Source organism: Phyllobates terribilis, unplaced genomic scaffold (genome assembly GCF_046119375.1).
Source record: "Phyllobates terribilis strain yellow unplaced genomic scaffold, ASM4611937v1 Scaffold_1__5_contigs__length_1240528914, whole genome shotgun sequence".
In the NCBI taxonomy this organism is placed as follows: domain Eukaryota; kingdom Metazoa; phylum Chordata; class Amphibia; order Anura; family Dendrobatidae; genus Phyllobates; species Phyllobates terribilis.
Window position 1 is genome coordinate 213,426,665 of NW_027362761.1, and position 144,179 is coordinate 213,570,843.

The window sequence follows — 144,179 nt, forward strand, 5'->3', positions numbered from 1 at the left end:
AGTGTCAGAAAGCTTAGTCCCAGTCGCAGGTCATGGGTCTTGCAACAGGATAATGACCCAAAACACACAGCTAAAAACAACCAAGAATGGCTAAGAGGAAATATTGGACTATTCTGAAGTGGCTTTCTATGAGCCCTAACCTAAATCCTATTGAGCATCTTTGGAAAGAGCTGAAACATGCCGTCTGGAAAAAGCAACCTTCAAACACGAGACAACTGGAGCAGTTTGCTCATGAGGAGTTGGCCAAAATACCTGTTGAGAGGTGCAGAAGTCTCAATGACAGTTACAGGAATCGTTTGATTGCAGTGATTGCCTCAAAAGGTTGTTCAACAAAATATTAAGTTAAGAGTACCATCATTTCTGTCCAGGCCTATTTCATGAGTTTATTTTTTTTTTAATTCTGTGGAAGCAGGGTAGAAAAGCAATGTCTGACTTTCATTTGTTCATTTTCATAGATTTTTAATTTATTATTACTTTTGTCAGATTCAAGCTATTTCTGTGGCCATTGTGGGTTTTTCTTTCATTAAACAAGGGGTACTAACAATTTTGACCACGTGTGTATATTCCTTACCAAGTTCCCGTTCAGTAAAAAGTTTATTTTAGACTGGTGGTCTCCCTCATTGAACTGTGAAACATCTGGTCCTGGCAAGCCAGCAACATTGGTAACATGTGACCTGCACGGGTGTAGCGCCCTCATAGCAGAAATCCACACACCCAGCAAGGACCCCACTTTCATGTAACGTGCTGGGGCATAAGAGATGAGTACCTCGCCCACAGCTACCGCCCCGCGCCACGTTATATATTACACCACGTTATATATTACACCACGTTATATACACTGCTCAAAAAAATAAAGGGAACACTCAAATAACACATCCTAGATCTGAATGAATGAAATATTCTCATTGAATACTTTGTTCTGAACAAAGTTGAATGTGCTGACAACAAAATCACACAAAAATCATCAATGGAAATCAAATGTATTAACCAATGGAGGCCTGGATTTGGAGTCACCCCCAAAATTAAAGTGGAAAAACACACTACACGCTGATCCAACTTTGATGTAATGTCCTTAAAACAAGTCAAAATGAGGCTCAGTATTGTGTGTGGCCTCCAAGTGCCTGTATGACCTCCCTACAACGCCTGGGCATGCTCCTGATGAGGTTGCGGATGGTCTCCTATGGGATCTCCTCCCAGACCTGGACTAAAGCATCCGCCAACTCCTGGACAGTCTGTGGTGCAACGTGACGTTGGAGGATGGAGCGAGACATGATGTCCCAGATGTGCTCAATCGGATTCAGGTCTGGGGAACGGGCGGGCCAGTCCATAGCTTCAATGCCTTCATCTTGCAGGAACTACTGACACACTCCAGCCACATGAGGTCTGTCATTGTCCTGGATTAGGAGGAACCCAGGACCAACTGCACCAGCATATGGTCACACAAGGGGTCTGAGGATCTCATCTCGGTACCTAATGGCAGTCAGGCTACCTCTGGTGAGCACATGGAGGGCCGTGCGGCCCTCCAAAGAAATGCCACCCCACACCATTACTGACCCACTGCCAAACCGGTCATGATGAAGGATGTTGCAGGCAGCAGATCGCTCTCCACGGAGTCTCCAGGCTCTGTCATGTCTGTCACATGTGCTCAGTGTGAACCTGCTTTCATCTGTGAAGAGCACAGGGCACCAGTGGCAACTTTGCCAATCCTGGTGTTCTATGGCAAATGCCAAGCGCCCTGCACGGTGTTGGGCTATGAGCACAATCCCCATCTGTGGACGTCAGGCCCTCATACCACCTTCTTGGAGTCGTTTTCTAACCGTTTGTGCAGACACATGCACATTTGTGGCCTGCTGGAGGTCATTTTGCAGGGCTCTGGCAGTGCTCCTCCTGTTCCTCCTTGCACAAAGGCGGAGGTAGCGGTCCTGCTGCTGGGTTGTTTCCCTCCTACGGCCCCCTTCACGTCTCCTGGTGTACTGGCCTGTCTCCTGGTAGCGCCTCCAGCCTCTGGACACTACGCTGACAGACACAGCAAACCTTCTTGCCACAGCTCGCATTGATGTGCCATCCTGGATGAGCTGCACTACCTGAGCAACTTCTGTGGGTTGTAGAGTCCGTCTCATGCTACCATGAGTGTGAAAGCACAACCAACATTCAAAAGTGACCAAAACATCAGCCAGAAAGCATTGGTACTGAGATGTGGTCTGTGGTCCCCACCTGCAGAACCTTTATTGAGTGTGTTTTGATAATTGCCAATAATTTCCATCTATTGTCTATTCCATTTGCACAACAGCATGTGAAATTGATTGTCAATCAGTGTTGCTTCCTAAGTGGACAGTTTGATTTCACAGAAGTTTGATTTACTTGGAGTTATATTCTGTTGTTTAAGTGTTCCCTTTATTTTTTTGAGCAGTGTATTACACAACAAATAGGGATTGCAGCTGCACAGTTATACATACTATTTACTGATATTTGTCTTATGATCACGATAATTTATAAGGATTTTATTTACATCATCAAGCTTTTTCTTTGGTCCGAAAAAAGGAAAGAAAAAGTGGTGAATGAATTCCACTGCTTTGTGAAAGAACCTAAGTCTGTATTTCACATAAAATATTTCTTGGAGAACTGGGTATAATCAGTTAAGTACCTGTTGTATAACTTGGATAACGTTCTACAGGCGAGAGAAGAATGGAAAAGCTGCAGTACATTCATACTCACGCTGTACAAGAAAAAATGATTGTCATTACAGTCCTTACTTTGCCAAATAACCTGAAAAATGATGAGGGAGCAAATACTACTCTGTGTTATTTGGCATCAGAAATTAATTTTGAAGCAGAACTGCAATATTTTTCAATAAAAGAATTAAAAAAAAATGAATCTCAACTTAACCACAGTTATCTGAGTCAAGGTCTTCCATAATATTATATTAAGAATATTTATTATTTATTACCTCCCATTAGAATATAATCCAACTTGGTGGTCTAAAGACTGAACATTAAACAGTTCATTCCAAGAGATGAACTGATTGCATGTACTCAAAACACATTTAACAAGAAATTTTAAAAAGGATCTGTCACTAGATTTCACAATTCAAACTGTATAGATTAATAAATAGATCACTTACAACTGATGGGATTGTTGTATTTATTTTGAAAATCTATGTCAGAATGACTGTGATATTAAAAGGAACCTGTCAGGAGGTTTTTAGACCCCAAAGTACCATGATCACAGTAAAGGACCTGTAATGTTGACTAGTTCCATACCTTTATATTACAAATCCTTGTCTCAGATATCTTGAAATTCATTGGCTCATTCTTATGCAAATGAAGGGCTTGGTCTGCACTTACAGGTCTTTGCCTTCTCTGGCCTCTTTGTCCTCCTGGTGCCTACCAGTCATTGACAAGTCACTCTTCTCTGTGACTTGCTCCTCGGCCAACATCTTACCCAGGCACGGTCATTCTGGGGGTCGGTGCATGGGCAGTAGTGTCTTGATGATGTTGCAAGAGCCAGAATATTCATTATGCACCACCTCCAAGAATGATGATGCCTGCGTGGGATGGCGATTGGGGGGAGTAGGTCACAAAAGCTAACATCTCACACAGATGCCCTCATTCCTGGGGCAATACATATTCAGATAGATATTCCGGCTCTCGTAACATCATCAGGATGTTACTGTGCATGAGCCACCCCGGAATGATGGCGACTGCGCGATTTGTTGGTTGGGGTGAACAAGTCAATCGCTGACCTGTCAATCACTGTCAGGAGGCATAAGAATTCACCTATGGATTATAAGACAGCAGAGACATGAATTTCTAATATAAAGTTGGTAATCATAATTACGGGTACTTTTCTGTGATGATGTTACTTTGAGGTCTAAAAATTTGATGACAGCTTCTTTTTAAGACGAGCCTTTTATTACTCCAAGAGTTCATCTTGAGTACAAGTGCCCTCAGTCTCCACTCACCCAGCCTGACGTAAAATACAGCCATCGAAACAAAGCCTTATTCCTGAACTTGTTAGTTGAAATAGGATGTCAGCTGCATGCCACCCTACACTGTACATTTATGCCACTGTGCCAGAAGTAGATCCCACCCGCAGCGTAAATGTACAACATGGTGCTGGAAGACATGAATATTGGATTTCCTAAATAAAATGTAGGTTAGCCATTTCAAAATCCCTTTTCTTGCTGTGCAGATCAGTCATAAAACACCAAACACATTGCTTTGAGATATTTAATATACTCAAATCATTTAACATATTTTTTTTTCAATATCATATTTTTAATACACCTTCTTATCCATAGACTGAAATATCAGCAGGCAAAAAAAGACTTTCTTAAGAGCGTTTTGTGCATATGTAGTGCTTTTCTTGGCTTATAATCTTGGCCTTGAGACAGTGCTTAGCATGGAATGCGCATTCTTTGAAGATCCCTGTATGCTGCACTAGAAAGGACAATATTTGCTTTCTATACACCTTTTTTGTTATTTATATGCCTTTTCAATACAATACAATTATTTATTTCTGCTTTAACAGGCTTTAAGTCTGCAGAACATGTATATACACTTTGGAACCATGTGAATCAACTTTAACAAAAACAAGCCGAAAAGCCAGCTGAGTGCTAGTGAATGGATAAAACCTATGTTTACAGTGATTGTGGGTGGGCAGCCTCAATACTGTTTATGTATCCTGGCTTGCAGAAAAACAACACTGTACATTCCAACTGCTGGGAGCCAGATGAGAAGGTATATCACTCACAGCATTGTAATGCTGCACTGAATTTTAGTAGATTTTATTACATTAGCCCTTGCTAAAAAATATTACTTATGAGATAGTATATGTATTTTTTTTTTCTAAACTGTGATTATAATTTCCGACTATCATTTGAAGCAATCTTACAGTTGTGGCCAAAAGTTTTGAGACTGACACAAACTTAGTTTTTCAGTTTGCTGCGTTAGTGTTTTAAAATATTTTAGTGAGATGTCTCTATTAGTGATGAGCAAGCACTAAAATGCTCGGGTGCTCGTTGCTGGGGCCGAGCAAATCGTGATGCTCGGGTGGGGTGCTTGACCCGAGCAACTGTGGCGCCCCCGGGGGCCTTACTGTTTGGGGACAGTATCTATATATCACGGTGGCTGGCTCAGGGCGGACAGTGCACAAAAGGGGTAGCGATTACTAGTAAAGTTCAGAGAAATTTGTGACGCCACCTGTGGTGTCTGGTGAAGGTCACCAGCGCTGCAGCAGTCCTCTGAGGCAGGTGACAAGGCAGCTAAAGATGGTACAGCTCCCCACAGGTGGAGTAGGCCTCAGGGCAGTGTAGATATATAGATGGTGGGTGCGCTGGGCGTTGTTGTGCAGGTAGAGATCGCAGCAGGAGTAACGGACAGAGACAGGGGGTTTTGCTTCGTTACCTTTACTGGTACAGCTGGTAGATACGGTCCAGGGTACTCTAGGTGAAGGGCGCACTTTTGGACTTTTTTTACCAGGGAGCGGGTATAAGGCCTCCTGATCCGTGTCTGCCTCTGTGTAAGCTACTGGCCAGCCTGCAACTGTGCCTAGCTTATGTGTCATGCTTTTTTCTACTCCACCTGTTGCTCTGAAGTAGGACCTTCGGTTGGTAACCACTTTCCCAGGACGTCGGGGCCTTCATGGTTCCTGGTCCTGTATGTGTCTAGCTTCAGGTTTGCCAGGGACCTGTAGTCCTCCTGGGATTCCGGTTATCCCTACTGGGTGTAAAGGGTCCCTGTAGGCTCGGACCCGGTGTCCGGTGTATATACTGGGGTGAGCCTGGTATGCTCCTCTGCCCCCTTTTTGTCACTCTTTCCTTCCTCTCGCCTTCGGCCACGCTCGGGGCCCTCACTAGGCTTCAGTGCTGCTGGAGGCCTAGCTTGCCTCACACAGCAGCCTGCGTGCTCCTCTCTGAACACTAACTGTAGACTAAACTCTGACTAGACTGAGCTGCCTGGCTCCACCTTCTCTTTATATATCCCTAACGGGCTCCCTCTGCTGGTATGAGGTGGAAGGTGGAGGTGTTTGCATGTAGTGAGGGCCTCTTGTGGAGAAATCCGTCTGTGCACCCTTCTGGGTTCTGTGGCACCATGCGCAGCAGGGCGCCACATTCCCCCCTAGTAAAACTCAGTACTCCTGGACTGAAGCATTTTTTTGCAAAAACAAGTTAAACAATAATAATAACAATTACAGTAATAACAATATGGTTACAGTAAGTCCCGTAACCTGGTGTCCTTTTCACCCAAAGTACATGGTAGCATGAGGGACCCGTCCGCAAACCCTCCACTTAGGCCCTGGGCATGGCTGCAGGGCATAGGTGATCCAGGTGATGGACCACGTCTTCCGCCACGCCAAACGGGTTTTTGTTCAGTGGTCAGCAACAAGGCACTCCAGGGAGTGCAATTATTTACAGGAACAATTTTTGGGCTGCTCACAGTCCTCAGCCACAGAGTCTTTTTATATATACCCTTACGGGTGACTAAATGCAATAGAAAAGTATCCATGTCACCTAAATTGTCCATCAGCAAGGCAAAACACAACAATAAATGAATAGATGAAAATTTTACAATAATGATATACCCCAGGGGCAACTATTTATACTGTAGGCATTCCTATTTATTCGCTAAACCTAACAGGGGCCTGACCTTTGGTGCTACGTGTGGATCTACGTAGTACGGGAGTGTGGATGGTATCTGTGTTTGTTACCCTGTCAGTTCTATGTGTGGGTAAGTTGTAATACTGCCTTAACCTCTCCATGGGACTGGCAAGTGTACCATTGGCTGGGCCTTCTTGCTCTGCTCCAACCGGGGATCCTTCTTCCGGGGATTCTTCTCGAGCAGGCTCTTCTGGAGCACTTATAGGTTCTTCTTGCTGTGGAGGGTCTTCTGGCTGTTGGAAGAAGGGGATCACAGGTATTATCACTGCTCCTCCTATTTGGGGCCAATCTGCCGGGAAATCTCCTAATTCAGTGTGGAGTACTTCTTCCTCAGGCTCCTCCGGTTCAGTGAGAGGCACTTCCTCCTGGGGCTTTTGCAGGCATGGACACAACTTCAGGTGGTCCCTTGATACCATTGCAGTTGTTCTTCCTCCGTCTCTACTAATTAGGCAGGTCTTCCTATTATCGAATCTTGACTTTAATACAGTGCAAGGTTCTCTCTCCCACTGGTAATCAAGTTTGTGGTTTCTCCTTTTCCTCTTTAACACCACTTCTCCTGGTGTGAAGGGTTCTGCTGGTGCACTTTTATTGTAGTGAGCTTCCTGCTTGTCCCTCATCCGAGTGAGACTGTCTTCGACACAGGTCTGTACTCTTCTGTACTGCTGCTGTCTGGTCGTGTCCCAGTCCTCAGTGGATATATCTGCTTCTGGCTCTACTACACCAAGCTCCAGGTCCATGGGCAACTTCCCAGGTCTTGCTCGCATGAGATATGCTGGAGTACAATTGATGGAACTCACAGGTATGTGGTTGTACAGATCTACCAGGTCATGTAGTAGGTCTGGCCACTGATTTCTCTCCTCTAATGGTAAGGTCTTCAGCAGGTCGATGATGATGCTATTCATCTTTTCACAGAGACCGTTGGTTTGGGGGTGGTATGGTGTAGTCCGGATCTTTTTACACCCATACAGATGGCAGAACTCCTTGAACAATTCGGCTTCAAAGGCTGAGCCTTGATCTGTCAGCACCTGCTCCGGGTATCCATGGGGCCTGCAGAAGTACTCCTGAAATGTCTTTGCTGCAGTTTCTGCCCTCAGATCCTTGACGGGGGCTACCACCAGGAACCGGGAGTAGTGATCCACCATGGTCAGGGCATAGGAGTATCCTAACCTGCTGGGTGACAGCTTGACATGATTCAGGGCCACGATCTCCAAGGGCCGAGTTGTCTTGATGGGTTGCAGGGGTGCCTTCTGGCTGCTGTAGTCTTTCCTTCTGAGGCTACAGGGTCCACAGTCTCGGCACCATCTCTCTATGGAGCTCCGCATTCCAACCCAGTAAAACCGACCTTTTAGCAGGGTTTCTAGCTTCTTCCAGCCAAAGTGCCCTGCTTGATCGTGGTAGGCCTGCAACACCATCTGGATGTCCGTCCTGGGCACTACGATCTGCCATACCATCTCATGGGTCCTCGGGTTGACGTACCTTCGGCACAGCTTCTCCCTATAGATGAACAGCCGGCTTCTCTCACCCCACAGTTGCTTGGCTTGTAGAGACGCTTCCTTCTACAGGGAGGAACCTTCCTGGGTTATCAGTTCTTTAATACGGCTGACAACCGGGTCGCTGTCCTGGGTCTCTTTCCAGCTGTGGTGAGGCAGAGGGTTTAGCGTCTTACCGCGATGCCCCCTGGAGGCTCGTTGCTCGTGGACCATTCCATTACGGTGGAAGGCAGGTAGCTCAATCTCTTCCAGATCATCCACTTCTTCTTCAGTGTCCGACTGTTGAGGCATCCTGGACAGGGCATCGGCGTTGGCATTCTTGCGGCCTGCCCGGTACTTAATGGTGAACTGGTAGTTTGACAGCCGAGCCATCCATCGTTGTTCCATGGCTCCTAACTTGGCTGTTTCCAGATGAGTCAAGGGGTTATTGTCTGTGTAGGCAGTGAACTTACTGGAGGCTAGGTAGTGCTCGAACCACTCGGTGATGGCCCAGACCAGGGCCAGGAACTCCAACTTGAAGCTGCTATAGTTCTCTGGGTTCCTCTCGGTCGGGAGGAGCTTCCTGCTTGCATAGGCGATCACCTTCTCTTGGCCATTCTGCTTCTGACTTAACAGAGCTCCTAATCCCTCGTTGCTGGCATCTGTGTACAGCAGGAACGGTTGGCTGTAGTCAGGGTAGGCTAGGATCTCTTCGCCGGTCAGGATCTCCTTCATCACCTTAAAGGATTCAGCTTGCTCCATACCCCATTGGAACGGGGGGTTTCTGCCTCTCCCGGACTGTCCCACCAGGAGATCTTGCAAAGGCGCTGCTTTCTTGGTATAGTCCTTCACAAACCTCCGGCAATACCCGACTAGTCCCAGGATCTGACGTACCTCCTTGAGGCTCTTCGGCTCCGGCCATTTCTGGATGGCAGTGACTTTCTCCGGGTCTGGTGCTACTACCTCTGGACTAACGATGTGCCCCAGGTACTGTACCTTTTGCTTGAGCAGGTGGCACTTTGAGGGCTTCAACTTCATCCCATACCGGGACAGTGACTCAAATACCTCTGCCAGGTGCTTCAAGTGGTCCTCATACGTTCTGGAGTACACTATCACGTCATCCAGGTATAGTAGTACAGTCTCAAAGTTGCGGTGTCCCAGGCAGCCCTCCATCAACCTCTGGAACGTTCCGGGGGCATTGCAGAGTCCGAACGGCATACTGTTGAACTCACAGAGTCCCATCGGGGTGGTGAAGGCCGTCTTCTCCCGATCCTCCTCAGCAACAGCTACTTGCCAGTACCCACTAGTGAGGTCATGGGTGGAGAAGTCATTTGCAGACTTTAAGGCAGCCAGGGATTCCTCTATATGTGGTAAAGGGTATGCATCTTTATGTGCAATGCGATTTAGTTGTCTGTAATCTACACACATTCTCATGCTTCCGTCCTTTTTTATGACTAGAACAGGGGGAGCTGCCCAGGGACTACAACTATCCCTTACTACCCCTGCCTTCTTCATGTCGTGCAACATCTCCTTCGCCTTCTGGTAGTGTGCTGGTGGTTAGAGATGAGCGTTGTTCGACTCGAACTGTTCGCCAATCTCAAATTCGAGCTGTTTTGGGCGGTGTTCGAGCCGTTCGGCGAACACGACCGATTTGAGAAAAATTCGGCTGTTCGAGGTTATGTTCGATAACTGTTCGTGCACCAAAATCATAACTGGATTTTTTCTCAGTAATGATGAAAATTAATGTTAATACGCAGTTTGAGTGTATAGCGGGGTGGGGGGAGGGGCAGGGGATGGATCTCTGCAGGAATAATGAAGATCTCCATTTTTTTTTCTCTTTCCCGCATTTACAGTGGGGAGGTGCAATCTGTCAGCCTATCAGCAGCGCACACACGGAGCGAAGTGCTTTTTTTCACACAAGCAAGGGCATGTGTCATTGGCAGTGTATGTCACATGTCCTTGCCCTATAAGACCAAGCCATTTTCCCCGTCGCCACCATTTTCTCACTGCTGCAGCTGCGTGTTAGACGGCACCGCTGTTGCTGTGTGCGCTATACCTTGTTAATTTCAAGCCAATTTTCGCACAAATCTACAGATAGCTTGGGAGTAGGGAATAGTTGTGATTGCAGTCCTTTTAAGGACTAGGTTACAGCATTTCCTACGACTTTTATCAGGCAGGTCTGTGCTCTTAAATAGATAGATTGTGGGAGTAAAGACTAATTGTAATTGCAGTCCTTTTCAGGACTAGGTTACATCAGTTCCTATCAGTTTTTGCCAGGCAGGTCTGTGCCAGTGCTGTGCAAGTTTTTTTCACAGCATTTGGCTGAATCTAGCAAAGCTAATCCTTTTTGGCCTATTGCAGAGTGTGTTAGTCAGTGGAGCAGCCTATCTGTGCTGCAAGATATACCACCTGTGTATAGAATACCAATTTTTTTACTGCACCTAGTGAAGTAAAATCTTTTGGGCATAGCATCATTCTATTAGTCCATCTATACTGACCTCCATCAGGTTGCAAATTGAATATAATTTTTTTCTGCATCTACCTCTGAAAAAATATTTGGGCTTCTAGCTGTGTGTAGGACTTGTTCTATTAGTCCATCTATACTGACCTCCATCAGGTTGCAAACTGAATACAATTTTTTTCTGCATCTACCTCTGAAAAAATATTTGGGCTTCTAGCTGTGTGTGGGACTTGTTCTATTAGTCCATCTATACTGACCTCCATCAGGTTGCAAATTGAATATAATTTTTTTCTGCATCTAACCCAGCCAATAGTTTTGGCCTAATACCACAGTTTGGCCACTCAGCTCTGCTCGGTTCCCATCCATTGTTTTTTTGTGCAAACAACTCCAGAGTTGTGAATTAGTTAACCACCAAAATGAGTGGAAAAAGGCCTGCTGCTGGTGGAAAGGGGAATAGGCGTGTTGGGAAGGGGAAAAAAGGTTGTGTCCGTGGGGTAGGTGTTAAAGCAACAGTAACATCTGCAGAAGAAAGACCATCTTCCAGCCAAACTAAAATGTCTACTTCTTTTAGCGGACAATGTGATAAGTGTTAGAACCTTGCTCTTAGGTTTTTTCCTTTGCTGGTCACATGACCTTGTTGGCCTATTTAATCCTGCTCCGCCCTTCTGGCTTTGCTGGACTTCATTGTATAACTACTTTCTAGCTAGCCTGTGCTCTGTATCTAACTCTGTTAGTTTGCTTGGTCTGCGGACCTCTATGTTCTATATATTTTGTTTGTTCGTCTGTCTGCTACTATTTCTGTTAGGAGGTGTCCCATTTTCCTCCCAGTCCTTAGTACTTGTAGGGATTCCTTCCCCACATCTATAGGTCTCCGTACAGACTAGCTTAGGACTTTAGCAGGTCTGATCGCAGGATCAGGTTCCCTGTTACATCGTAGGGATTCAGCTGAGTTCTATCGTAGGGACAGATCTCCTCTCTTTCCTTAGCTCTGGTAGCAGAACATAACAGTAAGTCCAGCCTGCAAATTCTCTAAGGAAAGATTTTTCTGTTCCATCATGGTGTCGGTTCAGGATTTGGCTCATCGCCTGCAGGGACTCTCTCTGGAGGTGGCCGAGCTCCGTCAGCACGTGAGTAACTGTCCTGGAGCACATTTCTTGGAGCCTAAGGTATGTTTGCCGGATTTATTTTTTGGTGAACACCGAGAATTTTTTTCATTTAAAAATGCTTGCTTATTGTATTTTCGTTTGAGACCCAAGTCCTCTGGGGATGAATCCCAGCGCATAGGGTTCATAATGTCACTTTTGCGCAAAGAGCCTCAGGAGTGGGCCTTTTCTTTGCAACCTAGTGATACATGCTTCAGATCAGTGGATAGTTTTTTTTCTGCTTTGGGACTATTATATGATGATCCTGACCGTGTCGCATCAGCTGAGACTGAGTTGAGACGTTTGAAACAGGGATCAGGTAATGTTGAAAAATATTGTACTCATTTCCGTCGATGGTCTACTCAAACAGGGTGGAACGATTCTGCTCTGAAAAGTCTATTTCTTGCTGGGCTCAATGAAAGGGTTAAAGACCTGCTAATTGCTTATCCTACACCTGAAGATTTGCAACATGCTATGCAATTAGCTATACGGGTGGATAGGAGACTGCGTGCAAGGGTTAATGAGAGCAAATCCTCTGCTATGTCAGTTTCTGGTTATGAGAATGTGTGTACTAACAGTGGTGAACCGATGGAGATTGGATCGGTGGCACCTCGCTCTCAAGAAAAAGACCGTAGATTTTCTGAAGGCTTGTGTTTCTATTGCGGAAAATCTGGTCATTTGATTAAAGGCTGTGAGCTTCGTATGAAGAAAGAAAAAAAAATGGTCAGTCATGCCCGTATTGCCTGTTTAAATTCCAAGGGTGTATTTTTAGCTGCTTCCACGATTGCTCAGGAAAAATTAATGGAATTTCGGGTGTTTGTTGATTGTGGGTCTACTCTGAATGTAATTGATGGGGGATTCTTGGAAAGACTCAATTTAAAACCCGAACCTTTATCATCCCCCATTGCTGTGGTTTCTGTGGATGGTTCCCCTTTGAAGAATATTACTCTCAAGGTCTGTGAATTTCCTCTCACTATTAATGGTGTTCACCATGAGAAATTGGATTTGGTAGTTTTGAATAACTTGCCTTCTCCAGTAATATTGGGATTGCCCTGGTTAAAATTTCACAATCCTGTACTGGATTGGTCTACCAGTGAAATTAAATCCTGGAGCCATAAATGTTATGACAAGTGTTGTAACGGGCGTATTGCAGCTTTGGATAGGGGAGAATTGCCTGTTCCTATTCAGGATTTTTGGAGAGTTTTTTCTGAGAAGGAATCGCAGGTTTTGCCTCCCCATAGAGACTATGATTGTTCTATTGAATTTGTCCCTGGAGCGACTCTTCCTAAAAGTCGTTTATTTAACCTTACTATTCCTGAGAGGAAGGCTTTGGAGGAATACATACAGACAAGTTTGGCCGCCGGTCACATTAGGCCCTCTAAGTCTCCTGTGGCGGTTGGATTTTTTTTTGTAAAAAAAAAGGACGGCGGTTTACGTCCTTGTCTGGATTTTCGTGAGATTAACAAAATTACTGTACGCAATCCTTACCCACTGCCATTGATTCCTGATCTGTTTAACCAGTTAATGGGGGCCAAGTGGTTCTCTAAAATTGACCTTAAGGGGGCATACAATCTGTTGCGCATGAAGGAGGGTGACGAATGGAAGACTGCTTTTAACACTCCTGTGGGTCATTTTGAGAACCTGGTTATGCCTTTTGGTCTTACTAATGCTCCTGCATTTTTTCAGAATCTTATTAATGACATCCTTAGACCTTTGATCGGCAAAAATGTGGTTGTGTATTTGGATGACATTTTGATTTATTCGCCGGATCTGGAGTCTCATTGGCGGAGCGTACGTGAGGTATTACAGTTATTAATGGACAATTCGCTTTTTGCTAAGCTGGAGAAATGTGAGTTCGCTGTACAGAGAATTAGTTTTTTGGGTTACATTATCTCCAGCGAAGGTTTTGAGATGGACCCGGTTAAAGTTCAAGCTGTACAGGAATGGCCTAGGCCTATTGGTTTGAAATCGATACAGAGGTTTTTGGGTTTCGCCAATTATTACAGAAAATTCATAAAAATTTTTTCTAGTATTGTCAAACCTCTGACCGATCTCACCAGGAAAGGTGCTGATGCGGTTCAGTGGTCTTCTGAGGCCATTGAAGCTTTTGTGTATCTCAAGGAGAGGTTCACCTCTGCTCCCATCCTTATGCAGCCTGATGTGACTAAGCCGTTTTTGGTTGAGGTTGATGCTTCCTCTGTGGGGGTTGGCGCAGTATTGTCTCAGGATAACGGGGATGGATTACATCCCTGTGCCTTTTTTTCAAAAAATTTTTCGGAGACTGAACTGAATTACGATATTGGTAATCGGGAATTATTGGCTATTAAACTCGCATTTGAACACTGGCGCCACTTCTTGGAAGGTGCGGAATTTCCCGTTCAGGTTCTTACGGATCATAAAAATCTGATATATCTTGATGCTGCCAAGCACCTGAATGCCCGTCAGGCTAGGTGGGCACTGTTTTTCTCGCGGTTTAATTTCTCCGTTACTTACATCCCTGGTACTAAGAATGTTAAGGCGGATGCCTTGTCTCGCAGTTTTTCTCCCATAGTCGGTGCTGAGAAAGAGGAGAACATTTTACAAGAAGGTGTTGTGATAGCTGCTTTGGACTCCGTTTTGGAAGATGAGATTCTTAAAGCACAGGAGAATGCCCCATCTAACACTCCTCATGGGAGGTTGTTTGTGCCTGGGACCTTTAGGAGAGATTTGTTTGTTGAGTGTCACGAATCTCGGTTGGCAGGTCATCCCGGAATCTCTGAGACCAAGAGACTGGTGGGTCGCAGTTTTTGGTGGCCTGGATGGCAGAAGGAAGTCATTAAGTGGGTGCGTCAATGTACTATATGTGCTAGATCTAAGTCCTCACATACTCCTGCTGCGGGGTTGCTTTGTCCTTTGGAGGTTCCCAGTGCTCCTTGGACACATTTGGCTATGGACTTTATAACTGACCTTCCCCCCTCTGAGAGTTTTACTGTCATCTGGGTGGTCGTGGACCGTTTTAGCAAGATGTGTCACTTGGTTCCCTTCGTGAAACTGCCCTGCGCTAAAACTCTCGCTAAGGCCTTTGTCAAGGAAATTGTCAGACTTCATGGCGTTCCTACTGACATTGTTTCTGATAGGGGTCCTCAGTTCGTGGCTCGTTTTTGGCGTGCCTTTTGTGACAGGTTGGGAGTTCATTTGTCGTTCTCGTCCGGATATCATCCTGAATCTAATGGCCAGACAGAAAGGAAAAACCAGGATGTTGAGCAGTTCTTGCGTTGTTTTGTGGCAGACAATCAAGAGGGGTGGTCTGAGTTTCTGCCACTTGCTGAATTTGCTCTGAACAATCATACATCTTCTTCTGCTGGTTGTTCGCATTTTTTTTGTTGTTCTGGGAGACATCCGTCGTTTGGGTCGTTCTCCAAGTTGGGATCTGCCGTGCCTGAGGAGGAGAATTTTTCCGGTGATTTGGAGAGAGTTTGGACGGATGTGCGTGGTAATCTTCAGGAGGCCAACAGAAAATCTAAAGACTACTTTGATAGGAAACGACAGGAGGTTTTGTTCGCTGTTGGTGACATGGTTTGGTTGTCCTCTAGGAATCTGCGGTTGAGGATTCCTTCTAAGAAATTGGGTCCCAAGTTTGTAGGGCCCTTTAAGGTGCTTCAGGTTGTCAACCAATCTGCTGTTAGGTTGGAGGTTCCTACCTCCTGGAGAATTAATCCGGTATTTCATGTCTCTCTGTTAAAAAAAGCTGTTGTGTCGGATGGTGACGCCTCTGCCTCTGTTCCTCCGGTGGTGGAGGACGGGGAATATGAAATTTCTCGCATCCTTAACTCTAGACGGTATAGAGGTAGTTTGCAGTATCTTGTGGCCTGGAAAGGTTTCGGACCCGAGGATAACTCTTGGGTGAGGTCAGATGATGTTTCCGCGTCCAGACTTATCAGAGCGTTTCACAGGAGATTTCCTGATAAGCCTGGTCCTAGGGGATCCGGAGGATCCTCTTAGAAGGGGGGGTACTGTTAGAACCTTGCTCTTAGGTTTTTTCCTTTGCTGGTCACATGACCTTGTTGGCCTATTTAATCCTGCTCCGCCCTTCTGGCTTTGCTGGACTTCATTGTATAACTACTTTCTAGCTAGCCTGTGCTCTGTATCTAACTCTGTTAGTTTGCTTGGTCTACGGACCTCTATGTTCTATATATTTTGTTTGTTCGTCTGTCTGCTACTATTTCTGTTAGGAGGTGTCCCATTTTCCTCCCAGTCCTTAGTACTTGTAGGGATTCCTTCCCCACATCTATAGGTCTCCGTACAGACTAGCTTAGGACTTTAGCAGGTCTGATCGCAGGATCAGGTTCCCTGTTACATCGTAGGGATTCAGCTGAGTTCTATCGTAGGGACAGATATCCTCTCTTTCCTTAGCTCTGGTAGCAGAACATAACAGTAAGATCCCTTTCTTACGGCCACGCCAATCGCTACAAATTCCAGATGAGGCACAAAAACAGCAGGTGCTTCAACGGATATCAAGTGCTCCTTTAAGTGGGCTCTCCTCCACATCAACTTCAACATCACAAATACTCCAGTCCTCAAAGGTGTCACCCCAATCGCACTTGCTTCCTCACAGCTCCCAAATCTCCAGCTGCCCGTCTGAGTATGAGGTAGAACAGATGGTTGAGTCTGCAGAGCTGTTTACTCATACTATAGCCTGGGAATCAGAGGTCGACTCCAGCGCTTCTGTGAATCCAGACGAGGAAATGATCTGCACTGATGCCCAGAATCTTTATGAGTCGGATCCAGGACCAGACGCAGAAGGTTCTGACCATAATGTAGACCCTCATTCCCAAACTGTAACTCCTGTTGGTGGAGACAATGAGGAAGACGATGATGAGACTCAAATACCTGATTGGAGCGACAACTTTAGTTTTTTGTCAGGGCAGGAACAGGTTGGCTCTGAGGACGACGGGTGTGATAACGCACAGGGTGATGATGATGAGGTTGGAGATCCCACTTACTGTCAACCCACAGTCAGCCAAGAGATGAGGTCAGCAGAGGAGGTGGAGGAAGATGCTAGTGACGACGAGGTCAGGTTGCGCCTTCCTGGACAGAGACGTAGTACTGGAAGCACGTCAACAACTGCATCCTCAAACACAACTCTGCCTCTCACCACAAGTCGTGGTGGCTCTTCAGGTCGCATGGGTGCTAAGCCTTGCATAGCCTGGGCATTTTTTCAGATCGATAAAGATGACCCAACTCGTGTTATCTGTAACATTTGTCAGCAAAAGCTAAGTAGAGGCCAAAAAATACATAGTTTGAGTACTTCATGCATGAACCGGCACATGGACATGAAGCATAAGTTGCAGTGGGAAGCTCAGTGTGCTACAATGCGGCCTAGCCGGCCGGGCCAACCACCGTCTGCCATATCTTGTGCATCCGTGGCCTCTTCATCCTCTGTGACTGGGGGGACAGCAGTCACACCTGTTTTGGGGCGCAGACCTGCCACCTCTTTACCCGCAACAGCCAGCGTGATTGGCAGGTCATCATTTTCTTTGGAGGTGGTAACACCAGCTGGTGTTGAGCGCTGTCCGACATCGATAGCACCACCTTTGGATCAAGGCAACCTAACATGTCCGCCTGCATCTTCCTCACAGACCGGCAGTTTGCCGGGGACACCCTTATCAACCCCGTCTAAGCACAATAGCCAGCCCTCGGTCCCTCAGATGTGGACAAGTACAAGACCATTTCCTCCTAGCCATGAGAAAGCTAAGAGGTTGAATTTCACCATCTGCAAGCTCTTGGCTACAGAAATGCTGCCTTTCCGCCTGGTGGACACAGAGGATTTTCGAGACCTTATGTCCGTCGCAGTGCCCCAGTACCAGATGCCCAGTCGGCACTACTTCTCAGCATGTCGCACACAACATCACCGCTTCTTTGAGAAACTCTGTGTGTGACAGGGTGCATTTCACCACAGACACTTGGACGAGTAGGCATGGACAGGGGCGTTACATGTCGCTGACTGGGCACTGGGTAACTATGGTGACAGCAGGACAAGGGGCTGCTGTCCAAGTCTTGCCGTCCCCACGAGTTGTGCGTCAATCCTCTTTATGTCAAAGTTCCTTCACTGCTTCTGCCTCCTCAACCTCCTCTCGGTCTTCCACCTGCACCCAAAGCCTGTCTGGTCATGCCACAAGCTTTCTAACTGCGCAGAAGGGATCCTGCACACCTCCTTACTATGCTGGCAGTAGGGCTCAACGTCATCAGGCGGTTTTTACTTTGAAATGTCTGGGAAATGTGAGTCACACAGCTGAGGAGTTGTGGTCAGCTCTGGAGAACCAATTTCATGAATGGTTGTCTCCACTGGACCTGAAACCAGGGAAGGCCGTGTGCGACAATGCTGCAAACCTGGGTGCGGCCCTTCGCCGGGGCAATGTCACACACGTGCCTTGTATGGCTCACGTGTTGAACCTGGTTGTCCAGCAATTTTTAGCCCACTATCCCAGACTAGATGGCCTTCTGCAGAGGGCACGGTCGCTGTGTGCTCACTTCCGCCGTTCGCATCCCGCAGCTCAGCGACTTACATCTCTACAGAAGTCGTTGGGCCTGCCACTTCACTGGCTAAAATGCGATGTGCCTACCCGGTGGAATTCAACTCTGCACATGTTGCAGCGACTGTGGCAGCACCGACAAGCCCTGGTGCAATACGTTCTGACGTATAGCCTGGGCCAACGAGATCCAGAGGTGGGGCAAATCACGCTGGAGGAGTGGTCTCAGATCAGGGACCTATGCACCCTTCTGCACAGTTTTGAAATGTCGACGAAGATGTTTAGTGCTGACGATGCCATTATCAGCATGACTATTCCGGTGGTTTACATGCTGGAGCACATGTTAAACAGAATTCGGAGTCAGGTGGTGGCACAAGAGGAGATGGAGGAAGTAGAGGAGGAGGAGTTGTATGCGGAAGGGCTAACATCTGCAAGGTCCAGACGGTCGGCAGCACCAAGGCGGCAGGCATGTGAGGGTGGGGGAGATGGTTTTACCAGGGCGCATGGTAGCAGCCAAACTAGTGAGGAAGGTGCAGGAGCCCAGGAAGAAGTGGAGGACGAACTGATGGAAGACTCATCAGATGAGGGAGACCTTGATCACATTTCTGTTGTGCGAGGTTGGGGGGAGAGGACAGAGGAAGGAAGCATGATTGTTACCTCGCCACCAACACAACAGGGACTTGGTGCTCCTGGATGCGCAACACACATGAGTGCCTTCTTGCTGCACTACCTGCAACATGACCCTCGAATTGTGAGAATTAGAAATAATCCTGACTACTGGGTTGCCACACTGTTAGATCCCCGGTACAAAAGTAAATTTGCAGAAATTATTCCTGCCATAGAAAGGGATGCACGCATGCAGGAGTATCAGCAGAGACTGTTGCAGAATCTTACATGTGCTTTTCCACAAAACACCAGTGGTGCACGTAGTGAATCTCACAGTTCCAACTTGCCAACCGTGGGACCGTCAAGTGTTCAGCACTCAAACCGTAACAGAACCACAGTATCTGCTGGTAACATCAATTTTGCGGAATCATTTCACCACTTTTTTAGCCCATCCTTTGCAAGGCCACAGGAGACAAGAAGTCTGACACATAGTCAACGCCTAGAGACGATGGTACAGGAGTATCTCCAAGTAAACATTGAAGCCATGACTGTGTCACTGGACCCTTGCTCTTTTTGGGCTTCCAATCTGGATAAATGGCCGGAGCTAGCCACTTACGCCTTGGAGATCTTGTCATGCCCCGCAGCCAGCGTTCTGTCTGAACGTGTGTTCAGCGCTGCTGGTGGTGTGCTGACAGATAAGCGCACGCGGCTCTCCACTGATAATGTAGACAGACTCACGTTCATAAAGATGAACAAATCATGGATCCGAAACGACTTTTCTACCCCTGTGTCATCCTGGGGAGAGTAAAAGCTTGATGATTGGTTAAAATCACCCTACCAACCGTTTTAAGCTTTCAAATTACTAATCATGTTTATCTGTATCTTGGCTGGAAAATAATTTGGGCTTTGTAGCAGTGTGCAGCACTGATTCTATTAGGCCATCTATAATAAGCTCCACCAGATTTAAAATTACTAATCATGTTTATCCGTATCTTGACTGGAAAATAATTTGGGCTTTGTAGCAGTGTGCAGCACTGATCCTATTAGGCCATCTATACTAAGCTCCACCAGATTTAAAATTAATAATAATTTTTAGCTGCATCTAGCCCGGAAAATAATTTTGGGGCTCCGAGATGCGCAAGACACATAAGTGCCTTCTTGCTGCACTACCTGCAACATGACCCTCATATTGTCAGAATTCGAAGTAATCATGACTACTGGGTTGCCACACTCTTAGATCCCCCAAACTTTTCGATCAACCTTTTCATTTTAATAAAGACCAAAAAAATGGTCATTTTTGAAATTATAAGCATTAGCAGGTTATTAGAAACTGAAATCAAACAGTTTTCAACTCAAAACTTTATTCTAGGTGATGTTACATTTTCACATAGGACCCCTTGTTCGAAAGGAGCTTCTGAACTCTCTCGTCCATTGAATTTGTCAGGTTTTGGATGGTTTCTGCTTCAATTGTTTTGCATGAGGACAGAATACCCTCCCAGAGCTGTTGCTTAGATGTGAACTGCCTCCCGCCATCATAGACACTCCTTTTGATGATGCTCCAGAGGTTCTGAATGGGGTAGAGGTCAGGGGAGCATGGGGGTCACACCATAAGTTTGTCCCCTTTTATGCCCATATCAGCCAGAGATGCAGATGTTTTATGTGCAGCATGAGATGGTGCATTATCATGCAAAAAAATGATCTTGCTGTGAAATACACGGTTCTTCTTCTTGAACCATGGCAGGAAGTGCTGTTTGAGAAAATCCACATACATTATGGAGTTCATCTTTAGCGCCTTCAGGGATCCTAAAGGGGCCGACAATATCTCTCCTCATGATTCCAGCCCAAAACATTACTCCACCTCCTCCTTGTTGGCGCTGTAGCCGTGTTTGCGTGGGGTGTCCATCAACCAGCCATCCTCCACTCCATCCATCTGGACCATCGAGCGCTGCACGGCACTCATCCGTGAACAAAACAGTTTTGAAATCAGTCTTCATGTAATGTTTGGCCCACTGGAGCCGTTTCTGCTTGTGTGAAGTGGATAGAGGAGGTCGACATGATGGCGTATGCACAGCTGCAAACCTCTGAAGGACCCTGCATCTTGTTGTTCGGGGGACGTTGGAGGCACCAGCAGCTTCAAAAACTTGTCTGCTGCTATGACAAGGCTTTTTTGCCGCTGCTCTTTTAACCTGACGTAATTGCTTGTAGGAAAGAGTCCTCAATTTGCCCTTATCAGCACGCACATGTGTGTACTGTGAATCATCTACATACTTCTTGATTGCCAAGACACTTCATCCTGATCATCGCACAATGTTGATTGTAGTCATGCCTTGACCTAAACACTCCACAATTTGTTGCTTCTCAGCAGCCGACACATCCTTTTTCTTTCCCATTTTGGCAGAAAATGTAGGCTGCTTAATAATGTGAGACAGCCTTCTTAAGTAGTCTTGCCTTTCATTGGACACACCTGCCAAACTAATTAGCACAGGTGTCTGCAATTGCTTACAGTGATATAAAGAGCCCTGACACACATCACCATCAATGAGTTTAACTGACAAACAAACAAATTCTTCCCTTATCACTCCTAAACACTTTTTGCATAATAATTTGGAACACAGTGTACATGTGCTTTTCCACAAAACACCAGTGGTTCACGTAGTGAATCTTACAGTTCTAACTTGCCAACCGTGGTCTGTATGGAGTTGTTCAATAAAGGGCCCAAAATTAAGATAACATAGATGGGAGAGGTCTCTATGAATAGGAATTCCTAAGTATTTCGTACCCTGTGAGGGCCAGGCAAAGGGAAAGTTGGACTGGATGGAATCCTATATGGATTTGGGGAGGGAGACATCGAGGGCCTCAGACTTCGCTGCATTGATTTTAAAATTTGACCATGTAACAAAGTGATCTATTTCAGCCATAACAGCATGGATGGATATATGTGATTGAGTGATATATACTAGGACATCATCAGCAAATAGAGAGCACTTGTACTCGGTGCCTCCCACCTCAATCCACCTAATATTGGGGTTATGGCGAATTGATGAGAGCAGGTGCTCCATCACTAGGATGTATAAGAGAGGGGACAGAGGACATCCCTGCCTTGTGCCATTGGTGATTGTGAAAGGTGATGAAAATGTTCTGATGCACCCCCTGGGCCTTGGGACACCCGGAGCCGGACCCTTTTTGGTGGATGCTGGTGGTTGTAGTCTTCGTGGCAGCGACCCGGTTCCGTGGCTCAGGGTGGTCAAACCAGTGGCGGAACTATTTATGTGGTTTTGATGTCCGACTACGCCACCCGTGGATTGCGGTGAGAGTGAACCGCCGCTGCAGGGCAGACCGCTGAGGCTGGTGTTGTGGGTGCAGCAGAGCGTAGCATAACTCCACACGGGAGGAGTATAGCCTCAGGGCAGTGTATGCGGAGGATGGGGGTGATGGTGCAGGGCAGCAGCAGTAACGACACGGAGTCAGTGATGCAGTCCAGGGCCTTTACTCACAGTTCTTATTATCCAGACCACGTCTGCAGGTAACGGCTGCCCACGTCGTACTGTGCTCACCAGGTGAGGGGCTCAGACAACTCCCAGATAACTTTGGAGCGCTTCACAGGACCCCCTTTGTGTGTCCTTTGTCTGGCCTTTCTTACCAACCCTTCTGTCCGGCTGCCTCGGGCCTCCTCTTGGTAAACTTGGCGCCAGTTTCCCTGACCCTATGTGGTGCCTTCCTAGCGGGTGTAGCGAGGGGCTGCGCCACATAAAATGTCACAGCCTCCGGTTTCTAGCTGAGGGTCGTTTCCTGCCTCCACTAGTTTCGGGGACCGGTCTCCCCCTTTGGCCTGACCCCTCCACGCAGGTGGATTCGGGCGTGCGGTGGCGACTCGCCCGTCCGCACCCCTGGGATCCCTTCATTCCTCGTTCCTGGAGCCTTCTCCGCTCCTCTTCCTTCCTTCTCCTTCTTCCAGGCCTGGGCCTCTGTTACTAGGCGCGCCTCCGGAGCAGAGCTCATGCAGAGCCCCTGCTCCCTGCCACTTCTGCTCAGACTTCTCTGCACTGAACTAAGATGGTGCCCACCTTTTATACTCCCTTCTCAATGCACCCAGGAACTGCTTCCTCCCTGCTCCTGCACTACAGGGTTCCCCTTCCTCGGTGTTCCCTCCCCCCACTCCAGCCAGGGACAGGGACTGTCGTGCCCATCTCAGAGGCATATTGGTCGCCCTGCCCCACGGCAATGTGGTGTAATGCATGCAGGTGTCGGGTCCTGATCCACACTCCATCCTTACCTGAGAGTGAGATATCACACCTCTGGGTGAGGTGCAATACCTCTGTAGCAACCGAGCCCTCAGGGTGCTACAGTTCCATTTATCTTCAGCCTAGGTGACGTATTGTGATACAGGGCCGTGATTTTGGCTATAAAAGGGTCCCCTAGACCCCTACCCCAAGCTTTTTAAGAGAATCATATATGGCGTGCCAGGAGACTCTATGGAATGATTTCTCAGCATCCAACGAGAGTATCTAATTACAAATTTTTAACTGCATCTAGCCCAGGAAATACTTTGTGCCTAGTAGCAGTGTCTGCTAGTCAGCGGATTATCCCGGCTGTTAAGCAAGCTACACCACCTGTAGTTTGGACACTTAATTTTTTCAAAGGAAATGCTTCGGGACCACGGGATACTCAGTGAAGAGCATCAGGAGGCACCCCAAGGCATAGGGGCTGGGACTGGCAGTAGGATGCCTTGCGGTGGACAGCCGAGCTCGATCCTTATAAAAGCTTTTTAACTGCAGCAGCTTTAGTGGACGCTACTGGAGCTGGAATTACGCGGCTGCTGGCATGAGACTTGCCCTCCAATAGATCCTTGTAAATGGATTTAAAGTGTATTCATTCAAATTAGAGAGACAATTTAAATTAAAAAGCTTAGAGCTGCCTCCACCACAGGGGGGCTCGCTCGACCCACCAGCGGACAGGCACCAGTATTGGGAGAGGGGGGCTGGCCGTCAGGGTTCACCGCGGCTCTGGCACAAACCCGGCGACACGGAGGTGGCACGGGCAGGAGCGGACTGAACGTGTCGGCTTCTCACTTTTTGGATTTTAGAAGGGCATGACATGCCTATATCTGTGTCTCCCCCTCCTTTTACTCCTCCACCTCTTTTCTTTTCGCATGACTATATGTACTTGTCACTTTTCCATGTGTTAGTTGTGTCTTCTGAGCAGTTTGTCAGCTTTTGGACACCTTTGAAGGTGTTTTCTATGTGTTTCTATGTGTTTTTGTTTGCCTGCCATTGGTTTTAACGGTGTTCGAAGGTGTTCGATGAACAGTTCGACGAACAGTTCGGCGAACACACGGGTGTTCGACGAACCGAACTGAACTCGAACACTACGGGGGTGGCTCAACACTACTGGTGGTATAGGCCTGTAACGTTCTTTGATGGGTGGATGGTCACCTGTGGGTATAAGGTGTTGTACCCCTTTAATCCTCCCAAAGTCAAGTGGGTGTTTACTGAATACCTGCTCATATTCCTGAACCACCCGGTGTACACCCTGCTTCTGATGGGCAGGAGTGGTGTCTGTCCCAACATGGAGCTGTTGACACCAATCCTCCACCTGGGTTCCCGGGTCATTATCCTCCACTTGGTCTAGTGAGGCTAAGGACTCCGCCGTGTGTATGGAGTTGTTATCTACTGTGCACAGTTTGGCAACAGTGGCATAGCGTGGTAATCTAACCTCGTGCTCCCCATAGTTTAGGAGGCGTACGGGCACCTTCCCATTGCGTACATCCACTACGCCTCTGGCAGTCAAGAGTGTAGGTCTATGCTCTGAGCTAAGGGACTCTACTACCGCCTGGTAGCTCTGTCCTTTGAGACCTATTGCTGCTCTACACCAAATCAGCATTTCACTCATTGGGGGAATCACAATGGGTATCGGGTCTGTCACCCGTACATTACCAATTTCACCACCTGATAGTTTTACCTGTTGCTGGTACATAAGGGCTCGGATCTCTTTCTGGAGCACCCTCCTCTGCCCTGGTCTGGTGGTGTCAGCCGTCTGTTGGAGCAAGAACAACACTTCTCCCAAACAGTTACTAACAATATTTGTGCCAAGTACCATATACAAGTCTGTATCATCAGGATTAGTCTCTACTACAATTAGTCCCTGGTCCTTCAGTTCCACTCTTCCCACCTTTACTGCCACATCCTTAACCCCGACTAGGTTAAGGGGAAGGCCATTGGAGGCATACACGGAAAGGTTTGGAGCTGGTGGGCTCAGTTCGTCTATGGACCAGAACCTTTTGTAGAGGACATCAGGCATAATGGTTGCCTGAGATCCTGTGTCCAGCAGGGCAGGGGTCGCGATGCTGTCCAGCACAATGGACAGGAAAGGTCTTCCTCCCACGAACTGGCGGTACGAGTTTGATGGGCCTGGTTGGTCTACTCCTGGGTGTCGGCCCTCGGCCCCAGGGTTTTCTCGTTTAAAGGACACTAGTGTTGAGCCACCCCCGTAGTGTTCGAGTTCGGTTCGGTTCGTCGAACACCCGTGTGTTCGCCGAACTGTTCGTCGAACACCTTCGAACACCGTTAAAACCAATGGCAGGCAAACAAAAACACATAGAAACACATAGAAAACACCTTCAAAGGTGTCCAAAAGCTGACAAACTGCTCAGAAGACATAACTAACACATGGAAAAGTGACAAGTACATATAGTCATGCGAAAATAAAAGAGGTGGAGGAGTAAAAGGAGGGGGAGACACAGATATAGGCATGTCATGCCCTTCTAAAATCCAAAAAGTGAGAAGCCGACACGGCCAGTCCGCTCCTGCCCGTGCCACCTCCGTGTCGTCGGGTTTGTGCCAGAGCCGCGGTGAACCCTGATGGCCAGCCCCCCTCTCCCAATACTGGTGCCTGTCCGCTGGTGGGTCGAGCGAGCCCCCCTGTGGTGGAGGCAGCTCTAAGCTTTTTAATTTAAATTGTCTCTCTAATTTGAATGAATACACTTTAAATCCATTTACAAGGATCTATTGGAGGGCAAGTCTCATGCCAGCAGCCGCGTAATTCCAGCTCCAGTAGCGTCCACTAAAGCTGCTGCAGTTAAAAAGCTTTTATAAGGATCGAGCTCGGCTCTCCACCGCAAGGCATCCTACTGCCAGTCCCAGCCCCTATGCCTTGGGGTGCCTCCTGATGCTCTTCACTAAGTATCCCATGGTCCCGAAGCATTTCCTTTGAAAAAATTAAGTGTCTAAACTACAGGTGGTGTAGCTTGCTTAACAGCCGGGATAATCCGCTGACTAGCAGACACTGCTACTAGGCACAAAGTATTTCCTGGGCTAGATGCAGTTAAAAATTTGTAATTAGATACTCTCGTTGGATGCTGAGAAAGCATTCCATAGAGTCTCCTGGCACGCCATATATGATTCTCTTAAAAAGCTTGGGGTAGGGGTCTAGGGGACCCTTTTATAGCCAAAATCACGGCCCTGTATCACAATACGTCACCTAGGCTGAAGATAAAAGGAACTGTAGCACCCTGAGGGCTCGGTTGCTACAGACGTATTGCACCTCACCCAGAGGTGTGATATCTCACTCTCAGGTAAGGATGGAGTGTGGATCAGGACCCGACACCTGCATGCATTACACCACATTGCCGTGGGGCAGGGCGACCAATATGCCCCTGAGATGGGCACGACAGTCCCTGTCCCTGGCTGGAGTGGGGGGAGGGAACACTGAGGAAGGGGAACCCTGTAGTGCAGGAGCAGGGAGGAAGCAGTTCCTGGGTGCATTGAGAAGGGAGTATAAAAGGTGGGCACCATCTTAGTTCAGTGCAGAGAAGTCTGAGCAGAAGTGGCAGGGAGCAGGGGCTCTGCATGAGCTCTGCTCCGGAGGCGCGCCTAGTAACAGAGGCCCAGGCCTGGAAGAGGGAGAAGGAAGGAAGAGGAGCGGAGAAGGCTCCAGGAACGAGGAATGAAGGGATCCCAGGGGTGCGGACGGGCGAGTCGCCACCGCACGCCCGAATCCACCTGCGTGGAGGGGTCAGGCCAAAGGGGGAGACCGGTCCCCGAACTAGTGGAGGCAGGAAATGACCCTCAGCTAGAAACCGGAGGCTCTGACATTTTATGTGGCGCAGCCCCTCGCTACACCCGCTAGGAAGGCACCACATAGGGTCAGGGAAACTGGCACCAAGTTTACCAAGAGGAGGCCCGAGGCAGCCGGACAGAAGTGTTGGTAAGAAAGGCCAGACAAAGGACACACAAAGGGGGTCCTGTGAAGTGCTCCAAAGTTATCTGGGAGTTGTCTGAGCCCCTCACCTGGTGAGCACAGTACGACGTGGGCAGCTGTTACCTGCAGACGTGGTCTGGATAATAAGAACTGTGAGTAAAGGCCCTGAACTGCATCACTGACTCCGTGTCGTTACTGCTGCTGCCCTGCACCATCACCCCCATCCTCCGCATACACTGCCCTGAGGCTATACTCCTCCCGTGGGGAGTTATGCTACGCTCTGTTGCACCCACAACACCAGCCTCAGCGGTCTGCCCTGTAGCGGCGGTTCACTCTGACCGCAATCCAAGGGTGGCGTAGTCGTACATTTAAACATCAAAACCACATAAATAGTTCCGCCACTGGTTTGACCGCCCTGAGCCACGGAACCGGGTCGCCGCCACGAAGACTACAACCACCAGCATCCACCAAAAAGGGTCCGGCTCCGGGTGTCCCAAGGCCCAGGGGGTGCGTCAGAACATTTTCATCACCTTTCACAATCACCAACGGGACAAGGCAGGGATGTCCTCTGTCCCCTCTCTTATACATCCTAGTGACGGAGCACCTGCTCTCATCAATTCGCCATAACCCCAATATTAGGTGGATTGAGGTGGGAGGCACCGAGTACAAGTGCTCTCTATTTGCTGATGATGTCCTAGTATATATCACTCAATCACATATATCCATCCATGCTGTTATGGCTGAAATAGATCACTTTGTTACATGGTCAAATTTTAAAATCAATGCAGCGAAGTCTGAGGCCCTCGATGTCTCCCTCCCCAAATCCATATAGGATTCCATCCAGTCCAACTTTCCCTTTGCCTGGCCCTCACAGGGTATCAAATACTTAGGAATTCCTATTCATAGAGACCTCTCCCATCTATGTTATCTTAATTTTGTGCCCTTTATTGAACAACTCCATACAGACCACGGTTGGCAAGTTAGAACTGTAAGATTCACTACGTGAACCGCTGGTGTTTTGTGGAAAAGCACATGTACACTGCGTTCCAAATTATTATGCAAAAAGTGTTTAGGAGTGATAAGGGAAGAATTTGTTTGTTTGTCAGTTAAACTCATTGATGGTGATGTGTGTCAGGGCTCTTTATATCACTGTAAGCAATTGCAGACACCTGTGCTAATTAGTTTGGCAGGTGTGTCCAATGAAAGGCAAGACTACTTAAGAAGGCTCTCTCACATTATTAAGCAGCCTACATTTTCTGCCAAAATGGGAAAGAAAAAGGATGTGTCGGCTGCTGAGAAGCAACAAATTGTGGAGTGTTTAGGTCAAGGCATGACTACAATCAACATTGTGCGATGATCAGGATGAAGTGTCTTGGCAATCAAGAAGTATGTAGCTGATTCACAGTACACACGTGTGCGTGCTGATAAGGGCAAATTGAGGACTCTTTCCTACAGGCAATTACGTCAGGTTGAAAGAGCAGCGGCAAAAAAGCCTTGTCATAGCAGCAGACAAGTTTTTGAAGCTGCTTGTGCCTCCAACGTCCCCCGAACAACAAGATGCAGGGTCCTTCAGAGGTTTGCAGCTGTGCATACGCCATCCTGTCGACCTCCTCTATCCACTTCACACAAGAAGAAACGGCTCCAGTGGGCCAAACATTACATGAAGACTGATTTCAAAACTGTTTTGTTCACGGATGAGTGCCGTGCAGCGCTCGATGGTCCAGATGGATGGAGTGGAGGATGGCTGGTTGATGGACACCCCACGCAAACACGGCTACAGCGCCAACAAGGAGGAGGTGGAGTAATGTTTTGGGCTGGAATCATGGGGAGAGAGATTGTCGGCCCCTTTAGGATCCCTGAAGGCGCTAAAGATGAACTCCATAATGTATGTGGATTTTCTCAAACAGCACTTCCTGCCATGGTTCAAGAAGAAGAACCGTGTATTTCACAGCAAGATCATTTTTCTGCATGATAATGCACCATCTCATGCTGCACATAAAACATCTGCATCTCTGACTGATATGGGCATAAAAGGGGACAAACTTATGGTGTGACCCCCATGCTCCCCTGACCTCAACCCCATTCAGAACCTTTGGAGCATCATTAAAAGGAGTGTCTATGATGGCGGGAGGCAGTTCACATCTAAGCAACAGCTCTGGGAGGGTATTCTGTCCTCATGCAAAACAATTGAAGCAGAAACCATCCAAAACCTGACAAATTCAATGGACGAGAGAGTTCAGAAGCTCCTTTCGAACAAGGGGTCCTATGTGAAAATGTAACATCACCTAGAATAAAGTTTTGAGTTGAAAACTGTTTGATTTCAGTTTCTAACAACCTGCTAATGCTTATAATTTCAAAAATGACCATTTTTTTGGTCTTTATTAAAATGAAAAGGTTGATCGAAAAGTTTGGGGGATCTAAGAGTGTGGCAACCCAGTAGTCATGATTACTTCGAATTCTGACAATATGAGGGTCATGCTGCAGGTAGTGCAGCAAGAAGGCACTTATGTGTCTTGCGCATCTCGGAGCCCCAAAATTATTTTCCGGGCTAGATGCAGCTAAAAATTATTTTTAATTTTAAATCTGGTGAAGCTTTAGTATAGATGGCCTAATAGGATCAGTGCTGCACACTGCTAAAAAGCCCAAATTATTTTCCAGTCAAGATACAGATAAACATGATTAGTAATTTGAAAGCTTAAAACGGTTGGTAGGGTGATTTTAACCAATCATCAAGCTTTTACTCTCCCCAGGATGACACAGGGGTAGAAAAGTCGTTTCGGATCCATGATTTGTTCATCTTTATGAACGTGAGTCTGTCTACATTATCAGTGGAGAGCCGCGTGCGCTTATCTGTTAGCACACCACCAGCAGCGCTGAACACACGTTCAGACAGAACGCTGGCTGCGGGGCATGACAAGATCTCCAAGGCGTAAGTGGCTAGCTCCGGCCATTTATCCAGATTGGAAGCCCAAAAAGAGCAAGGGTCCAGTGACACAGTCGTGGTTTCAATGTTTACTTGGAGATACTCCTGTACCATCGTCTCTAGGCGTTGACTATGTGTCAGACTTCTTGTCTCCTGTGGCCTTGCAAAGGATGGGCTAAAAAAGTGGTGAAATGATTCCGCAAAATTGATGTTACCAGCAGGTACTGTGGTTCTGTTACGGTTTGAGTGCTGAACACTTGACGGTCCCACGGTTAGCAAGTTGGAACTGTGAGATTCACTACGTGCACCACTGGTATTTTGTGGAAAAGCACATGTAAGATTCTGCAACAGTCTCTGCTGATACTCCTGCATGCGTGCATCCCTTTCTATGGCAGGAATAATTTCTGCAAATTTACTTTTGTACCGGGGATCTAACAGTGTGGCAACCCAGTAGTCAGGATTATTTCTAATTCTCACAATTCGAGGGTCATGTTGCAGGTAGTGCAGCAAGAAGGCACTCATGTGTGTTGCGCATCCAGGAGCACCAAGTCCCTGTTGTGTTGGTGGCGAGGTAACAATCATGCTTCCTTCCTCTGTCCTCTCCCCCCAACGTCGCACAACAGAAATGTGATTAAGGTCTCCCTCATCTGATGAGTCTTCCATCAGTTCGTCCTCCACTTCTTCCTGGGCTCCTGCACCTTCCTCACTAGTTTGGCTGCTACCATGCGCCCTGGTAAAACCATCTCCCCCACCCTCACATGCCTGCCGCCTTGGTGCTGCCGACCGTCTGGACCTTGCAGATGTTAGCCCTTCCGCATACAACTCCTCCTCCTCTACTTCCTCCACCTCCTCTTGTGCCACCACCTGACTCCGAATTCTGTTTAACATGTGCTCCAGCATGTAAATAACCGGAATAGTCATGCTGATAATGGCATCGTCAGCACTAAACATCTTCGTCGCCATTTCAAAACTGTGCAGAAGGATGCATAGGTCCCTGATCTGAGACCACTCCTCCAGCGTGATTTGCCCCACCTCTGAATCTCGTTGGCCCAGGCTATACGTCAGAACGTATTGCACCAGGGCTTGTCGGTGCTGCCACAGTCGCTGCAACATGTGCAGAGTTGAATTCCACCGGGTAGGCACATCGCATTTTAGCCGGTGAAGTGGCAGGCCCAACGACTTCTGTAGAGATGTAAGTCGCTGAGCTGCGGGATGCGAACGGCGGAAGTGAGCACACAGCGACCGTGCCCTCTGCAGAAGGCCATCTAGTCTGGGATAGTGGGCTAAAAATTGCTGGACAACCAGGTTCAACACGTGAGCCATACAAGGCACGTGTGTGACATTGCCCCGGCGAAGGGCCGCACCCAGGTTTGCAGCATTGTCGCACACGGCCTTCCCTGGTTTCAGGTCCAGTGGAGACAACCATTCACGAAATTGGTTCTCCAGAGCTGACCACAACTCCTCAGCTGTGTGACTCACATTTCCCAGACATTTCAATGTAAAAACCGCCTGATGACGTTGAGCCCTACTGCCAGCATAGTAAGGAGGTGTGCAGGATCCCTTCTGCGCAGTTAGAAAGCTTGTGGCATGACCAGACAGGCTTTGGGTGCAGGTGGAAGACCGAGAGGAGGTTGAGGAGGCAGAAGCAGTGGAGGAACTTTGACATAAAGAGGATTGACGCACAACTCGTGGGGACGGCAAGACTTGGACAGCAGCCCCTTGTCCTGCTGTCACCATAGTTACCCAGTGCCCAGTCAGCGACATGTAACGCCCCTGTCCATGCCTACTCGTCCAAGTGTCTGTGATGAAATGCACCCTGTCACACACAGAGTTTCTCAAAGAAGCGGTGATGTTGTGTGCGACATGCTGGTGGAGCGCAGGCACACCTTTCTTTGAGAAGTAGTGCCGACTGGGCATCTGGTACTGGGGCACTGCGACGGACATAAGGTCTCGAAAATCCTCTGTGTCCACCAGGCGGAAAGGCAGCATTTCTGTAGCCAAGAGCTTGCAGATGGTGAAATTCAACCTCTTAGCTTTCTCATGGCTAGGAGGAAATGGTCTTTTACTTGTCCACATCTGAGGGACCGAGGGCTGGCTATTGTGCTTAGACGGGGTTGATAAGGGTGTCCCCGGCAAACTGCCGGTCTGTGAGGAAGATGCAGGCGGACATGTTAGGTTGCCTTGATCCAAAGGTGGTGCTATCGATGTCGGACAGCGCTCAACACCAGCTGGTGTTCCCACCTCCAAAGAAAATGATGACCTGCCAATCACGCTGGCTGTTGCGGGTAAAGAGGTGGCAGGTGTGCGCCCCAAAACAGGTGTGACTGCTGTCCCCCCAGTCACAGAGGATGAAGAGGCCGCGGATGCACAAGATATGGCAGACGGTGGTTGGCCCGGCCGGCTAGGCCGCATTGTAGCACACTGAGCTTCCCACTGCAACTTATGCTTCATGTCCATGTGCCGGTTCATGCATGAAGTACTCAAACTATGTATTTTTTGGCCTCTACTTAGCTTTTGCTGACAAATGTTACAGATAACACGAGTTGGGTCATCTTTATCGATCTGAAAAAATGCCCAGGCTATGCAAGGCTTAGCACCCATGCGACCTGAAGAGCCACCACGACTTGTGGTGAGAGGCAGAGTTGTGTTTGAGGATGCAGTTGTTGACGTGCTTCCAGTACTACGTCTCTGTCCAGGAAGGCGCAACCTGACCTCGTCGTCACTAGCATCTTCCTCCACCTCCTCTGCTGACCTCATCTCTTGGCTGACTGTGGGTTGACAGTAAGTGGGATCTCCAACCTCATCATCATCACCCTGTGCGTTATCACACCCGTCGTCCTCAGAGCCAACCTGTTCCTGCCCTGACAAAAAACTAAAGTTGTCGCTCCAATCAGGTATTTGAGTCTTATCATCGTCTTCCTCATTGTCTCCACCAACAGGAGTTACAGTTTGGGAATGAGGGTCTACATTATGGTCAGAACCTTCTGCGTCTGGTCCTGGATCCGACTCATAAAGATTCTGGGCATCAGTGCAGATCATTTCCTCGTCTGGATTCACAGAAGCGCTGGAGTCGACCTCTGATTCCCAGGCTATAGTATGAGTAAACAGCTCTGCAGACTCAACCATCTGTTCTACCTCATATTCAGACGGGCAGCTGGAGATTTGGGAGCTGTGAGGAAGCAAGTGCGATTGGGGTGACACCTTTGAGGACTGGAGTATTTGTGATGTTGAAGTTGATGTGGAGGAGAGCCCACTTAAAGGAGCACTTGATATCCGTTGAAGCACCTGCTGTTTTTGTGCCTCATCTGGAATTTGTAGCGATTGGTGTGGCCGTAAGAAAGGGATCTTATCACATTGTCCGCTAAAAGAATTAGACATTTTAGTTTGGCTGGAAGATGGTCTTTCTTCTGCAGATGTTACTGTTGCTTTAACACCTACCCCACGGACACAACCTTTTTTCCCCTTCTCAACACGCCTATTCCCCTTTCCACCAGCAGCAGGCCTTTTTCCACTCATTTTGGTGGTTAACTAATTCACAACTCTGGAGTTGTTTGCACAAAAAACAATGGATGGTAACCGAGCAGAGCTGAGTGGCCAAACTGTGGTATTAGGCCAAAACTATTGGCTGGGTTAGATGCAGAAAAAAATTATATTCAATTTGCAACCTGATGGAGGTAAGTATAGATGGACTAATACAACAAGTCCCACACACAGCTAGAAGCCCAATATTTTTTCAGAGGTAGATGCAGAAAAAAATATATTCAGTTTGCAACCTGATGGAGGTCAGTATAGATGGACTAATACAACAAGTCCCACACACAGCTAGAAGCCCAATATTTTTTTCAGAGGTAGATGCAGAAAAAAATATATTCAGTTTGCAACCTGATGGAGGTCAGTATAGATGGACTAATAGAACAAGTCCCACACACAGCTAGAAGCCCAATATTTTTTCAGAGGTAGATGCAGAAAAAAATATATTCAGTTTGCAACCTGATGGAGGTCAGTATAGATGGACTAATACAACAAGTCCCACACACAGCTAGAAGCCCAATATTTTTTCAGAGGTAGATGCAGAAAAAAATATATTCAGTTTGCAACCTGATGGAGGTCAGTATAGATGGACTAATACAACAAGTCCCACACACAGCTAGAAGCCCAAATATTTTTTCAGAGGTACTGTAGATGCAGATAAAAATTATTTTTAATTTGCAACCTGATGGAGGTCAGTATAGATGGACTAATAGAGAAAGTCCGACACACTGCTAGAAGGCCAAATATTTTTTCAGAGCTAGATGCAGAAAAAAATTATATTCAGTTTGCAACCTGATGGAGGTCAGTATAGATGGACTAACAGAGAAAGTCCCACACACTGCTAGAAGGCCAAATATTTTTTCAGAGCTAGATGCATACAAAAAATTATTTTGAATTTGCAACCTGATCGAGGTCAGTATAGGTGGACTAATAGAACAAGTCCCACACACTGCTAGAAGGCCAAATATTTTTTCAGAGCTAGATGCAGAAAAAAATTATATTCAGTTTGCAACCTGATGGAGGTCTGTATAGATGGATTAATAGAACAAGACCCACACACAGCTAGAAGCCCAATATTTTTTCAGAGGTAGATGCAGAAAAAAATATATTCAGTTTGCAACCTGATGGAGGTCAGTATAGATGGACTAATACAACAAGTCCCACACACAGCTAGAAGCCCAATATTTTTTCAGAGGTAGATGCAGAAAAAAATATATTCAGTTTGCAACCTGATGGAGGTCAGTATAGATGGACTAATACAACAAGTCCCACACACAGCTAGAAGCCCAATATTTTTTCAGAGGTAGATGCAGAAAAAAATATATTCAGTTTGCAACCTGATGGAGGTCAGTATAGATGGACTAATACAACAAGTTCCACACACAGCTAGAAGCCCAATATTTTTTCAGAGGTAGATGCAGAAAAAAATATATTCAGTTTGCAACCTGATGGAGGTCAGTATAGATGGACTAATACAAGTCCCACACACAGCTAGAAGCCCAATATTTTTTCAGAGGTAGATGCAGAAAAAAATATATTCAGTTTGCAACCTGATGGAGGTCAGTATAGATGGACTAATACAACAAGTCCCACACACAGCTAGAAGCCCAATATTTTTTCAGAGGTAGATGCAGAAAAAAATATATTCAGTTTGCAACCTGATGGAGGTCAGTATAGATGGACTAATACAACAAGTCCCACACACAGCTAGAAGCCCAAATATTTTTTCAGAGGTACTGTAGATGCAGATAAAAATTATTTTTAATTTGCAACCTGATGGAGGTCAGTATAGATGGACTAATAGAGAAAGTCCGACACACTGCTAGAAGGCCAAATATTTTTTCAGAGCTAGATGCAGAAAAAAAATTATATTCAGTTTGCAACCTGATGGAGGTCAGTATAGATGGACTAATAGAGAAAGTCCGACACACTGCTAGAAGGCCAAATATTTTTTCAGAGCTAGATGCAGAAAAAAATTATATTCAGTTTGCAACCTGATGGAGGTCAGTATAGATGGACTAATAGAATGATGCTATGCCCAAAAGATTTTACTTCACTAGGTGCAGTAAAAAAATTGGTATTCTATACACAGGTGGTATATCTTGCAACACAGATAGGCTACTCCACTGACTAACACACTCTGCAATAGGCCAAAAAGGATTAGCTTTGCTAGATTCAGCCAAATGCTGTGAAAAAAACTTGCACAGCACTGGCACAGACCTGCCTGGCAAAAACTGATAGGAACTGATGTAACCTAGTCCTGAAAAGGACTCCAATTACAATTAGTCTTTACTCCCACAATCTATCTATTTAAGAGCACAGACCTCCCTGATAAAAGTCGTAGGAAATGCTGTAACCTAGTCCTTAAAAGGACTGCAATCACAACTATTCCCTACTCCCAAGCTATCTGTATATTTGTGCGAAAATTGGCTTGAAATTAACAAGGTATAGCGCACACAGCAACAGCGGTGCCGTCTAACACGCAGCTGCAGCAGTGAGAAAATGGTGGCGACGGGGAAAATGGCTTGGTCTTATAGGGCAAGGACATGTGACATACACTGCCAATGACACATGCCCTTGCTTGTGTGAAAAAAAGCACTTCGCTCCGTGTGTGCGCTGCTGATAGGCTGACAGATTGCACCTCCCCACTGCAAATGCGGGAAAGAGAAAAAAAAATGGAGATCTTCATTGTTCCTGCAGAGATCCATCCCCTGCCCCTCCCCCCACCCCGCTGTACACTCAAACTGCGTATTAACTTTAATTTTCATCATTACTGAGAAAAAATCCAGTTATGATTTTGGTGCACGAACAGTTATCGAACATAACCTCGAACAGCCGAATTTTTCTCAAATTGTTCGTGTTCGCCGAACGGCTCGAACACCGCCCAAAACAGCTCGAATTTGAGATTGGCGAACAGTTCGAGTAGAACAACGCTCATCTCTAAAGGACACCTCCGCGTGGTGTGGCCTGCTTTATGGCAGCGGTAGCAGATGAAGTCTTCTGGAGGGCGGCGTTGGTCGTTGGTCCTTCCACGGGGCGGCGTTGTCGCCCTCCAGGATGTTGTTGTCCTCCTTCTTCTTCTCATCCAAGGGATGTCCTCAGGGCTGTCGGCTAGCAAGATCCTTCCTTCCGGCTCAGGCTCCGTCCGCAGCTGCAGGGTGCTCATGACAGTGGCCAGGGTTTTACTTAGCTGGCGCACTTCAGAGCGTAGGCTGTCCAGCTCGCTAGGGGGCACTGTTTGGGGACAGTATATATATATCACGGTTGCTGGCCCAGGGCGGACAGTGCACAAAAGGGGTAGCGATTACTAGTAAAGTTCAGAGAAATTTGTGATGCAACCTGTGGTGTCTGGTGAAGGTCACCAGCACTGCAGCAGTCCTCTGAGGCAGGTGACAAGGCAGCTAAAGATGGTACAGCTCCCCACAGGTGCAGTGGGCCTCAGGGCAGTGTAGATATATAGATGGTGGGTGCGCTGGGCGTTGTTGTGCAGGTAGAGATCGCAGCAGGAGTAACGGACAGAGACAGGGGGTTTTGCTTCGTTACCTTTACTGGTACAGCTGGTAGATACGGTCCAGGGTACTCTAGGTGAAGGGCGCACTTTTGGACTTCTCCCCAGGGAGCGGGTATAAGGCCTCCTGATCCATGTCTGCCTCTGTGTAAGCTTCTGGCCAGCCTGCAACTGTGCCTAGCTTATGTGTCATGCTTTTTTCTACTCCACCTGTTGCTCTGAAGTAGGACCTTCGGTTGGTAACCACTTTCCCAGGACGTCGGGGCCTTCGTGGTTCCTGGTCCTGTATGAGTCTAGCATCAGGTTTGCCAGGGACCTGTAGTCCTCCTGGGATTCTGGTTATCCCTACTGGGTGTAAAGGGTCCCTGTAGGCTCGGACCTGGTGTCCGGTGTATATACTGGGGTGAGCCTGGTATGTTCCTCTGCCCCCTTTTTGTCACTCTTTCCTTCCTCTCGCCCTCACTAGGCTTCAGTGCTGCTGGAGGCCTAGCTTGCCTCACACAGCAGCCTGCGTGCTTCGCTCTGAACACTAACTATAGACTAAACTCTGACTATACTGAGCTGCCTGGCTCCACCTTCCCTTTATATATCCCTAACGGGCTCCCTCTGCTGGTATGAGGTGGAAGGTGGAGGTGTTTGCATGTAGTGAGGGCCTCTTGTGGAGAAATCCGTCCGTGCACCCTTCTGTGTTCTGTGGCACCATGCGCAGCAGGGCGCCACACAACGAGCCCAATGTAAGTCAATGAGAAACTAGAGTGTTTTTCCGGCGCCCCCCCCCCAACTCCGGAGGTCTAGAAGGGGCCTAAATATTGGCCAAATCGATGAAAACAATTCTCAAATGATATGGGAACAGCATGGGGAAGACCCTTGGAAGCATTTCTGAATCCCAGGTCTCTGCTGTGAACAATGTTGGCAGAGTATTACGCCACTTTTACGGACTCACAATAAAACATACAAAAACAAAACCAAAATGGATTTTCTTTGTAAAAATGTTAAGGAACATTATTTCCAGGGTAATGACTTGTATATAAGGCTAAATAAATAACCAAAAACAAAAATGCTCCTCCGCACCTTGGCCTATGTTCACACGTAGCGTTTTTGATACGTTTTTGCACTTTTGCATTGCTTTTAATGGTGAAAAATACATTCCCCAGTAAATGTAATTTTAACATTTTACTACCTTATCTGGCCATGTGGTGTGTGAGCCATGATCAGACACATCCTGTTTCATTTATGAAGGAGGGACTCTGAAAGTCACAAAGCCTATCTTTACAAGGCCATTAGGCAGCCCTTATTATTGTTAGAGGGCCAGCAGTCGGCTATGCTTTGTTATTCCCATTATTAAGGAGTGGGTCTCCTATACTGTTATTACGTATGCAGTGACTGCAAGGGCTGCCAAAAATTAGGAAGCACTCCAATACCCCTTTGAAGAGACATAGAGGAGGGCCTCAGTAAAAAAAATATTCCCATTATAAAGGAGTGGGTCTCCTATATGGTTATTGCATATGCAGTGACTGCAAGAGCTGCCAAAAATTAGGATGCACTCATATACTCCTTTGAAGAGATGTAGAGGAGGGCCTCATTTAAAAAATTGTTCCCATTATTAAGGAGTGGGTCTCGTATAGTGGTAATGCCCATGCACTAAGTGCATGGGCTGAAAAACATTTACCCCTGGTGGGTATGCATGAATATACTGTATAACATACAGAATATTAGAGGTAGGCCTCTAAAATTATTTACTAAGGGCATCATAAACACCCTTAAAAAAATTATGTGGGTGTTGCATCACGGTCACCCTGGTGATATGGTGGAGGAGGAGGAGAAGGAGGAGGATAACATAAAATAGACGAAATCCTGAAGCGTATACCCATGTCTGGGTGTAAAGAGGTGCATGGGAATAGACTCCCCAAAAAACACCACTGGATTTGACATTATGTTCCACTGCTATCATCCGGTGGTGTTGAGAATTCTGTCCCAATCCAGCCCTTGTTCATTTTTATAAGAGTCAGCTAGTGATGAGCGAACGTGCATCACTGTGCTCAATGAGCTCGGCGAGTATTTCCGGGTTGCTCGGGCGGGAACTCGGGTAGCCTCCCTGCACGTTTGGCGCTCTTTAGAGAGCCAGTGAACACGCAGGGATTGCCTGCCGCTTAGAATAATTAGGTGTATATAAGACCGGGCACTGCCATGCTCGTCACAGTCTACCCCGGAATCAGGCAGAGTAGGGAGAGCTCTTGCTGCTTCAGGTAGAGATTTGTTTCTTCATAGTTAGTATAGGTATTCCACAACATATATATATATATATATATATATATATATATATACAGTACAGACCAAACGTTTGGACACACCTTCTCATTTAAGGATTTTTCTGTATTTTCATGACTATGAAAATTGTACATTCACACTAAAGGCATCAAAACTATGAATTAACACATGTGGAATTATATACTTAACAAAAAAGTGTGAAATAACTGAAAATATGTCTTATATTCTAGGTTATTCTAGGTTCTTCAAAGTGGCCACCTTTTGCTTTGATGACTGAACTAACAGTCCTTCTGAGGACTAATCCAGCTGCATATATTCAGTGGTGATAGCAGGAGTTAGGCAGGCAGGCAGGCAGTGTATGTGGAAGACTGCAGTGCATATAGTGCAAGAGGGTCCATTGAACGCTCCTGTTGCTGTTCTTATAGATATTTGTAGACATAGATATCAGGGGCCAGGGAATTTTTTTTTTTATCTTAATCCTGGTTATTTGCTTAAAAATCAATCCAAATTACACAATTTTTCTGCTCCATTTGCTTGCTCTCACTGCAGAATAAAGCCAGATCTGTTCCATATTTCAGCGATAAAAATCCAGAAATTTAAATTGAACGTGGAAAATATTGTTCTCCTTTTCCATTCTGTTGCAGTGTGTCGGTCAAGCTATTCACACTAGGTGTCTGTGAAGAATAGTATTAGCAAATTACATGCTTGCTATTTAAAACCGTGGTTCTCTATCAGACTTAACTCCTATAAGAGTGTTCCAAAATCAGACATTTCTTCCATTTTCATTATTTTGCAGTGTGTCGGTCAAGCTATTCACACTAGATGTCTGTGAAGAATAGTGTTAGTAAATTACAGGCCTTCTATATAAAACCGTGGTTCTCTGTCAGATGTATCACATATAACTGCAGTTCACATCCAGCCATTTGTAGTGAACGTGGAAAATATTGTCCTCCATTTATAGATTGTAGCAGTGTGGAGCGTGCCAAATATTCCACTCCTTTTAAAATCAGCCACCTGTGTTTTGTTGAACCAATTTACACTTGGTCGCTGACAAATACCATACTACTAGGCAACTGCCTGAAACCGTGGACATCAGACATTATCCCATATGACTGCCCTAATAATGCAGCAATTATTGTGAGCGTGTCAAATATTACACTCCATTTAACCCCTTAAGCCCCGAGGGTGGTTTGCACGTTAATGACCAGTCCAATTTTTACAATTCTGACCACTGTCACTTTATGAGGTAATTACTCTGGAACGCTTCAACGGACCCCCCTGATTCTGAGATTGTTTTTTCATGACATATTGTACTTCATGATTGTGGTAAAATTTCTTCGATATCACTTGCGTTTATTTGTGAAAAAAACGGAAATTTGGCGAAAATTTAGAAAATTTTCAAAAATGAAAAAGTGAAAAAAAAAACACTTTTTCATTTTTATGAATCAATTTGTGAAGCACCTGGGGGTTCCAAGTGCTCACTATGCATCTAGATTGGTGCCTTGGGGGGTCTAGTTTCCAAAATGGGGTCACTTGTGGGGGAGTTCCAATGTTTGGGCACGCAGGGGCTCTCCAAACGCAACATGGCGTCCGCTAACAATTTGAGCCGATTTTCCATTCAATTTGTTAGCGGACACCATGTCGCGTTTGGAGAGCACGTGATGTGCCTAAACAGTGGAGCTCCCCCACAAGTGACCCCATTTTGGAAACTATACCCCTCAAGGATTTCATTAAGGTGTATAGTGAACATTTTGAACCCAGAGGTACGACACAGAATTTGTTTACATTAGGTCATCATATTGAATAAGTTGTCATTAGTCTTGAGCGCAAGTGCTCGCTACTTGAGTTTGCATCGGGTACTCAGGTATGCACCATGTACAGCGTGTGCTCGAGTGACATGCTCGAGTCCCTGCTCCGCATGTTTCACGGTTATTAGACACCCAAAAAAAAACATGCGGGGATCGCTCGTGCATGGCAGGCAATCCCCGTAAAGTTTATTTGGCTGCGAAGCATATGGGGCAGAGACTCGAGCATGTCACTCAAATACCCACGATACTCAATGCATACCAGAGCACCCAATGCAAACTCAAGTAGCGAGCACTTGCGCTCAACACTAGTCGCCATATCGTCATCTTTTTTTCTTACTTTTGAAAAAATCCCAACCCCATCACAACCCTAACCCCAACCCTAACCCCAACCCCAGCCCTAACCCTAGCACAACCCTAACCCTAGCACAACCCTAACCCTAGCACAACCCCAACCCCAAACCCAGCCCAAACCCTAGCCCAATCCTAACCCAAGAGTTTATTTTTGACGCCGTTCCTCGTGCGGTATAAGTGATAAGACAACTTTATTCTTCGGGTCGGTGTGATTACAGCAATACCAGAATCATATGGGGTTTTTATGACTGACAGCTGTCACACACTAAAAGACGCATTTTTTGTAAATCTAGTTTTTGCATCGCCATATTTTGAGAGGTATAATTTTTCCAGATTTTGGCAGACAGTCATGTGACGGCTCGTTTTTTGCGGGATGAGTTGACGTTGTTATTGGTGCCATTTTCAGGCACGTGACATTTTTTGATCGCTTTCTATTCCGATTTTTGGGAGGCAGAATAAACAAAAACCAACAATTCAGGAATTGTTTTTTTTTTTTTTTTTTATTCTGTTCCGCGTGTGGTAAATTTGATAAGGCAGCTTTATTCTTCGGGTCAGTACGTTTACAGCGGTACCACATTTATATCGTTTTTCTATGTTTTGCACTTTTACATAATAAAAGCAATTTTATAGAAAAAATTATTTTTTAGCATAGCTTTATTCTGAGAGCTATAACTTTTTTATTTTTCGGCTGATGGAGCTGTATGTCGGCTTGTTTTTTGCGGGACGAGATTACGTTTTCAGCGGTACCATTTTTATTTATATTTGTCTTTTTGATCGCGTGTTATTCCATTTTTTGTTTGGCGGTATGGTGATAAAGCATTGTTTTTTGCTTCTTTTTTTTTTTTTTTTACCGTGTTCACTGAAGGGGTTAACTAGTGGGACAGTTTTATAGGTCAGGTTGTTCCGGACGCGGCGATACCAAATATGTGTACTTTTATTGTTTTTTTTGCTTTTTTTTTATAATAATATTTATTGATGGGTACATTATATTTTTATTTTTGGTCGATTATTTTTTTTATTTTTTTTTAAATAATTTTGCAATTTTTTTTTTTTTTTCCACTTTCTGAAAGTTTATATACTTTTTTACTTTGTCCCACTGTGGGACTTTCACTTTTTTTATTCTGATCGCCTGCATGGCACAGGAATGCAGCACCATCCCTGTGCCATGCAGGCTGTCAGCGCTGGAAAGGGAGAAGATTGTTTGGAGATGCACTGCGCATGTCCAAACAATCTTCCTGCTGTCTGGTGACCCCGAAGTTGTCATGACGACATCGGATCGTCATGGCAACACCCGGGAAGCCTTTGCAGACAGCGCTGGAAGCCGGAAGAGGAGGTGAGTATCTGCGATCACCTCCCCTTGCCCCCGCAATGCTGCGATCGACTTCGATCGCAGCATCGCGGGGGTTAATGTGCTGGGAGCGGTGCAGGACCGCTCCCTGCACATAGTATCGGGTGTCAGCTGTAACAATCAGCTGACACCCGGTGGCGATCGCGCCCGCACAGCCTGTGTGCGCGCGTGATCGCCATGACGTACTAATACGGGTCTGGCTCTTAAGTCCCAGGACACAGACGCGTATTAGTACGTCAGATGTTGTTAAGGGGTTAAAGTATTGCAGTTGAGGGTTCAAACCTATTCTCAGTTGGCCGCTGACAAATATAATATCTGAGAACAATGTTGTTGAGTATTACTTCACTTTTGCGGACTGACAAAAAAAAAGCATGCAAAAAACAAGCTAACATGGAAAACATGTTAAGAAACATTCTTTCCAGGGTAATGACTTGTATATAAGGCCAAAAAAATAAAAAAAATAAAGTTATGGACTGTGGAAGACATTTTTGGGCAGTACCAGCAGCACACAGTATAAGGCAATAATTCCTGGCTGTATAGGTGTAATACGCTATTTATACTGCGACACCTCACGCGTAAAAGAATGTCAGATAAGACAGTTAATATTCTAGAACATACAATCTATTTGAATTGTCCTTCCCATTATTAAGGAGTGTGTCTCCTATATCGTTATTGCATATGCAACAATTTCAAGGGCTGCCAAAAATTAGGACGCACTCCAATACACATTTGAAGAGACATAAAAAAATAAATAAAAACACAGTAGGATCTTTCTTTAGTATAAAAAACAGACTTGCCAATGTAACCTCAATGTAATCACATTGTTCAGCTCCTGCACCTCCTCCTCTGGTTTGGCCTCCATCTCCAAAATGACCACATCAGTCACAAGATGGAAGCACTGAAGCACTGCCTTGGCCAAGTGGCAACAGGCTGTGCTGAAAATAACATGCTTAATGCTTAGGTCACAAACCGCCCACCGCTGCAGAGTTGTTGAAAGCTGTAAAACAGCAGCCTAATCTGTGGCTCTCACTGCTGAACATACAGCCAGGCATGGTCTTGTGTGACAATGGGTGGAACATGGTGGTAGAGAAATGACAGCTGGAGTAGATACGGTTTCCCTTTATGACAGTCCTTTCACTGAGCTAAAGAATATTGCTGTGGTGAAATACAACTCTCACCGAGAAGCAGTGTCAGTGAAAAACATTGGGCCCACATTTCTCCCCCGCTCAAGAGCCCCATAGCAGCTGCAAAGTTTGCACTATCATGAACTCTTCTGATGGAGAAGCCAGGGCCCACCCGAGGATTCTCTGATGGGCCTGTAAAACCCTGCCGAGAAGCAGACCTGGCTAAGAAAAGTGTGTTGGAAGGTTCTGAACATTCTATGGCTGCTTTTTTACTGTAGACTGTGTGAGGCAGTGACTGGGATCGTATACGAGAGACGTTATATACCCCCCCAGAATGTGTACAGAGACCTATTAAATCCATTGGAGTGCATTGCAGTCACAAATTCACCTGCGGCTGTAATGCAGGAATAAAGGTGAGCATTGACCTGGTCAGGCTATCTGGCTAAGGCAGATTAAGTAAAACCCGGCAGGGCCTTCATTTCTTGGGGGAGGCTACAGGAAGGCAGTAAGTTGGCCTCCTCCCTCCAACCCGGGTTTTCCAGTGGCTCTTGCCAAAGGTCCTTTAAAAACCCTGCACTAAGGATTAGTGTTGTTCTGTATTGGAACCTGCTAGGAGCTTAGCAGGAAAGCTCAGCAGGATTGAGTGTGGCTGAACCCACGCCTGGGAAGGCTCTGCACCCGTCAGGCTCTGAGCGGCCCGGCGCGGCCGTTGCCCACGGCAACCTTTGTTTAAGGACTCGTGTTAACCCGGCTGCGAACCGGAGGACTTTTTTGTTTACCTGTGAGTTGCTGAATAAAGCTGTTTATGTTGGACTTGCTTGGATCACTGCTTCAGTTACTGCACGGTGTGAACACAACCACCTTACAGCTTGGTGGAGAATGCGGGCAAAGTGATTGAGGCATACTCCACCGGCAGCTGCATGACCACAATCCGGCCTGCCACCTTTCAGCCCCACCCCATGGACAAAATGGAGGAGCTGTTAAAGCAGCTGGTACTTACCCAGCAGCAGCAGCTGCAGTCTCAGCGGCAACAGCAGGAGCGGGAACAGCAGCATAATCAGCAGCAGCAACTACTGTACCAGCAGCAGCAAAAAACAAATGAACTATTGCTGCAACAGATTGCTGTCCTGCGGGAGACGCCGACGGCACCAGCCCCAGAACGTCGCGAGGCCCGGGACAAGGTTCGCTCAGCATTGAGGAAGATGGGACCGGATTACGATGTGAAAGCCTTCCTGACCATTTATGAGTGCACAGCAGAGCGGGAAAACCTACCAGCCGGCCAGTGGGCAGAAGTGGTGGCTCTGTTTCTGGTCGGCGATGCCCAAAAGGCCTACTTCGACCTCTGTCGGGATGACGCCCAGGACTACCAGAGGCTCAAAGGTGAGATCCTTGCCCGACTGGGGGTCAATACATATGTGAGGGCTCAGCGTGTATTTTCATGGGCCTATGTGGAGACCTGACCCTCCCGGTCTCAGGCTTATGACCTCCTGCAGCTGGTAAAGAGGTGCTCCAGCCTGAGACTTTGTCTCCAGCCCAGATGGTGGAGAGGGTGGTGGTTGACCGGCTGGTGAGGACTCTGCCAGCCGCTATCCAACGTTGGGTGGGGCAAGGGGACCTCGGCACACTCGACCAGGTGGTCAGCCTGATCGAGTGCTACTCGGCCACTCAGGACTTTATCCGGGACTCTGCTCCCTTGTGGCTGTTACCCCGATCCCTGCCAACCCAGGAAAGGGGTCGCATCCCTCTGCTGAGGACAGTCAGCACCGTACCCGTGCTGAAGGTGTACCCCAGAATGAGAGTGGCAGGAGACCGGTTCCCTCCCAATCTTTCATAAGACCTAACAGTACCTCCATCATTAGGTACTGGCGGTGTCAGCGGCCAGGACATGTGGTTGCTAACTGCCCCCTGACTACAGAACCCATGGACTGCTGGTATAACCGCCGGGTCTCAATGTACGCCCAGACCGTCTGCACTGCGAGCGCCGACCCCCCGGACAGTGAACCCCAACTGTGCCAGGTACTGGTTAATGGGTACCCCACGGAGGCCCTCTTAGATTCAGGGAGCCTAGTGACTTTGGTACATGGGTCGCTGGTGGCAGGAGACAACCCCAGTGGATGGACAGTCGGGGTTGTGTGTATCCATGGGGACCTCCGAGAGTATCCAACCGCGGAGGTAGTTTTGTCCACGCCATGTGGAGACATAAAACATGTGGTGGGGGTGGTAAAACCTCTTCCCTATGGGACTGTGTTGGTGTTATGAACTGCTACAAGCACTAAGGAAAGATAGGAAAACTGTCCCTACAATAGGACTAAGCTGATTCCCTACGATGCAGTGGGGGACCTGTTCCTTGTGAACAGACCCGCCTAAGTCCTCGGCTAGTCTGAACGCAGACCTATAGATATAAGGGAGGGGTCCCTACAAGAACTAAGGACTGAGATATAGTGGGACACCTCCTAGCAGAAATTGTAGCAGAGCAAAGACAAACAAACAAAAAGTACTAGTGGTCCAAAGACCAAGCAAACTACAGAGTTAGGTACAAGGCACCTGGCTAGCTTAAGAGTAAATGTAACACTGAAGTCCAGCAAGGCCAGAAGGGCGGAGCTGGATTATATAGGCAGAAAGTCATGTGACCAACAAAATAGAAAAAGAACTAACAGGAGGGTTCTAACAGTTGGGAAGAGACTTGCCCCTGTTCTGGACTTTGTGGAAAAACAAAATCCACTCTCCCCCGATAAAATGTGTTACAGGCACTGTACCCGACGAACCTGAGTCAGGGGTACCTGGCGTAGGGGTATCCAACCTAGGGACAGAGTGTGACCCCGATAGGTTTCCCTTAGAGGTGCTGGCAGAAGAGGTCGAGGAGACCCCACCGATCCCGGAGCTGGAAGTGCCCCGGGGCACATTTAGGAAAGCTCAGCTGCAGGATCCCACTCTGACTCGGGTACAGATACTGTATTTCCACGCATGGTAGTCAATGGTGAGTTGCTCTATAGGGTAGACAAAATCAGGGACCAGGTCATGGAACCGTTAGTGGTACCTCAGTCGTACCATCGGGCGGTTCTGGAGTTGGCACACACACACCTGCTGGGTGGACACTTAGGGGTTAAAAAGATGCAAGAGCATATCTTGCAGCGGTTCTTTTGGCCGGGGATTTACGTGGAGGTCCAAAAGTACTGCGAATCCTGCCCCGAATGTCAGTTGACCACACCCACCGCAAGTTTCCGTAGCCCACTGGTACCCCTGCCAGTGATAGAGGTACCCCAGGCTTCCACAGGTTTCTCTCCCTTTGAGTTATTGTACGGCAGACACCCTAGGGGTCTGTTGGACGTAGCCAAAGAGACGTGGGAACAAGAGCCGACTCCACATAGGAGTATAATTGAACACGTGGCTAGTATGCAGGATCGGATTGCGGCAGTCATGCCCATCATGAAAGAACATCTGTTAGATGCTCAGGCAGCCCAGAGGCTCACATATAATAAAACAGCCACGGTCCGGTCTTTTAAAAAGGGCGATCGGGTGTTAGTACTGGTACCCACAGCCAAGAGTAAGCTCATGGCCAAGAGGCAATGGCCATATGAGGTTCGAGAAAAGGTGGGGGAGGTAAATTACCGGGTGTATCAGCCCGGAAGGAGGAAACCTGAGCAGCTTTATCATGAAAACCTGCTGAAACCTTGGAAAGATCGAGAGTGTTTAGTTACAGATGTCACTCCGGGCATATCACCAGAGAGTTCTCTACCTTCAGCCAGGAATGCGTCCGGAGAGGTCACGATAAGTGATGCTCTCACTAAACAGCAGCGACGGGAGGCTCGCTCACTGGTGCAGCAGAATACCCACGTGTTCTCAGAGCTACCGGGTAGGACTACAGTTCTCCAACATGAACCTGGGGTAAGGGTGAGAATGAGACCGTACCGGGTACCCGAAGCCCAGAGGCAAGCCATCACGCTGAGGTAAAACAAATGCTCCAGTTAGGCGTCATCGAGGAATCACGGAGTGAGTGGGCTGGACCAATCGTACTGATTCCGAAACCAGACGGATTGTTACGCTTCTGTAATGATTTCCAAAAATTAAATGAAGTGTCAAAGTTTGACCTTTATCCAATGCCCAGGGTGGATGAGCTGATTGAGAGACTGGAGCAGGCCCAGTACTTTACCACGCTCGCCAAGGGTTACTGGCAGGTACCTCTCACGAAATCGGCAAACGAAAAGACCAGCTTCATAACTCCGGAGGGTCTATATCACTATGTGGTCTTACATTTTCGGTTACATGGGGCCCCGGCTACATTCCAGAGGTTGATGGACATAGTACTCAAGCCTCATCAGGAGTACGAGTTCGCGTATCTAGATGACATTATCATCTTTAGCACCGACTGGCTTACGCATCTATCCCAGGTACAAGCAGTGCTGGATTCTCTCAGAGCCACGGGGTTAACGGCAAACCCAAAAAAATGTGCGATAGGGCTAGAGGAAGCCCGATATTTGGGGTATGTGATTGGTGGAGGAGTTATCAAGCCCCAAATCAATAAAGTTGAGGCCATAAAAAATTGACCTAAACCGTCAAGTACAAAGCAGATGAGGGCGTTTCTTGGCATCCTTGGGTATTACCGCCAGTTTATACTTAATTTTGCTGGGAGAACGGCGGCCCTGACCGATCTCTTGAAAGGAAAAAAATCAGTAATGGTTCGGTGGAACCCTCAGGCAGAAGAAGCCTTTCAATCCATGAAGTTGGCCCTGTGTGGACAGCCGGTCCTCATCAGCCCCAACTTCTAGGAAACCTTCATTGTACAGACAGATGCCTCGGAGGTAGGCCTAGGGGCGGTATTGTCACAAAAAGTGAATGGTGAAGAGCACCCGGTCACCTACTTGAGTAGAAAACTTGTCCTGGCAGAGAAAAACTATAGCATGGTAGAGAAAGAGTGTTTGGCTATTAAGTGGGCCTTGGAATCGCTACGTTATTATTTACTCGGTCGTCAGTTCCGCTTGGTGACAGACCACTCACCCTTAGTATGGATGAGAAATGCCAAGGAGAGGAATGCGCGAGTCCCCAGGTGATTCCAGTCATTGCAAAAATTTCAGTTTCTCTGTAGAACATCGCCCTGGGAAGTCGCAGGCAAACGCGGATGCCCTGTCCTGGGCACCCTGTATGGTATCAAATGTTCAACCCCACAAGTTTGAACAGAGGTGGGGGGGTATGTGAGGCAGTGACCGGGATCGTATACGAAGGATGTTATATATCTCCCAGAATGTGTACAGAGACCTATTAAATCCATTGGAGTGCATTGCAGTCACAAATTCACCTGCGGCTGCAATGGAGGAATAAAGATGAGCATTGACCTAGTCAGGCTATCTGGCTAAGGCAGATTAAGTAAAACCCGGCAGGGCCTTCATCTCTTGGGGGAGGCTACAGGAAGGCAGTGGGGCGGCCTCCTCCCTCCAACCCAGGTTTTCCAGTGGCTCTTGCCACAGGTCCTTTAATAACCCCGCACTAAGGATTAGTGTTGTTCTCTATTGCAACCTGCTAGGAGCTTAGCAGGAAAGCTCAGCAGGATTGAGTGTGGCTGAACCCACGCCTGGGAAGGCTCTGCACCTGTCAGGCTCTGAGCGGCCCGGCGGGGCCGTTGCCCACGGCATCCGTTGTTTAAGGACTCGTGTTAACTCGGCTGCGAACCGGAGGACTTTTCTGTTTGCCTGTGAGTTGCTGAATAAAGCAGTTTATGTTGGACTTGCTTGGGTCACGACCTCAGTTACTGCACGGTGTGTACACCGCCGCCTTACAACTGGCTCCAGCAATCTATAAGGTTGCAATCTATGATCCCTTCACTGGCTCCGAATTGGCCAGAGACTTCAGTTCAAAACCGTAACCATGACATGCAAAGCCATCCACAACCTGTCTGCTCCATATATCGGTGACCTAGTTTCTCAGTACATACCAACACGCAACCTCCGATCCTCACAAGATCTCCTTCTCTACTCCTGCCTTCTCTCCTCCTCCCACAATCGTATAAGAGATTTTTCCTATGCATCCCTTCTACTCTTGAACTGTGTACCCCAACATATCAGACTCTCACCTACTGTTAAAACCTTTAAAAGGAAGCTGAAGACCCACTTCTTCCGACAAGCCTAAAACCTGTAGTAACCCTCGCTCCACCATACCGCTGCACGACCAGCTGTACCCTCACCTACTGTATCCTCACACATCCCTTATAGACTGTTTGTGCATCCTCTGTGCTCTTGTACCAGTCAGTGACTTCTTTTCACACGTAAAGCGCAATGGAATAAATGGTGCTATAATAATAATTATAGTACTTGTACTCTGGGTCAATTGATGGCACTTTCCTGGTGACTGCCCCTAAATTGATGTGTTTTGGCAGCATTTGGTCCCGTTTTGAAGGTGTTGTGTATATGTTTGGTTTTGGCACCCATTGAATCCAATGGTGTTTGGCAATGTTCGGCGAATATTCGACAATTACATTGGCGAATATTGCAAAAACAGTAATTGTAATCTGAAACGAATATTGAAATATTTGCTCGTCTCTAATCAGAAACACCCTTAAAAAAATTATGTAGGTGTTGCATCACGGTCTCCCTGGTGATATGGTGGTGGAGGATGAGGAGAAGGAGGAGGGCGACATAAAATAGAACAATTCCTGAAGGGTATACCCATGTCTGGGTGTGAAGGGGTGCATGGTAATAGACCCCCCAAAAATAACCACTGGATTTGAGTTTATGTTTGATGCTATCATCTGGTGGTGTTGAGAAGTCTGGCCCAATTCAGCCTTTGTTCATTTTTAGAAGAGTCAGCCTGTCAGCATTTTCAGTTGACAGGCGGATGCGCCTATCAGTTTTATCAGTTTTTAGTGCCACCGGGAGCACTAAAAACCATCTCCGGTAAAATGCTAGCAGTCAGGACCTCCAAGGCGTAGAAAGACAGTTCATGCCATGTGTCCAGCTTGCATCTTCCAAAACCTTTCCCTCCTTGTTAGAGCACCCTGTGTATCAGGGCCTTGGCACTGGGAGGGTCTGAGAAAACTGTCCCAGACCTTTGACAGCGTTCTCCTGCCTCTGCCGCATCTGGTTTGTGTCTTCCTCGCTTGTACTCCTTGGATGTCCAATCAACTGTCTGACTGTGACTAGAGATGAGCGTTGTTCTACTCGAACTGTTCGCCAATCTCAAATTCGAGCTGTTTTGGGCGGTGTTCGAGCCGTTCGGCGAACACGAACAATTTGAGAAAAATTCGGCTGTTCGAGGTTATGTTCGATAACTGTTCGTGCACCAAAATCATAACTGGATTTTTTCTCAGTAATGATGAAAATTAATGTTAATACGCAGTTTGAGTGTACAGCGGGGTGGGGGGAGGGGCAGGGGATGGATCTCTGCAGGAACAATGAAGATCTCCATTTTTTTTTTCTCTTTCCCGCATTTACAGTGGGGAGGTGCAATCTGTCAGCCTATCAGCAGCGCACACACGGAGCGAAGTGCTTTTTTTCACACAAGCAAGGGCATGTGTCATTGCCAGTGTATGTCACATGTCCTTGCCCTATAAGACCAAGCCATTTTCCCCGTCGCCACCATTTTCTCACTGCTGCAGCTGCGTGTTAGACGGCACCGCTGTTGCTGTGTGCGCTATACCTTGTTAATTTCAAGCCAATTTTCGCACAAATCTACAGATAGCTTGGGAGTAGGGAATAGTTGTGATTGCAGTCCTTTTAAGGACTAGGTTACAGCATTTCCTATGACTTTTATCAGGCAGGTCTGTGCTCTTAAATAGATAGGTTGTGGGAGTAAAGACTAATTGTAATTGGAGTCCTTTTCAGGACTAGGTTACATCAGTTCCTATCAGTTTTTGCCAGGCAGGTCTGTGCCAGTGCTGTGCAAGTTTTTTTCACAGCATTTGGCTGAATCTAGCAAAACTAATCCTTTTTGGCCTATTGCAGAGTGTGTTAGTCAGTGGAGTAGCCTATCTGTGTTGCAAGATATACCACCTGTGTATAGAATACCAATTTTTTTACTGCACCTAGTGAAGTAAAATCTTTTGGGCATAGCATCATTCTATTAGTCCATCTATACTGACCTCCATCAGGTTGCAAATTGAATATAATTTTTTTCTGCATCTAGCTCTGAAAAAATATTGGGCTTCTAGCTGTGTGTGGGACTTGTTGTATTAGTCCATCTATACTGACCTCCATCAGGTTGCAAACTGAATATATTTTTTTCTGCATCTACCTCTGAAAAAATATTGGGCTTCTAGCTGTGTGTGGGACTTGTTCTATTAATCCATCTATACTGACCTCCATCAGGTTGCAAACTGAATATATTTTTTTCTGCATCTACCTCTGAAAAAATATTGGGCTTCTAGCTGTGTGTGGGACTTGTTGTATTAGTCCATCTATACTGACCTCCATCAGGTTGCAAATTAAAAATAATTTTTATCTGCATCTACAGTACCTCTGAAAAAATATTTGGGCTTCTATCTGTGTGTGGGACTTGTTCTATTAGTCCATCTATACTGACCTCCATCAGGTTGCAAATTGAATATAATTTTTATCTGCATCTAGCTCTGAAAAGATATTTGGCCTTCTAGCAGTGTGTGGGACTTTCTCTATTAGTCCATCTATACTGACCTCCATCAGGTTGCAAATTAAAAATAATTTTTATCTGCATCTACCTCTGAAAAAATATTTGGGCTTCTAGCTGTGTGTGGGACTTGTTCTATTAGTCCATCTATACTGACCTCCATCAGGTTGCAAATTGAATATAATTTTTATCTGCATCTAGCTCTGAAAAAATATTTGGCCTTCTAGCAGTGTGTGGGACTTTCTCTATTAGTCCATCTATACTGACCTCCATCAGGTTGCAAATTAAAAATAATTTTTATCTGCATCTACCTCTGAAAAAATATTTGGGCTTCTAGCTGTGTGTGGGACTTGTTCTATTAATCCATCTATACAGACCTCCATCAGGTTGCAAACTGAATATATTTTTTTCTGTATCTACCTCTGAAAAAATATTGGGCTTCTAGCTGTGTGTGGGACTTGTTGTATTAGTCCATCTATACTGACCTCCATCAGGTTGCAAACTGAATATATTTTTTTCTGCATCTACCTCTGAAAAAATATTGGGCTTCTAGCTGTGTGTGGGACTTGTTCTATCAATCCATCTATACAGACCTCCATCAGGTTGCAAACTGAATATATTTTTTTCTGCATCTACCTCTGAAAAAATATGTGGCCTTCTAGCAGTGTGTGGGACTTTCTCTATTAGTCCATCTATACTGACCTCCATCAGGTTGCAAACTGAATAAAAAAATTTTCTGCATCTAGCTCTGAAAAAATATTTGGCCTTCTAGCAGTGTGTGGGACTTTCTCTATTAGTCCATCTATACTGATCTCCATCAGGTTGCAAATTCAAAATAATTTTTTGTCTGCATCTAGCTCTGAAAAAATATTGGGCTTCTAGCTGTGTGTGGGACTTGTTGTATTAGTCCATCTATACTGACCTCCATCAGGTTGCAAATTAAAAATAATTTTTATCTGCATCTACAGTACCTCTGAAAAAATATTTGGGCTTCTAGCTGTGTGTGGGACTTGTTCTATTAGTCCATCTATACTGACCTCCATCAGGTTGCAAATTGAATATAATTTTTATCTGCATCTAGCTCTGAAAAAATATTTGGCCTTCTAGCAGTGTGTGGGACTTTCTCTATTAGTCCATCTATACTGACCTCCATCAGGTTGCAAATTAAAAATAATTTTTATCTGCATCTACCTCTGAAAAAATATTTGGGCTTCTAGCTGTGTGTGGGACTTGTTCTATTAGTCCATCTATACTGACCTCCATCAGGTTGCAAATTGAATATAATTTTTATCTGCATCTAGCTCTGAAAAAATATTTGGCCTTCTAGCAGTGTGTGGGACGCTCTCTATTAGTCCATCTATACTGATCTCCATCAGGTTGCAAATTAAAAATAATTTTTATCTGCATCTACCTCTGAAAAAATATTTGGGCTTCTAGCTGTGTGTGGGACTTGTTCTATTAGTCCATCTATACTGACCTCCATCAGGTTGCAAATTGAATATAATTTTTATCTGCATCTAGCTCTGAAAAAATATTTGGCCTTCTAGCAGTTTGTGGGACTTTCTCTATTAGTCCATCTATACTGACCTCCATCAGGTTGCAAATTAAAAATAATTTTTATCTGCATCTACCTCTGAAAAAATATTTGGGCTTCTAGCTGTGTGTGGGACTTGTTCTATTAATCCATCTATACAGACCTCCATCAGGTTGCAAACTGAATATATTTTTTTCTGCATCTACCTCTGAAAAAATATTGGGCTTCTAGCTGTGTGTGGGACTTGTTGTATTAGTCCATCTATACTGACCTCCATCAGGTTGCAAACTGAATATATTTTTTTCTGCATCTACCTCTGAAAAAATATTGGGCTTCTAGCTGTGTGTGGGACTTGTTCTATTAATCCATCTATACAGACCTCCATCAGGTTGCAAACTGAATATATTTTTTTCTGCATCTACCTCTGAAAAAATATGTGGCCTTCTAGCAGTGTGTGGGACTTTCTCTATTGGTCCATCTATACTGACCTCCATCAGGTTGCAAACTGAATAAAAAATTTTTCTGCATCTAGCTCTGAAAAAATATTTGGCCTTCTAGCAGTGTGTGGGACTTTCTCTATTAGTCCATCTATACTGACCTCCATCAGGTTGCAAATTCAAAATAATTTTTTGTCTGCATCTAGCTCTGAAAAAATATTGGGCTTCTAGCTGTGTGTGGGACTTGTTGTATTAGTCCATCTATACTGACCTCCATCAGGTTGCAAATTAAAAATAATTTTTATCTGCATCTACAGTACCTCTGAAAAAATATTTGGGCTTCTAGCTGTGTGTGGGACTTGTTCTATTAGTCCATCTATACTGACCTCCATCAGGTTGCAAATTGAATATAATTTTTATCTGCATCTAGCTCTGAAAAAATATTTGGCCTTCTAGCAGTGTGTGGGACTTTCTCTATTAGTCCATCTATACTGACCTCCATCAGGTTGCAAATTAAAAATAATTTTTATCTGCATCTACCTCTGAAAAAATATTTGGGCTTCTAGCTGTGTGTGGGACTTGTTCTATTAGTCCATCTATACTGACCTCCATCAGGTTGCAAACTGAATATATTTTTTTCTGCATCTACCTCTGAAAAAATATTGGGCTTCTAGCTGTGTGTGGGACTTGTTCTATTAATCCATCTATACAGACCTCCATCAGGTTGCAAACTGAATATATTTTTTTCTGCATCTACCTCTGAAAAAATATGTGGCCTTCTAGCAGTGTGTGGGACTTTCTCTATTAGTCCATCTATACTGACCTCCATCAGGTTGCAAACTGAATAAAAAATTTTTCTGCATCTAGCTCTGAAAAAATATTTGGCCTTCTAGCAGTGTGTGGGACTTTCTCTATTAGTCCATCTATACTGACCTCCATCAGGTTGCAAATTCAAAATAATTTTTTGTCTGCATCTAGCTCTGAAAAAATATTGGGCTTCTAGCTGTGTGTGGGACTTGTTGTATTAGTCCATCTATACTGACCTCCATCAGGTTGCAAATTAAAAATAATTTTTATCTGCATCTACAGTACCTCTGAAAAAATATTTGGGCTTCTAGCTGTGTGTGGGACTTGTTCTATTAGTCCATCTATACTGACCTCCATCAGGTTGCAAATTGAATATAATTTTTATCTGCATCTAGCTCTGAAAAAATATTTGGCCTTCTAGCAGTGTGTGGGACTTTCTCTATTAGTCCATCTATACTGACCTCCATCAGGTTGCAAATTAAAAATAATTTTTATCTGCATCTACCTCTGAAAAAATATTTGGGCTTCTAGCTGTGTGTGGGACTTGTTCTATTAGTCCATCTATACTGACCTCCATCAGGTTGCAAATTGAATATAATTTTTATCTGCATCTAGCTCTGAAAAAATATTTGGCCTTCTAGCAGTGTGTGGGACTTTCTCTATTAGTCCATCTATACTGACCTCCATCAGGTTGCAAATTAAAAATAATTTTTATCTGCATCTACCTCTGAAAAAATATTTGGGCTTCTAGCTGTGTGTGGGACTTGTTCTATTAGTCCATCTATACTGACCTCCATCAGGTTGCAAATTGAATATAATTTTTATCTGCATCTAGCTCTGAAAAAATATTTGGGCTTCTAGCTGTGTGTGGGACTTGTTCTATTAGTCCATCTATACTGACCTCCATCAGGTTGCAAATTGAATATAATTTTTATCTGCATCTAGCTCTGAAAAAATATTTGGCCTTCTAGCAGTGTGTGGGACTTTCTCTATTAGTCCATCTATACTGACCTCCATCAGGTTGCAAATTAAAAATAATTTTTATCTGCATCTACCTCTGAAAAAATATTTGGGCTTCTAGCTGTGTGTGGGACTTGTTCTATTAGTCCATCTATACTGACCTCCATCAGGTTGCTAATTGAATATAATTTTTATCTGCATCTAGCTCTGAAAATATATTTGGCCTTCTAGCAGTGTGTGGGACTTTCTCTATTAGTCCATCTATACTGACCTCCATCAGGTTGCAAATTAAAAATAATTTTTATCTGCATCTACCTCTGAAAAAATATTTGGGCTTCTAGCTGTGTGTGGGACTTGTTCTATTAGTCCATCTATACTGACCTCCATCAGGTTGCAAATTGAATATCATTTTTATCTGCATCTAGCTCTGAAAAAATATTTGGCCTTCTAGCAGTGTGTGGGACTTTCTCTATTAGTCCATCTATACTGACCTCCATCAGGTTGCAAATTAAAAATAATTTTTATCTGCATCTACCTCTGAAAAAATATTTGGGCTTCTAGCTGTGTGTGGGACTTGTTCTATTAGTCCATCTATACTGACCTCCATCAGGTTGCTAATTGAATATAATTTTTATCTGCATCTAGCTCTGAAAATATATTTGGCCTTCTAGCAGTGTGTGGGACTTTCTCTATTAGTCCATCTATACTGACCTCCATCAGGTTGCAAATTAAAAATAATTTTTATCTGCATCTACCTCTGAAAAAATATTTGGGCTTCTAGCTGTGTGTGGGACTTGTTCTATTAGTCCATCTATACTGACCTCCATCAGGTTGCAAATTGAATATCATTTTTATCTGCATCTAGCTCTGAAAAAATATTTGGCCTTCTAGCAGTGTGTGGGACTTTCTCTATTAGTCCATCTATACTGACCTCCATCAGGTTGCAAATTGAATATAATTTTTATCTGCATCTACCTCTGAAAAAATATTTGGGCTTCTAGCTGTGTGTGGGACTTGTTCTATTAGTCCATCTATACTGACCTCCATCAGGTTGCAAATTGAATATAATTTTTATCTGCATCTAGCTCTGAAAAAATATTTGGCCTTCTAGCAGTGTGTGGGACTTTCTCTATTAGTCCATCTATACTGACCTCCATCAGGTTGCAAATTAAAAATAATTTTTATCTGCATCTACCTCTGAAAAAATATTGGGCTTCTAGCTGTGTGTGGGACTTGTTCTATTAATCCATCTATACAGACCTCCATCAGGTTGCAAACTGAATATATTTTTTTCTGCATCTACCTCTGAAAAAATATTGGGCTTCTAGCTGTGTGTGGGACTTGTTGTATTAGTCCATCTATACTGACCTCCATCAGGTTGCAAACTGAATATATTTTTTTCTGCATCTACCTCTGAAAAAATATTGGGCCTTCTAGCAGTGTGTGGGACTTTCTCTATTAGTCCATCTATACTGACCTCCATCAGGTTGCAAATTCAAAATAATTTTTTGTCTGCATCTAGCTCTGAAAAAATATTGGGCTTCTAGCTGTGTGTGGGACTTGTTATATTAGTCCATCTATACTGACCTCCATCAGGTTGCAAATTAAAAATAATTTTTATCTGCATCTACAGTACCTCTGAAAAAATATTTGGGCTTCTAGCTGTGTGTGGGACTTGTTCTATTAGTCCATCTATACTGACCTCCATCAGGTTGCAAATTGAATATAATTTTTATCTGCATCTAGCTCTGAAAAAATATTTGGCCTTCTAGCAGTGTGTGGGACTTTCTCTATTAGTCCATCTATACTGACCTCCATCAGGTTGCAAATTGAATATAATTTTTATCTGCATCTAGCTCTGAAAAAATATTTGGCCTTCTAGCAGTGTGTGGGACTTTCTCTATTAGTCCATCTATACTGACCTCCATCAGGTTGCAAATTAAAAATAATTTTTATCTGCATCTACCTCTGAAAAAATATTTGGGCTTCTAGCAGTGTGTGGGACTCATTTTATTAGGCCATCTATACCAAGCTCCACCAGCTTTGAAATTAATAATAATTTTTAGCTGCATCTAGCCCTGAAAATAATTTTTCCCAATAGTGGTAGCAATAGAAATATGGGGCGCGCGCCTGGCTAACAAAAATATACGCTTCATAATACAAAACACCAGCCTAGCGCACTGCATTAATAAGATGGCATCATCGTCTCTCCCAGTGCTAGGCCTACTACGCAGGCTAGTATTCCTGTGCCTAAAACACAATGTATGGGTCCGCGCTAGCCACTATGCTGAGGGGTATAAAGCTGCTGCTAACGCTTTATAACAATTCAATTGGCAGATTTTCACAGAGCTCTTCCACAACGCCCATCCATCGGGCAACAGTTGCCCACCCTCCCTATGGGATCTAGTGGCGAATAGTTGATGCCATTAATCAGAGCGTCAGTTGCCCCGTCAACGTGGCAAGCATACGGTAAGGCATGGGAAGAGTGGACACGACTAGTAGCAGGCAGACGGGTTGACCAATGTGAACAAGCCAGATCACAAGTCACCATAGAATTTCTTCACCAGCTAATGATGAGGGGCATATCAGGGGCGTCAGCGCAGCGGTGTCTGACCGGAGTAGCATTTCACTTCCAACTACTGAATTGGGGAGATGTGACAAAGATTCATCATCAGACAATCCATAAAAGGGTGGAAAAGGGGTCAGCCAAGTCAGGAATGTAGACGTCCCGTCCCGTGTCACTAAAACTGATTTCTCACATCTTATCCCTAACACCATTAACATGACACTCACAATTTGAAGCAACACTAATGTCTACTGCATTTGTGATCGCCTTCTTCGGGGCGCTATGTATAAGCGAATTAGTCCCTCAATCCAAAATTACCACCAGTGGACGCTTATTACACCAGGAAGTAGTCATAGCCAATAATGCAATACGTGTACGCATACACCAATCGAAAACGGTTCCAGCGGGCAGGGGTACTTGGGTACTTCTACAACCCACAAACGGTACACTGAGTCGGGTAACAATAGTAAAAACATATCTAACCATCAGATCACAAAGTAATTTCTTCGTATCACACATTGATGGAACGCCATTATCAAGATACCTGTTCCAAGCTATATTTAATAAATGCATAACATCGGCAGGGAACCACCCCAAAGATTACGGGACACACTCATTCCGCATAGGTGCGGCCACGGAAGCAGCAAGAGCAGGACTGTCAGAAACGGAAGTTCAGAGGATAGGGAGATGGCGATCCACGTGTTTGGCGAGATACATAAGACCGGACTTGTTATCCTAACGTGGTTTGTTTCTTTTACAGGTGACGCTAAGCCAACAGTGTGAGTGATAGGCCACTCGTATATATATTGGGCACAAAAAAGGGCGAAAGTCCGCCCAGGCGGGAGGAAATTAGAGTTTCATAACACATATTTCAACTGGAGAGGTATTAGAGGCCTGCTATGGCCACAGGTACTAATGGAGGTAATCAAGGTAGGGAGAGAGGCAAGAGGTCCGGTCATTTTAGTTATATAGGCCGGGGGAAACAACCTAGGTCATCACAAGAGCGCATAACTAATGGCAATAATGAAACTAGACACTGAGCGCTTCAGAGAATTTTTCACAAAATTAGCTATAGTATGGTCAGAGATTGTGCCGATAGCGGTATGGCAAGGTGCGCGAGACATCACGGCCATCGAATGGACAAGGCGGGTAATAAATATTCGGATGGCAAAATTTAGAAGAGACAGAGGCGGTGTAGTGATACGACACCGACAACTGGAAGGAGATAAAGCAGGCCTCATACGGCCCGACGGTGTTCACTTAATAGATATTGGACTGGACATATTCCTGTCAGGACTCCAGGACGGAGTGGAACAAGGGTTAAGAGTGATGGGTGGGGGTCAGAGTCCTGCATACGAGTACGCTGGATCCTCCGTGGCCTGGAAATAGAAAGGACATGTTGGAGAGTTACACTTGTTGGCCAACTTGCCGGAGTGGGGACCCAGGGCATGCTGCAACAAGCTGAATTATTTTAGAAATAAAATGCCTTTCTAATGGAATGAGTATAAAGAGTTAATAAAGCTGTGACCGATCCTCACCCATCCAGTTGTAAGAGTTACATTATTGGGTTGTCGATGAAAGGGGGGCGGTAGGGGGGCTGAGCATCTGGGTTTGGTTGGGGGTCCCCACAGTCTGCCTAGGCTAGATTAATTTAAAAATTCTTATTAGATACACAGGCGGTGCAGCTTGCTTCGCAGCTGGGCTACTACGCCCAAAGTATTGCCTAGGCTAGATGCAGTTAAAAATTCTACACTGACTAGCAGACACTGAAGATTTGGAGCAGACCTCTGAGTAAACAGCTCTTCAGACTCAACCATCTGTGTTACCCCAAGCCATAGTGTATGTAGTTTCTTACAGTTAAAAGGGGGGGGTGCGACCCAACCCACCTGGAATTGACGATGCCAACGTCACGTAAGACACAGCAAGGGGACTCCCAAAATTGTGGCACAGACACCACTTAACCCTAGAACGCATACCTGTGGCCTTGCAGGCCCGCCCAGTTAATTGTTTTCTATTTTCTGCAAGATTGCTTTAGTTAGAATTTTGAAACTCTAGGTATTCTTCATGTATATAGTTGTTTGTCATTTGAGTTTGAGTTATTCCATGTTATTTGCACACGGGCCTAAAGGGCCCCAGGTATGTGAAAGTGTAGATTTTTATGGTCATGCGTTCTAGGGTTAAGTGGCATCAATTGCCCCACTGTTGCTTAAAACGGTTGGTGAGGTGATTTTACCAAATCCCCAAGCTTTTAGTCTCCCAAGGATGACACAGGGGTAGAAATGTCCTTGCGAATCCATGATTTGATCATCTTTATGAACGTGAGTCTGTCTACATTCTCAGTGGACAGCCGCGTGCGCTTATCTGTCAGCACACCACCAGCAGCGCTGAACACACGTTCAGAGAGAACGCTGGCTGCATGGCATGACAAGATCTCCAAGGCGTGAGTGGCGAGCTCCGGCGATTTTTCAAGATTGGAATACCAAAATGAGCAAGGGTCCAGTGACACAGTCATGGCTTCGATGTTCACTTGGAGATTCTCCTGTACCATCCTCTCTAGGCATTGACTATGTGTCAGACTTCTTGTCTCCTGTGGCCTTGCAAAGGATGGTCTAAAAAAGTGGTGAAACGATTCCACAAAATTGCTGTTACCAGCAGATACTGTGTTACTGTTACTGTTTGAGTGATGAAGACTCGACAGTCCCACCGTTGGCAAGTTAGAACTGTGAGATTCACTACGTGCACCACTGGTGTTTTGTGGAAAAGCACATGTAAGATTCTGCAACAGATACTCCAGCATTCGTCAATACCTTTTTATGGCAGGAATTATTTCGGCAAATATACTTTTGTACCGGGGATCTAAGAGTGTGGCAACCCAGTAGTCGGGATTACTTCGAATTCTGACAATCCGGGGGTCATGTTGCAGGTAGAGCAGCAAGAAGGCACTCATGTGTCTTGCGCATCCAGAAGGACCAAGTCCTTGTTGTGTTGGTAGCGAGGTAAGAATCATGCTTCCTTCCTCTGCCCTCTCCCTCCAACCTTGCACAACAGAAATGTGATCAAGGTCTCCCTCATCTGATGAGTCTTCCATGCCCATTGCCAGTTCGTCCTCCACTTCTTCCTCGGCTCCTGCACCTTCCTCAACAGTTTGGCTGCTACCATGCGCCCTGGTTAATCCCTCTCCCCCACCCTCCCATGCCTGCCGCCTTGGTGCTGCCAACCGTCTGGACCTTGGAGATGTTATCCCTTCCGCATACGACTCCTCCTCTACTTCCTCCACCTCCTCTTGTCCCACCACCGGACTCCGAATTCTGTTTAACATGTGCTCCAGCATGTAAATCACCGTAATAGTCATGCTGATAATGGCATCGTCAGCACTAAACATCTTCGTCGCCATTTCAAGACTGTGCAGAAGGGTGCATAGGTCCCTGATCTGAGACCACTCCTCCAGCGTGATTTGCCCCACCTCTGGATCTCGTTGGCCCAGGCTATACGTCAGAACGTATTGCACCAGGGCTTGTCGGTGCTGCCATAGTCGCTGCAACATGTGCAGAGTTGAATTCCACCGTGTCGGCACATCGCATTTCAGCTGGTGAACTGGCAGGCCCAACGACTTCTGTAGAGATGTAAGTCGTTGAACTGCGGGATGCGAACGGCGGAAGTGAGCACACAGCGACCGTGCACTCTGCAGAAGGCCATCTAGTCCGGGATAGTGGGCTAAAAATTGCTGGACAACCAGGTTCAACACGTGAGCCATACAAGGCACGTGTGTGACATTGCCCCGGCGAAGTGCCGCACCCAGGTTTGCAGCATTGTCGCACATGGCCTTCCCTGGTTGCAGGTCCAGTGGAGACAACCTTTCATGAAACTGGGTCTCCAGAGCTGACCAAAACTCCTCAGCTGTGTGACTCACATTTCCCAGACATTTCAAAGTAAACACTGATGCGTTGAGCCCTGCTGCCAGCATAGTAAGGAGGTGTGCAGGATTCCTTCTGCGCAGTTAGAAAGCAGGTGGCATTACCAGACAGGCTTTGGGTGCAGGTGGAGGACCGAGAGGAGGTTGAGGAGGCAGAAGCAGTGGAGGAAGTTCGAGATAAAGAGGATTAACACACAACTCGTGGGGACGGTAAGACTTGGACAGCAGCCCCTTGTCCTGCTGTCACCATAGTTACCCAGTGCCCAGTCAGCGACATGTAACGCCCCTGTCCATGCCTTCTCGTCCAAGTGTCTGTGGTGAAGTGCACCCTGTCACACACAGAGTTTCTCAAAGAAGCGGTGATGTTGTGTGCGACATGCTAGTGGAGCGCAGGCACACCTTTCTTTGAGAAGTAGTGCCGACTGGGCATCTGGTACTGGGGCACTGTGACGGACATAAGGTCTTGAAAATCCTCTGTGTCCTCCAGGTGGAAAGGCAGCATTTCTGTAGCCAACAGCTTGCAGATGGTGAAATTCAACCTCTTAGCTTTCTCATGGCTAGGAGGAAATGGTCTTTTACTTTTCCACATCTGAGGGACCGAGGGCTGGCTGTTGTGCTTAGACGGTGTTGAGTAGGGTGTCCCCGGCAACTGCCGGTCTGTGAGGAAGATGCAGGCGGACATGTTAGGTTGCCTTGATCCAAAGGTGGTGCTCTCGATGTCGGAGAGCGCTCAACACTAGCAGGTGTTTCCACTTCCCAATGAACTGACGACCTGCCAATCACACTGGCTGTTGCGGGTAAAGAGGTGGCAGGTCTGCGTCCAAAAACATGTGTGACTGCTGTCCCCCCAGTCACAGAGGATGAAGAGGCTGCGGATGCACAAGATGGGGCAGACGGTGGTTGGCCCAGTCGGCTAGGCCGCATTGTAGCACAGTGAGCTTCCCACTGCAACTTATGCTTCATATCCATGTGACGGTACATGCATGAAGTACTCAAACTATGGATTTTTTGGCCTCTACTTAGCTTTTGCTGACAAATATTACAGATCACACGAGTTGGGTCATCCTTATCGATCTGAATAAATGCCCAGGCTATGCAAGGCTTAGAGCCCATGTGACCTGAAGAGCCACTACGACTTGTGGTCAGAGGCAGAGTTGTGGTTGAGGATGCAGTTGTTGACGTGCTTCCAGTACTCCGTTTCTGTTCAGGAAGTCGCAACCTAACCTCGTCGTCAATAGCATCTGTGATGCCCCGCTGCGCTTGGTATCACAGATCCTAGAAGAGTGCATTGATGGAATCCTCCACAAGAGGCCCCCATAAACATTCACACATCTCCACCTTCCACCTCAGACCAGCAGAGGGAGCCCGTTAGGGATATAAATAGGGAAGGTGGAGCTAGGCAGTTCAGTTCCTCTGAAGAGTTCCTGCAGTAGAGAAGCCTAAGAGAGGTCAGTCTGCAGTGGAGCTCAGTCTAGTCTAGAGAACGCAGTTAATAGTTCAGCAGTGGAGCACGAGGCTCCTGCTTGCTAGATTAAGGGAGCCCAGATAGAGCTTAAGGTGTGCCGGTGCCGTAAGATCAGTGAAGCGCGGCAAGCTGCCGTTAGTGTGTGTAGCCTAGTGAGGGCCCGAGTAGGCCGAAGGCGAGTGCAAGTTAGTACATAAGGGGCAGAGGAGCTTAACCAGCTCACCCCGAAGCATTTACCGGACACAGGATCCGAGCTTACCGGTATCTCTATGACCCAGTAAGGCATAACCGGAATCCCTGGAGAACTACAAGTCCCAGGATCGCTAAGGATGCTGATATGTAACAGAGCCAGGAGACGCTTAGGCCCCGCATACTGGGAGCGTGAACTCCAAGAGAAGGCCCTACCACAAGGTCAGCCAGCGCAGGACAGAGACAAAGTTAGGCCTAGCTCCAGGCAGGTCAGAAACTTACTACGCAGAGGCAAGAAACAGGAGGCCCTACACCCGCTCATTGGGGAGGATCCTGATATGCACCCTTCACCCTACAGTGCTCCGGGATGTGCCTGAATTTCCACCAGTAAAAGGTACTGAAGTGACTACCGTGTCCGTTCCCGTTCTTGCTCTGACCCAGCTGGGTCTCGCCTGTCCTGCATTCCACCTGCATACGCTGCCCTGAGACCTAGCTCCACCTGTGGGGAGCTATACCATCGAGCTGCCTTATCACCGGCCTCAGTGGACTGCTGCAGCGCTGGTGCTTGTCACCAGATACTACAGGTGGCGTCATGAACTCTTATAAAATTAACAATTATCCACCCTTTTAAAGAGAGACCCCAGGGTACGGGCCAGGGAGCCGACCACCGCGACATCCCCAAGGCCAGGCAAATGCCCGGGTACCGAGTCATCCCCATCCCCAGGGCTAGTCACATCTTCCCCCACCTCCTCTGCTGACCTTATCGACTGGCTGACTGTGGGTTGACAGTAAGTGGGATCTCCAACCTCGTCATCATCACCCTGTGTGTTATCACACCCGTCGTCCTCAGAGCCAACCTCTTCCTGCCCTGACCGAAAAGTCAAGTTGTCGCTCCAATCAGGTATTTGAGTCTCATCATCGTCTTCATCATTGTCTCCACCAACAGGAGTTACAGTTTGGGAACAAGGGTCTACATTATGCTCAGAACCTTCTTCATCTGGTCCTGGATCCGACTTATAAAGATTCTGGGCATCAGATCAGATCATTTCCTCATCTGGATTAACAGAAGCTCTGGAGCAGACCTCCGTTTCCCAGGCTATAGTATGAGTAAACAGCTGTGCAGACTCAACCATCTGTGTTACCCCATACTCAGACGGGCAGCTGGAGACTTGGGAGCTGTGAGGAAGCAAGTGCGATTGGGGTGACACCTCTGAGGACTGGAGTATTTGTGATGTTGAAATTGAGGTGATGGAGAGCCCACTTGAAGGAGCACTTGATATCCGTAGAAGCACCTGCTGTTTTTGTGCCTCATCTAGAATTTGTAGCGATGGGCGTGTCCGTAAGAATGGGATCGTATCACATTGTCCACGAAAAGAAGTCAACATCTTAGTTTGGCTGGAAGATGGTCTTTCTTCTGCAGATGTTACTCCCCCCCCCACCGGCGGACAGGCACCAGTATTGGGATAGGGGGGCTGGCCGTCAGGGTCCACCGCGGCTCTGGCACAAACCCGGCGACACAGAGGTGGCACGGGCAGGAACGGACTGGCCGTGTCGGCTTCTCACTTTTTGGATTTTAGAAGGGCATGACATGCCTATATCTGTGTCTCCCCCTCCTTTTACTCCTCCACCTCTTTTCTTTTCGCATGACTATATGCACTCGTCACTTTTCCATGTGTTAGTCGTGTCTTCTGAGCAGTTTGTCAGCTTTTGGACACCTTTGAAGGTGTTTTCTATGTGTTTCTATGTGTTTTTGTTTGCCTGCCATTGGTTTTAACGGTGTTCGAAGGTGTTCGACGAACAGTTCGACGAACAGTTCGGCGAACACACGGGTGTTCGACGAACCGAACCGAACTCAAACACTACGGGGGTGGCTCAACACTAACTGTGACCTCTGCTGCCAGCGTTGTCAGATGGGAATTTTTTTTTGTTATAATTCTTCAAAAAGAGCCTGATCTTAATATCTCCCAAAATGAACTCCTTCCGTTTCCTCCCTCTACTATACCTATACCTGACTTTGCAATTTCCTTTAGGTGCTGCTGACGTGCCCCCTGGGCCGTGGGGTACTCGGTAGCCGGGCCGGTCGGTACAGTGGCAGTGACCCGGTCCGTGACCCAGGGCGGTCAATAAAAGGGGATTATAGTTTTTATAGTTTAATGTTCGTGCCGCCACCTGTGGTATGCGGCTATATGGAGCCGCCGCTGCGGTGCAGATCCTCTTCTGGAGCTGATGGTGATGCAGGCAGAGCTTAGCTCCAGGGTAGGAAATGGTGATGTTATTGATGTTGCTGTGAGATAGTGCAGGGGATGGCGCAGATAATAACCAGTCCACAACTTAATGGCGGTTTCCTCTTATCTTTACTTGCGGTGGTTAGGCAGACCAGGGCACGGGTACTAGCTTGTAGTAGAGGTCCGGGCGGCCTGGAAGCAAGTTGGGAATCCACCTCGCCAGGTGAAGTTGGAGGCCTTCCCTTTGCGCTAATCTCTTTGGCCCTGCTGCTTATAGTTGTGCTGTGGCCCTCGTCTCTGAGTAAAACGTCTTTATGCTCACCCGTATGGCAGGCAGCTCGGGCCTTCCAGAAGTGTCGCTCCCACGTGGCAGTGCTGGGCCCTATGTGCTGCGGAGCCTCTGGGCGTCTGATGGGGCCAGGAGACCTGCAGTCTTCTGCCCTCTGGTTTCTGCTGCTGGACCTTCAGTGCCCCACAACCTTGGACTCCGGTGTCCGGTTCTTCTACGCTTCCCTCTGGGGTGAGCTGCCTTACAGCTCCCCTCCCGAGGTCTTTCCTCTTCGCTGTCCTGTCTTCAACTCCTCTCACTAACGCAGTTGCTAAGGGGAGGAGCTCCCCTTGCTGGTCTGGATCCAGGAAAGTGTTGCATGCTAGTATACCTGACTAGGGGACCCCTGCTTGCTTCCAGGCATGGCATCACCTCTTGTGAGTGAGGCAATGCCACCGTGGCAACCGGACCCCTGGGGTGCCACATTCTCCTCTAGTTAAATTCAGTACTCCCGGACTGAGGATACCTTTTTGAATTAACAAGCAACAATAATAACAATTCACATTACAAATAGTTTACAAAGTCAAAAATGACAAAAAACCCATCCAAAAATTTATAGCAGTCACTGTGGCGCTTAGTCTTTACGCCACAATCCGAGGATTGTCTTTTTCTGGATAATTGAAATTTGGCTGGTGGGAACTGCATCAACCCACTTTGTGTATCGTCCCTGGGCGTGGCTTCAGGGCACTCTATCGTTGGGCCTGGTCTTCGAACACGCCTGCGGTTTATTTTCAAGGCCACTTATTAACTATTTTCAATATTGTCCTGACCACACCAACTATATATAACGTACACTTTAGTTCCTCCAGCGGGCAGGGAGCTGACCTTTAGTACTTCGGGTCGATCTACGTAGTACATTTGTTGTCACTGACCTACCCTGGTCCCTAGTGTCTACCCCTGGTGTGGTGGGTTCAGTGTGAACTACACTATGGGTAGTCTGAGGTAACACTGGTAGGCTGGGTAATCTCCTACGAATTCTTTGGCTCACCCTGGGTACGACAGGTTCACTGCTAGCAGAGGGTAGATTCTCCTGATCTGCTGCTGATGAGGCATCTGTCTCTGAGGTTGATTGGTCTCTCTGCTGTTCTGGAGCCTCTGCAGCTTCCGGTGAGGCCGCTTGGAGAAAGGTCAGGACCGATACCGCAATTGCTCTGTTCACCTGCGTCCAAGACCGGGGAAATGCTCCAAGGACTGTCTGGACCGTTTCCTCCAATTTTTCTATGGGCTGAGGGATGTCTTGGTCTTCTTCTTTGTGTTTCAACTGTTCAGGGCATATCTTCAGGTGGTCTCTTGAGACTGCCGCTGAAGTTTCCCCTCCATCTTTACTGATGAGGCACACTTTGGTGTTATCGTAATTCGAAGGTAGGATGGTGTATGGCTCAACCTCCCACTGGTCATCTAATTTATGGACTCGTCTCTTCCTCTTGAGTACCTGTTCTCCAGGTGATAAGGGAACTGCAGGTGCGTGCTGATTGTAAGTTTTCTCCTGCTTCTGTCTCGCCTGGGACAAACTTCTCTCCACACATTCTTGCACCTTGCGGTATTGTTGCTGCCGCTCTGTATCCCAATCTGCATCTGGTGATGTCGTCTCTGGTGTTAAGACTCCCATGTCTAAGTCAATGGGTAGCTTGCCAGGTCTTGCCCTCATCAGGTAAGCGGGTGTACAGTTGGTGGAGTTCACCGGGATGTGGTCATATAGGTCCACCAAATCTGGTAACTTCTCTGGCCACAGGCTACGTTCTTCAAGGGGCAACGTCTTCAACAGGTCTATTACCACCTAGTTCATTTTCTCACACAACCCGTTGGTCTGGGGATGATACGGCATCGTCCTTATTTTCTTGCAGTCGTACAAGTTACAGAATTCCTGGAACACTTCTGCTTCAAAGGCTGGACCTTGGTCGGTCAGCACTCGTTCAGGGTAACCGTGCGGGTGACAAAAGTGTTGTTGAAACGCTTTTGCTGCCATCTGAGCCATCTGATCTTTCACTGGCACTACTACCAAGAACCTGGAGTAGTGGTCTACTATGGTGAAACCGTAGACATAGCCTGACCAGCTTGGGGCTAGCTTCACGTGGTCCAAGGCTACCAGTTCAAGTGGTTGATTGGTGACTATGGGCTGCTGGGGAGCCCTCTGGCTGTCACGGTCTTTCCGTCTCAGGTTGCATGGACCACATTCTCGACACCATCTCTCCATTGCTTTCCTCATGCCAACCCAGTAGAATCGCTCACGTAGCAGGACTTCCAACTTCTTCCACCCGAAGTGTCCTGCTCCATCATGGTACGCTTCTAAAGCCATTGGCGCATCCCGCCTCGGGACCACCACCTGCCAGACCAGTTCGTGTGTCTGGGAGTTGATACTTCAGCACAGCTTTCCCTCGTAGATGAACAGTTTGCCCTTCTCCTTCCACAACTGTTGGAGCTCCTGTGGAGTATCTGGATCAGGGTGCGAGTCAGCTTGTGTCAGCACTCCTTTACCAGGTGGACAGCCGGTCGCTATCCTGCGTCTCTGCCCATCCATGGTGGGGCAATGGGTTGAACGTGGCCTCTCTGTTGGCAGAGCGCTTGTCCCTCACACAGTGGGAGCACTGGGTCACCCCGTGGCGATGGAAAGCGGGTAGCTCTAGCTCCTCCAGATCTTCCGGTTCTTCTCCCCCATCTGGCAAGTTGGGCATCCTGGACAGCGCATCAGCATTAGTGTTTTTATGCCCCACCCAATACTTGATGGTAAACTCGTAGTTAGACAGTCGGGCCATCCATCGTTGCTCTAGGGCACCAAGCTTCGCAGTCTCCAGGTGAGTCAGCGGGTTGTTGTCTGTGAAGACTGTAAATCTGGAGGAGGCGAGGTAGTGTTTGAAGTGCACCGTTACAGCCCAGACTATGGCTAAAAACTCCAACTTAAAAGAACTATAGTTGTCGGGGTTCCTTTCTGTAGGATGGAGCTTCCTGCTGGCGTAGGCAATCACTCTCTCTGCCCTGCTGTATCTGGGACAGTACCGCTCCCAATCCCATGTTGCTGGCATCCGTATGGAGTATAAAGGGTTGGCCACAGTTGGGGTAGGCCAGGACTTTGTTGTAACGGGTCTGGGAGGTGGAACCTCTGAGCAACTATACAAGGGGGCAGTCCTTGTAAGGAAGCGGGTGGCTCCCAGGGAAGGCGGGCAGGTAGTCACGGCTAGTGACGGGGACAGTCTCTGGGTAGAAGGGCAGGAGGTCACGGCAAGTGACGGGGACAGTCTCTTGACAGGCGGGTGGTCACGACAAGTGACGGCAGAGCCTCCAGGTAGGCTAGCAGGCAGGTAGCAGGTAGACGCTCCCAGGTGAGCGGGCAAGAGTCTCTGGACAGGCAGGTGGTCACAGCACGTGACGGCGGAGCCTCCAGGTAGGCTAGCAGGAAGGTAGCAGGTGAGCGCTCCCAGGTGAGCGGGCAAGAGTCTCTGGACAGGCAGGTGGTCACAGCACGTGACGGCGGAGCCTCCAGGTAGGCTAGCAGGCAGGTAGCAGGTGAGCGCTCCCAGGTGAGCGGGCAAGAGTCTCTGGACAGGCAGGTGGTCACAGCACGTGACGGCGGAGCCTCCAGGTAGGCTAGCAAACAGGTAGTAGGTGAGCGCTCCCAGGTGAGCGAGCAGACTGATCCATAGACAGACTGGCAGGGCTGGTAGGCAGACTGTCGGACTGCAGATAGATAAGTAACAGGCAGGAATCTGGCAGGTGACTGGCAGGTGACTGGCAGGTAACTGGCAGGTAACTTGTAACGGGACCTGTGGGCTGAAGCAGAGTTGAAAGGCATTGCAACAACATTGCTCGGGCACCTCCATTTTGGAGGAGGTGCCTTATATATGAGAGGTCCTCCGGCAATTGGCCGGGGACTCCTTAGGACGGCGCGCGCGGTCCCTTTAAGAAAGGGGGAGCGCGCGCGCCCTAAGCACACTGCCGGGGAAGGAGCGCGTGCCGGAAGCAGCGGGGAGAGAAGCGCTGGAGGACGCCGCGCCAAGAGCGGGGAGGTGAGACGGACGGCGTCTCTGCCTAGTACGGGGCAGAGACGCCGATGCTACAGTACCCCCCCCTTTAGGCCCCCTCTTTTTTTGGCCAGAAAGAAATTTTTCAAGGAGAAGCGGGGCGTTGATGTTCTCCCTGGGTTCCCAAGTTCTCTCCTCAGGACCAAACCCCTTCCAATCTACCAGAAAATAGGTCTTTCCTCTTACCCTCTTGGAGGCCAGAATACTCTCTACCTCAAAGACGTCATCAGCGGAAACCGGAGCAGGAGGGGCACCTGGATTATTGGAAAAAGAGTTAAAGACAACGGGTTTGAGGAGAGATACGTGGAAGGAGTTGGGAATCCGTAGGGTGGCCGGGAGTTTTAATTTGTAGGCCACAGGGTTAATTTGCCTGAGGACTTCGAAGGGACCGATGAATCGAGGGCCCAACTTGAAGGAGGGTACTTTGAGCCGCACATGTTTGGACGAGAGCCAAACCTTGTCTCCCGGACGGAATTGAGGCGGATCCAGACGTCTCTTATCAGCATATCTCTTCATCCGCTCAGAGGACAGAAGAAGAGCGGACCTGGTACTCTCCCAAATAGTAGAAAATTCGCTGACAAGAGACTCCGCAGCAGGGTTGTCCACAGAAACGGAGACAGGAAGTGGAATCTGGGGATGTTGGCCACCGACTATAAAGAACGGGGATTTGGAAGAGGATTCGCTCTCATGGTTATTGTAAGAGAACTCGGCCCATGCTAGGAGATCCACCCAGTCCGAATGGTGTGCATTAACGAAGTGCCGGAGGTAACTGGTCAGGATCTGATTGATCCGCTCCACTTGACCATTGGACTGTGGGTGGTAAGCGGAGGAGAAGTCCAGGGTGATGTCTAGCAGCTTACATGTGGCTCTCCAGAAGCGTGAGGTGAACTGAACCCCACGATCCGACACGATGTGGAGGAGCAGGCTATGGAGACGGAAGATGTGGCGGATAAAGTCTTTAGCCTGCTCGGGTGCAGATGGGAGACCAGGCAGGGGAATGAAGTGGGCCATCTTAGAAAAGCGGTCAGCGACAACCCAAATGATTGTACAACCGGCAGAAATAGGAAGATCGGTGATAAAGTCCATAGCAATGTGCTGCCAAGGAGCAGCAGGTACGGGAAGGGGCAGGAGATGGCTGGCTGGTAGATGTCTGGGAACTTTGTTACGGGCACAGGATGAGCAGGCCGCGATGAAGTCTACCACGTCCTTACACAGGGTAGGCCACCAGTAATGCCGGGTAATGAGTTGGAAGGTCTTCTTTTGGCCAGCATGGCCAGCTAGTTTAGAAGAATGTCCCCAGCGAAGAACCCTCTCCCGATCTGGTACAGCTACAAACGTCTTACCAGGTGGGAGACGAGTCAGATCCAAGGGGGCCACATTCATCACCTTGGAGGATTCGATGATGTGCGTAGGCTCCTCCTCTTGATCGGAGGACAGGAAGGACCGGGACAAAGCATCAGCTTTGACGTTCTTGTCCGCCGGACGGAAATGAAGAATGAAGTCGAAGCGGGCAAAAAACAACGACCACCGGGCCTGGCGAGGATTGAGTCTCTGGGCATTTTGGAGATATGCCAGGTTTTTGTGATCCGTGTAGATAATTACCGGGTAGAGAGCCCCTTCAGGCAGATAGCGCCACTCCCCCAGTGCCAATTTGATGGCTAACAATTCACAGTCTCCTATGGAGTAGTTGCGCTCAGACGAGGAGAAGATTTTGGAGAAGAAGCCGCAGGTTACCATTCTCCCGGTAGAAGATTTTTGGGTGAGTACCGCTCTGGCTCCGGAGGAGGAGGCATCAACCTCCAGGTAGAATTGTTTATTACAGTCCGGACGGTGCAGGACAGGAGCAGAGGCGAAGGCTTTCTTTAAGGAAAGAAAGGCCTCCTCGGCTTCAGGCGACCATGTCCTGGGATTAGCCCCCTTACGGGTAAGTGCAGATATGGGAGCAGTCCGAGAGGAGAAGTGTGGGATGAAAAGACGATAGTAATTAGCAAAGCTCAGGAATCGCTGTATCGCCTTCAAACCTTCAGGACGAGGCCATTTTAAAACGGAAGAGAGCTTCTCGGGATCCATTTGCAGACCTGTCTGGGAGATGACATAGCCCAAGAACGGTAGGGAGGTCTGGTCGAAGAGGCACTTCTCGTATTTGGCATAGAGGTGGTTCTGCCGAAGCCTAAGCAGGACCTGACGAACATCCCTTCGGTGTGTGGGGAGATCCGGAGAGAAGACCAAGATATCGTCCAGGTATACCACTACGCAGGAGTACAGGAGGTCACGGAAGATGTCGTTGACTAGTTCTTGAAAGACAGCGGGAGCATTACAGAGACCGAAGGGCATCACAAGGTACTCATAGTGACCGTCCCGGGTATTGAATGCCGTCTTCCACTCGTCTCCTTGACGGATACGGACCAGGTTATATGCTCCTCGTAGATCCAGCTTGGAGAAGATCCTGGCGCCCTTGAGACGGTCAAACAATTCGGAGATGAGCGGCAGGGGGTATTTGTTTTTTACTGTGATGAGATTGAGTCCTCTGTAGTCAATACAGGGACGTAGCGAGCCGTCTTTCTTTTTGACAAAGAAGAATCCGGCTCCAGCCGGGGAGGTAGATTTTTGGATAAATCCCCTAGCCAGATTCTCTTCAATGTACTCAGACATGGCCCGGGTCTCGGCTGCAGACAACAGGTAGATACGCCCACGGGGAGGAGTGGTGCCAGGTACCAGGTCGATCGGGCAGTCATATGGCCTATGGGGTGGCAAAGTCTCTGCTTCCTTCTTACCGAAGACGTCCGCATAGGGCCAGTAAGGAGCCGGGAGACCTGGTAAATTAGCTGGAGTAGGCGGAGGGCGAGCTGGGCGGACCGGAACCAGGCAGGTCCTATGGCAGTCTGGACCCCATCGGAGTACTTCACCGGATCGCCAGTTCAATACGGGTTCGTGTGTCTGGAGCCAAGGTAGACCTAGCAACAGGGAGTGAGAAAGTCCGGACAGCACATGGAATGAGATTTCCTCAGAGTGCAGCATTCCCATCTGCAGGCTTATGGGTTCAGTGACGAGCAGGATGGTCTCCGAGAGAAGTCTTCCATCCACGGAGGCGACTGACAATGGTTCAGCCAGGGACTTGGTGGGAATACGGTATCTCTCTACCAGAGACTGGGAGATGAGGTTTCCAGCAGCTCCAGAATCCAGGTGGGCGAGTTTAAAGTGACGGTTTTCTCCCCAAGCAATAGAGACCGGTAAAGTCAGAGACGGAGAGGGCTTACTTTTGTCTAGGACGACCTCTCCGAGCGGTCCTAGACACTGGCGTTTCCCGGCTTTTCCGGGCAGGAACGGATGAAGTGCTCCATACTGCCACAATAGAAACAGCTTCCCTCAGCTCGGCGAGATTCTTGGCGAGATCTGACCATCTTGGTCTGGTCGATCTGCATAGGTTCAGGCGAGAGCGCCCGCGGAGTGACTGGTTGAGAGGCAGGTCTCAGGGAAGTAGGAGCAGAGCAAGAAAAGTCTTTCTCCCAGGCAGTCTCTTTGGCACGTTCTTGGAACCGGATGCCAATCCGGGTAGCTAGTGACACCAGGTCATCCAGAGTGGTAGGAATGTCCCGACCAGCTAACTCGTCCTTAATCCGACCGGAAAGACCACACCAGAGCCTCATTTTCCCTGGCAAGCTCAGAAGCGAGGGTGCGGAACCGTATGGCATATTGGCCCATGGTGAGACTCCCTTGGCGGAGACGTAGCAGAGAGGAGGCAGAAGAGGTTTTCCGTCCAGGTTCATCGAAGACTTTCCGGAAAGCAGCGAGGAAAGACGGCAGGTCGGACACCAGGGGATCCCCTCTCTCCCACAGGGGATTTAGCCATGCCAGTGCCTCCCCAGGGAGATGGGACATGATGAAGGCCACCTTGGCCCGGTCGGAGATGAACTGGTATGCCAATAGCTCAAAGTGCAGGGTGCACTGGTTTATGAAACCCCGAGCTAAAGTAGGTTCGCCGGCAAAGCGTGGAGGTGCCAGAAGCCGAGGTCCATAGTCGGGTGCCATGAAGGGACTGGATTGCGGTTCCGCAGGAATGGGCACGGCTGGACCAGAGGTAGACCTAGACGAGTCACACAATGCGCCTAGACGAGAGTTAACGGACCGTAGATAGGACAGTACCACCTCCTGCTGAGTTTTCTGACGTAAGACTTCCTGGTGCAGATCGGAGATCTGGGGGCCACCGGGTTCCATGGGCCGAGCAAACTGTAACGGGTCTGGGAGGTGGAACCTCTGAGCAACTATACAAGGGGGCAGTCCTTGTAAGGAAGCGGGTGGCTCCCAGGGAAGGCGGGCAGGTAGTCACGGCTAGTGACGGGGACAGTCTCTGGGTAGAAGGGCAGGAGGTCACGGCAAGTGACGGGGACAGTCTCTTGACAGGCGGGTGGTCACGGCAAGTGACGGCAGAGCCTCCAGGTAGGCTAGCAGGCAGGTAGCAGGTGGACGCTCCCAGGTGAGCGGGCAAGAGTCTCTGGACAGGCAGGTGGTCACAGCACGTGACGGCGGAGCCTCCAGGTAGGCTAGCAGGCAGGTAGCAGGTGAGCGCTCCCAGGTGAGCGGGCAAGAGTCTCTGGACAGGCAGGTGGTCACAGAACGTGATGGCGGAGCCTCCAGGTAGGCTAGCAGGCAGGTAGCAGGTGAGCGCTCCCAGGTGAGCGGGCAAGAGTCTCTGGACAGGCAGGTGGTCACAGCACGTGACGGCGGAGCCTCCAGGTAGGCTAGCAAACAGGTAGTAGGTGAGCGCTCCCAGGTGAGCGGGCAGACTGATCCATAGACAGACTGGCAGGGCTGGTAGGCAGACTGTCGGACCGCAGATAGATAAGTAACAGGCAGGAATCTGGCAGGTGACTGGCAGGTGACTGGCAGGTAACTGGCAGGTAACTGGTAACGGGACCTGTGGGCTGAAGCAGAGTTGAAAGGCTTTGCAACAACATTGCTCGGGCACCTCCATTTTGGAGGAGGTGCCTTATATATGGGAGGTCCTCCGGCAATTGGCCGGGGACTCCTTAGGACGGCGCGCGCGGTCCCTTTAAGAGAGGGGGAGCGCGCGCGCGCCCTAAGCACACTGCCGGGGAAGGAGCGCGTGCCGGAAGCAGCGGGGAGAGAAGCGCTGGAGGACGCCGCGCCAGGAGCGGGGAGGTGAGAGGGACGGCGTCTCTGCCTAGCACGGGGCAGAGACGCCGATGCTACATTTGTCTCCAGTAAGAGCCATTTTCAGTCGAGTGAAAGATTCGTCTTCTGGTTTACCCCATTTGAACGGAGGTTTCGGGTTCTTGGCCTTCTTGGACTGGCCCACTAAGAGGTCCTGCATGGGTGCCGCTATCTTGGTGAAACCCTTGATGAATCTCCTGTATTAGCCTACCAGCCCGAGGAACTGCCGCACTTCCTTGATCGTGGAGGGTCTTGGCTAGTCCTTGATCACAGTGACTTTTTCAGGGTCTGGTGCTACACCTTCGGCGCTTACCACATGACCTAGATACTGCACCTTGGGCTTTAACAGGTGGCACTTGGACGGCTTTACTTTCAGGCCATAACCAGATAGGGCTTCGAACACCTCGGCCAGGTGCTCCAGGTGGTCTTCGTACGTCTTGGAGTAGACGATTACGTCATCTAGGTACAGCAGAATGGTTTCAAAGTTTGTGTCCTAGGCAACACTTCATTAACCGCTGGAAGGTTCCTGGGGCGTTGCAGAGCCCAAATGGCATGCAGTTGAACTCGCTGAGGCCCATTGGTGTTGTAAACGCGGTCTTTTCTCTGTCTGCCTCTGCCACAGGAACCTGCCAGTACCCACTGGTGAGATCAAAAGTGGAGAAATAGTTAGCTGATCTCAATGCTGCTAATGATTCCTCAATTCTGGGTAATGGGTAGGCGTCCTTATGTGTAATGCGGTTAATCTGCCTGTAATCAACACACATCCTCATTGTACCATCTTTCTTTCTGACGAGAACTAATGGAGCTGCCCAGGGGCTACAACTATCTCTGATCACCCCAGCCTCCTTCATCTCCCGTAACATTCCTTTGGCACATTGATAGTGAGCTGGGGGTACAGGCCGGTACCTCTCTTTAATAGGCAGATGATCTCCCGTGGGGATATGATGTTGGACCCCTTTTACCTGCCCAAAATCTAGTGGGTGTTTGCTGAAGACTCGCTCATATTCTTGGACCACCCGGTATACTCCATGCTTTTGGTGCAAAGGGGTGGAGTCAGTGCCCATTTGTAGCTTCTGACACCAATCCTCCATCTGCCCTTTGGAGCCATTATCCTCTCCCGGTTTGGATGGAGACAAGGGTTCCTCTGTCTTTATTGCGTTGTTACTGACAGTGAATAGCTTAGCAAGGGTAGCATACCGGGGTAAATGGACCTCTTTCTCCCCACAATTCAGGATGCGTATCGGTACTCTCCCCTTGCGGACATCGACTACCCCCATGGCTGTTTCATGCTAGTATACCTGACTAGGGGACCCTTGCTTGCTTCCAGGCATGGCATCACCTCTTGTGAGGGAGGCAATGCCACTGTGGCAACCGACCCCTGGGGTGCCACACTGCCACCATAACTTCCACTCGGCATGCCTGCTATCTTGTCATATTTGACACATAACTTTCCTTTATTCAACTTGGAAAATTACTCACTCGCTCATATCACCTGCACCTTAAAAACTTCTCCAGAACTCAATCTTTTCTCACACTTGATACTGCAAAAACTCTTACTGTCACTCTTATTCACTAGTGCAACTCTCTTCTAATCGGTCTCCCTCTAAACAAACTGTCTCCTCTCCAATCCCTTCTGAATGCAGCAGCCAGGGTCATATTTCTATCAAGTCGCTTCACCGACACCTCTACCCTGTGCCAGTCATTGCACGGGTTAGGTTAAACAATCACTACAGAATACAATACAAACTCATCTCTCTTACCCACCAAGCTGTCCACAGTTCTGCACAGGCCTACATCTCTTCCCTCATTTCTGTGTATCACCCCTCCGGTGCCCTCCGTTCTGCAACTGATCTAAGACAGACATCCTCCTTAATCAGAACCTGATACCTCCGCCTCTAAGAATTCTCTTGTGCCATGCCAGTTTTCTGTAATGCCAAAAATGCGTACAACGCGATGGTCACGGTAAAGGCAGGGGAACATAAAGTCGATCTTGTGTGCCGGACTGCCAACAGCCAAGACTTTCCTGTTCTCACCAAGAGTATTACTGTTTATGTACTCTTCCTCCTCATTATCACTCAATCTGCGCTGAGATAAGGCTGGGCTGGGAAGCATCACCTTGTACAGTTCCTTGCTCTGCCTGAAATGCCTCCTCTTTAATTATGAGCAGCGAGCGTTTCAGTAGACAGAGAAGCGGGATGGTGGTGCTAATTATGGTGTCATCGCTGCTCACTATCTTGGTGGAGTACTCAAAGTTTTGGAGGAGGGCACAGATGTCAGACATCCATGCCCACTCATCAGCTCTTATGTGCGGAGGCTGACCTGAATGCCGACATACGTGTTGAAACTGGTACTCAACAACTGCTCTCTGCTGCTCAAAATCATTCCAAACATCTGCAACATTGATTTCCAATACGTAGTCACATCGCACACCAGTCGGTGAGCTGGAAGCTGCAAACGCTGCTGAAGCCCTGCCAGGGCGGCGGAAGCTGTAGCTGACTTTCTGAAATGGGCACACACACGGCGTACTTTCACAAGCAGATCTGGCAGATCCGAGTAGATTTTGAGAAACTGCAGCACTATTAAGTCGAGCACATGGGCCAGGCATGGTACATGTGCTAGCTTGCCTAGCTTCAGAGCTGACACCAGGTTCTCTGATGCAGCTTTCAACAACTCTGCAACAGTGTGCGGTTTATCGCCTAAGCATACAGTCCTTATTGTTATTGCGACACACAAAGTTTAAGTAAATAATCTGGAATATGTCCTGAAAAAATGAATCAAGTGATGGAAATGGAGGCTGAAGAGGAGAAAGTGGTGCAGAAGCTGTAGAATGTAGGGATAACCCTGATTGACCCAGGGCCCGCAATCCTCTGTGTCAGGAGGACGTGTTCCGTCCCAGGGTCCCACTGGGTCCCGGCTTTCACAATATTAATCCAGCGGAATGCGTCAGTGAGATGAACCGTCCCTGGCCACATTCACTTGTCCACATGTTTGTGGTTAGGCGGTCCTTCCCACTTAAGTGCACTGGGGAGGACACGGTTAATGTTCAGGGACTCGCGCATGTGGAAGATGGAGATGACACCGGGAGAAATAGTGGAGGCTGGGGACCGAGTATGGACACCCGGCCGCCGCCGGCATGAGGTTGTGGAAAGTTTCCGCCTCCATGAGCCTAAAAGGCAACATTTCAAGTGCAAGCAGTCCATAAATGTGGCAGTTTAGGATTGCAGCCTGTGGGCGGGTGGGTGGTTGGCTGCATACTTGCGCTTGCATTCCAAGTAACAGAAAACTAAGAAGATGGTGGCCTCTATCATCATCACGACCTCACCTCAGCACCATAAACTCTCCTGAAGGAGAAGCCAGGGCCCACTGGAGGAATCTCCGGCTCTCTGGTGGGCCCCTCCGGCTCTCTGGTGGGCCCCTCCAACCCTGCCGAGAAGCAGCCTTCCCTTAGAAAAGTGTGTGGAAAGGTTCCCGAACACGCTATCACTGTTTTTTTTTTTTTTTACTGTGGACTGGCTCCGTACCGTCCCTGGCCACATTCACCTGTCCATGTGTTTGTGGCTAGGCGGTCCTTCCCAGTAAGTGCACTGGAAAGAGCACGAGCCTAAAAGGCAACATTTCAAGTGGAAGCAAGCAGTCCAGAAATGTGGCAGATTAGAATTGCGCCCTGTGGGTGGGTGGTTGGCTGCATACTTGCGCTTGCATTCCAAGTAACACAAAGCTAAGGAGATGGATGATCCCACCATCAGGAATAATTTGGTCGTTGTCTAGGAAGACCGAGCACAATATCAACCCAGTGACATGCGTCAGTGAGATGTACCGTCCCTGGCCACTTTCACTTGTCCACGTGTTTGTGGTGGTTAGGCGGTCCTTCCCACTTAAGTGCACTGGAAAGAGCATGGATGATTTTCTGGGACCCGCACTTGTGGAAGGCGGAGACGATACCGGGAGAAATAGTGGTGGCTGGGGACCGAGTATGGACACCAGGCCACCATGAGGTTGTGGATCGCTTCTGCCTCCACGAGTCTAAAAGGCAACATTTCAAGTGCAAGCAGTCCAGAAATGTGGCAGTTTAGTATTGCGGCCTGTGGGTGTGTGGGTGGCAGGCTGCATACTTGCGCTTGCATTCCAAGAACTGTGATAGGGACAACTGAACGCTGTGAAGGGCCAAGGACGTGGAGGGTGATGGTTGCAAGTCTGCAACGACAGATGCAGGGCGGGAGGCATCTTCGCATGCGCCATGGACGGGATTGGCGAGAAATGCACAACAGCGGAAGAGGCAGTGGTGTCACCCACAGACACTGTTTCTGGACCTTGGTGTTTGGCCCAGCTTATCAGGTGCTTTCCTCTCATGTTCCTGAGCATGCTGGTGGTGGTCAGGCTGGTAGTTTTGGTGCTCTTGCTGATGCTGGCCTGGCAGATGTTGCAAATGGCCTTTTTGGGATTATCTAAACGGTCTTTAAAAAAGAACCAGACTCAGGAAGACCTAACAGTTGTACTGGCAACTTCCGTCGTGTTGAAGTTCCGGGGAGCAGTGGCCTTGCCTTGTGTCTGTGGCCACCATACTGCTTGTTCCTGCCTGTTGTGGTGCTATGCCTCCCTCCCCCTGTGTGCTGCTGTCCTGGCTCTACATGTCCCCTTGCCAGGTTGGGTTAGTGACTTCGTCGTCCACCGCTTCGTTTTCCACTTCTGCATCCTGGTCCTCCTCCTGACTTTCTGTCCATTGTATCTCATCATTATCCACCTATTGCGACAGTATTTGCACTTTCCCACTTTCACCTTCGGGAGACCTTGGCTCCTCAAATCGCTTCATGTGATTTTCTGTTGCCCTGCTCGAAGCTGGCCAGTCGAGAGGCCCAAATTTATCGATGGAAAAGTGAACAGCTCTTGGGGTAACCCGGGACTCTAATCTCTCCTTCAAACCACATATCCAAGCTCTTTCCAGAGGCCAGAATCTATAAATGGAAAGATGAACAAAACAGCTCTTCGAAATGTCCAAGTGTGGGGTCAATTGTCTCAGGGCACTCGGAATGGTGGGAGTAAGGAAGATCAGGGTGAGGAAGATGCCGACTCCAAGTAAAAAAAATCTCCTGGATCCGCACATTCCTCAACCACAAATCTACAAAAACACTAGTGCACGCGCTCATCATCTCCCTTCTCGATGACTGCAACCTCCTGCTCTGTGACCTCCCTTCTAACACTCTTGCATTCCTCCAATCTATCCTAAACTCTGTTGCCCGACTAATCCACCTGTCCCCTCGCTATTCCCTGGCTTCTCCTCTCCGTCAATCCCTTCACTGGCTCCCCATTACCCAGAGACTCCAGTTCAAAACCCTAACTTTGGAATGCAAAGCTATCCACAACCTGTCTCCTCCATACATCTGTGAACTAGTCTCCCGGTACTTACCTGCATGCAACCTGTATCCTCACCCATGCCTTGTAGAATGAGCCCTCGCGGGCAGGGTCCTCTCCTCTCCTGTACCAGTCGCTGTCATATTTTTGTTCAAGATTATTGTCTTTGTTTTTGCGATGTATACCCCTTTTTCACATGTAAAGTGCCATGGAATAAATGGCGATAAAGTAATAATAATAATGTGATCCAGACTCACATCTACTGAGACTGGACGATGTGGAACACAGGGTGGTGGGGGTGGCAAACTGACTGGAAGCTTTATCTGCTATCCAACCAACAACCTTTTCACACTGCTCTGGCTTCAATAGCAGTGTTCCGCGGCCCCCTAGAAAACGTGGGTGTTTGTTGTGCTCCCTCAGCAGGCACAGTTTCATCTTGCCCACGGCCTCTGCGTGCACTATCACCATCACCATAACGTCCATTTCCTCATCCCTTGACACACATCTTGCCCATTTTAAATGGAGCTTAAGATTTGTCACGTTGCCAAAAATGTCTGTATTATTACCACAGTAATATAGGATCACGTCTGATGAGATGACCACAGTTTTAGGCAGTGCCCTGGGAGTCAGAGATGCTTCCAGCCCCAGTGGTCTTCCCTATGCTGTTCCCATGTCACACACCACATGGCCAGATAAGGTTGTAAAATGTTAAAATGACATTTCCCGATGAATGCATTTGTCTTGGTTGAAAGCAATGCAAAAGTGCAAAAACCCATCAAAAACGCTACGTGTGAACATAGCCCAAGGTGTGGAGCATTTTTGTTTTTATATATTTATTTTGCCTTATATTCAAGTCATTTTCCTGGAAAGGATGTTCCTTAACGTATTTCCCAGGAAAATCCATTTAAGTTTCGTTTTTGTATGTTTTATTGTGAGTCCATAAAAGTGGCGTAATACCTCTGACAACGTTGTTGACAGCAGTGACCTGGGAGTCAGAAATGTTTCCAGGGGTCTTCCCCATGCTGTTCCCATGTCATTTGAGCACTGTTCCCATCAATTTGGGCAATTTTTAGTCCCTCTGCAGACCGGGGGGAGCCGCTGGAAAAATGCTCCAGTTTCCCATAGACTTACATTGGGCTCGTTACTCGGTCCGAGCACTCGAGCATTCCAATTTGCTCGACTCGAGCAACGAGTACCCAAGCATTTTAGTGCTCGCTCATCACTATAGTCAGCCTTTTCAGTTGTCAGGCAGATGCGCCTATGAGTTATAAAGCCCCCGGCGGCACTAAAATCCCGCTCTGACAAATTCTAGTGGCAGAGCAGGCCAGGACCTCCAAAGCGTAGAGAGACAGTTCATGTCACGTGTCCAGCTTGGATGTCCAATAGTTAGAAGGCACAGAGGAATCACGGAGGACGTTGGTATGGTCGGCAAGGTACTCCTTCAGTATCTTCCAAAATTTTACTCTCCACCACGGGAAGGAGAGATAGAAAGTTCTCCTTGTAGCATGGGTCTAGAAATGTGACTAACCAGTAATTAGTATTGCCGAAAATGCGTACAACATGAGGGTCATGGGAAAGGCAGCGGAACATAAAGTCAGTCATGTGTGCCAGACTGCTAACAGCCAACACTTCCCTGTCCTGACCAAGAGGATAATGGTGCAGCGGTCTCAGGGAGCGCCAAAGGAATACTGGACAATTTAGTAGATGTCAACCGACTTTTATTCTTCCTCCAATACCACTGCCACAACGCGTTTCAACGGTCTAAGCCGTCTTCATCAGGTGGGGTAACCTGACCAAGAGGATAACTGTCCATGCTCTCCTCCTCCTCATCCTTCTCATGGTCCTCGTCCTCCCTCTCCTCAGGCCATCCACGCTGGACAGACGGTATGAATGTTGTGTGGGTAGTACCATCTGTAGCGCAGGAAACCAGCTCCTGTTCCTCCTCTTCATCCTCCTCCTAATTATCACCCAATCCTCATTGAGATGAGATGAGGCTGGGCTGTGTGGCATCACCCTGTATATTTCCTTGCTCCATCTCATCATGCTCTGCCTGCAATTCCTCCTCTTTAATTGTGAGCAGCGAGCGTTTCAGTATACAGAGAAGCAGAATGGTGATGCTAATTGTGGCGTCATCGCCATTCACCATCTTGGTGGAATCCTCAAAGTTTTGGAGGACGGCACAGATGTCAGACATGCCCATTCATCAGCTCTTATAAGGCTGACCTGAATACCGACAGGCGTGTGGAAGTTTTTACTCAACAACTGTCCTCTGCTGCTCACAAATCCTTCCCAACATCTGCAACGTTGAGTTCCAATGCGTGGTGACATAGCACACCAGTCGGTGATCTGGAAGCTGCAAACGCTGCTGAAACGCGGCGAGGGCGGCGGAAGCTGTAGGTGATTTTCTAAAATGGGCACACACGCGTAATACTTTGACAAGCAGCTCAGGCAGATTTGGGTAGGTTTTGAGAAACCGCTGAACCGCTAGGTTGAGCACATGGGCCAGGCATGGTACGTATGTGAGGTTGCCAAGCTTCAGAGCCACCTCCAGGTTTTGCCCATTGTCACACACGACCATGCCTGGCTGTAGGTTCCACAGTGACAACCACAGATCTGCCTGCTCTGTTACAGCTGTCAACAACTCTGCAGCGGTGTGCAGTTTGTCACTTAAGCACATTAGCTTCTGCACAGCCTGTTGGCGCTTGGCGAGGCAGTGCTTCCAGCTTCCGAATGATGTAGTCATTTCGGAGATGGAGGCTGAAGAGGAGGAGGTGCAGGAGCTGTAGAATGTGGGGGCAACCCTGAGTAACCTAAGACCCGCAATCCTCGGCGTCGGGAGGACGTGTTCCATCCCAGGGTCCGACTGGCTCCTGGCTTCCACTATATTAACCCAGTGTGCCATCAGTGAGATGTACCGTCCCTGACCACAAGCACTCATCCACGTGTCCATGGTTAGGTGGACCTTCTCAGTAACTGCGTTGTTGAGGGCACGGCTAATGTTTTAGAACACGTGCTTGTGTAAGGCGGGGATGGCACACCGGGAGAAATAGTGGCAGCTGGGGACCGAGTACCGAGGGACAGCTGCCGCCATGAGGTTGCAGAAAGATTCTGTCTCCATGAGCCTAAAAGGCTAAATTTCAAGTGCAAGCATTCGAGAAATGTGGCATTTTAGTATTGTGGCATGTAAGGGCGTTGGGTGCGTATTTACGCTTGCGCTCAAAAGACTTAAGTAGGGACAACTGAACTCTGCGCTGGGACAAGGACATGGACGTGGTTGCTGATGGTAGTGGTTGGAAGTGTGCAACGACAGGTGCAGGGTGGGAGGTATCTTCGTCTGCGCCATGGACAGGGGATTGGCATGTACGCACAACAACAACAGCGGAACAGGCAGTGATGTCACCCGAAAACACTGTTTTTGGACCCTGGCATTTGGCCCAACTAGTAGGGTGCTTTGCTGTCATGTGCCTGAGTATGCTGGTGGTGGTCAGGCTGGTAGTTTTGCTGCCCCTGCTGATGCTGGCATGGCAGATGTTGCAAATGGCCTTTTTGGAGTAAACTTAAGAGTCTTTAAAAAAGAGCCAGACTCTGGAAGACCTAACAGTTGGACTGGCAACTTCCCTCTTGTTGGTGTTCTGGGGAACAGTTGCCTGCCTTGCCATGTTGGGTCAGTGACTTCATCGTCCACCACCTCGTTTTCCTCGTACGCACCCTGGGCCCCCTCTTGACTTGTTGGCAATTGTGTCTCATCATCATCATCCACCAGTCCTCACTCTCCTTTGCTATCCCCAAACCCCAGCAGCCTCTAATCAAATTATCATCTCTCCTTCCCTCTAACCTCCCCTCCTGACCTCATCTGCTGACCTGCTCCTCAACCTCACATCTATCGTACCAAAACATAAAACAAGCCGGACACTCTCCTTATCCCATCTGCTCTCCCTCTCTCTGCTTCTTCTCACTGCTGGCAACATATCTCCCAATCCTGGACCCTCACAGCTTACACCTCCCATCAATTCCCCCTCCTATCGCTTTCAACCAACTGCAAACTACCGCAACCTCTCCTACGTAAAACCCGTGCCCCGAACGCCCACCCCCCTGCTCCCTCTCTCTGGAGCACTGTGGAACGCCCGCTCTGTCTGCAACAAGCTCCATTATGTCCATGACCTCTTTACCTATCGTAATCTCTCCTTCCTGGGAATCACAGAGACATGGTTGACACCCTCCGACACTGCGTCCCCTGCTGCGCTGTGTTATGGTGGCCTCCACTTCACCCACACTCCTCACCCTGGTAACAGACATGGTGGAGGAGTGGGTCTTCTCCTTTCTACCAACTGCACCTTTAGCCCTACCCCACCTCTACCCTCCCTTATTCTCCCTTATTTTGAAGTCCACACTGTCCGCATCTACTCTCCCTCCAACCTCCAAGTCGCTGTCATATACCGACCTCCAGGCCTGGTCACTGCCTTTATTGACCAATGCTCCACCTGGCATCTTTACTTTCTCTCTGCTGACATTCCCACAATCATCATGGGCGATTTTAACATCCCCATTGACACTCGCCAGTCAGCAGCATCCAAACTCCTGTCGCTTACTTCATCGTTTGGACTTACTCAGTGGTCCTCCTCAGCCTCCCACACAGACGGACACACACTAGATCTCATCTTCAACCGACTCTGCTCCCTATCTAACCTCACAACCTCCCCCATACCCCTATCTGACCACTATCTACTCACCTTCTCATCCCTGTCCTTCTCACCTGTCACCCATGTCAAGCAACTAGCACACCCCCGCAGAAACCTTGCACATCTAGACACTCACACACTCTCTGACTCTATTCTACCACTGACATCCATATCTTCACTCCACGACACAGACAGCACCACTGCTTTCTACAATGCCAGTCTCGCATCAGCTATTAATTCGGTCGCCCCTCTTGTGCATGGCAGAGCGTGACGAGTCAATAGGCAACCCTAGCACAACAACCTCGCTAAACAGCTTCAGCAAGCATCTAGGGTTGCGGAGCGTCGTTGGAAGAAAACACATTCACAAGATGATTTCACTGCATTCAAACAAGCAACACTCGCATACAAATAAGCCCTCACCTCTGTTAGACAGGCCTACTTCACAACCCTCATATCTTCCTTATCCTACTACCCCAAACAGTTATTCAATACTTTTAACTCTCTCCTCCGCCCCCCACTGCCCCCCCCGACTTCCGTCATCTCTGCCGAGGAGTTTGCCACACACTTCAAAAACAAGATTGACCAAACAAGGCAAGTCTTTACTGTCCAACCACCATAACTCCTATGTTTTCCAGACCATTGCCCTTCCCCCATAACCTCCCTTTCCAACATCACAGAAGGAGACCTTACTCATCTCCTCTCCAAATCACACCTCACCACTTGTGCACTCGACCTCATCCCATCCCACCTCCTCAAACCTCCCCCCACACTCATCCCATCCCTAACCCATCTCTTCAACCTATCACTAACTTCTGGTACCTTCCCCTCTGGCTTCAAACATGCCACAATCACGTCCATTCTCAAAAAGCCATCCCTCGACTCAACCGCCCTGTCCAGCTAGCGCCCCATATCACTTCTCCCATTTTCCTCCAAACTCCTTGAGCAAGACGTTCACGCTGAACTTTCCTCTCACTTCTCATCTAACTCTCTCTTCGACAACCAACAATCTGGCTTCTGCCCCCACCATTCCACCGAAACTGCCCTCACCAAAATTACTAATGTCTTACTTACAGCCAAATCTAATAGACAATTCTCTGTACTACTTCTTCTTGTCCTGTCCTCTGCCTTCGACACTGTTCACCACTGCCTCCTACTACAGACCCTCTCTTTCTTTGGCATCAAAAACCTTGCTCTATCTTGGATCTCCTCATACGTTTCTAACCGCACATTTAGCGTCTCCCACTCCCACACTACCTCACACCTCCCCTTCTCTGTTGGAGTCCCTCAAGGCTCTATCCTAGGAACCCTACTCTTCTCAATCTATACCCTTGGCCTGGGACAGCTCATAAAATCCCATGGCTTGCAGTACCATCTGTACACTGATGACACCCAGATCTACCTCTCTGGCCCAGATGTCACCTCTCTGCTGTCCACAATCCCAGCATGTCTATTAGCCATATACTCCTTCTTCTCCTCTTGTTTCCTCAAGCTCAATGTGGACAAAACTGAACTCATCATCTTTCCCCCATCTCACATATCTTCCCCACCTGATCTTTCTATCACAATAAATGACATCACACTTTCCCCTGTACCGGCAATCCGCTGCCTCGGAGTAACCCTTGACTCTGCCCTGTCCTTCAAACCCCACATCCAAGCTCTCGCCACCTCCTGTCGCCTCCACTCCAGCATCAAAAATATTTCCAGAATCCGTCCCTTCCTCAACCCTCAGTCTACTAAACTGCTTGTGCATGCCCTCATCATCTCCCGGCTCGACTACTGCAACATCCTCCTCTGTGGCCTACCTACTAACACTCTCGCACCCCTCCAGTCCATCCTTAACTCTGTGTGTGTGTTGCTGTGGGACTAGTTCATCTCTCGCCTCACTACTCCTCTGCTACCCCCCTTTGCAAATCCCTTCACTGGATCCCAATTGCCCAGCGTATCCAGTTCAAACTACTAACACTGACCTACAAAGCCATCCATAACCTTTCTCCTCCGTACATCTCTGAACTAATCTCCCGATATATTCCCTTACGTAATCTCCGATCCTCCCATGACTGCCTTCTCTCCTCCACGCTTATTCGTTCCTCACCCAATCGCCTCCATTTCTCCCAAATATCCCCCATCCTATGGAATTCTGTACCTCAACACGTCTGATTAGCCTCCACATTTGGATCCTTCAGACGGAATCTGAAAACCTATCTCTTCAAACAAGCTTACAGCTTGCCATGACCTTGCTTGCTGCCACCTCAACAACACCGGAGCTACTGCAACCCCCCAAACCTACTGTCTCCTTCCCGATTCCTGTAGAATGTAAGCCCGCAAGGGAAGGGTCTTCTTCCCTCTGTACCAGTCTATCATTGATAGTTTGTTTGCTGTAAGTGATATCTGTATATGGTATGTAACCCCTTCCTATGTAAAGCACCATGGAATCAATGGCGCTATATAAATAAATAATAATAATAATCCACCTCTTGTGACAGTAATTGCACTTTCCCACCGTCGCCTTCGTGTGACCATGGCTGCTCAATATTTGGCATTGCTACATGCGATCTCCTCTTGCCCAGCTTGAAGCGGGCCGGGCGAGGGGCCCGAATCTATAAATGGAAAAGTGAACAGCTCTTCGGAGTGTCCAAGTGTGGGATCAGTTGTCTCCGGGCACTTGGCATGGTGGGAGGAAGGATGATCAGGGTGAGGAATATGTGGTCCAGACTCACGGCTACTGAGACTGGACCATGTGGAACACAGGGTGGTGGTGGTTGCAAACTGACTTGAAGCATTATCTGCTATCCAACCAACAACCTTTTCATACTGCTATGGCTTCAATAGAGGTGTTCCGCGGCCCCCTACAAAGTGGGACAGGAAGGTAGGGTGACATGATGTGGGTGCTTGTTGTGCTCCCTCAGCAGGCACAATTTCAGCTTGAAAAAAGAGGAAAGTAGATTCAGCTCACCTGATTGCTCTAGGCTTTGGAAGGAAGCACGGGTACGTGTGGCCTCATGTGTTTGCATGAAAAAAAGTTGAAGAAACCAGCTTCCAAAAGTGCAAATATTTATTGAAGCAAATCCACGCAGTATAAAAATTTCCAAATTACATCGGGGAATCTCACATGGAAAAAACGCAACGCGTTTCGAACACAGAGCTGTGTTCTTTGTCAAAGCTGACATGCATATGACACTCTATAGTATTATATCCAATAACAACCAATCAGATCGATATGCTTGGTCACATGAGAGTGTGAACAGGGTGCATAATTAGTGTGAGCCAATCACATAAAATGGAAAAAACAATAAAACCATTATAGAGAGAAAGAACAAGAAAAGAGTTCAAATTCATTTTAACATAGAATGTTGCATGAAATAGATAAAATAAACTGACAGAAACATGAAGTAGAATAAATAATGAAACATGATTTCACGGCGTACATTGAGTCCGTCTGGGAAACGGGATCCAAGGTTGTAAATCCAGAATGCTTCTCTGGTGAGTGAAGCATGTGAAATATTACGGTTGGTACTAGAAAGAGAAGATATATCAGTTAAATGTTCTGAAATGCGAACTTTAAGATTTCTTGTTGTGCAACCAACATATATAAGATCACAAATTTTACATAGAATTATATAAACCACATTCGTGCTGTTACAATTTATGTGTCCTTTGATTTTGAAAGTTTCTGTGTGGTTATAATTGAAAAATTCTTTAGTAGCTGATGTATATTTGCATGTCCGGCATCTATTTTGGCCGCACTTATAGATACCAGAGTAATTTAGCCAAGTATTACTTTTTAAACTATTAGAGGAGAAAAAAGACGGTGAAACGATGTTACCAATAGTGACACCTCTCCTTGCTACTACAGAGCAATTGGATTGTAAAATTTTAGATAAAGTTGCATCCTCATACAAAATGGATATGTGTTTGAAAAAAATAGATTTGATTATATTAAACTGAGGGCTATACTGCAATGACAGGACTAGTCTATTAGAATTATTGTGAACAATACGTGGTCCCAAATTTTGGTGTCTCTTGTGTTTGATTATATGTTTGGCTCTACTCAGGGTCCATTTAGGATACCCCCTTTCTGAAAGTTTGGACCATGTATGTGTAAGTTCTGTAGATAGAGTGTTTTCATCATTGCAATTCCTTGCAACACGTGTGAATTCACCCACAGGTAATGCTTTGATAGTATGGGGCGGATGACTACTACTAGCATGCAAAATAGTATTTCCAGACTGTGGTTTACAGTAAGTACTAGTCAATATGTGTCGATCTGGGATGCCCCGCAAATTCAAATCCAGAAGTGAAATGGCAGAAATCATTATTGATTCTACTTCATGTTTCTGTCAGTTTATTTTATCTATTTCATGCAACATTCTATGTTAAAATGAATTTTAACTCTTTTCTTGTTCTTTCTCTCTATAATGGTTTTATTGTTTTTACCATTTTATGTGATTGGCTCACACTAATTATGCACCCTGTTCACACTCTCATGTGACCAAGCATATCGATCTGATTGGTTGTTAATGGATATAATACTATAAAGTGTCATATGCATGTCAGCTTTGACAAAGAACACAGCTCTGTGTTCGAAACGCGTTGCGTTTTTTCCATGTGAGATTCCCCGATGTAATTTGGAAATTTTTATACTGCGTGGATTTGCTTCAATAAATATTTACAATTTCAGCTTGCACACGGCCTCGGACTCTGCGTGCACCATCACCATCACGTCCACTTCCCAGTCCCAAGCCCATTTTAAATGGAGTATAATATTTGTCACGTTCCCAAAAATGTCAAGATTATTACCGCAGTAATATCGGATCACGTCTGATGACCACAGTTTTAGGCAGTGGCCTTATAGTATGATATTAGTCAGCGACCAAGTGTGAATAGGTTTGAACAACATACAACTGGCAGACTTTAAATGGAATATATTATTTGGCACGCGCCAAAAAAGTCAGGATTATTACCGCAGTAATATCGGATCACCTGAGATGATGGACAAGCTTCTCTGCTTCCACAATACAGCAATGCTATTAAAATGAAACAAATCTGGCTGTATGCTGCTAACAAGCAAATGGAGCAGTAAAAATGGTGTACTATATTGCTTTTCAAGCAAATAATCAGGATTAAGAGCAAAAAGAATATTAGCCCTGATATCTAGGGCTATGGATATCAGTAACAGCAGTAGACAGAATGTGAAGTGGACCCTATTGTGCTCTATACACTCTCCACAAACTCTGCCTGCCTAACTCCTGCTATCACCAGGATTTATATGCATCTGGAATAGTCCTTAGAAGGACTGTTAGTTGAGATGTATATTGCTCTGGAATACTTAACTAAATAAGCTGCCAATTCTCTCCCTAGCTCTGCAGCACCTCTCCCTACTCTGCGTGTTTGAAGGGTAGGCTTTGACGAGCATAGGGTCACCGGGTCTTATATAGACCAGATGGCTGGCCGCATAGCGTCAATCACTGTAATGCCACAACCAACATGGCTGCAGCATATCAGTGACTGATAGGCAATCCCGGCATGTTCATTCACTGTCCAAACATTCGGAGCGGGGACTCCAGCTCCCGCCCTAGCATCCAGGAAGTACTCGCCGAGCGAAAAACATCTCGAACAGTGAGATGCTCGGGCGAGTACCGAGCAGTAGTGAGCACGCTCGCTCATCACTAATCTCTATGGTTACTGAAGTAGAATTATGAACATTTCATAACTTTTTACACTTTTATTGACAAATACATCAAGTTTAAGCAAATACCCAAAATTTCACTTCCTTGGATGAAAAGCAAACCCACACGTGAATAGTCTCAGGATGCTTTACTGTTGACAAGACACAGGACTCATGGTAGCTTTCACCTTTTTTTTTCCGGACAATCAATCTTCTAGATATCCCAAATAGCTGGAAGGGGGCTTCTTCAGAGAAAATAACTTTACTACAGTCCTCTGCAGTCCCGGTTTTATATATCCTTCAGAATGTCAATCTGCCCTTGATGTTTTACTTGGATGGAAGTGGCTGCTTTGCTGCCTTTTTTGACAACAGTGCAGCCTCCAAAAGCCTTTGATTTACCTGCCTGCTGCCATTCCCAAGCAAGCTCTGCACTGGTGTTGAACCAACTCTATAGTTGAATCCGCTTTAGGAGACGTTTCTGCCTTTTGTTTGACTTTCCTGAGCACTGCTAGTGCAGTGGCATTGGCAAGTGATAGATGCTACTGCGCACATGTGGGTGCCATTTTGCTGGAGGAAAAATACATTCTCCTGCAGCAATATGGCCCCTGCCACCCGTGCTTGTGCAGAAGCATTTCTCGGTTGCCAAGAGATGCTACTGCACATGCACAGGCGTCGGGGGCCATTTTGGTGCAGGCAAATTTCATGTGTGGCACACAAATTACACAGGCAGAATTTAAAATAGTAGGCAGGTCACTGTAAGCACAGTGACCTGTCAGAAAGCAGAAATATGAATACAGAAGCAGAGCACCAGTTAAAGTCCGCCCCCGAAGAACGAGCATCTCATTATGTCAGAAATGAAAATAAAAAATATAAAAGAACCACAGGACGGATTTCATCAACAAAGGTATCATTTTACTCAGTGTAACGGTGCCCACTTGGCGGTGTATGTGGTTTACTAAGCGCAATCCTGCTGAAAGGTGCTCTTTAAGTATATTCTGTCTCAGTCCACCTAGCCTGACTGACAGCTGCAGCTTATACTGAGCAGTGAGAGATCTCAGCAGCTGTAGGGAGGAGATACACTGAAGAGCTGTCATTCAGACTAGTTGGGTGGAAAGTGTATTTAAACTTTCAGTGCTGACATGGAATTTCAAAGTAAGTGTGTGGCGCCCCTGCGGGTTCAGTCGCCACAGAGGTACTGCATCTCATCCAGGGGTGTCGTACCCCACTCTCAGGTAAGGAGGGAGTACTACCCGGGACCCACCCACCTGCATCCAACACTACACCATTCCAGACCAGCAGGCGGGGCAAGATGCACGTGTACAATGCTGAGCCCTGTCCCTGGTTGGAAGGGGGGAGAACCAAGAGAAGGGGAACCATGTAGTGGGTGTGGGTGGAAGAAGTAGCTCAGGGGAGCACCTTCAGAAGGAGTATAAGAAGAAGTGGAACCATCTAGAAAGAGTTCAGTTAGGCTGAGGACAGAGAGGAGACAGTTGGGAGTGGGAGCTCAAGAGGAGCTCCGCTCAGGAGAGAAGAGAGCGGGCCTAGTCTGAGAGGCCCAGGAGAGAGAGGACTGGAGCAGAGGGAAGGCTCCAGAGTCAGAGGGGATCCCAGGGGCACGGTGAGTGCAGGAAGCTACCCGTGTGCCCGAATCTACACGGACGTGGAGGGATCAGGCTGCAGAGGGGACCGGGCCCTAAACTAGTGGAGAATAATCAGGCTCAGCTAGATAACCGGACTCTACTGTACTTGCAAGGTGCAGCTGCCAACCACCACAATTACATTGCCAAAAAGGTGGCCACAGAGGGTCCAGGGGACTGCACGTCGCCCGACAAGATCCGAGGCTACCAGCTTGGGACACTGATTGTAAGGCGCAGGGCAGGAAGGCGAGAGCCAGCGCAGGGAAGACGACCGAGAAAGGAACATAGAACGGGGTCCCGTTTAAGTACTCCTGAAATACTTGAGAGCTGCTGAACCCCTTCCTTGGTGAACACAGGACGACGTGGGCGGTTATAATCTGGAAAGTGTAACTTGAGGAACTTAACTGTGAGTAAAACCTGAAGACTGCACCCCACTGTGTCCTTGAATAATTGCTGCCCCATCACCATCCCTGCACTACACAGCACCAACAACATCTACCTCATAACATCACTATTTCCTTCCCTGGAGCTAAGCTCTGCATGTGGAGAGCTGAACCAACTCTGCTGCGTCACCATCAGCTCCAGAGGATCTGCACCGCAACGGCGGCCCCATATAGCCGCATACCACAGGTGGCGTCACGAACATTATCTCTCTAAAAACTTTATTCCCCTTTTACTTTTCCCCTTTTATTGACTGCCCTGGGTCACGGACCGGGTCACTGCCTCCGTGACATCCCCCAGCATCGACCGGCCTGGTTACCGAGTTCCCCACGGCCCATGGGGTGCGTCAAGTACATCAGCCTTATCAGATCTAAGAATCTTTTTTAATAATGTGAAATCTAGTGACATATCTGCTTTGTACGGAGTACTCATTCAAGACTTGAAATTTACTACAGCAAGGTTGAGGATTTAAGGAACCTGACTGCTGATACATGCTGCCCAATACTGGCTGTATGTTTAATAGCCACCAGGGATTAAGCCACAAGGGGAACTAGATGGACAGTAGGGTCTCCGGTTGCTTCTCCCTACCCCCTACCCTGGAGTGATAGGTCTTTCCCTACACACACATACACACACACACGCAGGGAGAGACCTTTCAGTATTAATGCTATAGCTATATATCTACCACCAGATATATTTATCACATTCATCCATCTAAAAATGAACACTTGGATGCATCTACAGACATTCACCATATCACAAGCTAAAATATTATGTAATAAAATGAATGGTGTGATTCAAAAGTACAGTTTGTCCCGCAAAAAACAAGCCCTCATACAGCTATGTGGACAGAAAAATAAAAAAGTTATGGCTCTTGAAAGAAGGGGAGGAAAAAACAGAAATTGGCTGCTGCGAGAAGGGGTTAAAAAATAAAAAAAAAGTAAAACTTCATATATTTCTAGGAATTTAAGAGAAAAGTACAGTTAATTGTGTAGAGAAGAAATAAGGACATGAAGTGTACCGTCAAATTTTTAAGCTGAAGTCTGGATGTATTCTTAACGTATATATTGGTAAAACATGTTTTGTGGGCTAAGTGGATCTCCTAGGTCATATATTACATCCACCAAACATAAAACAATTTGTACTGTTACCTTAGCTCAACTAAAACAAACTTTTAATGGAAGCCAGAATGATATTTTTCATGAAGCATATACATATAATGCATCATATGGTGCCTGCAGTGGTTAAAATATTGGCTACATACCAAAATAACGGGCTTCCAAGTATGCATAAATCAAGCTGCTCAAATATCTTCCAGGCAACCAATAAGGAGACCACCAGAAAGAAGAACTTATCCAAAACTTCTTAAAATCTGTCAGTACTGATAGAATTAAAGAAATCACACATTGGTTTATGCTCAACCCAATTAAAATATACGGTAATTCCTGGAAGCTAAAGAGTATTGTATAATATTGAGAAAAGTTCACGTTTTTCAGCATGGCCAGATCTGTTACCTCTGATGCTAATAAAAAAAAGGACATCTGTGTATGCATAGTTGTTTTATTATAATCTATAGCTAAGGGGATTTATTTTCTGTATTGGAATCTGGTACACTTGGGCTTTTTCCCTTACTTTTATCAAAAGAGTTTTTTTTATTTATTCTGTGTTACTAGATAGATCATATAAATAGTAATATATTCCTAAACACATGCACTTTGAGCCTTCTTTCATTCATCTATCATTTTTGATACCAGTAACTAGTAAAACTTAAAAGTTCTGACATTTACTGCTGGCTTGTATTTAGCTTTCTATATTGAGAGCAAGACAAGGTACAATTTTAAAAAGTCAATAGTATGTTTTGGACTCACCTGGTGAGGAGGATTCTTTAAGCCGTAGGTGTGCGTGAGCAGCACGGACCTGAGGCAACAGTGCAGCAAAGAAGGACTTGTGTGATGACATGTGGATCAGCAGGGTATGTGTAGCACCCTGAGGATTCGGCTGCTACAGGGGTATTGCACCTCAACCCAGAGGTGTGATATTCCACTCCCGGGTAAGGATGGAGTGTGGATCTGAGCTCGGTAGGCTGCATGCACTACATACATCCCATTTCCGAGGAACAGGCCGACGGTACTCCCACTTAGAAATGTGCAGGTACGACCGAGTCTGTTCCTGGCTGGAGTGGGAGGGGGGTGGTACATCCCAAGTAGTGTAGGGGCAGATAGGGGGAGCAGCCTGGGTAAAGATAGGAGCTCATTGGGTGCTGGTCACCTGAGCTCACACATAGAGGGTGTATATAAGGTGGGCACCAACTAAGAACAGGGTCAGATGCAGAGAACAAGTCAGTTGCAGACAGCAAGACAGCTGCAGAGGAGCAGACAGCAAGCAGAGAGAGGAAGTCAGCCTGCAGCAAGGGAGAAGAGAGACCCTGAGTGAGAGAGGAGCAGAGAAGGAGTACCCAGAGGGGAAAACAGAGAGGACCCAAGAACCCAAATTAAAGCACCGGGTGAGGAGTCGGCACAGGGTACCGGAACCCAAGCTGGTGGGGGTAAAAACATTCCCCAGCCAGAGACCGGAGACTGTGGGCAGCGTTTGCCACGGTCACCCATCACATCCACCCCGAAGGCACACCACATGAAGGGTCAGGGAACCCAAGGCCAAGGGTCACCCAACAGAAGGCCCGAGGGAGCTGGACCTAGGTGGATTACTGGTGGGGACGGCCAGAGAACGGGATAGAAAGAGAGCTCAGGGCCACGCTCCGGACTTGTTTGGGGGTTGGCTGGATCCAGGACCTGGTGGACGCAGCACGGCTCGGGTGGTCACTAGCAGCTGGAGTGACCAGTACAACAACTGCAGTAAGTAAACACCCTTAACTGCACAACCCGACTCTGTCTTCACTGCCGACTGCACTACACCACCACAACCCCCATCCTCTGCGCCTGTCCCCTCTGAGGCTATACCCCTCCCGTTGGGGGTTATCCCACCAAGCTGCGCACCCACCATCAGCCTCAGCGGACCCTGCTGCAGCGGCGGCCACAGTGACCGCATCACAACGGGTGGCGTAGTCGACACAAAAGAACTTTAGTAACATCTGTAGAACTGCCACATCACACTGAGCTTGACGCCCTGGGCACGGAACCGGGTCACAGCCGCTCGGAGACTACAACCCCCCATCTGATCCGGTGCCGGGTATTCCCCTCAAAAAGGAATATGTCCCAGGGGGCGCGTCAACTTTGGCGTAGTCGGCAGGATTACGTGCCCGCAACACCCGGGTACTGCGTGCCTGAAGAAAAGTGCAAGTTTACCTCAGAAAGAAGTCTCCCGCCGGTTCCGGAGGGTCCACGCCATCGGACTCCATCACCAGTCGTTTCCCGCCGATTGTCCGCCATTTCCAGCTTGTTCCCGCCATCTGCAGAGTTTCCCGCCACTGGGCGACGCTTCCCGCCAAAACCGCAGATTTCCCGCCTTGGAAGAGCAGCGGACGCCATTATGGGCGTGCCAAAGGAGGGCAAGAGGCCACCTCCCATCGTGGGCCGGGACAGAAAATGGCGCCAAAAGTGGAAACCGCCCCCACCAACAGAGACTGTGATGTTGGAGGTGTCTGTCAGCGTGAAAGAACTACCCCTGGAGCTGACAGTCACCGAGTTGCCCCGGGACCGCCCTCGAGGTGGGAGGAGACGAAAGAGAAGAGAAAAGATGGGTGCCGCTTGGAGCAGTCTGGAGCGAGCGGACCCGGAGGCAAGAGGTCTAACGAGGAGTAGCGGAGGAGCTCACCCGGAGATGGAGAGAAAGCAGAACAGCACCGGCCCGCTGGCCAGGAGTCTGCTAGAGACCGAGGAAGGAGGGCAGAGCAGCACCGGCCCGCTGGCCAGGAGCCTGCCGGAAGAAGAGCAGAGCAGCACCGACCCGATGGTCAGGAGCCTGCTAGAGTCCACAACCCCGCTAGGTCTAGCGGAGATCTTAGCGCAGCTCCCCCGAGACCGGGAGTGTGCACAAACTGCCTTGGAGGGCCTCGCAAGGAGGATGGCCCGCGTACAGCGAGAGATACTGGCGGAGTGGAGCCGGGAGATGGCCCAGCAAGCTGGAACCCGTCCACGGAGCATGCTCCCCTGGGAGAGGACACCAACTGCCTCTACGGATGACGCGGGAGGACCCAAGGTCGGAGACGGCGCTGAGAAGGGAGCTGAACGTATGAAGGCAGGTAAAGGGGACGCTTATACCCCATACCGAGAGACCGCCCACCTGCCCCGGTTCCCCGTCGCAGAGCCCGAAAGTCCCCCGTCCGTGCCAGTAACCGCCATGTCACCGCTAATGACTAGGCCCCGACCAGAAGCCGCCGCCGCGACCCCTGTGACGTCACACGCACCGACCCGGAGCGTGACCAAGCAGGAAGAGCCTCCGGCCTGGTCGCAAGGCCCGGTACTCCCGGGCCCCGCATCACCAACAGCGCCCCCTACCTCCGCGGAGCCTCCGGCCTGGCCGCAAGGCCAGGTAGCCCAGGGCGCCGCCGTCCTAACGGTGCCCTTCACCTTCCAGGTGCCCCAGGCCTGGCCGCAAGGCCTGGGCAACCCGGGCGCCACCACCACCGCGCCCGCACCCGTAAAACCAAGGGTGCCGAGTTTGGGAAAGGACCTCTTCAGCCAGCTCACATGGCCGGACGGGCGGCCCTTTATCTGGCCCGAGGAGTTTTGTGAGCTGGAGCGGCAACAAAGACTAGGGCCCTTGTGTGAGCCCCTGATCCCGGCTCCGAAGCCCGTGACTCGGGTCTCGCCTCCTTTAGAAGAAGCCCAATTCGTGTGGGACCCCACGGGAGAAGATTTGATGGGGTTCACCGGAGAAACTCGGGCAGTCGCCGCTGAGCGTACTGAGTGTTGTCGTCAGCAGCTAGCAGAGTTTGCGAGAGAACGGGAGGAGAGGCGGGTCAGAGAACAGCAGGCCCAAATCCGGAGCGCGGAGCAGAAGAGCCGGACTAGGAGGAACCCCCGTGCAGCGCACTGTCCCCGCACCATCGGGACGGTGATAAAGTTCAACCCGCAGCATGGGTGGGGCTTTATTCGGGACCGTAACAACCGCGGTGACGTTTTTGTGACCCGCAGAGACGTCGAGTCCCACCTGCCGGAAGGTCACAAAGGCCGTGACCTCTACGTAGGAGACGAGGTCACCTTCACCCGGCACAAGTGTGCCAAAGGACCTTACGCCCTCCACGTACACCGCTTGACGGAGGAGGAGTTGCGGTGCGAGGAGGAGGAGCAAGAGGACCCGGACGGGTCTGAAGCAACACCATATCACCAAGAAAAAGCAGGAGGGAGCCGTCGTTAAGGACGGGGGTAGAGACTGTATATAGTTGCCCGTCGGGGCACAGTGAACCTTTGCTGCTAAAATAGTCCCCGTTGGGACCAGTGAACTGTTTACCCGTTAACCCCTTCATCCTACAGGCTGAGGACTGTGAGCAGCCATTCCCTTCCCTCTACCTGGCCGAGGACTGAGAGCGGCCATATCCCTGTAAATAGTTGCGCGTCCTAAAGCGCCCCCTACCGGTTTTATAGAAAACCTGTTTTTCTAAGAGACTGTCGCACTTTTCCCGGACACATGTTGCACAGTGTCCGGAGGAGGAGGAACCAGAAACAAGAGACGACGAGAATGTTTTATCTGAAAAGTTATATATAATGTTTTATATGTTTTATTATGTTTATATGAAAAAATTTTTGTATGTTTTGGTGTTTTTGTCCTTACAGCCCGAGGACGTGCTGTGATTTACCAGGGGGGAATGTAGCACCCTGAGGATTCGGCTGCTACAGGGGTATTGCACCTCAACCCAGAGGTGTGATATTCCACTCCCGGGTAAGGATGGAGTGTGGATCTGAGCTCGGTAGGCTGCATGCACTACATACATCCCATTTCCGAGGAACAGGCCGACGGTACTCCCACTTAGAAATGTGCAGGTACGACCGAGTCTGTTCCTGGCTGGAGTGGGAGGGGGGTGGTACATCCCAAGTAGTGTAGGGGCAGATAGGGGGAGCAGCCTGGGTAAAGATAGGAGCTCATTGGGTGCTGGTCACCTGAGCTCACACATAGAGGGTGTATATAAGGTGGGCACCAACTAAGAACAGGGTCAGATGCAGAGAACAAGTCAGTTGCAGACAGCAAGACAGCTGCAGAGGAGCAGACAGCAAGCAGAGAGAGGAAGTCAGCCTGCAGCAAGGGAGAAGAGAGACCCTGAGTGAGAGAGGAGCAGAGAAGGAGTACCCAGAGGGGAAAACAGAGAGGACCCAAGAACCCAAATTAAAGCACCGGGTGAGGAGTCGGCACAGGGTACCGGAACCCAAGCTGGTGGGGGTAAAAACATTCCCCAGCCAGAGACCGGAGACTGTGGGCAGCGTTTGCCACGGTCACCCATCACATCCACCCCGAAGGCACACCACATGAAGGGTCAGGGAACCCAAGGCCAAGGGTCACCCAACAGAAGGCCCGAGGGAGCTGGACCTAGGTGGATTACTGGTGGGGACGGCCAGAGAACGGGATAGAAAGAGAGCTCAGGGCCACGCTCCGGACTTGTTTGGGGGTTGGCTGGATCCAGGACCTGGTGGACGCAGCACGGCTCGGGTGGTCACTAGCAGCTGGAGTGACCAGTACAACAACTGCAGTAAGTAAACACCCTTAACTGCACAACCCGACTCTGTCTTCACTGCCGTCTGCACTACACCACCACAACCCCCATCCTCTGCGCCTGTCCCCTCTGAGGCTATACCCCTCCCGTTGGGGGTTATCCCACCAAGCTGCGCACCCACCATCAGCCTCAGCGGACCCTGCTGCAGCGGCGGCCACAGTGACCGCATCACAACGGGTGGCGTAGTCGACACAAAAGAACTTTAGTAACATCTGTAGAACTGCCACATCACACTGAGCTTGACGCCCTGGGCACGGGGCCGGGTCACAGCCGCTCGGAGACTACAACCCCCCATCTGATCCGGTGCCGGGTATTCCCCTCAAAAAGGAATATGTCCCAGGGGGCGCGTCATATGCAGGACAGTAAACAAACAAGTGGAGCAGGTAGCACAGATGAAGCAGAGCCAGGTGTATGGATACATACAGGAACAGTAGGAGTATAGGAAATAGGTATCTTCTGGCAGGGAAGCAGTTAATCACAGGAATGCAGTCTAGTATCTTCTGGCAGGGGAGTGGTTTAACCCAGGAGTAACTGAGAAGTAAATGCAGTCTTGTATCTTCCAGCATGGCAATGGTTAATAGCAGATATGTAACAGAAGTAATAGCAGTCTGGTATCTCAGAAAATCAATGATTAATTGTTGGAATGCACTGTCCTATAGGCAAACTGGGGAGTCACTTGAACATATGTGATACCTTGACTACAGTGGCCAAATGTCAACAGATGAAAGATGGTAAGTTGATGTGGACAACACCTAAGAAAATTGGACTGAGCTTTGAAATATCTTTGGTTGTAGCATGGAAGTCAGGAGAAGACGAAGAAATGAAAGACACCTGGCAGAAGAGATGACAGATACATACAGTACCTTGAGGTAACTGAAACAATGCTACTTAATACCCAAACACCTGGCCTCTACCAAAGCCAGCCAAGAGTGATGATGTCAGAGGAGTTCGCTGGATTACCTTATAAACCCAACATGGACTACTGCAAAGGGTGGAGGCTATAGAAGGATATAACCATGCCTAGCTCTTGTGCTGGCACAGGTGAGTAATACAATGATCAGTTGAGCACAAAAAGTCCTGTTGTTTTGTCCCCCTGTGATCAGCTGCAATCTAGGAGGTTAACCTGTAGCAATTGTTTAAATTATTTGCACAAATATTCTTGTTCCATTCTTCACTCTTTGTAGCTGTTATGATGATTCATATCTGAAGGCTGCTATCTACTCACTCAACATTTGTAGTAGAGTATTTGAAAAAAGCTCTTTTAAAGCAAAGAACTTAAAGAGGTTGTCCACTACTAGGACAACCCATTCTTAAATACTATATTCCCCAATGTAAAATAAAAACACCCAATACTAATCCTCAACATCAGCACCATTCCTGGGGTGTCAGCGCCAGGTTTCCTGTGGCTTGCATGACATTGTTATGACCTGTGTGCCCTGCGGTCAATCAGTGGCCGCTATTGAGTTGCTGCACTCTCGCTTCCCTCAGACATCAGGAGGTGTGAGCACTGCAGCCCATTAGAGACTGGGTATTGGCTGCAGGGCTACAACAATGTCACATGCGCCTCGGGAGACGCGGACCCAAGATTACTTGATAACGCCATTGTGGGAGGTGAGTATAAGATGTTTTTATTTTACATGAAAAAATATAGTATTTAAAAAGGGGTTGTACTACTAGAGGACAGCCCTTTTAAATAGAGTTGTAAAGGTTAGTCTAAGTACTGTAAGATAAAATATTGCTATGTTATGCTTTCATCTTCATCCAACAGCTGGTATCACTGCCGATCCTGGAAATGAAGGGACTGCTATTTTCCCTGCACGGCAGGGCTCCCAGCAGTATGGTTGTGTAGGGAATAGGGTTATGCTACAGTTCCCTACACAATGGATGGCAAGGTCAGCATTTCAAAGGAGAAAACAAGGATGGGGATGCAGTGCTAAACCAGAAGTGTGTCTCCCTAAATGTCAGGATCAAAATTGGGTTTGAAAGGCCATATCTCCACTGATAATAATAAATGGTTTCTTATTCAAGTGATATACAGGGTGATTCACTTGCTACTTTACCTAAAAAAATTGCTCTAACTCCTAAAAGAGATGGTTGACTGTACTGACATTTGGAGTGTGCACAATTTGGTTCATGAGAAGTGAGAGTGCAATGAACCTTAGCGACAGCGATGAGAAACATTATCATGCCGAGTGGTCTCACCGACTTCTCACCCTGCTGGTCATCTCCACTACGAGATAGACTTGCTGCACGCCTTTCTGTGCATTGGTACTTTGTGTGATATTTGCATTTCACTCCTGCCGAATTCCTTCTTCATTTGTTAACAATGTACAGATACAGTTTGGAGGAGCTTGTTTTCATTGCGAATTCTTATTGGAAAACGGAGTCCTTAAAGAGGTGCCAAGGTAAGTTTCTAAAGAAGTTTGCAGGTCAAAATCCACCATCCAAACCGTGTATTCTGTCATTGGTGAATAAGGTGGAACATACAGGAACATTACTGGATAGCAGGACGTACGAAAATGTCTGAGGAAACAATTCAAGATGTAAAACAGTGACTTCTTGCATTTGACGCGCCCCCTGGGACATATTCCTTTTTGAGGGGAATACCCGGCACCGGATCAGATGGGGGGGGTTGTAGTCTCCGAGCGGCTGTGACCCGGTCCCGTGCCCAGGGCGTCAAGCTCAGTGTGATGTGGCAGTTCTACAGATGTTACTAAAGTTCTTTTGTGTCGACTACGCCACCCGTTGTGATGCGGTCACTGTGGCCGCCGCTGCAGCAGGGTCCGCTGAGGCTGATGGTGGGTGCGCAGCTTGGTGGGATAACCCCCAACGGGAGGGGTATAGCCTCAGAGGGGACAGGCGCAGAGGATGGGGGTTGTGGTGGTGTAGTGCAGACGGCAGTGAAGACAGAGTCGGGTTGTGCAGTTAAGGGTGTTTACTTACTGCAGATGTTGTACTGGTCACTCCAGCTGCTAGTGACCACCCGAGCCGTGCTGCGTCCACCAGGTCCTGGATCCAGCCAACCCCCAAACAAGTCCGGAGCGTGGCCCTGAGCTCTCCCTCTGTCCTTTCTTCAGCCGTCCCCACCAGTGATCCACCTAGGTCCAGCTCCCTCGGGCCTTCTGTTGGGACACCCTTGGCCCTGGGTTCCCTGACCCTTCATGTGGTGTGCCTTCGGGGTGAATGTGGTGGGTGACCGTGACAGACACTGCCCACGGTCTCCGGTCTCTGGCTGGGGATTGTTTTCTGCCCCCACCAGCTTGGGTTCCGGTACCCTGATGCTGACTCCTCACCCGGTGCTCTGATTTGGGTTCTTGGGTCCCTTCTCTTCTGTGCTCTGGGTCTTTCTCTTTTCTCCTCTCTCACTCTGGGTCTTGGTCTTTCTTCTCTCCTCTGCTCCTGACTTGTTCTCTGCAACTGACTGACCCTGATTCTAGTTGGTGCCCACCTTATATACACCCTCTATGTGTGAGCTCAGGTGACCAGCACCCAATGAGCTCCTATCTTTACCCAGGCTGCTCCCCCTATCTGCCCCTACACTACATGGGATGTACCACCCCCCTCCCACTCCAGCCAGGAACAGACTCGGTCGTACCTGCACATTTCTAAGTGGGAGTACCGTCGGCCTGTTCCTCGGAAATGGGATGTATGTAGTGCATGCAGCCTACCGAGCTCAGTTCCACACTCCATCCTTACCCGGGAGTGGAATATCACACCTCTGGGTTGAGGTGCAATACCCCTGTAGCAGCCGAATCCTCAGGGTGCTACATTCCCCCCTGGTAAATCACAGCACGTCCTCGGGCTGTAAAGACAAAAACACCAAAACATACAAATTTTTATAAACATATAAAACATTATATATATATAAAACATCATATAAAACTTTTCAGATAAAACATTCTCGTAGTCGTTTCTTGTTTCAGGTTCCTCCTCCGGACACTGTGCAACGTGTGTCCGGGAAAAGTGCGACAGTCTCTTAGAAAATCTGGTTTTCTATAAAACCGGTAGGGGGCGCTTTAGGACGCGCAACTATTTACAGGGGAAGTTGGCCGCTCTCAGTCCTCGGCCAGGTAGAGGGAAGGGAATGGCTGCTCACAGTCCTCAGCCTGTAGGATGAAAGGGGTTAACGGGTAAACAGTTCACTGGTCCCAACGGGGACTATTTTAGCAGCAACAGTTTCAGTTTCTTTATACCCCCATTGGGTAACTTATTTACAGCACCTGCTCTGCCGCACTCAACGGCGTCTTCCTCCTGCTCTTTGAACTTCAGACCCGTCCGGGTCCTCTTGCTCCTCCTCCTCGCACCGCAACTCCTCCTCCGTCAGGCGGTGTACGTGGAGGGCGTAAGGTCCTTTGGCACACTTGTGCCGGGTAAAGGTGACCTCATCTCCGATGTAGAGGTCACGACCTCTGTGCCCCTCCGGCAGATGGGACTCCACGTCTCTGCGTCTGACAAAGACGTCGCCGTGGGTGTTGTTGTCTCGAATGAAGCCCCACCCGTGCTGCTGGTTGAACTTTATTACAGTCCCGGTGGTACGGGGACTGTGCGCTGCACGGGGGTCCCTCCTGGTCCGGCTCTTCTGCTCGGCGCTCCTTATTTGGGCCTGTTGTTCCCGGACCCGCCTCTCTCTCCGCTCCCTCGCAAACTCCTCGAGCTGTTGGCGGCAGCACTCCGCACGCTCTGCTGCAGCTGCCCTAGTTTCCTGAGTGAACCCCATTAGATCTTCTCCGGTGGGGTCCCACTCAAACTGCGCTTCCGCTAGCGGGGGCGAGATCCGTGCCACGGGCTTCGGAGCCGGAATCAGGGGTTCATCCAGGGGTCTTAGTCTCTGCTGCCGTTCCAGCTCATGGTATCCTTCGGGCCAGATGAAGGGCCGCCCGTCCGGCCATGTGAGCTGGCTGAACAAGTCCTCCCCCAGGTGTGGCACCCTTGGTATTGCGGGCGCGGGCGCGGTGGTGGTGGCGCCCGGGTTGCCCAGGCCTTGCGGCCAGGCCTGGGGCACCTGGAAGGTGAAGGGCACCGTTAGGACGGCGGCGCCCTGGGCTACCTGGCCTTGCGGCCAGGCCGGAGGCTCCGCGGAGGTAGGGGGCGCTGTTGGTGATGCGGCGCCCGGGGTTACTAGGCCTTGCGACCAGGCTGGTGGTATTTCCTGCTTTGTCACGCTCCGGGTCGAGGCGCGTGACGTCACAGGGGTCGCTGCGGCGGCTTCCGGTCGGGGCCTAGTCCATAGCGGTGACGTGGCGGCTACGGGCACAGCAGGGGGACTTTCGGGCTCTGCGACGGGGAGCTGGGGCAGGTGAGCGGTGTCACGGCTTGGGGTATAGGCGTCCCCTTTACCTGCCTCCATGCGTTCGGCTCCCTCCTCGGCGCCGTCTCCGGCCTTGGGTCCTCCCGCGCCATCCTCAGAGGCGGTCTGCTTCCTCTTCCAGGGTAGCGTGCTCCGTTGACTGGTCTCAGCTTGCTGGGTCATCTCCCGGCTCCACTCCGCCAGTATCTCGCGCTGTACCCGGGCCATCCTCCGTGCGAGGCCCTCCAGGGCAGTCTGTGCACACTCCCGGTCTCGGGGGAGCTGCGCTAAGATCTCCGCTAGACCTAGCGGGGTTGTGGACTCTAGCAGGCTCCTGACCATCGGGTCGGTGCTGCTCTGCTCTGCTTCCGGCAGGCTCCTGGCCAGCGGGCCGGTGCTGCTCTGCCCTCCTTCCTCGGTCTCTAGCAGACTCCTGGCCAGCGGGCCGGTGCTGTTCTGCTTTCTCTCCATCTCCGGGTAAGCTCCTCCGCTACTCCTCGTTAGACCTCTTGCCTCCGGGTGCGCTCGCTCCAGACTGCTCCAAGCGGCACCCATCTTTTCTCTTCTCTTTCGTCTCCTCCCACTTCGAGGGCGGTCCCGGGGCAACTCGGTGACTGTCAGCTCCAGGGGTAGTTCTTTCACGCTGACAGACACCTCCAGCATCACAGTCTCTGTTGGTGGGGGCGGTTTCCACTTTTGGCGCCATTTTCTGTCCCGGCCCACGATGGGAGGTGGCCTCTTGCCCTCCTTTGGCACGCCCATAATGGCGTCCGCTGCTCTTCCAAGGCGGGAAATCTGCGGTTTTGGCGGGAAGCGTCGCCCAGTGGCGGGAAACTCTGCAGATGGCGGGAACAAGCTGGAAATGGCGGACAATCGGCGGGAAACGACTGGTGATGGAGTCCGATGGCGTGGACCCTCCGGAACCGGCGGGAGACTTCTTTCTGAGGTAAACTTGCACTTTTCTTCAGGCACGCAGTACCCGGGTGTTGCGGGCACGTAATCCTGCCGACTACGCCAAAGTTGACGCGCCCCCTGGGACATATTCCTTTTTGAGGGGAATACCCGGCACCGGATCAGATGGGGGGGGTTGTAGTCTCCGAGCGGCTGTGACCCGGTCCCGTGCCCAGGGCGTCAAGCTCAGTGTGATGTGGCAGTTCTACAGATGTTACTAAAGTTCTTTTGTGTCGACTACGCCACCCGTTGTGATGCGGTCACTGTGGCCGCCGCTGCAGCAGGGTCCACTGAGGCTGATGGTGGGTGCGCAGCTTGGTGGGATAACCCCCAACGGGAGGGGTATAGCCTCAGAGGGGACAGGCGCAGAGGATGGGGGTTGTGGTGGTGTAGTGCAGACGGCAGTGAAGACAGAGTCGGGTTGTGCAGTTAAGGGTGTTTACTTACTGCAGATGTTGTACTGGTCACTCCAGCTGCTAGTGACCACCCGAGCCGTGCTGCGTCCACCAGGTCCTGGATCCAGCCAACCCCCAAACAAGTCCGGAGCGTGGCCCTGAGCTCTCCCTCTGTCCTTTCTTCAGCCGTCCCCACCAGTGATCCACCTAGGTCCAGCTCCCTCGGGCCTTCTGTTGGGACACCCTTGGCCCTGGGTTCCCTGACCCTTCATGTGGTGTGCCTTCGGGGTGAATGTGGTGGGTGACCGTGACAGACACTGCCCACGGTCTCCGGTCTCTGGCTGGGGATTGTTTTCTGCCCCCACCAGCTTGGGTTCCGGTACCCTGATGCTGACTCCTCACCCGGTGCTCTGATTTGGGTTCTTGGGTCCCTTCTCTTCTGTGCTCTGGGTCTTTCTCTTTTCTCCTCTCTCACTCTGGGTCTTGGTCTTTCTTCTCTCCTCTGCTCCTGACTTGTTCTCTGCAACTGACTGACCCTGATTCTAGTTGGTGCCCACCTTATATACACCCTCTATGTGTGAGCTCAGGTGACCAGCACCCAATGAGCTCCTATCTTTACCCAGGCTGCTCCCCCTATCTGCCCCTACACTACATGGGATGTACCACCCCCCTCCCACTCCAGCCAGGAACAGACTCGGTCGTACCTGCACATTTCTAAGTGGGAGTACCGTCGGCCTGTTCCTCGGAAATGGGATGTATGTAGTGCATGCAGCCTACCGAGCTCAGTTCCACACTCCATCCTTACCCGGGAGTGGAATATCACACCTCTGGGTTGAGGTGCAATACCCCTGTAGCAGCCGAATCCTCAGGGTGCTACACATTTCCATGTAAATCGTTGGACAGCTTTTCACAGGAGACAGGCATGTCATATTCCACATGTCAACAAGCGTCCAAGAAAGGTCTTGCTCGCACGTACAGAGTCACCGTCATTCAGGAATTGAAATGGTCTGATCAAGAGAAAAGAGAATTTGGTATTGCTGGATTTTTTCCTTTGGGCCATTTGAAGGGTCGGGTGTACAGTAACGTGTCACAAACATTACAGGCACACCGAGAGAACATACAGCAAGAAATTCAAGCTATGACCCAAATGTCCTGTGGAATACAAAGAACAATATGGAACGGCGTGTGCTTGGATGCGAACGGTGGACATTTTCAACACCTGCCTTAAAACATCAGTTTCTCACAAACTAAGGTATGTACAGTCCAAATTTCAGTACAGTAGATCGTCTTTTTTAGAAGTTACAGCATTTTTTCTGGGTAAAGTAGCGAGATGAGGTGTGAATACTAGTGATGAGCGAGCACTAAAATGCTCTGGTGCTCATTGCTCGGGTTGAGCAAATCGTAATGCTCAGGTGCTCGACCCAAGCGATGAGCTAAATGTAAGTCAATGGGAAACTCGAGCATTTTTCCGGCGGTCGCCCCTGGAGGTCTGCAGGGGACCTAAAAATTGCCTACATCGATGGGAACAGTGCTCAAATGACATGGGAAGAGCATGGGGAAGACCCCTGGAAACATCTCTGACTCCCAGGTCATTGCTGTGAACAATGTTGTCATAGTATTATGCCACTTTTATGGACTTACAATAAAACATACAAAAACGAACCAAAATGGATTTTCCTGGAAAAAATGCTAAGGAACATTCTTTCCAGGGTAATGACTTGCATATAAGGCAAAATAAATAACCCCTCCACCTCCAAAAAAATGCTCCTCCACACCTTGGGCTATGTTTGCACATAGCGTTTTTGATGCGTTTTTGCACTTTTGCATTGCTTTCAATGATGAAAAATACATTCACCAGTAAATGTAATTTTACCTTATCTGCCCATGTGGTATGTGAGACATGATCAGACACACCCTGTTTCATTTATGAGGGAGGGACTCTGAAAGTCACAAAGCCTATTGTTACAGGGCCATCAGGAGGCCCTTACTATTGTTAAAGGGCCAGCAGTCAGCCCTCACTATTGTTAGAGGGCCATAAGCTGGCTTGCTTTGTTGTTCCCATTACTGAGTGGGTCTCCTATAGTGGTAATGCCCATGCAGTGACCACAAGAGCTGCCCAAAAATTGGACACACTCCAATACCCCTTTGAAGATACGTAGAGGAGGTCCTCCTAAAAAAAATTGTTACCATTGTTAAGGAGTGGGTCTCCTATACTGGTAATGCCCATGCACTAAGTGCATGGGCTGAAAAGCATTTATCATTGGGGGGTATATATGAACATACTGTATAACATACAGAATTTTAGAGGTAGGCCTCTAAAAACATTTCATACGGGTATCATAAACACCCTTAAAAACAATTATGTGGGTGTTGCATCACGGTCACCCTGGTAATATGGTGCTGGAGGATGAGGAGAAGGAGAAGGAGGAGGACAACAGAAAATAGACAAAATCAGGAAGAGTGGTTGTTAAGAGGTGCATGGGAATAGATCCACCCAAAAAAAGCCACTGGATTTGACTTTATGTTCCTTCTATCATCCGGTGGTGTTGAGAAGTCTGGCCAATCCAGCCCTTGTTCATTTTGATAAGTCAGCCTGTCAGCATTTTCAGTTGACATGCGGATGCGCCTCTCAGTTATAATGCCCCCAGCGGCACTAAAAACCCGCTCTGACAAAACGCTAGCAGCAGGGCAGGCCAGGGTCGCCATGGCATAGAGAGCCAGTTCACGTCACATGTCCAGCTTGGATACCCAATAGTTATAAAGCACAGTGGAATCACAGAAGACGTTGGTACGGTCGGCAAGGTACTCCTTCAGCATCTTCCAAAACTTTTCCCTCCTTGTCAGAGTAAACCACGCATCAGGGCCTGGACACTGGGAGGGTCTGAGAAAACTGTCCCAAACCTTTGACAGTGTTCCCCTGCCTCTGCTGCATCATATTTGTGTCTCCCTCGCCTGTACACCTTAGTTGTCCAAGGAACTGTGACCTCTGCCACCAATGTTTTCAGATGGAAATTTTTTTTAATAATTCCTCAACAAGGGCCTTCTGGTACTGCAACATTTTACTAGACCTCTCCACCACGAGAAGGAGAGATAGAAAGTTCTACTTGTAGCGTGAGTCTAGAAGTGTGACCAACCAGTAATTACTGTCAGCCAAAATGTGTACAATGCGAGGGTCACGGGAAAGGCAGAGGAACATAAAGTCAGCCATCTGTACCAGACTGGCAACAGCCAAGTCTTCCCTGTCCTGACGAAGAGGACAACTGTCCATGCTCTCCTCCTCATCCTCCTCGTTCTCCCTCTTCTCAGGCCATCCACGCTGAACAGATGGTATAACAGTTGTGTCGGTAGTACCGTCTGTAGCGCAGGAAACCAGCTCCTGTTCCTACTCCTCCTCCTCATTATCACCCACTCCACTTTGGGATGAGATGAGGTGTATGTTACCTATGGTGTATGTTTGGTGAATCTAATAAAATGTATACCTTTTTCTCGTATATTGGCATTTGATATGTATTTTCCACATTTAAAATGCTTGGTGCCTTTCTTGTACCCATTGTCCTCTTTTTGCTCTCCACTTTAGTTTTTTGGGGACTTTGGCACAACATCTTATGATTTATATGTAGTGCCAGGTCAATGTCTTGCATATCAGGTTCTGACCATTGTCACACACAACCATGCCTGACTGTAGATTCAGCGTTGACAGCCACAGATCTGCCTGCTCTTTTACAGCTGTCAACAACTCTGCAGAGGTGTGCAGTTTGTCCCCTAAGCATATTAGCTTCCAGCTTCCGATTGATGTGGTCATTTCGGAGATGGAGGCTGAGGAGGAGGAGGTGCAGGAGCTGTAGAATATGGGGACAATCCTGATTGACCCAGGGCCCGCAATCCTCAGCGTCAGAAAGACATGTTCCGTCCCAGGGTCCGACTGGATCCTGGCTTCCACTATATTAACCCTGTGTGCTGTCAGTGAGATGTACCATCCCTGGCCAAAAGCACTTGTGCACGTGTCTGTGGTTAGGTTTACCTTCCCAGTAACTGCGTTGTTGAGGGCACGGGTAATGTTCTAGGACACGTGCTTGTGTAATGCGGGAACGGCACACTGAGAGATATAGAGGTGGCTGGGGACCAAGTACCGAGGAACGGTCGTCGCCATCAGGTTGTGGAAAGATTCCATCTCCACGAGCCTAAAAGGCAACATTTCAAGTGCAAGCATTCGAGAAATGTGTGAGTTTAGTATTGTGGCCTGTGGGGCATTGGGTGTGTATTTGCGCTTGCATTCAAAGGACTGGGGTAGGGACAACAGAAGGCTGCACTGGGACAAGGACGTGAACTCTGATGGTGATGGTTGCAAGTGTGCAACGACAGGTGCAGGGCACCATGGACAGAGCATTGGCGTGCATGCACAACAGCGGAACAGGTGTGTGTCACCCGCAGACACTGTTTCTGGACCCTGGCGTTCGGTCCAACCATTCGAGTGCTTTGCTGTCATGTGCCTGAGCATGCTGGTGGTGGTCAGACTGGTAGTTTTGTTGCCCCTGCTGACGCTGACATAGCAGAGGTTGCAAATGGCCTTTATGGGGTTATCTGGACAGTCTTTAAAAAAGAGCCAGACTCTGGAAAATCTATTTGGCAACTTCCCTCATGTTGGTGTTCCGGGGGACAGTTGCCCACCTTGTGTCTGTGGCCACCCCACTGCTTGTTCCTGCCTGTTGTGCTGCTATGTCTCCCTCTTCCTCTGTGCTGCTGTCCTCGCTATGCATGTCACCTTGCCATGTTGTGTCAGTGACTTCATCGTCCACCACATCATCTTCCACGTACACACCCTGGGCCTCCTCCTGACTTGGTGGCAATTGTGTCTCATCATCATCATACACCTCTTGCGACAGTAACTGCACTTTCCCACTGTCGACTTCATGTGACCGTGGCTGCTCAAATATTTGGGCATCGCTGCATGCGATCTCCTCTTGCCCGCTTGAAGCGGGCGGGGCAAGAGGCCCGACTCTATAAATGGAAAAGTAAACAGCTCATCGGAGTGTACAAGTGTGGGATCACTTGTTCCTGGGCACTCGGCATAGTGGAAGGAAGGAAGATCATGATGAGGAATATGTGGTCCAGACTCACGGCTACTGAGACTAGACCGTGTGGAAGACATGGTGGTGGTGGTGGAAAATTGACTGGAAGCATTATCTGCTATCCAAGCAACAATCTTTTCACACTGCTCCAGCTTCAATAGTTGTGTTTAGCGGCCCCCTAGTAATTGTAACAGAAAGATAGTTCGACATGATGTGGGTGGTTGTTGTGCTCCCTCAGCAGGCACAGTTTCATCTTGCCCATGGCCTCGACCTCTGCATGCATCATCACGTCCACTTCCCCGTCCCTTGCCACGTGCCTTGCCCATTTTAAATGGAGTGTAATATTTGGCCCGCTCCAAAAAATGTCACGATTATTAACGCAGTCATATGGGATTACGTCTGATGACCACGGTTTTAAGAAGTGGCCTTATAGATGCGGTATAGGTCAGCTACCAAGTGTGAATAGGATGAACAACACCCAAATGGAAGACTTTAAATGGAGGGTAATATTTGGCACGCTCCAAAAAATGTCACAATTATTACCGCAGTAATATGGGATCATGTCTGATGACCACGATTTTAGGAACTGGCCTTATAGATGTGGTATTGTTCAGCGACCAAGTGTGCATAGGATGAACAACACCCAAGTGTCAGACTTTAAATGGAGGGTAATATTTGGCACGCTCCACAAAAAGTCACAATTATTACCGCAGTAATACGGGATCACGTCTGATGACCACGGTCTTAGGCAGTGGCCTATTAGTTCAATATTGGTCAGTGACCAAGTGTGAAAAGGTTTGAACAACACACAACTGCCAGACTTTAAATGGAGTGTAATATCTGGCACGCTCCCCAAAAATTCTGGATTATTAGCGCAGTAATATCTGATCCCATCTGATGACCATGGTTTTAGGCAGTGGCGTTAGAGATATGGTATTGGTCAGCGACTAAGTGTGAATAGGTTGAACAACACACAACTGGCAGACTTTAACTGGAGTGTAATATTTGGCACGCTCCAAAAAATGTCACGGTTATTACTGTAGTCATATGGGATCACGTCTGATGATGGACACGTTTCTCTGCTTCCACAATACAGCAATGCAAATAACATAAAAAAAAATCTGGCTGTATTCTGCTAACAAGCAAATGGAGCAGTAAAATTGTGTACTTTATTGCTTTTTAAGCAAATAATCAGAATTAAGAGCAAAAAAAAAATTAGCCCTGATATCTAGGGCTATGGATATCTGTAACAGCAGCAGACAGAATGTGCAATGGACCCTATTCTGTTGCATACAGTGTCCACAAACTCTGCCTGCCTAACTCCTGCTATCACCAGTAATATATGCAGCTGGATTAGTCCTTAGAAGGACTGTTAGTTCAGATGGATATATATTGTGAGGTTACTGTGGAATACCTCTACTCAACTAGTAAACTGCCAATTCTCTCCCTCACTCAGCAGAACATCTCCCTACTCTGCCTGTTTCCGGGGTAGACTGTGACGAGCATATGGTCACCGGGTCTTATATAGACCTGATGACACTATGCGGCCAGCCAATCACTGTAATGCCACAACCAACATGGCTGCGGCATTGCAGTGAGTGGCAGGCAATCCATGCATGTTAATTAGCTATCTAAAGAGCGCCAAACATGCGGGGCGGGGACCCGAGCTCCCACCCGAGCATCCCGGAAATACGCACCAAGCATCTCGAGCAGTGAGATGCTCGGGCGAGTACTGAGCAGTGGCGAGCATGCTCGCTCTTCACTAGTGTATACTCATTTAGGGCTGCCCAGTGGTTGCATGGCAAAGAATACCATACATGATTTATTACTGGAGACATCTTATGTAGAATTTAAGGTTACTTTTAGGTCTTCCTCCAGTCTACTTGTTCTACACTCAGATTTAAGTAGTCCTTTATGTCTTTGATTTCCTTATTGAATATGCCCTCTAAATAAGCTGTAGAAATGTTGACCAAATGCATATTCCTTATGACTCCAAATACCTGTGTACTTGACTAAGGAGATATAGCCTTAGAGTAAATCCAATATCACCTGAACACCAAAAATTCTATAAATTATATGGAGGTCAGGAGACTGCTGAGCAGAGCAGGACCAGGCCAAAGCTGAATGGTCCAAAGGTGGTATGTTGAACCAAAGAAGATGAAAAACAAGAAACTGTGGCAAATGAAGCTTGTGTGCTACAATATGCCATGGTAATTACATTAGATGATTACATTGGAATTGGTAAAGAGAAATTAATTCCAAACACAGGTAGCATATTGTTTCTACATGCCTAAAAGTTGGGCTATAGGACTAATGGGTTCGGTATTCAAAAACTTGGGGTTCTTGATTTATCCATAGTAAACAATGTCATATGTTGTCAGTTTTAATGCCAAGAAAACTCCATTTCATAAAGATTTGTAATGAGCAATACAAATGAAGAATTCAAAGTAAAGTGGGGTTAATCAGGATATAGAACTACCAGAATAAAGATGCATTTATGGAATTTCTCCCGTTAAGCAGTAGAAACCCAAATCTGTCTACAATGATTGTTCTCTTTTGCAATCATCTTGGCAGCCAGCTTAACATATATTGTATAATGTGTTTTACATTACAGAGAAAATCCCCCACCATGATGCATAACATTATTGATACTTGAGACACAGGAGATTACATCTGAAGAACAGAAGACAGCACACTGAAAGCAATAAACATAAAATCCTACTGAGTGAGAGAAAATGCAGAACATGGAGCAAATCATTGACTGGCATGTAATACAAAAACCATTACCCTTTACATCAAAGAGAGTGGTCATTGTGCAGTGTGCAAGTTTTTAAATTTAACAGTTTCCATATATTTGCTACATTCTTTATAACAAACATATTTTAAGATAATAAGTTTCCCTACCTAGTAGATTCAGCGTAACCTCACGGCAGACGCCCATGATTGTCAAAACGGTGCTGGAAATGTACTAGGTAAATTTGTCTGCAGATTAGACTGGCTGCTTGTTTTGCTTTGTAAAAACTGAAGATAAAGGGTATGTGCACACGATGCAGAAATGAAGCAGAAAATTTCTGCATCATTTCTGCATCTCCCTGGCAGAAAAAACGCATGCAGATTGTGCATGCGTTTTTCCTGCGGAATACATGCGGATTCACATGCGTTTCCGCATGTGGATTGACAAGCGCTTTCCAGGCGATTTTAGCATCACCTGGAAAGTGCTTGACAACTAGGTCATACTATATAAATCCATGCAAACAGCATGGATTTATATAGTGTGACCCGAGAGAGTGTATATACTTACCTCCAATGGCCCGCGCTGTCCTGCTCAATCCGTTCTCCCTCGCCGGCAACTTTGAATTGAAAGACCTGCCGACGTCAGCGTCACGTGACCCGTCACATGACTCTGACGTCAGCGCAGGTCCTTCAACTCACTGCAAGTGCCGGGAACCAAGCAGGAGCGGTGCGCGGGCCGACAGATGGTAAGTATAAATATATTTTTTATTTTATTCTTGTTTTACAGATTTTTTAATGGTACCTGGGTGTGGATGAGACTCTCCTCTCCTCCACACCCGGGTACCATCCGCACATTAGAACGCACCAATTACGCAAGTACAGATGCTGTCTTGCGGAATTGGAGCGTTCTAATGGAAGTCAATGGCGGCGAAAACGCCGCGTTTACGCAAAATTAAATGACATGCTGCGGATTTTTGAGCGCAGCGTTTACGCTGCGGAAAAATCCGCATCATGGGCACAGCACATGCGGATTTCAATTGGGGAACATTGCTGCCCTTCTACCATGCGTTTTTAATGCGTTTCCGTGGCGTTTACGCAACTGCAAAAACGCCGCGGAAACGCATTAAATACGCATCGTGTGAACTCAGCCAAATGATTTGGAAATAATTTAGCTACAATTAGTAATAATTGAATAATAATATTTAATTATTAGAACAGATCCCATCATAAAGATATTGTTATAAAGTGATGCCATATAGCCCCTCCCCCCTCTGCTGATTCTGAAAAATGAGGGGATGCAGCGAAACTTGATTGGAGCTAAGCCGCTGTTTTCTGTTCAATGGGGGTCAACATGCCGCCGTGCAGAGAAAAAACAGTGAAGGGGATGCAGCGCTATACTGAAGATGTAAATGTTGCATCATAAGAAACATAAAAAGGCTTACATAATAGTTCATGTGTCATTCATATACATATTAACATATATTAGTTTAATACTTTGTAACTCAACATGTGTAGATCTTAAAGGGATTTTCCTGCTAAATACATCCGTAGATAGCACAGGTCTGCAAAAAATAAAATTTCAAGAGCTGTTTTGGTTATTCCACGTATTCTATATGTTTTTTGGTGACCTGAATCTGAAAATCACCTTCGTCACGTTTCCTGACAATTTAGGTAACTATGTTAAATAAGGCAATACTGTGAAATAAATGAAAATAGACTTATAAAATTAATTTTTTATTACAAATTTTTCATGAAAATAATTTTTGAACTGAAATGAGCTCACTAACCTCGATTTTTTTTCACTGTGAGGCTCCTCTTTGTACATTTACGCTTGTGAGTAGCATAAGGAATGTCTCTCTGAAGCATCCAACAGTAGTCTGCCATCATTGTAATGCTCCATTTTCCCTGGTATCTTTTTTCCATCTCTTTAATGTCCTGGTGGAATCATTCACCTTGCTCTTCACTCACAGCTCCCAAATTTTCAGGAAAGTAGTCAAGGTGGGAATGGAGGAAATGCACTTTCAAACTCATCAGGTAACCTAAAGCTTGAAATGCTTTCAACATTCGTCCGACGATCATTTTGTAGTCAGGATCTTTTTTATGGCCTAAAAATTTCTCTACAACCTCTTTAAATGCAATCTACCCTTCTTTTTGAGGATCCGTCACGGTATTGACAAACTCTTTATCAGCTATAAGCCTTCTAATGTCTGGTCCGACGAACACATCTTCCTTCATTTTTGCCTCCATAGAATCATAGAATCATAGAATGGTAGAGTTGGAAGGGACCTCCTGGGTCATCTGGTCCAACCCCCTGCTCAAAGCAGGATTCACTAGATCATCTCAGACAGATGTCTGTCCAGCCTCTGTTTGAAGACGTCCATTGAAGGGGAACTCACCACCTCTCGTGGCAGCCTGTTCCACTCATTAATCACCCTAACTGTCAAAAAGTTTTTTCTAATATCTAATCTGTGTCTCCTCCCATTTAGTTTCATCCCATTGCTTCTAGTCTTTCCTTGTGCAAATGAGAATAAAGATGATCCTTCTACAATGTGACAGCCCTTGACATATTTGTAGACAGCTATTAAGTCTCCTCTCAGTCTTCTTTTTTGCAAGCTAAACATTCCCAAATCCTGCAACCGTTCCTCATAGGACATGGTTTGCAGACCAGTCACCATTCTGGTCGCTCTTCTCTGAACTTGCTCCAGTTTGTCTATGTCTTTTTTAAAATGTGGTGCCCAAAACTGTACACAGTATTCCAGATGAGGTCTGACCAAAGAGGAGTAAAGACCGATAATGACTTCACGTGATCTAGACTGTATGCTTCTGTTAATACATCCCAGAATTGTATTTGCCTTTTTTGCTGCTGCATCACACTGTTGACTCATGTTCAGTCTATGATCTATTAGTATACCTAAGTCTTTTTCACATGTACTGTTGCTTAGCTCTATTCCTCCCATTCTGTATATGCTTTTTTCATTTTTATTGCCCAGATGTAGTACTTTGCATTTTTCCCTGTTAAAAACCATTCTGTTGGTTGCTGCCCACTGCTCCAGTTTATTTAGGTCTTTTTGAATCCTCTCTCTCTCTTCTCTAGTATTAGCTATCCCTCCTAGCTTTGTGTCATCAGCAAATTTAATCAGTTTACCCTCAATTCCTTCATCTAAATCATTGATAAAGATGTTGAACAATACAGGTCCCAGGACGGAGCCCTGTGGTACCCCACTTGAGACATTCATCCAGCTGGATGTGAAGCCATTTACAACCACCCTTTGAGTCCGATCACTAAGCCAGTTATGAATCCACCTAACAGTTGCCTGGTCCATTGCATACTTGGTCATTTTTTCAATAAGGATGGTGTGAGATACTTTGTCAAATGCTTTGCTGAAGTCAAGATATACTATATCTACAGCATTTCCCTGATCCACCCAGTCAGTGATTCTGTCATAGAAGGAAATTAAGTTAGTCTGACATGACTTGTTAGTTACAAACCCATGCTGACTCTGGTTAATCACTTCATTCTTATCCATGTACTTACATACATGTTGTTTAATAATTTGTTCAAAGATCTTTCCTGGTATAGAAGTCAGACTCACCGGCCTATAGTTCCCTGGGTCCACCTTCTTCCCCTTTTTGAAGATAGGAACAACATTTGCTCTTCTCCAGTCTTCTGGGACTTCTCCTGTTCTCCAAGAATTTTCAAAGATTATGGAGAGTGGTTCTAAAATTTCTTCTACGATCTCCTTCAGTACTCTGGGGTGTAATTCATCTGGACCTGGAGACTTGAACTCATTTATGTTAGCTTAATATTCCCTCACAATCTTTCTGTTTACAGATAACTTGGATTCCTCTATTCCTTTAAAAGGACAGTGAAGATCAGTTGATGTTACATTTTCTTTCTGAGAGAAAACAGATGCAAAATAGGAATTAAAAAGTTCGGCCTTCTCAACATCCTCTCTTACCATTTCTCCATTTTCATCCTGTAAAAATCCTATAGCATCTTTGACTTTTCTTTTACTTTTGACATACCCCCAAAATCCTTTTTTATTGCTTTTGACATCTCTTGCAAGCCTTAATTCATTGTCAGCTTTAGCTAACCTGATACGTGCCCTGCAGGATCTGCAGACTGCATTATAATCTTCTTTAGATATGCCTCCCTCTTTCCATTTAATAAACATTTCTTTCTTTCTTTTTAGCATGTGTTTAAGTTCTGTGTTCATCCATCCTGGTTTCCTTAAATGCTTCCCATTCTTCCTACTTTTCGGGATTGTTAACGATTGTGCTTTGAGAATCTCATTTTTAAAAATTTCCCATCCTTCTTGGACATTTTTGTCCTTAAGGACATCCAGCCATTGGATCCCTCCTATTCTCTTTCTGAGTCTCTTAAAATCTGCCTTTCTAAAATCTAACCTTGAAGTCTGAGTCTTCACATGTCTTCCTCCTCTAGTTATCCAAAATTCTATAATAGCATGATCGCTGCCTCCTAGGGTCCCAGCCACCTTTACCTCCTCAACCATTTCCTCCCTGTTTATAAGGATTAGATCCAAAGTAGCAGATCCCCTTGTTTTCTCCCCTACCTTTTGGAAGATAAAGTTGTCAGCAAGAGAGGATAAGAATTTGCTTGACCTGTTAGTTTTACTTGAGTTTTTACTCCAAGAGGCTTGGAAACTTGGTGACCAAGTATTTGAAGCATTCCCCATCTCTTGGAAGTGATTTCAAGCCCAATTTTATGCGTAGAGATGGTAGAACTTTATAGAGAGGTACCAAAGTTTCTTGGAGGACATTTTTTTCACCGACTGTGAGTACGCTCGATTGCCAACTCTTCTTGGTCCAGTGATTTTGTCGGTCTCGATTGTCCCACAGACACAGAAAACAAGGATATTTGGTATACCCAGCTTGTTGCCAAAGGAGCATTCACAAGACCTTCAAATCCCCACACCGTGGTCTTCATATTTAAGTTTACGAAGAACGAATTCAAAGTTCTCGTAGGTTTCCTTCGAGTGTACGTAATGACCTACAGGAATGGAAGCGTAAAAACCGACGTTGTGGAGTAAAAATGCTTTGAGACTTGAAGAAGCTATAAAAAGATGCCATTGCGCTGAATCATATTGGATTTTGAATAGACTCATCAAACCTTTGACATTGATGCAAAAACCAACTTGTCTTCCTGGGCAAAGTAAGGAACGAACTCCTTTTCACGATGTCTGAACCATGAAAAAGACGCTCCTGGTAACATAAATTCCTGGTTTTGAGCCTTGATCCGAGTAACTCAGCGGCATCTTTGGGAAGATTCAAGTCTCTTACCATATCCTTCATCTCCTGGGAGAAAAATTTTGGTCTTGTATCATCTTCAAAGTCAGAACTTGATTCGTCACATGGTTCAGGTATGATTCCACCTTCATCTGAGCTAGGTATCTTTTCCAAGGTAGCAGGAGCCTTGGGTACTGGTATATCTGTACCATGGGGGATGGGACGAATTGCTGAGTGAAGATTTGGGTATGAAATGGAATGCTTCCATTCATTTGGAATTCTACCCTTTCACATTGTATGAACAAAAGTAACAGCCGTCACTATAGTTCTTTTGCACTCGCCATATCAAAGGAATCCCATAACGAAAAGCTTTTTTCTTACCCTTAAACCAATTTCGGAGGTCCTTAACGTACCGTTTGCACACTTTATGAGGCGCCCAAACTTTAGTCCGAAGTATGCAAAGTATATTTTTTCACAAAGTCTGTAATATTCAGCTGTTGATTCAACACTGTATATTCACCACAAATGAAACAGAAATGGTCAGGAAAATTAATACATTTCTGCAAAGACATAACACTAAATTGGGGAAACACAGTTGCTGAATGAAATTCCAATGCAAGTTTCTTGAAAGCATAAGGACCTTTCATTATGTCACTAAAAACCTGACTGCCACCAGCCAATCACGCAGTTCCTATTGATGTTAATAAGGAAAGAAAATAAGCTACCTGCCAATGATTCACACCAGAGTTTGCAGAAGAACCTATAGGTTTGTGGCAAGTCCTGACATTTAGGATTTTTTTTCAATATTTTTTTTGTCATCAAAACACCAAAATACATGGAAATTATATGAAAATAATCAATCAGCTTTTTAGTCGCATGTTTAATTCTGGTGGTTCAACTGCCTGGACCCTTGCTAATCATGAGAACTAAGGTCCCAAAGTCCCCTATGTGAATAGAGCTGTAGTTCCATGTGTTACGAGTCCGGATGTTGGAACCTCTGTGCTTCGGTGTGAGGAGGGACCAGAGGAGAGTGACTAAGTGCCTACTTGGTCCGACCAAGGTCACACGGCGGCTTAGTCGACTCCGTGAACCAGGGAGGGACCGGGCAGGTGGACCAGGTGCCACTCTGGGACCGACCTTATGTGAGAGCAGGTGACTCCCACGGGTCAGATGGCAGGAACTGACCAGTACAGCAGATAAGCACGGCAGGAAGGCTGACGAGTGGTCCGGATAGATAAGCAGGCAGGTTCAGCAGATAGCCAGATGGGTGCTCCGGGTAGGCAAGCAGGCGGGCATGACGGGTAACAGGCAGGTGCTCCAGGTAGGCCGGCTGGCGGGCACAACAGGTAGCGGACAGGTGCTCCAGGTAAGCTGGCTGGTGGGCACAACTGTAGACAGACTGGAGGACAGAACTGTTAGACAGGCTGGTGGGTTGGATTGACAGACAGGCTGGCAGGCAGGACTGACAGACAGTGGGACCTGAGGGCTGGAGCTTGTGTTTAGCACATGGAACAACAACTTTGCACAGGCACCTCCATTTTTGAGGAGGTGCCTTATATAGGGGAAGTACTCCGGCCATTGGCCGGGGACTCTAAAGGACGGCGCGCTCCCTCTTAAAGGAACTGCGCGTGTCGTCCTTTAGAGTTCCTTTAAGAGGGAGTGCGCACCCTAAGCATAGTGCCCGGGAAGCTGCGTGCCACAGCAGCAGGGGAGCGGGAAGACGCTGGACCTGGACCGCGGTGGTGAGGGGAATGGCGTCTCTGCCCGGCAGGAGGCAGAGACACCGATGCTACACCATGCATGACCATACCTCTGCTCCCTTCTCTGGGTCTGGAAGAGATAGCTACACCATCCATCAGATAGAGGGGAGTAGAGTAGTGGTGACACCTGCACTACCACCTTAAGCACAAAAGTGACTTTGTGAGCAGGGGCTAAGGTGGCTCCAGTGCTGTTACCGCCACTGCTCACATAATCATTACCTGTCCTATAGGAGATAAATATATTTAGTAGCCTACTTTAATCTAAGTTCTGATATCTTAGGGAAAAGGGGAACGATTTTAGAATAAGTGCTAACAGGGCCAAATTGTGACCAAAACAGCTAAAAAAAAAAAAAAAAAAAAGAGAATGAAGAGAAAGGGAACTTACCTTCTTTTGACTTTTTACTGTTAGATATTTCTAAGGCTAAGTGCCCACGATGCAGAAATGCTGCATATTTTTTCCGCTTCTCCCAGGCAGGAAAAACGCATGCGGATTTTACATGCGTTTTTCCTGCCAGGTAGAAGCGTTTGTCAAGCGTTATTGCATGCATTTCTGCATGCGGGTTATCAAGCGCTTTCCAAGCAATTTTAGCATCATTTGGAAAAGTGCTTGACAACTTGGTCACACTATATAAATCCATGCAACCGGCATGGATTTATATAGTGTGACCAAGTAAAAAAGAATAAAAATGGTAAAAAATAAAAAATGAAGATTATACTTACCTTCCGATGGCCCCCGATGTTTTCTCCGCCGCGTCCGGTGTGTTCTATCGTTCTCTGTGGTGTGAAAGGACCTGCGATGACGTCATTAAGTCATGTGACAGGTCACGCAGCCGTCACAAGGTAAGTATAATCTTTTTTTTTTATTTTAATTTATTTTTTTAACAGGTTCTATGGTACCCAAGTCTGGAGGGGAGTCTCCTCTTCTCTAGACCCGGGTACCATCCGCACATAGAATCGCATAATATCCGTATGTGCAAATGTGCTGACACGGATAATATGCGTTTCAATGCAAGTAAATGCTCGGCAATTACGCTGCGTGTCCGCAAAATTAATGGACATGCTGCGTATTTTTCCACAATGATAATCCGCAGCGGAAATTTCCGCAGCTTGTGCACAGCACATGCGTATTATCATTGGGGACCATGGGGCACGTATTACCAAGCGTTTTTTAAGCGTTTTTGCTGCGGAAATTCCGTGGCAAAAACACTTGAAAAATGCATAGTGGGCACGCAGCCCAACACTCAAACCCTACTACTGACTACACATGTGAGTCACAGAAACCAAATTGTTGTTTGTTTTTATTAAGCTGTAACAAAAAGAGAACAAATTTGGCACTGCCAGGAAACCACCTCGTCGGACATAGAACACACACTGTGACAACTGAAATGTGTGGGCCTCAACTTGACTTGGTGGCCTAAACTGGAAAATGTGAGAAAAAACAAGTGCCACTCACCATTTATAAATTCTTTGTATTATTTTTGTAACATTAAAAAGTGAGCGGGAGGAATAGGGGTGCGATATGGAAAACGGCTGCTTTACGTATCACAACGCTTCTACAGGTCTTTATTAAGTTGGCCTTTTACTTTGATGCTGATCAACGTGTTTGTTCTTTTTGCCAACACTAAACAGGCCTAATGGGTTTTTCTGAATATTTAGTAAAAAAACAAAAGTTTATATTTTAAAAATATTTTTGAATTCATGCTCATCGTTTAGGAAGAATTTTCATTTTAACTGAGGCAATTCACCTCCCAAGGAATAGGTAAAGGCATGGAAAGAATGAAGTAAATATCATTACAGGACTTTTAGTTAAAGGAGTTGTCTCATCACAGACATTTATGGCCTATCCACAGATTACGGCAATAAAAAACTTGTATAGTTTTTTAAATATTTTAGTAGCTAACAAAATTTTATTTTACATCGACTAATATCATTTTTGGGTAGATACAGTACAGACCAAAAGTTTGGACACACCTTCTCATTTAAAGATTTTTCTGTATTTTCATGACTATGAAAATTGTACATTCACACTGAAGGCATCAAAACTATGAATTAACACATGTGGAATTATATACTTAACAAAAAAGTGTGAAACAACTGAAAATATGTCTTATATTCTAGGTTCTTCAAAGTAGTCACCTTTTGCTTTGATGACTGCTTTGCACGCTCTTGGCATTCTCTTGATGAGTTTCAAGAGGTAGTCACCGGAAATGGTCTTCCAACAATCTTGAAGGAGTTCCCAGAGATGCTTAGCACTTGTTGGCCCTTTTGCCTTCACTCTGCGGTCCAGCTCACCCCAAACCATCTCGATTGGGTTCAGGTCTGGTGACTGTGGAGGCCAGGTCATCTGGCGTAGCACCCCATCACTCTCCTCCTTGGTCAAATAGCCCTTACACAGCTTGGAGGTGTGTTTGGGGTCATTATCCTGTTGAAAAATAAATGATGGTCCAACTAAATGCAATCCGGATGGAATAGCATGCCGCTGCAAGATGCTGTGGTAGCCATGCGGGTTCAGTATGCCTTCAATTTTGAATAAATGCCCAACAGTGTCACCAGCAAAGCACCCCCACACCATCACACCTCCTCCTCCATGCTTCATGGTGGGAACCAGGCATGTAGAGTCCATCTGTTCACCTTTTCTGCTTCGCACAAAGACACGGTGGTTGGAACCAAAGATCTCAAATTTGGACTCATCAGACCAAAGCACAGATTTCCACTGGTCTAATGTTCATTCCTTGTGTTCTTTAGCCCAAACAAGTCTCTTCTGCTTTTTGCCTGTCCTTAGCAGTGGTTTCCTAGCAGCTATTATACCATGAAGGCCTGCTGCACAAAATCTTCTCTTAACAGTTGTTGAAGAGATGTGTCTACTGCTAGAACTCTGTGTGGAATTGACCTGGTCTCTAATCTGAGCTGCTGTTAACCTGCGATTTCTGAGGCTAGTGACTCGGATAAACTTATTTCAGAAGCAGAGGTGACTCTTGGTCTTCCTTTCCTGGGGCGGTCCTCATGTGAGCCAGTTTCTTTGTAGCGCTTGATGGTTTTTGCAACTGCACTTGGGGACACTTTCAAAGTTTTCCCAATTTTTCGGACTGACTGACCTTCATTTCTTAAAGTAATGATGGGCACTCATTTTTCTTTACTTACCTGATTTTTTCTTGCCATAATACAAGTTCTAACAGTCTATTCAGTAGGACTATCAGCTGTGTATCCACCAGACTTCTGCACAACACAACTGATGGTCCCAACCCCAGTTATAAGGCAAGAAATCCCACTTATTAAACCTGACAGGGCACACCTGTGAAGTGAAAACCATTTCCGGTGACTACCTCTTGAAGCTCATCAAGAGAATGCCAAGAGTGTGCAAAGCAGTCATCAAAGCAAGAGGTGGCTACTTTGAAGAACCAAGAATATAAGACATATTTTCAGTTGTTTCACACTTTTTGTTAAGTATATAATTCCACATGTGTTAATTCATAGTTTTGATGCGTTCAGTGTGAATATACATTTTTCATAGTCATGAAAATACAGAAAAATCTTTAAATGAGAAGGTGTGTCCAAACTTTTGGTCTGTACTGTAGGTTTTAATCGCATTTTTTGCATATTTTGGGGAGGGACAGTGACTGTAAAAAAAACATTTCCACTGTTTTGCTTCTTTTTCTCTTTACATTTTATTCTTTACCTTTTACCGTTTATCTTTCAAGTTAATTAATTTTATATTTTTATAGATAGGACTGTGGGATCAAAAGATGACAATGTCTTCAGTAGGACCCTATCTACTATGGCAACCCACTGACATCCTGAAATTGCATTGCATGGGAGAAAGGCGAGGGAAGCCGGAACAGTCACGTCTTGCTATCAAGGTACTTAAATGCTACTGTCAGAGATGAGTAGTCATCAGAGCTAGCTAGATTTCTGTTTTTTTCAGATTTGGAAAACTGTGGTGCTTTTTGATGTTTTTAATATGTACAGTATTGTTTAAATTTTTTAACTTTTTAACATATTTTTTAGTCACCATAGGAAACTTGAACCTGCATTTCACCATTTGCACTATATACTGCAAAACTTAAAGGGGTATTCCCGTCTCCAAGATCCTATCCCAATATGTAGTAGGTGTAATAGTAATAATATTAGCAGCAAATACCTCCAATTTGAAATGTATAGTTTTTCTGATTCGCTATGTCTCTTTCCTCATGAGCAGGCATTGCAGGACCTTAGGTATCCATGGTTATGACCACTAGCAACTAGCTAACTAACTGTCACTATATCAGTAGTCGTAACCATGGATACCTAAGATCCTGCAATGCCTTCACAAGAGGAAAGAGACATAGCAAATCAGAAAAACTATTCTATATTTCTAATTGGAGGTATTTGCTAATATTAATATTACATCTACTACGTATTGGGATAGGATCTTGGAGATGGGAATACCCTCTGGCCCTCAGGGTGATTATATTTGGCCCGCGATGTCGGCGACTATGTGGGGCTATTATACTGTATGGGGGACTATGTGGGGCCCATTATACCACATGGAGGACTATGTGGGGCCCATTATTCTGTACTAGATGGTGGCCCGATTCTAACGCATCGGGTATTCTAGAATATGTATGCGGCAGACCGGGCGCAATCAGCAGAGCGGTGTTTATATTTGGCGCCAAAATCGCTGATTGGTCGCGGCTGGCAACCGCGACCAATCAGCAAAGTGGTGTTGAAATTTGGCGACTATATCGCTGATTGGTCACGTTCGCTGGCCGCGACCAATCAGCAGAGTGGGGTTTAAATTTTGCGCCAATGATGCTGATTAGTCGCGGCCGGCATCCGTGACCAATTAGCAGAGCGGGGTTTAAATTTGGCACCAAAATCGCTGATTGGTTGCGGCCGGCGGCCTCGACCAATCAGCAGAGCATTGTTTAAATTTGGCGCCAATCTCGCTGATTGGACGCGTCTGGCGTCTGCGACCAATCAGCAGAGCGTTGTTTAAATTTGGCGCCAAGCTCGCTGATTGGTCGCGTCTAGCGTCCGCGACCAATCAGCACAGCAGTTTTTAAATGTGGCGGCAAGATCGGTGATTGGTCGCGGCCGCTATTTAAATGTGGTGCCCAAATCGGTGATTGGTCGCGGGCAGCGGCCGCGACCAATCAGCAGAGCGGTGTTTAACTTTAGCGCCAAGATCACTGATTGGTCGCGTGCGGAGAGCGCGACCAATCAGCGAATCGTATTGTTGAGGACCGGGGAGCGAAATCGTATTGGTGAGGACCGGGGAGCGCCGCTGCCTGTGCGGCTACTTCTGCTGCGAGAAGCCGGGAGATGAGCGACTGCTCGCAGCAGAAGTATCCCGACCCGCAGCGCCGCTCCCCGGTCCTCCCTTGACAGCCTAGCCGCTGATGTCCCCACAGTATCCGCATGGTGTTACAAAGGTCCGGACATTTGTGTTAAAAATCGATGATTGGTCGCTGGCGCTGCCCGCGACCAATCACCGATTTGGGCGCCAAATTTAAATATCGGCCGCGACCAATCACCGATCTTGGCTCCACATTTAAACACCGCTGTGCTGATTGGCAGCGTCCGCGACCAATCGGCACAGTAGTGTTTAACTTTTGCGGCAAGATCAGTGATTGGTCGCGGGCCAAGACCGCGACCAATCACCTATTTGTGCGGCACATTTAAATAGCGGCCGCGACCAATTGGATGTCAGCGCCGCTCCCCGGTCCTCCCTTCACACCCTAGCCGCATGGATGTCAGCGGCGCTGCCTGTGTGGATACTTCCGCTGCGAGAACCTGGGACATGAGCGGGCGCTCGCAGCAGAAGTATCCCGACCCGCAGCGCCGCTCTCCGGTCCTCCCTTCCGCATGGAGGTCAGCGACGCCGGCGGTCCTTCCTCTGCTACCGGCCGGGAGATGAGCGCCTCGCGCCGCCCATCTCCCGGCTGCATCTCCGTCCCGCAGATGGGTCCGGCGGTCGAGGTCCTTCTGCTGGTACCGGCCGGGAGATGAGCGCCTCGCGGCGCTCATCTCCCGGCTGCATCGCCGCTGAGCTCCGTCCAGCAGATGAGCCGCTAACGGCCGCCATCTTTTTTCAGAAATCCCGCGGCGCTGATTGGCCGCTGCCAGAACAATGAGCGACGCGGGATTTCCAGGACAGACAGACAGGCAGACAGACAGACAGAAAGACAGACAGACAGACAGACAGACGGGATAAGACAATTATATAGTAGATGGAGAACTATGTGGGGCCCATTATTTTGGATGGAGGACTATGCGGGGCCCATTATTCTGTATGGAGTACTATGTAGGGCCCATTATTCTGTATGGAGGACAATGTAGGGCAAATTATACTGTGTGGTGGACAATGTGGGGCCCATTATACGGTGTGGAGGTCTGTGTGGGGATCACAATTGGGGTATCATACTTTGTTGGGGGGGTACAGTAGGGTCCTCATACCGTGCGTGTGGAGGTTACTGTGGAGGAATTTACTGTGGGGGGTATCATATTGGTTTTGGGGGGCACTTTTGTTGGCATCATACTTTATTATCTGTATTATTTATTAATTCAAGGTTTTTTATTCTTTATTATTACATATTTAAATTAGGCTATTGGGCCATATGGCGTTTTACTGCTCTTACATACAGTGGTGGCCAAAAGTATTGGCCCCTCTGCAATTCTGGCAGGTAATACTCAGTTTCTTCCTGAAAATGATTGCAATCACAAATTCTTTGGTATTATTATCTTCATTTAATTTGCTTGCAAGGAAAAAACACAAAAGAGAATGAAGCAAAAATCAAATCATTGATCATTTCACACAAAACTCGAAAAATGGGCCAGACAAAAGTATTGGCACCCTGTCACGGGTGTGTCGCCACGAAGATCGTCACGATTACACAGCCTGACTTCTCGCAGCTGACTTTTTGGTGCTTTGTGTTTTTCGGCAGTGAGGGAGTTAATTCTCTCTCTCTCTGTGCTAGACGAGGTCCAGCCTCGCCCAGCTGCAATCAATGTTGCTGTAGTGAGACTCCTTGAAATGCCTGCCGGTCTGTTAGGGAAGTGTCGGTGAAAGCATTTCAGGCAGACTAACAGAGCGGATTGTGGTATTTGGAGTTTCAGAGATAAGTGTATTCGGAGAGTTTTTTCCCTTCCTCGCTTTATCATTTATCTCCTTTCCCGTTGGTGTTCATTGGGGAGATTGTGAGGCTTCACGGGGTACCCTCCGAGGTGGTGTCTGATCGGGGGTCTCAGTTTGTGTCCAAGTTCTGGAAGGCGTTTTGTGCACGGCGGGGTATGCATTTGTCGTTCTCATCGGCTTTTCATCCTCAGACCAATGGTCAGACGGAACGTATGAACCAGAGATTGGAGACATATCTCCGGTGTTTTGTGTCAGAGAACCAGGAGGACTGGGCTTCTTTCTTACCTCTGGCAGAGTTTGCTCTTAATAATAGGCGGAGCGAGTCCACTGGTAAGTCCCCGTTTTTTGGGGCATATGGTTTTCACCCCCAGTTTTGTACTTTCAGTAGGGGAGGCTCTTCGGGGGTTCCTGAGGAGGAACGATTTTCCTCATCACTCGCTTCAGTATGGAGAGGGGTGCTGAAGAATCTGAATACTATGGGGAACCGATACAAACGTATGGCTGATAGGAGGAGAGTGTCTGGTCCGGACCTAAGTGTGAACGATCGGGTATGGTTGTCTACCAGGAATATAAAACTTAAGGTTCCCTCCTGGAAACTGGGTCCCAGGTTCATCGGGCCGTACAGAATCAGTTCTATTATTAATCCGGTGGCATTCCGTCTTGACCTCCCCCCTACGTTTAAAATTCACAACGTGTTCCACAGATCGTTGCTTAAGAGGTATGTGGCGCCGGTGGTACCGTCACCTTTACCTCCCCCTCCAGTGGTGGTCAAGGGTAACTTGGAGTTCCAGGTATCGAGGGTCATCGATTCACGCTTTAATCGCCGGTCCCTTCAGTACCTGGTTCATTGGAAAGGGTATGGTCCTGAGGAGAGGATGTGGGTTCCTGCGTCGGATATTAACGCAGACCGATTAGTTCGGGCCTTCCACACGACTCACCCGGATAAACCTGGCCCTGAGGGTCCGGAGGCCCCTCGTAGAAGGGGGGGTACTGTCACGGGTGTGTCGCCACGAAGATCGTCACGATTACACAGCCTGACTTCTCGCAGCTGACTTTTTGGTGCTTTGTGTTTTTCGGCAGTGAGGGAGTTAATTCTCTCTCTCTCTGTGCTAGACGAGGTCCAGCCTCGCCCAGCTGCAATCAATGTTGCTGTAGTGAGACTCCTTGAAATACCTGCCGGTCTGTTAGGGAAGTGTCGGTGAAAGCATTTCATGCAGACTAACAGAGCGGATTGTGGTATTTGGAGTTTCAGAGATAAGTGTATTCGGAGAGTTTTTTCCCTTCCTCGCTTTATCATTTATCTCCTTTCCCGTTGGTGTTCCCTCTGTTGTAGTTGTGTAGTTTTTGTATGCAAGGTGGTTTTGGTTTTTCCCTTGTACTGTCTCGTTTGTCTAAGTACTGTGTGTGGGCATATTATTACTTGTCCCCTTTTGTTGTGATCGGGGTCCTTCTCAGGACTAGATTACTTAGGTGCAGGGATCCTCAGGAGGTAGGGGTTACGCTGGCGGCCTGGACCTCTGTACCTTTAACAGTACCTCCAGGTTGAGGGATTAGTCAGGGCCCCAGCTTAGGGTCAGCTTAGGCCCCCTACCTCCAGTATACAGAGACAGCGTGACACACCCTCAGCCTAATACTTGGTTGCACAACCTTTAGCCAAAATAACTGCGAACAACCGCTTCCGGTAACCATCAATGAGTTTCTTACAATGCTCTGCTTGAATTGTAGACCATTCTTCTTTGGCAAACTGCTCCAGGTCCCTGATATTTGAAGGGTGCCTTCTCCAAACTGCCATTTTGAGATCTCTCCACAGTTGTTCTATGGGATTCAGGTTTGGACTCATTGCTGGCCAACTTAGAAGTCTCCAGTGCTTTCTCTCAAACCATTTTATAGTGCTTTTGGAAGTGTGTTTTGGGTCATTGTCCTGCTGGAAGATCCATGACCTCTGAGGGAGACCCAGCTTTCTCACACTGGGCCCTACATTATGCTGCAAAATTTGTTGGTAGTCTTCAGACTTCATAATGCCATGCACACGGTCAAGCAGTCCAGTGCCAGAGGCAGCAAAGCAACCCCAAAACATCAGGGAACCTCCACCATGTTTGACTGTAGGGACCGTGTTCTTTTCTTTGAATGCCTCTTTTTTTTCCTGTACACTCTATGTTGATGCTTTTTCCCAAAAAGCTCTACTTTTGTCTCATCTGACCAGAGAACATTCTTCCAAAACGTTTTAGGCTTTCTCAGGTAAGTTTTGGCAAACTCCAGCCTGGCTTTTTTATGTCTCGGGGTAAGAAGTGGGGTCTTCCTGGGTATCCTACCATACAGTCCCTTTTCATTCAGACGCCGACGGATAGTACGGGTTGACACTGTTGTACCCTCGGACTGCAGGGCAGCTTGAACTTGTTTGGATGTTAGTCGAGGTTCTTTATCCAACATCCGCACAATCTTGCGTTGAAATCTCTCGTCAATTTTTCTTTTCCGTCCACATCTAGGGAGGTTAGCCACAGTGCCATAGGCTTTAAACTTCTTGATGACACTGCGCACGGAAGACACAGGAACATTCAGGTCTTTGGAGATGGACTTGTAGCCTTGAGATTGCTCATGCTTCCTCACAATTTGGTTTCTCAAGTCCTCAGACAGTTCTTTGGTCTTCTTTCTTTTCTCCATGCTCAATGTGGTACACACAAGGACACAGGACAGAGGTTGAGTCAACTTTAATCCATGTTAACTGGCTGCAAGTGTGATTTAGTTATTGCCAACACCTGTTAGGTGCCACAGGTAAGTTACAGGTGCTGTTAATTACACGAATTAGAGAAGCATCACATGATTTTTCAAACAGTGCCAATACTTTTGGCCACCACTGTAACATATTATATTATTCTAGTATGCCCCATTTGTGATTATGTGCTAATCGTAATCTTAGATATATTAATTAAAATGTACTTTGTTCATGGAACAAGCCCTTTAAGTTTGTTTCCATATGAAAACTTTCACCATTATATTTGACAAGGAAAAACTTTCTCAATTGTAGACATTTTCTTTAATAAATATCAAGGTTGCCCTACGACTTTGTTCAAGTTTTTAATTTTGGTCCTCTGTGTATCTGAGTTTGACATCTCTGATAGGCAAGCAAATTCTTTTTTTCAGATCTTCAGACAGTTCTTTGCCATGAGGTGCCATGTTGAACTTCAAGTGACCAGTATGAGAGAGTGTGAGAATGATAACCCCAAATTTAACAAACCTGCTCCCCATTCACACTTGAGACCTTGTAAAACTAATGAGTCACATGACACTGGGAAGGAAAAATGGCTAATTGGGCACCATTTGGACATTTTGACCTAGGGGTGTACTCACTTTTGTTGCCAGCGGTTTACACATTAATGGCTGTGTGTTGAGTTATTTACGGGGAACACCAAATTTACACTGTTATACAAGCTGTACACTGATTACTTTACATTGTATCAAAGTGTCATATCTTCAGTGTTGTCCCATGAAAAGATATAATTAAATATTTACAAAAATATGAGGAATGTACTCACTTTTGTGATATACTGGTAATATTGAACTTTTTATTTTTATTATAGTTCATATTTGCAATAACACACAACACAGTGTGAATAGAGCGTGAAATATTTTTTCTTGCCTTTTTTCATTTTCTTTAGTTTGGTGTTCTTTAAACTCTTAAAAATACTGATAAAAATTCTCCTTTTTGTAATCAGAGAGATGTGTATAATCAACTAACATCAATAAAAATGTCTAGAGATATTTATAATATTCATATTTACAGAAAATAAAAAAAATGCATATAAACCACATGACATGCTGCAGAATATAATAAATGGCATTATACTAAGACTTTGTTTATATCTGAATCGGACGCTTCTTTCAAAGTTTCCATTGCTGATCCAACTAAAACATGACACCATGACGGAAACTGGACAGATCCCATTATAATCAATCATAGTAATGTCCATCTTGAACCAGATCTGGCAGTGGTTGCGTTTTTGCTGATCTGCTCCTATTACAAAGCAGATCAACGGAAATGAAGAACGCAGATGTGAACAGAGTTTCACAGTGACGACATAATAACGTGGTCTCAAGATGGCTATACTCGTTAGATAAATGTCAGCTAAATGTGCTGACTATGGTGAAATTGGCTGATATAATGTAAAGGGGGCCCCAAAGGCAGATGTTAGGTGACAAAAAATGAGGCACGTTGGTTTACAGAAGGTTTAGCTACTCACCCACCTGAAATAAACCTGAATGCTTAGCTGAGCATGCATGATTTTGGTTTCCTCATGTGAAATGGCTGACAACTATTGATGGCCAATTTGTGAGTTCAAACTGCAACTTATATAAATGAAAAATCAGTAACTCGGTACAGAAGGCCAGAAGAAAGCATGGAAATGCCTGCTAATGGTATTATTGGAAGAATGGCGAAAATTCTACCTTTTGACCGATCGTTAGTGCATGAAGTATATTTGTAGTCCTAAGTAAAGACAAACATATCACATACCCTATTTTCATATGTGCAGGAAGTCTCACTAATATGCAATGACCAAAACTAGTGTAGTTTATTTCATCAGTGTGGGTAACATAAGGTGAATAAAAACACCCAGTTAGCTTTAGCGATACAAATGCTGCAAATGCAGTGAAGCCAAAGGAGGCCTCACATACACAGTTCTCCCCATACACAGTGCCACCGGAGAGTGCCTTCATAAACAGTGCAACCACTCACAATCTCTCCCATGCTCTGTTAAGTGTGATGGTTAGTGATTGACCACTCCCGCCAAACAGTCTCCTAACTTTGCCCATCTGGAGTCAGAGAGAGATCTGCCCCATTTGGAAACATTCACATTGTATTGCAGTTCGCTGTATTGTAAATGTATTGTAAACGCACATTGTAAATGGGAATAGTGCTTTACCTGCATTGCATTGTTTCTCAACTCCTGTCCTCAAGACCCACCACCAGGTCAAGTTTTCAGGATTTCTTTGGCATTACCCACATGACAATTCCATCATTTGTGCAATGTGAATGGAAATCCTGAAAACACGATCTGTTTGTGGGTCTTGAGAACTGGAGTTGGGGAACACTGCTGTATTGTAAATATAAAAGAATCAAATTCTTCTTCCCTTCTATCCCATTCTCCCAGTATAGAATAGAACATAGGATCAGCTTTGGGTAACTGCTAAACATTATTCTGCATAAAGCCAGATGTACTTGTTTTAATAAACCTTTGCTAGCTTTGGCTTGTCCCATTTTCTATCCTCTGTAATTATCTATTTTTTTCTGTTTGGATTAAACATTTCTTGAGCATTTTATTCAGCACCAAATGCCACATATACATTTCACGGGAGCTAGATTTCAGGTATGCAGGACTTAGAATAATAGATTAATCCTTCCCATTTAATAACAATAAAAATATCCCCTGACTTAACATACCTATGCTTGAGAAAGCACCATTGAAACAAGCTTTATTTTTTCAGAATGAATCATGAGCATCTTCATTGGTGGCCTCTTTTGTGGACCACACACTTTGTAATCTCTTTGATATGGTCTTTCATTAGTATAAACAAACATTACAAAATCATGGCCTGTGTGCCTAGTCTATGGGACCAGCGTTTATCTGGTATGCACTACCTTCCTAAACTAACAGGATTAGAACATGTCTCTAGAATAGATTTCAATAGAACATACCACCGGTTCAATGGAACGCCTTTTTTTAATGTATTGACTGAACAGATTTATGAACAGCATGTAAGTATAGTGAGATAATCACAGGAAACAGACAAGTATTTTGTTAGAAGTATTTGCGGAGCTATAATGATTATTATTACTGCTTGAAACATTACAAGCATCACTATGGTGGTGTCATTGTGTGATTATCATGCTGTTATCATCAGCACTTTAGAGGAGATTTCATAAAACACAAGGTATGAAATGTAAAGGACATTTAAATGAAATATTACATTCATTGAGGAATTTACTTCTTAAAACCATAGGTATTCATTTTTTAATACCTGAACCATTTGCTATAATATAGACATAAAACAGCTTTAACTTCTTTTTTCTCAGATGACTTGCAGCATGAAAATATAAATGCAATAAATCTAGTGGTAGGTGAACTTAAAGCAGTGTTTCCCAAACTCCAGTCCTCACGGCCCCCCCACACATCATGTTTTCAGGATTTCCTTAGTATTGCCCAGGTGATAGATTAATTATTAAGGCATCAGAAACTGCCACTGGTTCTCTCACCTGTGCGATACTAAGGAGATCCTGAAAACACGATGCGTTGGGGTCCGTGAGGACGGGGTTTGGGAAACACTGACTTAAAGCATCACTCCAGCGTTTTGTTTTTTTGTATAAGACCTGCCCACGGTCTTATACTTACCTGCCACCATCTTCACCTTCGCCGCTCCTGTCAGTCTGCAGCAGTTTGTGACCTGCTGAATTGCTCTAGTGATTGCTCAACATGGCGCTGCAAAATCAGAGCGGCGCCGAAAAAAGATGAAGATGGCGGCGGGTGAGTACAAGACTAGGGTCAGAGACTTTACATTAGAATCACTAAAAACAAACAAATGCTAGAGTGATGCTTTAAAAGAGTTGTCTTGTGAGTCAATCTCATTATTGATCATGTAAACTGCTAGCTGTCAGCAATACTAATATCTAAAGTAACACAAACATTAACCTTCAGTTCAGGGCAATGTTTAAAAAAATATACAATTCTTTTAATTTAGCATTCATGGCATTAAACAGGGACCAGATTATCATAATTTCTCAACTTTTGGAAGAATATGGAGATCTATACTCCACTTTCAAGGCTCTGTTCACACTAGCTACATGGCTTCTGTCTATATCCATAGGCTATGCTACATCTGTTTGATGATGAAGACAGACACTGATGAACCTCCTTTACATGGGGTGACATAAGTATTGAACACGTCACCAATTTTCTAAGTAAAAATATATCTAAAGGTGCTATTGACATGAACTTCTCACCAGACATTGTATCAACCCACCCAATCCACAGAGCCAAAGAAATCAAACAATAGATGTCCATAAATTAAGTTATGTGCAATAATGAGAAATGACACAGGGAAAAGGTATTGAACACATGAAGAAAGAGAGGTACAAAAAGTCTTGAAAAGTTATGACACCAGCTGAAATCTATCAGTAATTAGAAAGCAATCCTGCCACTTAGTGAAAAATAATATCAGCTGGTTCAACTGATGGTCTATAAAAAGGTGTCTCATTACCAAGGTGCCACACAAGAAAGATCTCATGATGGGTAAAACCAGTGAGCTGTCTCAAGATCTTCCAACTTTAGTATTGCAAAAGATACTGATGGCATTGGTTACAGAAGAATTTCTAAACTACTGAAGGTTCTACTGAGCACTTTTGGGGCCATAATCCAGACGAAAAAAGAACATCATTTTACCATAACCTGGCCACAACCAGGCGCACCCCACAAGATTTCAGACAGAGGAGTGAAACGAATTATCAGAATAGTTGTCCGTGAGCCAACGACCACCTGTGGAGAGCTACAGAAAGACCTGGAATCAGCAGGTACAATTGTTTCAAAGTGAACTATAAGTAATGCACTCAACCGACATGGCCGGCCTGTATGAAAGCTTATAATGCAAGACTCCATTAGTGAGCAAAAAGCATGTTCAAGCGCGTTTAAAGTTTGCTCAACAACATTTAGACAAGCCTGTGAAATACAGGGAGAATATATTCTGGTTAGATGAGACCAAAATTGAACTCTTTAGATGCCATAATATACACCATGTTTGGAGGACAAAAGGCACTGCATATGACCCCTAAAACACCATACCAACAATAAGGTTTGGAGGTGGAAACATCATGGTTGTGGGGCTGTTTTTCAGCACACAGCACTGACAAACTGGATAAACAATATATGTTATATAATAATAAGCTATCCTTGGTCTATTGTTAGTGATGAGCGAATGTGCTCGCCACTGTTCGGAACTCGCCCAAGCATCACGGTGCTCGACAAGCTCGGAGAGTATTTCCAAGTTGCTCGGACGGGAACTCAGTTCCCCACCATGCATGTTTGGCGCTCTTTAGAGAGCCAATGAACATGCAGGGATTACTTGCCAGGCACTGTAATGCCGTAGCCATGTTGGTTGTGGGCATTACAGTGATTGCCTGGCCGCACAGCATCATCAGGTCTATATAAGACCTGGTGCCGCTATGCTTGTCACAGTCTTGCCTGGAAACAGGCTGAGTAGGGAGAGCTGCTGCTGAGTCAGGGAGAGATTTTCTTGTTTAGAGTTAGTATAGGTATTCCATAACATATATCTATATATCCATCTGAACTAACAGTCCTTCTGAGGACTAATCCAGCTGAATATATTCAGTGGTGATAGCAGGAGTTAGGCAGGCAAGCAGGCAGTGTATGCGGCAGACTGCAATGCATATAGTGCAAGAGGGTTCATAGCACGTTCCTGCTGCTGCTGTTCTTACAGGTATTTGTAGACATAGCCCCAGGTATCAGGGGCCAGGGCAAAAATTTTTTTGATCTTAATCCTGATTATTTGCTTAAAAACCAATGCAGGCAGGGTATGTGACAGACTGCAGTGCATGATACAGCACAACAGGGGCCATTGCATGTTCAACTTCTGAGTGAACCTGTGTGACAAATATTTGTAGACATAGGATCAGGTATCAGGGGCCAGGGCAAATTTTTTTATCTTAATCCTGGTTATTTGCTTAAAAAGAAATACAGAATACACCATTTTCCTGCTCAATTTGCTTGTTATCAGTGCAGAATACAGCCAGATCTTTTCCATATTACAGAGATAAAAATCCAGAAATTTCAAGTGAACGTGGAAAACATTGGCCTCCTTTTCCATTTGTTGAAGTGTGTCAGCCAAGCTATCCACACTAGGTCTCAGTGAAAAATATTAACCCCTTTCTGGCCCAGGGCGTATTAATACGTATCTATGCCCTGGGCCTTATGGGCCTGATACGTATTAATACGCCCTAGCCATTTCGCCCGCACACAAGCGGTGCGGGCGAGATCGCCGCCGGGTGTCAGCTGATTGTCACAGCTGACACCCGGTACTATGTGCAGGGAGCGGTCCCGCACCGCTCCCGGCACATTAACCCCCGAAATGCTGTGATCGAAATCGATCGCAGCATTCCGGTGGCAAGAGGAGGTAAGCGCTATACTTATCTTCTCTGCCGGCGTCCAGGGGCGTCTGAGTCCGGTCCTAGATGTTGCCATGGTGATCCGACGTCATCATGACAACATCCGGGACACCAGGAGGAAGGAAGTTGCTTTGGTCATGTGCAGTGCTCGACCAAAGCAACTTCTCCCTGTGCAGCGCTGACAGGCTACATGGCATAGGGAGCTGCTGCTCTCTATGCCATGCAGCCGATCAGGCTGCAAAAAATGAAAGTCCCATAGTGGGACAATGTGAACAAGTAATAAAAATGTCAGAAAGTGAAAAAAAAATAAAAAAAAATTGTAAAAATATAAAAAAAAATAATAATAAAAAAAAAATAAATAAAAATATATTGTACCCATAAATAAATAATCTTATGAAAAAAAAAATAAACTAATAAAAGTACACATATTTGGTATCACCACGTCCGGTACGACCTGACCTATAAAACTGTTCTGCTAGTTAACCCCTTTAGTGAACACGATAAAATAAATAAAAAACGAAACATAAAACTATGTTTTATCATCATATCGCCAAACAAAAAATGGAATAAAACGCGATCAAAAAGACGAATGTAAATAAAAATGGCACCACTGAAAGCGTCATCTTGTCCCACAAAAAACAAGCCACCATGCAGCTCCAACGGCCGAAAAATAAAAAAGTTATAGCTCTCAGAACAAAGCGATGCAAAAACAATTCTTTTTTCCATAAAATAGTTTTTATTGTGTAAAAGCGCCAAAATATAAAAAAATATATAAATGTAGTACTATATACGTACTGACCCAAAGAATAAAGCTACCTTATCAATTTTACCACATGCAGAACGGCATAAAAAAACTCAAAAAAACAATTCCTGAATTATTGGTTTTTGTTTATTCTGCCTTCTAAAAATCAGAATAGAAAGCGATCATAAAATGTCACGTGCCCGAAAATGGTACCAATAAAAACGTGAACTTGTCCCGCAAAAAACAAGCTGCCACATGATTCTGTCGGCCGAAATATGGAAAAATTATAGCTCTCAAAATATGGCGATGTAAAAACTAGTCTGCAAAAAAATGCATCTTTTAGTGTGTGACAGCTGTCAATCATAAAAATCCGATATGAATCTGGCATCGCTGTAATCACACCGACCCGAAGAATAAATTCGTCTAATCACTTATACCGCACGAGGAACGGCGTAAAAAATAAACTTTAGGGTTAGGGTTGTGCTAGAGTTAGGGTTGTGCTAGGGTTAGGGTTGTGCTAGGGTTTGGGTTAGGGTTGTGCTAGGGTTAGGGTTGGGGTTGGGCTAGGGTTGGGGTTGGGCTAGGGTTAGGGTTGGGCTAGGGTTAGGGTTGTGCTAGGGTTTGGGTTAGGGTTGTGCTAGGGTTAGGGTTGGGGTTGGGCTAGTGTTAGGGTTCAGGTAGTTTTAGGGTTAGGCTAGGGTTAGGGTTAGGCTAAGGTTAGGGTTAGGCTAGGGTTAGAGTTGGACAAGGGTTGGGCTAGGGTTAGGGTTGGGCTAAGGTTAGGTTTGGGGTTGGGATTTTTTCAGAAGTAAAGAAAAAAAAATGACGACGATATGGCGACCAATGTTGAGCGCAAGTGCTCGCTACTTGAGTTTGCATCGGGTGCTCGGGTATGCACCGAGTATAGTGGGTGCTCGAGTGACATGCTCGAGTCTCCGCCCCAAATGGTTTGCAGCTGTTATACAGCCAAAAAAACCTTGCGGAGATTGCCTGCCATGCACGAGCGATCCACGCATGGTTTTTTTTGAGTGTCTAATAACCGTGAAACATGCGGGCAGGGACTCGAGCATGTCACTCGAGCACCCGCGATACTTGGTGCATACCTGAGAACCCGATGCAAACTCAGATAGCGAGCACTTGCACTCAAGACTAATGACTAGTGTTGAACGAGCATGCTCGACACTCGCCCGAGCATCTCACTACTCAGGATGTTCGGCGAGCACCGAGCATTTCTGGGTTACTCGGGCGGGAGCTCGGGTCTCCGCCCTGCATGTTTGTCACTCTTTACAGAGCCAATGAACATGCAGGGATTGCCAGCCAGTCACTGTAATGCCGCAGCCATGTTGTTTGTGGGCATTACAGTGATTGGCTGGCCGCACAGCGTCTCCTCGAGTATTTAAAATCGGGCGCCGCCATCTTGGACACAGTCACCCGGGATCAGACAGTGTAGGGAGAGTGCTGCTGAGCTAGGGAGAGATTTATACTGCGAAATAGGTAGTGTAGGATCTCTAAAGCCTGCAAAATCAAACAAACAGTCCTTCTCAGGACTAATATCCATCCCAGATATCAGGCAGGCAGGCAGGCTGTATAGGAGACGCAGTGGTTATACCAACTAACACTGCATTACAGTGCTGTGTGCTCCTGCTGGTCAAATTGCTAGACTTATCCCCAGGTCTCAGGGGCCAGGAAAAATCCTTTTTTCTTCATCTAAATCCTGTTTTGTTTTTTTATCTCACTCAGACTGTACAAATACGCGTCTTATTAACCTTTTGGTATTCCCCCCCCAAAAAAAAAAAATTGAGTGTGTCTGTGAGTGTTCAGACACAAATATATCTGTTTGAAAGAGTCTGATGTAGGCCAGATAACTAGAACTGTGTTTTTCCTCTTCCACGGTTCAAATCTGGGTGTTATCAACCTGCTTGCCTTTTTTCCATAAAAAAAAACAGTTTGAGTGTGTCGCTGACTGTTCAGACACAAATATATCTGTTTAAAAGATTCTAGTGTAGCCCAGAGAAATAGAACTGTGGTTTTCTTCTTCCACGGTTCTAATCTTCTTTGTATTACCCTTTTGCCATTGATAGTGCGAGTATAAGCTATTTCACTTAATTTACAATGGGCAAGGTGAGTGGCAAGGGACGTGGAACTGGACATTCTGGTGATGGTGCGTGCAGAGGACGGGGCCGTGGCCAAGGTGAAAATGTGCCACAACCAACAGCCACATCTTCTTTCTCCCAGTTCTTGACCGAATTACTAGGGAAGCACACAACAACAAGACCACTATTGCGAACTGATCAGTGTGAACAGGTTATTAATTGGATAGCAGATAATACTTCCAGTCACCTGGGCACCACCACCTCCGGTCTGTCTTCCACACGGTCAAGTGTTAGTAGCCGTGAGTCTCAACCGCATACTCCTCCTCACCCTGATGCTCTTTCTTTCCACCATGCCGAGTGTCGTCAGACAGCAACTGATCCCACAGTTGGACACTCTGAAGAGCTGTTCATTGGTCCATTTCCATATTTGGGCCCCTCGCTTGCTCCGCTTGAAGTGGTGGAAGAGGAGATCCCATGTAGCGATGGCCAAATATTTGAACAGCCACGGCCACAGGAAGGCGACGCTGGCAATTTGTCACAAGAGGTGGACGATGACGAGACACAATTGCCACAAAGTGAGGAGGAGGACCGTGGTGCGGAAGTGTAAGAGGAGGAGGTGGTGGATGATCTAGTAACTGACCCAACGTGGCAGAAGGACACGCAGAGCGAGGCCAGCAGCACACAGGAGGAGGGAGGTAGAGTACCCCAACAGGCAGGAAGAAGCAGTGTGGTGGCCGCAGACAGAAGGCGGGCAACCGTTCCCCGTAACACCAACACGAGGGAAGTTGCCAGTACAACCGGTAGGTCTTCCAGAGTCTGGAATTTTTTTAAAGACTCTGCTGATAACCCCAAAAAGGCCATTTGTACCACCTGCCAGGCCAGCATCCGCAGGGGTGACAAAACTACCAGCCTGACCACCACCAGCATGATCAGGCACATGGCAGCAAAGCACCCGACTTTATGGGGCGAACCCCAGGGTCCACGACCAGTGTCAGCGGGTGTCACCACTGCTTCTTCCGCTGTTGTGTGTAAGAGAACCCCCTGTTGTGCGTGCAAGGCAATCCCCTATCCATAGTGCATGCAAAGATGCCCCCTCCTCTCAGTCTTCACTTGTTATGGCAGTTTCTCAAGAAACAGCATCAACGTCCACGTCCATGTCCCACCGCATCGTTCAATTGTCCATATCCCAGACCTTTGAACGAAAGCGCAAATTCGCAGCCAATGCTCCACAGGCCACAGTCCTAAATTCGCACATTTCACGACTGCTTGCGTTGGAAATGCTGCCTTTTAGGCTGGTGGAGACGGAATCCTTCCGCAATCTTGAGGCGGTGGCCGTCCCTCGGTACTCGGTCCCCAGCCGACACTATTTTGTCTGGTGTGCCATCCCCGCACTACACAAGCACGTGTCCCAAAACATCTGCCGTGCCCTCAACAGAGCAGTTACTGGGAGAGTCCACCTGACAACGGACACGTGGACAAGTGCTTGTGGCCAGGGACGGTACATTTTCCTGACGGCACACTGGGTAAACATAGTGGAAGCCAGGACCCAGTCGGACCTTGGGACGGAACACATCCTCCCCACACCGAGGATTGCAGGCCCTATGTCAGTCAGAGTTGCCCCCACAGTGTACAGCTCCTGCGCATCATTCTCCTCCTCCTCCTCATGTTCAGCCTCCATCTCAGATATCACCACATCAGTTACAAGCTGGAAGCACTGCAGTACTGCCTCAGCCAAGGGGCAACAGGCTGTGCTGAAACTCATAAGCTTAGGTGATAAACCTGACACTGCTTGTGAGTTGTGGACAGCTGTGAAAGAGCAGGCAGATCTGTGGCTGAGACCGCTGAACCTACATCCAGGCATGGTCGTGTGTGACAATGGCCGTAACCTGGTGGCGGCTCTGAGGCGAGGCGAGATCACACACGTACCATGCCTGGCTCATGTGCTTAACCTCGTGGTTCAGCGGTTTCTTAAATCGTACCGCGAGATGCCAGATCTGCTCGTCAAAGTACGCCGCCTGTCAGCTCATTTTCGCAAGTCGGCTCCAGCTACCGCCGCCCTTGCTGTGTTGCAGCAGCGTTTGCAGCTTCCGGCACACTGACTTGTGTGTGATGTCGCCACACGTTGGAACTCTACCCTCCACATGTTGCAAAGGATTTGTGAGCAGAAGAGAGCAGTTGTGGAGTACCAGCTGCAACAAGGCCGTCGATATTCAGGTCAGACTCCACACATAAGACCTCAGGAGTGGACCTGGATGTCTGACATATGTACCATCCTGACAAACTTTGAGGAGTCCACCAAGATGGTGAGTGGCGATGACGACATCATTAGCGTCAGAATCCCACTTGTCTGTCTTTTGCAACGCTCTCTGCAGAGAATTAAAGAGGAGGCATTGCAGCCAGAGTATGATGAGATAGATCAAGAAGCCGTAGGGGGCGATTACACACAGCCCAGCCTCATCTCATCCCAACGTGCATTGGGGGACAATGAGGAAGAGGAGGAGGAGGAGGAAGAACAGGAGCTGGTATCATGCGCTGTAGACGGTAGTACCTGTACAACTGTCATACCGTCGGTTCAGCGTGGGTGGCCTGAGGACAGGGGGGAGGAGGAGGAGGAGGAGATCATGGTCAGTCGTCATCTTGGTGAGGACACGGAAGTCTTGCCCGTTACCAGTCTGGCACGCATGGCTGACTTTATGTTACCTGCCTTAACCGTGACCCTCGCGTTGTAAAAATGTTGGGTGACAGTCATTACTGGTTGGTGACACTTTTAGACCCCCGCTACAAGGAGAACTTTCACTCTCTTATTCCTGAGGTGGAGAGGTCTACAAAAATGGGGGAGTACCAGAAGGCCCTTGCTGCAGAACTGTTAAAAAAAATTCCCATCTGAACGCTAGCAGCAGAGGTCACAGTTCGTTGACCAACCAAGGCGTACAGGCGAGAGAGACGCAACTCCAATCCAGCAGAGGCAGGGGAACAATGTCAACGTTCTGGGGCAGTTTTCTGAGACCCGCCCAGCTTACAGGCCCTGAGGCGCGGGGTACTCTCACAAGGAGTGGAAAGTTTCAAAAGATGGTGAGGGAGTACCTTGCCGACCATGCC